Source organism: Helianthus annuus, chromosome 3, assembly GCF_002127325.2.
Source record: "Helianthus annuus cultivar XRQ/B chromosome 3, HanXRQr2.0-SUNRISE, whole genome shotgun sequence".
NCBI lineage: Eukaryota > Viridiplantae > Streptophyta > Magnoliopsida > Asterales > Asteraceae > Helianthus > Helianthus annuus.
Window position 1 is genome coordinate 111,121,860 of NC_035435.2, and position 144,179 is coordinate 111,266,038.

The 144,179-nt window shown below is 38.7% G+C and overlaps 1 protein-coding gene and 2 long non-coding RNA genes across 3 annotated transcripts; all 3 read right to left on the reverse strand.

Moving 5' to 3' along the window:
• Positions 1 to 44,705: 44,705 nt before the first annotated feature.
• LOC110929518 (mitochondrial import receptor subunit TOM6 homolog) lies at positions 44,706 to 47,509 on the reverse strand. The gene is made up of 2 exons (XM_022172677.2): positions 47,269 to 47,509; positions 44,706 to 44,907 (listed from the first exon to the last, which is right to left on the reverse strand). Exon 1 carries the CDS (start codon positions 47,433 to 47,435, stop codon positions 47,271 to 47,273), a length of 165 nt encoding a protein of 54 aa, XP_022028369.1. The 5' UTR covers positions 47,436 to 47,509; the 3' UTR covers positions 44,706 to 44,907; positions 47,269 to 47,270.
• Positions 47,510 to 66,829: 19,320 nt separating this feature from the next.
• Positions 66,830 to 75,777, reverse strand: LOC110929516. The gene is made up of 4 exons (XR_004889365.1): positions 75,625 to 75,777; positions 72,217 to 74,186; positions 69,869 to 70,969; positions 66,830 to 68,430 (listed from the first exon to the last, which is right to left on the reverse strand). It is a non-coding gene; the product is annotated as an uncharacterized LOC110929516 (long non-coding RNA).
• Positions 75,778 to 98,636: 22,859 nt separating this feature from the next.
• On the reverse strand, positions 98,637 to 100,047 carry LOC110927938. Its single transcript, XR_002586018.1, has 2 exons — positions 99,181 to 100,047; positions 98,637 to 99,087 (listed from the first exon to the last, which is right to left on the reverse strand). It is a non-coding gene; the product is annotated as an uncharacterized LOC110927938 (long non-coding RNA).
• Between the last annotated feature and the right edge of the window lie 44,132 nt (positions 100,048 to 144,179).

Consider the following 144,179-nt stretch of genomic DNA (forward strand, 5'->3'; position numbering starts at 1 on the left):
ATCACCAAAAACATACAAAGATCAACCATCAAACCTAACCAATACGATCATCAACGTTAAGGCCGATCATGGACATAAAAAATTTAACATATGCCCTTATCACATTCAACCCGTTCTATCATGAATGTCAAACATAAATTTCACGTATTACTTAGTATTCAGAGAATCCAGATCGTGATTACATATAACAACGATTCAAAACAATCACTCATGCACAAATTAGACACTAACCGAGATGGATGGAAAGATGAGTTGGTTGCTAAAGGGACTCGAGGAAACGCACACAGTTGCCGTCACGCTTGGGATAGGATTTTAGGGTTTCAGATTGCTAAACGTGTGAAACTGAACTCGTTTCATGTTTTAAACGCGTATTAACGATTTTGGGCCCGTAATGGGCTTCGGCGAGTAATAGGGCCGGCGAAACACATCCGTTTCGTCGGGACAAGGATGACGAAACACACTTGTTTCGTGGTGATGATCATGGCGAAACATATCTTGTTTCGTCGAGTTGTTTGATGGTGAAACACATCTTGTTTCGTCGGGCATTTCATGGTTTAATCAGTCTAAGTGTTTTATAATAATTCTCATGTTATATCATCAATCACATACATGCAACAATCACAATACGTTTCATTATAACACAACGTGTACAGTTACAAGTCAAATAAGTCAAACAACTAAACAGTCAACGTGCAATAATTGCGAAAGTGGAATCTCGGAAACTCGAGTTGTCACATCATGTTAGATGAAAGGCAAATGTTTCTCAAATAACCACGAGCCTGTGTGTAAAACCGATAAAAAAATAACTAAGTCGATCTCTGACTCGCACGTTGCGACAGACCTATCAAATGGGGAAATATAGACGCGCTGCGACGGACCTAAGTCGATCTCTGACTCGCACGTTGCGACAGACCTATCAAACGGGGAAAAATAGACGCGCTGCGACGGACATGTCAAACAGGAAAAAAATAGATGAAAAAACGTTGAACCGCACACGCATGTTGCGGCGTGTTAACTCAGAAATTTAGAACGACATGTTAAACGGAGAACTTATGAAAGATGAAAAGTATATAAGAGACTAAAGTTGAAAGTAAAAAAAAGTGTTGAGATTAAATTGTTAAAGATGAAAAGCTTTGGGTTGAAAGTAAAAAAAAAAAATTAAATGAGTTAAATTGTAAAAGATGAAAGCTTTCGAAATTAGAAGTGAAAAATTAAATTAATCAAAGGGGTTAAAATACCAAAGATTGAAACTTTAGACTTAAATTGCCAAAGATTGAAACTTTAGAGTTAAAAAAGAAATCAATTTCAGATTATGAAAACAAAAGAGATAAATAGATTTAGTTAAATTGATGTTTATTATTATTATTATTATTATTATTATTATTATTATTATTATTATTATTATTATTTAATTTAATAAAAGAGATAAATAAAAAATAAGGGTGAGAAATTACTAGAGAATGACACGTATCCAAAAAGAATTTTTGTTTATTAGTATAGAAAGATTACATGGAAGGAGAGTGTACGAGGTCTTAAACTAGTGTAAAGTATTAGGAGAACACAAAAACACGGGTATCGTCCATGTAAATTACATAGTGTGAGCAATGGCGGACCCAGGAATTTTTCCATAGGGGTACGGAACATTTTTTAAAATTTTAGGCCCTAAGGTATATAAGTAAAAAAATTGATTCGTATCGTGTCAGTTCGGGTCGGGTCATGTAAAGCAAAAGATCATCAAACTAAATTTTTATAATCATCAAAAACATGTGAAACCTTGTTACAAACATAATTAAAACGTTGCCCTACGGGTTTTCATTTTTTGAAATATATCCAAAACATCATCTAAACCTACTTTCTTAAGTAACTCTTTCTCTATATAACATAAGGATCCGAAGGAAGAGTATACACATCAACGAATTCGGAAGATGTATCAACTTTCCTCTTGAGAAATCGCGCCATAACGTCCCTGCTCATGGTTCCTATCGGCTATCACAAACAAATTGATCTGTAAGTTTATGGCTCCATAACATATTACATAATGTATCAACTATTCAAGCCCTAGAAATCATAATGTAATCACCCTAATCACCCAAAAAATCATCTAAACAACATATACACCATTAAAAAAAACCCAAACATTCTTCACTAACAAATATAACCCACCAGGTCTACTGTGGTGTATACGGCTGTAAAAAAAGGCAAAATATCATCACTAACAAAATATAACTCACCATAACATAATGAAAAACAAAACGAAGCACATGTATCCTGTCATGGTTAGTATGCGGCTAATATCAACCAAAAAATATCAAAAACTCAACCAAAAATCATCAAAAATAACAAAGAAAATTACCAGTGTTCGATCGGCGGTGGTATGGTGGCTGATTACGGTGGTATGCGGCTGTTGATTGTTCACTGTTATCGCTGATGTTCTGATCGCTGGCGTGCAGGGACGATAGAGAGAGCGGGAGAGAATATGTAAGGGTTTTGGGCTTGTTTATTTTATTTTAGTTTGAAATATTGTTGAGTTGTTGGGTTGGTTTATTGGGCTAAGACTTAGTAGTGGGCTAGTTAAAGGTATTGGGTATTTGGGTTTAGTTATTTAGGTATTAAAAGTTATATAATTTAGGTAGTATTTTTTTAAAAAAAAATAAGATTTTACTAAAAAAAATTAAAATATAAATTGAAAACACTTTTTACCTAAGGGGTGCGGACGAAAATTTGCAAGGGGTGCATACGGGATTTTCGACGGAACTTAGCACTAAATTTTTTTTCCCGGGGGTGCGGCCGCCCACCTTGGGCTAGCCTTAAGTCCGCCCCTGAGTATAGGAATGTGAATTCTTGCCTTCATTCATTAGAAAAGGTTACAATATATACACCATTACAATGCGCTAAATATGGAAACGATATCAAAGATATGCTATACAAAATATATACAATATATGCGCTAATACACCCCCGCAGTCGAATCGGGAGGCTTCCGGACGTTGAGACTGGAGCGAAAATCGTCAAACATGACACGAGGAAGCCCTTTAGTAAATATGTCAGCAATCTGGTAACGCGATGGCACATGCAAAACTCGAACACACCCCCGTTGGACCTGCTCTCTAACAAAATGAATATCCAACTCAATATGTTTCGTCCGCTGATGTTGGACGGGGTTACCAGACTAGTAAATAGCACTAACATTGTCGCAGTATACCAAAGTGGCACGAGACAATGGTCGATGAAGCTCAAGCAGCAGATTTCGGAGCCAACAAATTTCCGCAACAACATTAGCTACACCCTTGTATTCCGCTTCAGCACTGGATCTAGAAACTGTGGCTTGCCTCTTAGAAGACCATGAAAGGAGGCTGTCACCCAAATAAACACAATATCCAGAAGTGGAGCGACGAGTGTCAGGACATCCAGCCCAATCAGCATCGGTATACGCAAGAAGAGATAAATTAGGAGCAAGACTTAGAAGAAGCCCGTACTCCGAGGTGCCCTGTAAATAACAAATGATACGTTTAAGTGCATGCCAGTGATCTTCAGTAGGTGAGTGCATGTGCATGCAAATCTGCTGAACAGCATAGGAGATGTCCGGTCTGGTGAAAGTAAGATACTGAAGAGCACCAGCAAGACTACGATAAGTAGTGGAGTCAGCAAACAGAGAGGAAGAGGCACCACTGAGCTTCGAAGTGGTGTCGACAGGGGTCACGACTGGCTTACAAGAATCCATAGCAGCACGATGTATAATGTCTCGAGTGTAAGCCTGCTGAGAAAGGAACATGGTATTGCCAGACCGTGTAACCGAGATGCCCAAAAAATAAGTTAGAGGACCAAGATCCTTCATAGCAAATTCGCCAGCCAGAACAGACATTAGACGTCTTCGAAGATTGTCTGATGAGGTGGTCAAGATAATATCGTCGACATAAATAAGGAGATATGCAGTGTCTCGACCATGCCGATAAATAAAGAGGGAGTGATCTGATTTACTCTGTGCGAACCCCTGCAACAAGATAAAGTCAGTAAAGCGTTGGTACCAGGCTCGAGGGGCCTGCTTGAGACCGTAAAGGGACTTGCGCAAACGGCAGACATAATCTGGAAAATCTCGACTGCGAAACCCCATGGGATGATGCATATAGACCGTTTCTGCGAGGTTGCCATGAAGAAAGGCATTTGTGACGTCTAGCTGATGAATTGGCCAAGCTTGAGAGAGAGCCAGAGAAAGAACCAACCGAATAGTAGCGGGTTTCACAACCGGGCTGAATGTTTCACCACAATCAATACCAACCTGTTGACTCCGACCGTCACAAATCAGTCGAGCCTTGTACCGTTCCAAACTCCCATCGGACCTGAATTTATGCTTAAGGAGCCACATGCTGCGTATGATATGCATGTCGGGTGTCCGAGGAACTAACTCCCATGTCTCATTCTTAATAAGTGCACTAAACTCGTCAGACATGGCATTAAACCACTCAGGTACAGACAAGGCAACCTGTGGATTTTTGGGTATAGGGACGATGGTAGAGGTGTGAAGGTTGAACGGATGTTTGGGTTTAACTATACCATCCATTGCGCGTGTGCGCATGGTACATGTGGGAATAGTGGACGAGGGAGTGGACGGAGGTAGGTTGGCCAAGTTGGTGGAGTTATGAGGTGGCTGGGCAGTGGTCCTATGAGTGGATGGAGGGATAACATTGGAGCTGGTGAGGGGAGGGGCTGGGTTTAGTTGCGGGTTAGCGGTAGTGGGCTAGGCCGGAGGTTGGGCTATGGGTGAGGTATTGGGCTGGGCCGCGGTGGAGGAGTTGGTTTGGGTCGTGAGCAGGGTAGAGGGGTAGGAAACCCGATCCCATAGGAGCGGATGAAAGCCATCAGACAGGAAGTCGTAAGCTCGTGGAGCGGGTGGCATGGTGGAGGCAAAAGGAAAGATCGTCTCCTCAAAATGTACATGACGGGAGACATAGAAGGTGTTGGTGGAAAGATCGAGGCAACGGTAGCCCCGATGGTTAGGTGAGTAGCCGAGGAAAACACTAGGTTTTGATTGGTTGGCGAGTTTATTGATAGTCGTGGATGGAAGTATTGGGTAACAAAGACAACCGAACACCCGAAGATGATCATAAGTTGGGTCACGGTGGTAGAGCCGAGTGGTAGGGGTGAGAAAGTTATGGTGTTTGTTGGGGATGATGTTAAGTAAGTAGGTGGCCGTTTCAAGAGCGTGGTGCCAAAAATTAGGAGGAAGGAGGAGGAAGGGAGGCTTGGGCGAGGAGATAACGTAGCATATTATTAATAGTTCGTATTTTACGTTCAGCTTTGCCGTTTTGGGAGGAGGTATAGGGACATGAAAACCGGAAATGCATGCCTTGTTGTTTGCAAAAAGATTGGAAGGAAGAATTGGAGTATTCCTTTCTATTGTCACATTGAAATTGTTTTATTTTCTTTTCAAATTGGGTGGTTATTAAGGCGTTAAATTGAGAAAAAATGGAGAGGACATGTGATTTACTTGTAATTGGATATGTCGACAAAAAATTAGTGAAATCATCTAGAAACAAAATATAATATCGATGGCCCCCGTTGCTAGGCACTGGCGAGGTCCATAGGTCACTGTGAATAATATCAAAGGGTAGACAAGTAGTATTGGGGGAATCATAAAAGGGAAACTTAGTGCTCTTGCTAAAAAAATACAAGGTTCACATAAAGTTTTATTATGTTTAGCAATAGTAGATGAAATAGGTAAAGATAACGAATGCAATAAAGAAGCGCCCGGGTGCCCGAGTCGTTGATGCCAACGATCTTGAGAGGTAGCAGCAAAAGCAGTAGAAGTGTTGGAAGGAAGAGGAGCAGTCAGCGGATAGAGGTCGCCCGAGCTATTGCATCGTAGGATGGGTGCCTTGGTCTTGAGGTCCTTCACAGTAAAACCGAAAGGGTCAAATTCAATAGAAAGTAAGTTGTCGGTGGTAAGTTTTCGGACAGAAATAAGGTTTTTAATAAGATGTGGGGCAATCATGACATTGTTTAATTTCAGTGGGGGGTAAGGAGGTGGTAGGCTGAAGTTGCCTTGTCCGATAACAGGAATGGTCATGCCATTACCGACAGTAATAAACTTGTTAGTGCAAGTATTAAAAATAGACGGAGAGATGTTACCTTGGGGGGTGGTCATGTGGCCCATTGCACCTGTATCCATGATGCCTTGCGGGTCAGGTTGATTGAGAGAGAGTGTGTAGAGGGCCTGTTGAATGTCCGTAGGAGTGAATGCAACAACCGTGTGAGCTTGATCTGGATGTGGCCCTAAGATGCCGGCAGTGGGGTTATGTGGCCGCGGGTTGGTCGGGTAGGGGCAAGGCGGTGTGCCATAGGGTGGAGCGGTGTTGTTGATGAGAGAACCCCATTGTTGAGCCGTCCAAGAGTTGGGAAACACTATATAAGGATGTTGGGTCTGACCCCCGTAACCACGACCGCCGCCCCTAGAGCCGGAACGATCACGGCCACGGGGACGGCCCCGGCCGCGGCTGCGAGAGGCAGTGTAGGAGTAGGTAGAAGGCTGGTCAGCTGGTGCGGAAGTGTTGGCCGCGGCTGCGAGAGCGGTGGAGGAGGTGGAGGCGGCTCGTGTGGCCTGAGCTTTATTTTTAGTTTCTTCCATGGTAAGGCGGGAGCGGCATTCACTGAATTCGGGTAAGGGATCCCGGTGTTGTAGGACCGTGGAGATGTTGTCATAGGCGTCGGTCAGGCCACTCAAAAGCTGGGTGACCAGACGTTGGTTATTAACCGGTGCCTCGACATTCTTTAGTTGGTCTGCCAGATGCTTAACCTGTTGACAGTAGGCGGACATGGAGGGGAAAGCATCAAGATGGATGTTGGAGAACTGCTGTTGGAGTTGAACCTGACGAGCACTTTTATTATCACTGAAGTGATCAGCAACCGCAGTCCAAGCTTCACATGCGGTTTGGCCTGGGGTAAGAATTATGCGGAGGAGATCGGTAGAGATGGTGCCATAAATCCACTGTAGGACAATGGAGTCAAGGCGTTTCCAGAGGGCCTCCGACTCGGCCAGGGCAGCGGCTTCAGCAGAGCCGGCGGCGGGAGCAGGGGCGGCAGCGGGTGTCTTGGGTTTGAGGTGGTCAAGAACCTGGTAGGCGCTGCAGTGGACCTCAAAGAGGGCGGTCCAGGTGGTGTAGTCAGAAGTTTCGGCCTCTAGGGTGATGGGAATCATGTTTTTGATGTTGTTGACCGTCATGGCCAGGTGAATCTTAGTTTCCATGTGAAGAAGGAGATGATTTAGAGAGGCAGCAAGGAAGGGGGAGGGTGCGACGGCAACAGGAAGAAGAAGAGGGAGGGTGGGCGACGGTGATTTAGGGTTTGGTTCACTGGACTCGTGATACCATATAGGAATGTGAATTCTTGCCTTCATTCATTAGAAAAGGTTACAATATATACACCATTACAATGCGCTAAATATGGAAACGATATCAAAGATATGCTATACAAAATATATACAATATATGCGCTAATACTGAGTGTGAGTATGTATACATAGTGTTGCGTAATTACATACTAGTACAAATTCACGTAATATTATAGTTTTATTTTAATTAAAAAACTATAGCAATACCCTACTCAAATCAAAGAGGATAAAACGCTCGTTTTATGATGTAATTTTAAAGAAAAGATGTTAACGCATGAAAGAGTTATGAATATAAGGCATATTCAGTTTGTGATAAATACTTTTTTATTTATAGGTTATTTTTGACAAAATCCAGTTTGTGATAAATTTTCTAGCGAAATGATGATATAAAAATAAATTTATTGCAAGAGTGTATTTAAATTTGTATAAAAATCTACTAGGTTATAACCCCGTGTATTACACGGGTTGACTAAATAAATTTATATACTAAATAATAAAACATTATATCTTTATAAACTTCCTTTATTGCACGGGTTGAATAAATATAATTTTATATATTAAATAATAAAAAGTTATATATATAAGAACCATATTGTACGGGTTGAATTAATGTAATTTTATATACCAAATTAAAAAAAATATATTTTTAAAACTACATGTATTACATGGGTTGAATAAATGTAATATTGTTTACCAAATAATAAAATAATACATTTTAAAAAAACCTTATTTATTACACGAGTTAAATAAATGTAATTTTATATACCAAATAATAAACAAAGTTAGTAAATGTAATATTGTATAGTGAAACTAAAAATATTTAATATATTAATACAAAGTTTGGTTTTCGTGACAAATAATTTGTTTTATTTAAAATGTTTTAAATTAACAATTTACAATTTTGGATAATATTTTATTAGAAAAATAGAAGAATGGTATTCGAATTTTAAAGTAAGATAAATTTTAATATTAGCTCATTATTCATTTATTTATTTAATTAATATAAGATAAGTTTGGAAATGAGGAGAGAAAATCATAAAATAAATACCTACAATGAACGACGTGTGTCACACATTAATGTTTTATTATATAGTATAGTATAGATAAAAATTTAGATTGATATAAATAGATTATTTTGTTGTAGCAAAATTTGTTAACGAAGTCTCAATAAATTTAACCAATTATATAAAACTCCGTAAATGTATAAATAGTAAATAATATTAGTTAGAGTAAATTACGATTTTGGCCCATGTGGTTATATCACTTTTACCATTTTAGCCCAAAAATGAATTTTTTAACATCTGAGCCCCCAACGTCTTTTTTTCTAACACTAACCCCGGGGCCAAAAGAGTTAGAAAAAAGACGTTAGGGGCCAAAAAGATTAGAAAAAAAGACGTTGGGGGCTCAGATGTTAAAAAATTTTTTGGGCTAAAAGAGTAAAAGTGATATAACCACAAGGGCCAAAATCGTAATTTACTCTATTAGTTAAATAAATAATATTATAAATGAGAAGGAGATTAGACTAAATAATAATTATCCATAAGAAATTAAACTAAATAATATTTAGTAGGAGGATTATCTATAATTAATTAGAAAAGATTAAACTAAAATAATATTTATCTATAAAAGATGGCCTAATATGATGACAAGTGTCCCCAAGATGGTTTCTTTTATTATATAGTATAGATTGTATAAAAATGTCATTTTAGTCCCTGTGGTTTGAGCCATTTTAACAGTTTAGTCCAAAGGTTTCATTTTTCGTCTGTGGGTCCAAAAATGTTTCATCGTTGCTATTTTATTCCACTGGGTTACCCTCTTCCATTTTTTTCTGTTAACGAGAAGGGCAAGCTGGTCATTTTATATGTAAATCTGTTAACTAAAGGCCAATTCAGCCATATAAAATGACCGAATTGCCCTTCTTGTTAACGAAAATATGGATGAAGTTAATCCAGTGGATTAAAATGGCTACGGGGAAACCTTTGTTAGGATCTGAGTTTCTTTTTTATTGTGTTTTTGTTTAAGAAATAATGAAGATGAACAATAATTGCAGCGGAAATTAAAATGGGAATAAACTTTGCACACAATCAAACAGGAGAAATGCTTTCAACATACATGTTTGAACATTGAACCAAATGATTAAATTTATTCCAATCACTGACTACAACTTTGCATGCATGTAATACAAACTCTCCCTCAGCCTGAGCTCACAATGAATTGTTCGTGCAAGAAGACAAGTAGTGAAAGAGCTAATAGAACAGTACAGGGTACTGTTCTATTTATAGACATGAGCAAACCACTGAAGCATCTTGGTTGACGTCACCATGAAAGTGACATCTAACCTCCTAACCACCTGAAACTACTGATCTAGCTAACTACTTATTACAATACATTACAAAAGGAAAGACTAAACTACTTCTTTCTCCTTCCACTATTGTGACTCCAGCAGTACTTGGTTTCTTCAGCAGTGCTTGACCCATAATAGTAGATTGAGCATCAGGGCTTTAGTCTTCATCAGTCTTTATACTTGATCAACAGTTGTAAGGCAGCAGTTGTTGTAAAGGATCAGTGGATGAAGGTCATCAGTTGTTAGAACCACTTTCAAGGGGAGAGAATGAAATACAAACATCTGCTTATTTTGGATCCACTGCTCTGATCCGGTTTTGGCTTTAATCAACTGTCCCTTTGGTAGGGTTCAATCCCAACAATCTCCCCCTGGAACAGATGATGCCAAAACCCTTCATTATTGTAGATCTTTATTGCCTCATCAACAGTTCCCTTATTTGTCCTCTAAGTTGTAACACAAAGTCCAGGGCATCTGTGTCATCCTCATCCCTGCACAGTGGAAGATCAAGGAGATCTTGCAGATCTTCAACACCCAGGCCCAATGCTTGTTCCTTTGATATTTTCTTCACTTCACCACTGGATTTGATCAGAGTCAATACATGGGTCTGTTTTTCAGTTTTCCACTTTAGTATTTTTGAATCCAGTGGGTTTCTTGGGAGAGGTTTTATTGCAGATGAGTTTGGAGATGGTGGCCTGGTAATAACTGGCTGAGCAGTAGTTGGAGTTTGTGCAGATTCAAGTCTTTCTACTATCATCCGTTTAACCCCATCTTTCACAAGATAATCCTCTGCTTCTTTATCTGCTGTTGTTAATTTATCCGTCTGCTTTTGTTTCCTTCTTTGGTAAAGTATGGCAGCAGGTGGAGCAGTGGATCTCCTGAATTCTTGCTTTTGTGGCTTTTCTGGAACCACTGTTTCAGGATAGTCATGCTTTTGTGGAATATCAGGATTTTTCTTGCTTAGTTCTTCCAACCTTTGGTAAGAAGCAATCACCTATTCTTCTTTCCACCTTGTCACTTGATTCCTAGACCCAAAATCAGTAGTAATGAGCTCTTCTTTCATTCTTTTCAGCCTTAACACCTTGTCTGGTACATTTTTCATGTACTTTGACCAGGCAGGTGGAGTATGTTTGACTTTGTCCTTGTTCATTTTTTCAATCCTTTCTAACTCCTCTTTGAGTTCACCCACTGTCCATTCTTTATATTGAGCTTTGTCACCTTTGTACCTTTTGAAGGCCATAATGTGCTCAATATAATGTTTTCTCAAGGTTTCATCATCTCTTTCTGATAACTTCTGACAGAGATTCTTTGCAAACCTTTCCAAGGCACTGACTTGAGTAAGCAGGAATTGATAATGTCTTTGAATTTCCTTGTCAGATTTTCCTTGTGTGTTTCTTTTAGAAATATCCTCTGCCTATTGAGCCTTTATATTTAAATATTCTTCATTATTATTTGGCCTTGGATATCCTTGGACGGATGGTAGGTTTCTTTTAGCAGGGTCATCTTCAAAATAAAAAGATTTGATCTCTTCTCTGACTGCTATAAGTTCCAGAGGATATTGAATAGCTGTTGAAACAATGGCTGTGTTTGGGTTAACAGCTTGTGCAGAAGAAAGTGGAACAGGGTTTGGAATTATAGTAAGTGACAATGGGTGTGAAGATGTTGTTAGTGGTGGAGAATCATCATCTTTCAAAATCATCCTTCTCCTTTTTGGTTTAGGAGAGGCTGGTGGTGTTTTGGTTGGTTCAGTGGTGGTGATTTGAGTGGTGGTTATTGTAGTGGAAGGTGGCTGACTAACAGCTGTTGAAACAACTGGTGTTTCAACCACTGTTGTCATTACAACTGATGATGTGTCATCAGCTATCTTCTGCTTTTTGGCAAGAGGTGATGGTGGTGATGAAGTTGTTTTTGGTGGTGAGGTGGTTTTTGGTGGTGATGGTATTTTTGGTGGGGCAGTGGTTGAAGTGGGAGCAGTGATTGTAGTTGAAGTGGTGGTTGTTGGGTTAACAACTTCTGAAAGCACTGAAGTACCAACAGTTGTTGATACAGCATGTGTTACAACAGCTGTTGGTTTAGGAGATTGATGTGTGGAGCTTTTAGGAGGTTTGGGAGTATGTTTTGTGGATCTGGATGGTATGTGTTTGGGTTCCCTCACTTTTCTAGTGGATTCTTTCTTATTGGCTCAGGATTTTTATCATCCTTTGGCTCAGAAGTACCCTGCTCATCCCTTTCCATGAAAACTCTCTTCTCCTGTTCAAACCTTGCTTTATCCTTTGATTCCAAATCCCTTTTTACCCTTGCTTGTGCATCAGCAATGGCATTTGTGGTTACATCAATCTTTTTAGTACCATCTGGCAAGGGAATGTCTGCAAGCATGCTTGACTTGTCTGGTTCAATATACAGGCCATCTTCATATCCCTTCTTTTTGAACTGCTTTAATTTCTCCCCCTTTTTGGCATTATCTGTTGGTGGGTTATCCACAAAGATTATAGAGGGAGGAGCAGTGCCAGTGGTGTTTAGTAAATGGGCCTTGATTGCCTTGATATCTGCCTGGGTGTCTTTAAACCTTGCTTCCATGAGATTTCTGATCTTTTGAACTTGTATCTCATGTTGCTAATCAGCTAACTCTCTTTGATGGTGTAGCAGAGGTTGAAACAAACTCCACAGCTCATCTGTAGTAGGAGCAGATGATGGAGCAGCTGTTGGAGCTGGTGTAGCAGTGGGTGGTACTTTTTATACTTTCAATAACTGTTGCAGCATGTCTTTGATCTCTGCAACAGATGTGTCCAGTTTGTCAACTCTATCCGTTAATTCTCGGTACATTAAACCATCACCCAACTTAATGGGATCATCTGATTTCCCACATTCAGTGGTTGTAACAGTGGTTGACTCAGGGAATGTATTCCAAAAGTCATCCACTGATGCCCCTTTTTCTTGGAACTGGGGACTTCTTCCATCAGCTGGGGTGACCACTTTTAGTGAACCAGTAAAAACTAGATACACCATGGTTCCCAAAGAAGAAATTGCCTTCAAGGAAGTCTGATTGATGGAACTACTGTCCAAGTGCAAACCAGTGGGTTTAGCACTTGTAGTAGCTGCTTCACTTGAACTACCACCAAGAGTTACATGTAACTCAAGGGGTGTAACCTCCTCAGGTGTTGTTGGTGGGTTAGCAATAATTGAAACATCAGACCCAGTCACTTGTTGAGGTATATTCTCATTTACAGGTGAGAGAGAAGGACTGGTTTGTGTCTGGTTCAAATCAAGAGCATCCAACCAAAGCTTTGTTTGTGGGGGAATTGTGGCAGTAAGTATGGGTGTAGAAAGCGAATTTGCCCCGGGCAGTGAGCTGTGGATGATGGAAGCAAGTGATTCCAGAACATCATATTGTGGTGTCCCTATTCTTACAACCTGTTCTTTTTTAGAAGAAGCAGGAGGAGTTTGAGGCATGGGTTGAGATCTTTCTACCATCTGCTGTGAGGAAGTAGCAGCAGTGGTTTCTGGTGACTTTTGTGTTGTCACTGGCAGTTGCTCTGGGATCTCATCTTTCAGAGTTGCCTTTGTTTTAGGTTTGGGGGGCTTTTGTGTTTTCTTTTGTCTTGGTTTTCTGGTGGTTTCAGGTGTGGGTTTCACATCAGTTGTTTTGCTGCTGTGATCACCTAGAGCAGTGGGCTCAGCAGCAGGTGCCTGAGGAGCAGTGGTAGCTGCTAAATTCTGCTCAGGAGCCTCTTCTTTTGTTTTAGAAGGTTTTGATAATCTTGTAAAAGTTTCAGCTGTTAAGATGTTTATTTGAAAAGGTTCACCTTGGATGATCACATGAGCATCATCCTTTCCAAATTTCTTTTGAAAATAAAAGCTCAAGAACCTTGGAAACAATAAAAATGATTTTTTATCAGCATTTTTGACCAAATCATCAAAGATCTCCTGGGAGTAGTTAAAATTTTCTTTATGTAAAATAGCATAACCCAGGTATTGGATCTTTAATGGTATTTCATTAAAAGGAGTTGTTTTATTTGAAACACACATCAAGAGGGTATGGAATAAAAATCTTGGTGCAGGAGGAAAACTACCTTTTTGTAAGGTGTCCCTTTTCATTTCTTCAGCATACCCCCTCTCAATAAAATCAGTTTGATACTTGATTTTAGGAAAAGAAGTTTTACCTTGCAGATCATCGAGTTCAAATACCTCTGAAATGGATTTTGGTGTAATTTGAACTGGTTTACCCATTATTGAGGAATTGATGGCTATGACTGTCTCACCTTGAGATTCAAGTGTGGCATTCTTCCAAAATTCTCTCTGGTTTTTTAGGTAAATCGGAGCATCAGCAGTCAACAAAGTTTTGTATTTTGAAGACGAAAGAGCATCAATGACTGAATCGAAGGTTTCGGTGTGAGTGGGTTTTATGAGTAGACCCAAGTAATTGTGAGGAGCTTTGTATTGGATTTCTATGGCTTTTTGAGTGGATTTCTCGGATGGTGAAGACGGTGATTTTGCCATTTTGAGGAAGAAGAATGATGAATGATTTGAGAGAATTGGATGATAACTGCTTTGAGAAAAGAATTTTTGAATTCGATTCGACAGTAAAAACCCTTTTTGGGGGGTTTTGATCAGGGTTTTATAGGGGGAAAAAGTGAATGCTGACGTGGCAGCGGTTACAAAAGATCTGACCGCTATGTACTGTCCATGTGCCAACCCCTGATGAATAATGGAAGACAGGTGTTTTATGGGAGATCAGTGGTTGCAACGGTTATAATGAAAGCAGTGGGTGACTTTAACTATCAGTGGATAGCCTATTAGTGGATAAAACATTGATTTTGAACAACAGTGATTACCAAAAAGACGAGAGAACAGGGGTTGACTTTCAGCAGTGGACAGCTTTTTTAAACAGAACAGATGTTTGAAACAACACAGTGGTTATGGCAGACTTTTAAGGATTTAATGAAAATTTCATTTTTAGCTATTTTTAAGGATGGATTTTTGATTTTCTGAAAACATTTTAATGCTTTTATTCATAGAAAAACAGTATTTTGCCTGTTATTCCATGTTCAGCATGCCAATCCTAGAGATCAAGCTTTCAAAGGTGGATGTGTCTAATGCTTTGGTTAGCACATCTGCCAGCTGATCTTTAGTTGGAACATGGTGCATAGAAATCAAACCTTTTTCATAGCAATCCCTCACAAAGTGATGTCTGATATCAATGTGCTTGGTAGTTGAATGGGATACTGGATTTTTGATGATATTTTCTGCTGCCTGACTGTCCAACATGAGAGGTGTCTTTAGGGCAGTGATACCAAAATCCAGCAACTGATTTTCAAGCCAAAGCAGTTAGGCTGTACAGCTTGCAGCAGCTATATATTCTGCCTCAGTAGTGGATGTGGAAACAGCTCCTTGCTTTTTGCTTTGCCAAGACACTAAGCAACTGCCTAGGAATTGGCACCCTCCTGAAGTGGACTTCCTTGTCTTGTCACATCCAGCAAAGTCACTATCTGAGAAACCTGAAAGCTTGATATTTCCATCAGCTGGATACCAGATAACAAGTGTGGGAGCACCTTTTAGGTATCTGGATATCCTTTTTACAGCAATAAGGTTTGACTTTCTAGGGGCTGATTGGGATCTTGCACAAACACATGTTGCAAACATGATGTCTAGCCTAGATGTAGTTAGGTACAATAAAGACACAATCATGCTTCTATATCAAGTTTGATCAACCAAATCATCCTTTTCATCAGACATGACTATTTTATTTGTTGCAATGGGTGTACTGCATGGTTTACAATCATCCATCTCAAATTTCTTTAAAAGTTCTTTGGCATATTTGCCTTGATGGATGAAAGTGCCATTTAGCAGTTGCCTTACTTGGAGACCAAGAAAGCACTGGAGTTCACCCATTGCACTCATCTCAAACTCAGTTGTCATGAGTTGCCTAAACTCTTCACACATTTTATTACATGTGCTTCCAAAAATGATGTCATCCTCATAAATCTAGACAATCATCAAGTCTTTCCCTCTCCATTTTAAAAACAATGTTTTATCTATTTTACCTCTTGTAAAACCAATGGAAAGTAGAAAGGTGGAAAGAGTTTCATACCAGGCTCTTGGTGCTTGTTTCAGGCCATACAAAGCTTTATTTATCTTGTAGACATGATTTGGATTAAATGGATCCTCAAAGCCTGGAGGTTGACAAACATAAACCTCTTCTTGAATCTTACCATAGAGGAATGCACATTTAAAATCCATTTGATACACCTTGATGTTGTGGTTGACAGCAAAGGCCAGGAATAGTCTGATAGCTTCTAATCTTGCTACAGGGGCAAATTTTTCATCATAGTCAATGCCCTCTTCCTGTCTGAACCCTTGAACCACAAGCCTGGATTTATTCTTGACAACAATACCCCTTTCATCAGTTTTATTTTTGAAGACCCACTTTGAGCCAATAGGACTCACACCCTCTGGCAGTGGTACAAGTTCCCATACTTGTTGTCTTTTAAACTGTTGGAGCTCCTCTTGCATGGCTTCTACCCAGCTGTTTCCTTTTAGTGCCTCTTGGTACTTGACTGGCTGATGGAGAGATAGGAAACCAGCAAAAAGACAGATGTTTTGGGATTGACTTCTTGTGAGCACCCCTTCACTGATGTTGCCAAAGATTTGGTCAGGTGGATGAGACTTTAAGAAGATAAGATCTCCTTTGTATGGAACAATAGCATTTAATGGTGAGGGCTGCAGATGTGAATCATCTGAGCTAACCATTGTTGGTGACTTTGATGATCCAGCAGTGGCTTCAAATGGAGGTGGAATAGGAGGTAATGGTGTGGACACATGTTGACTTTGATCCACTGTTTGAGGACTTTTATCAACAGTGTTTGATGATGTGGAAGCAGGGGTTAATGGGCTACTTTGGTCAACAACTGTTGAGGTAGCAGTGGTTGAGCTTTGACAGCTGTTTTGAACATCTGCTGCTCTGCCATTTGATGCAGACTTTTCTTGTGGAATGATGATTTCATATCCATAGTCTGATGGAGAATTTTCTGATGGACCTGCATTGTTAGTTTTGACAGCAACACTTTCAAATGTGAATTTATCAAGATCAAATAATTCTGCAGGGTTTGCTGGGATTTTCATTGATGAAAGTTCATTGAACTTTACATTCAAAGTCTCTTCCACTGTCTTAGTCCTTGTGTTAAACACTTTGTAGGCCTTAGCAGTGGTTGAGTATCCCAGATGATAACCACAATCAATTTTAGCTGCAAACTTTGAGATAGAATCTTTTAAGTTTAAAATGAAACATGGGCAGCCAAAAACTTTGAAATATGAAATCAATGGCTTTATTTTATACAACAGTTCATAAGCAGTTTTTTGATGTCTAGGGTTGATTAAAACTCTGTTCTGGACATAGCAAGCAGTGTTTACTGCCTCTGCCCAGAAAGTTAATGGCAAACCTGAATCAGCAAGCATGGTTCTGGCAGCCTCAATCAAAGTCCTGTTCTTTCTTTCAACAACCCCATTTTGCTCTGTTGTTCTTGGAATGCTGTACTGCCTTACAATTCCTTTTGACACACAGAAATCATCTAACTCCTTGTTTCTGAACTCTGTGCCATTGTCACTCCTAAAGATTTTCACTGGAAGATCAAACTGCTTTTCAACCTGTGTAACAAAGTCTTGCAGAATGCCTACAGTCTCATCTTTGGAATGTAAAAAGTAAGTCCATGTAAACCTAGAAAAGTAATCAACAATAACCAAACAATATCTTTTCTTTCTAAGACTCATGACTTTAACTGGGCCAAACAAATCCATATGAAGCATTTGCAAACACTTGGTTGTTTTGGACTCTTCAATTGATTTGTATGAGCTTTTATGTTGTTTTTCTTTTAGGCAGGAAACACAATGCTCAGGACAGGTGAACAGTTTTTGAGGTAAGCCTCTTACTAACCCCTGTTTGGATATAGCAGTGATTGTCTTGAGATTTGTGTTCCCCAATCTCCTGTGCCATAATTCTGTCTCTTTGTTAGAGGCAGCTGAGAACAGACATGCATCAGTCCTGGGGCTCTCTTTTGACATATCAACTACATAAACATTGCCAATCCTTTGAGCAACAAGTTGGGTTTTTCCATTTTTTATTATTTCTTCAATCTTTTTAACCATTTCTGGTCCAACAATCCTACAACACTCCTTTGTGAAGAATGAGCCATAGCCCTTATCACTTATTTGTGAGACACTCAGGAGGTTGAATTTTAGATTGTCTATTAGATTAACATTTTCAAATTTGACATTACCAGACTGTACTGTACCAGACCCAGAACCTTCCCTTTACTATTATTACGAAAGGATATATCACCCCTCCATGGATTTTGAAATCTTTGAGTAGGACTCTACATCCTGTCATGTGCCTGGAACCTCCACTATCTACATACCAAAGGCTATCTAAGCATGCAGAAGCTCTCTACACATGAAGTAAAAGGATTAGTTCATTAGGGTCTCCAAAGCCAATAAGGCTTTGGATGGGGTCTCAACAGTGTCTGTGTTTTGTTCAGGTGGATGGACAGTGGTTAGCTCAGGGGTTTGGAAAGTTTTGGTACTGTTTTTCTCTAACCACTGCTGGGGGTCTTGCCCAATGATCTACTGGTACCTAAAAGGATGCCTGTTCACTCTTGGTTTAGAAGGCTTTTTGTAAACCTCATAAACATGTGGGATCCTTTGGTATGGTGGTTGACCTTTACCTCTTCGGTATTGGTTGGCAGGGGGTGCATCAGTTACCTGAACATCTCTTTTAACAGAGGTTTGGTTCAGCTGTTTTCTAACAGGTGTTTGAACTGGCACAAATAGTGGTTGATTCTTGGTGAATTTGACAGATGATGTTGATGAACTCAAGGATGTTTTTGCAGTGTACTCATTCTTTTTTACATCAAAGGATTTGAGATACACACATTCCTGAGTTTTGTGGTTTGATTTGCCACAGATGGTGCAGCTCTCAGCAGGTACAATAACACTTGTTTTGTTGATATCATATGCTTTTAGATGAAAACAGTCTTTTCTTAGATATTTCTTCTTTTCACAGAAATCACAAAACATGTTTTTAACTTTTTCTCTTTTTCTCTTCTTTTCTTCTTTTCAGACCCCTTAGCAACAGAGTTTTGAACCACTGTTGGGATGTCTTTGAGAGGAATGACCTTTGCTTTAGGAGCATTTACACCATCAGTGGTTGTGAAGTCCATTGGTTTGAAGTTTTCAAGGATGTCACACTCATCAGACTATGTGGGTTTAAATTGATATTTCTCAATTTCCTCAGAGGTTAAGGACCCCACAGATCTTTCCAGAGTGATCTTGTTACCAAGTTTGTCAGTTATTTTAACCTCTTGGCCATCCTTGTTTGTGGGAATGATTTCAACAGTGGATTGAACAGAATCATTTAAAGCATTGTTTTCAATTTCATCATGTTTTCTAAAACCAATACCAAATTTTACATTGCTTTTGATCTGTTTTTCAAGCATGACCTCATAACCTTTGCAAGATTCCACCCATTTTTCACAAGTTATTTGGGTGGATTCCAACTCCTTTTTGCAAACTTGATATTTTTCTATCATTTTTTGGAGTTGGTTCTTGGTTATGCTTTGCTCCTCTTTTAAACTGCAGATTTCTTTATCTTTTTCAGCCAATTTGTTTTTAAGTTCTTTTAAAGACTTCTCAAATTTGACTTCATCATTCAACACTTTATCCATAAGGTTTTCATTCACCTCTTTAATGTTATCAAATGCTATGATGCATTTGTCTGAACACAGATTTTCAATAACCTGAGATGATACCTTAGCTGCAGCCATCATGGCACAATCACAAGTATGCTCTTTCTCATCAGTCACCTTCTCTTCCTTCTCACCATATTTCTTCTCTTCTTCTTCTTCTTCAGACCAAGGGTCAGACAGTGGTTCTATCAGGTGTCACGACCCCCGACCACACCCTAGGAGCAGAATCGGGAGCCGCGAACCAGTGCAGTGGTACCTGTGGTTATTTTTGAAAACATTGCAGCGGAAATTTCATCAGGACCGTGAGTTAGGAAAATATCAGAGTTTTAGAAAACACCGGATTTTTTATTTATTAAATAGATGGGATAAAACCCAAGTTTTACAAAGGTAGCTTTAATATGGGATAAACCCGAATACATAAAACAACTTTTCTTAATTTAATTTAATTGCTAAATCAAGCCACTTCTGTAAGCCTTTTGGTGCCGTATCCAACTCTTATTCCGATCTAGTGTAATTACCTGAAACGCGTTTTAGAAAGGTTTTGTCAGCAGGAAATACTGGTGAGTTCATTCAGTTTGTACAAATTGACCCATAGTTATAAATTACAGCATAAGAGCCATTACAATGGCTTTTATCTTATTTTTATCTGGCGCCGTGTCACAGCCGTGTGACGATGGTCATACCATTATTGGGTCCTTTCACCCAAGTAGTGATGATTATCACTGTTAGGATTGATTAGCCTAACTGTGAGAAATTAGTAATGTGCACAATACCCCACTAGCTAGTGATTCAAGATAACCATGACTTAATCCCTGTAACTATAACTTTGAAAATAATTTGAGGTATTGTAAAATACTTTTGATAAAAAGAGAATGACTCACTTTATAAGCATGCAGTATTGATTTAACAAGCTTCTTGATTCTACTCCTTCTGATAATTAAGCATATACTTTATGGTTTTGAACCTTCTGATGATTAAGCATCCATTTTGATTGTAAGAGTATGGTGTAGAGTTTCGGGTAGTTAAACATTGAGTTTAACAGAGTGGAATACGTATTAGTGTAAAACTACATCAAACCTAACGATGGTCACGAGATTCGAACCTTTAACGAAATTCACAAAGTATAGTCTTGTTTAGACAGTACTTTGAAATCCGTTTAACGAACTTACTGTCACACCCCAACCAATGGCGGAAACATCGGGATGAGACGAAGTGTGAAGATTGCTCGAGACATCATAACGCTAATAATTGCGACAAGTATTTAAATAATCCGATTTCATTTTATAAGATAAATTATCAACATTACAAGAAATTCAAATACAACAAGTTTAACAAAATAACATGACAACATAACAAAATTGATACGACATATTAAACCCTAACGTCTATATGTGTATCTAGGCATCAACGCTACTCCTTTTCTTAGCATCATCCTCATCAACCTGTAACATGTTTAAAATAATTCAATGCAAAAGCAAAGGCGAGTATACAAGTTTGATACATACATAGCAAAAGATAAGTTTTAAACAATTCCTCATAGCAAGCATGTGATTCAAGATAAACATTTAAACATGGCATGTGTCTAACATATCAAACCAAGGAAACGCAATATGCTCATGACATTACCGATGATAAAGGGCGGGTCGTTAATCCTATAGCGCTACATATGTCACGGTTTGGCTCGTACGAAGTTAATGATAAATTCAACACATAAGTTTCACCCAAGTTTAAAGTATCAAGCCATCACGTATACAAGCATGTTATAGGAATGTTCATGTGTTTAAGCAAAATGTTCATGTGTAAGTTTTTGATAAGTAAACATGTTATACCCCAAAAGTGGTAAAAGTAAAAAAGGGGAAATACGAGTATACTCACAAGGTTTGCATATGTTTTCCGATTATCCAATTGTTGACGAGTAGAGATTTAGAGTCCGAATGTATAAGGGTTAAAGTTCAAGTATGTTTAGAGTCGAGATTCGGTGTTTAAAACAACATAAAAATAAGATATGAGAATAACATGGAAAATAATCATTTAGTACATATGATGCTTGTTCTTGACACTAGGAAACTCGAAGGAGCTTAGATGTTTTCATGGAACAAGGTTCCATTAGAATCGTGACAAGTTATCATAGTCTAGGATGATGTAATCTAGTACCCCGACATATGAACACTAGTTCATCATCAAGGATTCGATTATTCGAATAATATGTTTAGGGTATATAATATATGTCCAATAGTTCAAGCATGAGGTAGAAGATTAAAATCTTCATTTTGGTATCTCTAAATGTCATAGAAATCATGTAGGAGGTAGGAAGATCAAGTCTTCCATTTAGGCACCTCTATGTGTTCACCACTACACTTGATGTAAAAAAACAACCAAGGAGGGTCATGAACATACAATAAAGAATAAGAAATATACACACTAACTAAGAGAAATCATCAAATCATGTGAGGATTGTATGTTTGGACAACCCAAGTTGTTCCATAATCACTCATGTATCAAAGACAAAGTTTGACATGACTTGTGGGTTAAAAACCCTAAACAAAACACGAAGTTTATGAGGTTTAATCCTCTGATTTTTAAGTGTCTCAACCTTGTTTTTAAGCCTAACCAACCACTAAAGTGTTGTAAGCATTAGGACATAGGTTTGAGATGAGATAGACTCAAGTTTGGTAAGAAATAACAAGGATTTCATGAAAACAAAAACAATCAGTGGACTTTGGAGCCTTTTTGCTGGAGTTCCAGGGACTTATTTACTGTGAAAAACCCATGGAAACGTAGATAAGGTCAATACAAAGTAGTAGGAAAAAGAGTCGAGTGAATCGGATAAGAATTGAGTGAGTTATGCTCATTTTCGTGAAGGGTGTCAATCTGCTCGAACCTTTGCTTTCAGCTACGGTTTGGAGGATGTTTTGAGAGTTTTTAGTGTTGCAAAAGTGGTAGGGAGGCTGGTTATAAGGGGTATTTATAGGGGGAAGGATTAGGGTTTCAATGGGTTGGGCTTTGGAAGTGTTTAGAAGGGGTTACACCTTGAAACTAGCCCACAAAACCCAACTATATGGGGCTGAATTTTGTTGAATTGGGGCTGCCATATTTCTTTATTTTTTTATTTTTTAAAACATTATAATGAGTGATTTTGTTAATTAAGTTGTGTAATAATATGCAACAATGTTTCCCCTAACTTGTAACAAGGTGAAATATGAAATAAAACATGATTTAACTAGGTAAAAAGTGTAATGCACAAGTATGTAACATGTTTGTAAGTGAGAAGTATATGTCACATATTAGATGATTAACCGTTGTGTAAATAAGCATATTATTAGGGGTTTTTAGGTATCAAAAATTTAAGGACAAGCATGGACATGCATCGAGAATAAGTATCGTATAAGTATGAATTACAAATAAGGATTCGATGTACAATGAATTCGAACGTATGAACATGTATGAATATGTAGATGGTGAATTTAAAGAAATACGAATTTTATTTATGATCCAAGTCTCGGATTTTACAACGAAAAGACGACTACAATAATACAAGATTTCCAAAAATAGCATTACAAGGCGGGCTTTCTAATTATGGAAAGTATGAAAAAGCAGGGCGTTACAGTCTCCCCTTCTTTAGGAAATTTCGTCCCGAAATTTATTTAAGAGGTAGATTTAAAGAGTTTTGGTAACAGTTCGAGACTTGATATTTTGAAACGTTTTGAAAAGTACGAGATTTTGGGAAGATAAAGATAAGTTTGTAAAATGATTTGTCGAGCCGAAATGGGTTTAAGGCATAAGCAGGGGTAAACAGGTATAGGTAAAACGATTTGAAATGGCTAAAAATTAGAAAGTTCTAAGGGTAATAAGATAAGTTAGGATTTGAATGCTTAAACGAGCTTGATTGTGAACGAGGTTCGTATGAAAGGAAGGAAATAGGAGCATGGGGCGAACAATTGACACTAAATGAACGCAAGTATACGAATGATATGGGCATTAGATAGATGAAAGTAGCATGTTAAGGATGAAGTCTCGTCATGGATAATCGGACATAATGTGTTTGTGAGTTGCTTAAAGCTTGTATTAGGTCCAAGAGGTCTGTAAAACACTGAATTTCCCATGGCACGTTTTACGAAATTTTGGTAACATGGTGAAAACACTTATATATAGGAAGTACCAGCGGCGTATCCACCATGTTTTGACCATGTTACGTCCGTTTCGTCTTCGGTGTCATGTTACGTTCCGTGTATTACCATACGCAGTAGCACACTCTATGGTTTTCATACGCCTATCACTATAATCCCGTGTGCACCCGTGATTATTTTGATCGTCGCATGATCCGCATAGCTTGTACTAGTTGTGTATGAATCGGGGTATACATAAAAAAGTTTAGAATGTGTACGTACAAGAATATAGTATATAAGCAAGTCCATGTTTAAGTATGTGTGGGACCCACGCAAGCGAATCCCTCAGGTTACGCTCGCGTATAGGTACGAATGTATGAATCATGAGTAAGGATGAAAGTATGAGCATAAGTTTAAGTATGAATACGCATGTATGTATGAGCATAAACATAAAACGTGTAAGTAGTATGTGTACAAGCAGAAGCGTAAAACGTATAAGTAGTATGTGTATAAGTATAAGCATAAAACGTATGACTATAAGTGTAGGTAAGAATAATTAAATTTACGTGTATAGTGTATGTTAGGACATCACGGATTTAAGTGCATGAAAGCGTTAAAAGGTTTAGTATGTAAATACGAACGATATAAATGATGTTATCGCGAGATATCGACTAAAATGTGTATGATGATATGCATGCATAGTTGTTTAAACAAAACGTTGAGTTTATGGAATCAATATTAAATTGAGCTTGGTTTGAAAGGTAGAATATAGTTTGTATATGTAAAGGAACATAAAGTACTCATTGGTTAAGCATAATGTATTTTGTAATGAATGGAAATGCTACTTTTGTTTTAAAAAGTTTACGTAATCCGAAGATGCTCGGTCCCCATGTCTTCTTGCCCGCGTGTTTTGTAAATTGGTGTAGGAGAAAAAGAGTTTTCGATAAAAATAAGTCCGTTTCATCAAACATGAAATTATGAATTTAGGAGGTTCTTGTGAAAAGAAATTAAACAAAAGGGCTTAGTGATTGTTAATGGTTTTAACAAATGATTTCTTGATGTCGAAAAGAGTATTTGGTAAAACGATCATATAACATCTATGAGATCTTATAAGTAATTGAGAAAGGTTAGGTCGATTTCGATTAAGAATGGAAGTCTCTAGTATGATGATATAATGTGAACGTATTTTAGTTGTCCGAGTTGGGCAGCACTTAAACATCCATCGGATTCATGACGAATGACAAAGTATACCCGAGCTATTACTTTGCTATAATAGAGGCTAAAAGAAAGAAAAGAATTGAACGATTTCAACTGAAGCTATCGTCCTTTATTTATAGGCTGAAACTGGGGTGCGTCGCGGCCCGCGTAAGCTTGAAAAGAACTTTACGCGGCCCGCATGGGAGTTTGGATCAGATCGGAGGTTGTTGAGTCATCGTTGGTCTCGACACGTGGACGACACATGTCCCTTAAGCTTATCCGGAGATCTGCCTTGCTGTCGCGGCCCGCGTAGACTACCCTTATGTCTTACGCGGCCCGCGTGGACTCCAAATTTCTTGATTTCTTGATTTTTCACAAGGATTAGGGTTTCAGGGGTCCGGGTTTCCACTTACGGAACATTTTAGGACATTTTCGTGCGAGTCGTTACATCCTCCCCACCTTGTTTTAAATCTCATCCTCGAGATTCGGGCTACGATATTTCTTTTAGAGTTATGTCACGTCTTAGTTAATAAAATAATATTAAGGTAAATGATACAGAATCAAAACATCAGATTTTTGTGAATATGAGTTGTACAATAAATAAGACTTAATGGTTCAACTAAATTATTTGAAAAATCAATGTCAAATGAACGAGATGAAATAATATATTTTCCAAGGTGATTAGGTTTACTGGGTTCAACAATAGAGGAAATTCAACCAATAGAATTCTAAATGAACGTTCAAAATATACAAATCAACAATAGAATTTACTACCAATGGAAACTTGCGTGGGTTGTTGTATGATTGAAACTTGAATCAACAAGCACAAATGGATAGTATCACGAAATGATTTGTCAATTAATGAACTAATAAATGAATAAGATAACATCAAAGTGTTGACATTGTTGAATTGCAAGGATACACCGAAATGAAATACAACCGACCCTGGTGTATCATCGTCTTAATACATAATTGCATTAAGATTATTTGAATGATGTGTCAAACGAAAAGCATAAATAGTTCCGCATGAAACGACTGATAGTAATTAGCACAAGCTACAAGTTTAGACCGACGCCACAAGGTGTCGTAGTGAATGCAACAATTCAATACTAGCGGTGATCGAACAAGTACCACCTATGTTTTGCATGAAATGCCCGATCATGATTAGCCCAAGCTACAAGTTCATACCGACACCACAAGGTGTCGTAGTGATTGAAACAATGTAATAATAGCGATGACTGGACGAGTTCACCGTGTTTTAAATCAAATGAAAGTTCAACGAAGTAAGCCCGAATGTTTGTTTCAAACAAATCTAGTAGGATTTTCGATTGAAATTGAAACAATTGAATAATGTTTTTCGATTGAAGATAATAAAGCAATAAATATCACGAAAGGCTCGATTGATGTTGTAAGAACCATTAAGAGATACACTGAAATATGACAAGAATTTGTGTATCATTATCTTAGCACACGATTGTGTTAAGATTGCTTTTATAGGATAAACCAACAAAGCCGATTCAATATAATAAATAAATAAATAAATCCGTATATGATGTGAGATTAGCGCAAGCTTCAAATTTGGGAAAACGTCACCACAAGGTGATCGTGATCAAAGAAACAATTTAATGAAGTCGAATACCAAACAAGCCTGTTATGGTTCAAAACAAATGAAGTGCTTGTTGGGACTATTTTGAATATGATAGCTGCAATCCATCATATGGGACCTTGAATTGAATACGTACTGCAAGCAAGTTCAAACAGTTGAACTTGGTTTAAACAAAACGAGTCCAAGAAAGTTCTGACATGGTTACAACAAAAACTATGTATACCATTCAAAAGAAAATCGAGTTTTTTAAGAAATTCATCAATTAGATATCAAAGAGTCATCATTTTGCAAAATGCGGTTTACAATGCAAAGATCAAGTATAGCGGGACGATATGTGAGTTTTAGTAAAACAACAAATTGGAATGAAGCCCTCCTATGGTTTTCATAACTCAAACGAACCACATGCGCAACAAATAGTGCATGTGTAATGTGTGGATTTACCAAGAAATGAAATAGATCAATATTCGCTACTATGAAAGAAATCCTCATGGTATTATGACCATTAGGGGAAGTAGAAACGCGAAGGTCAACTCATTATATGCAGAAGTCAGGATTTCAACGAAAGAAATATAAGAACTTTATATGGAATTTCGTGTGATAACCGTTGTTAAGTGACGTTATCATGGAATGTCGAATATTGCATATTTAGGGGGATTGTACCGATATGTGACTTCTTTTGCAGTGCCAATAATTATGACTCTGATTAGACTGTGCACCGATGGTTGTAAAAATCTTGTTCCAACGTACCTCAGCGAGATTCATGTCGTTTGTAGGATCATGTGGCAAAATGCTGCTTTTTGATTAGTAGTTCTTCCACTGACGGGATTAGCATTGGTGTCGTCGTGCCCCATCATATTTTCCAAAGGTCTTGCCTCGAAAGTCGTGTGTGATATACTTCGACGTCTGTGGTCGTATAGTTTAAGTTTTATGTGTTTTCTTGTGCACTACAACAACTTTACATGCTTCTTACTTGCGTTAATAGTTTATGGTAACGCATTGGAAATTTTTATACTTTTGATGGCGTACCAACTTAAAGGGTTCCCGTCGTTTATTTTGTCGCATGAGTTACGAGATAAATGATCAAACGAAATAATGTTTGATATTGGAATTAAAGATATATGCAAGAGATTCTTGATAAAGAAATCTAGATTTATTATTGACACATATGCTTGTGCTTTATTCCAAATTGTCAATCCTTATGGTTTTTTTGGATTTCCTTATAGATATACATATCTATATAATCAAATATTTCACTTGCTGTAATATACATACCTTTCATAAGGTTAATGTATTTAACAGATTCATATTTCCAAAAACAAGTTAGATATCAGGTCATGATACTATTTAGGGAAATTTTGTCACTTGTTTGACATATTATATACCCCTTCTTATTCGGTTCTTGCCGAAGAGCTAACCTTATTATATCCGGACAAGCTGGAGAGTCTGCTACACCATACCCAGTCTTGCCGGAGAAGAAATAAATAGATCTTTCTTAAATCATGATTTGGAAAGTGCATTATGACTTTCAACAAAGACTAAGCAAATTAGTCTTCACATGACGGATCATGTTCTAGAACAAAGTAGTACTAATAAATAATAAATAACAGTGGTCAAGTGTTATTGCTTATTTATTATACTTGCAACGTTCTAGTTATCATTCTCATGGCATACCAAAAACCCATCACACTATATTTACACAAGTATTTAGCTTATCTCAAAGCTTATACTAAGGCATCTTTTCTTAAGTTCAAGTTTAAATGTTATCATGTGTGCTACCAGTTAATAGCAATTTCCTAACTCTTTTATTTAAGCTTAAGTATTATTATCACAACACCTATTGGCTTAAATCAGTGGCTCTGATACCACCTTCTGTCACGACCCCCGACCCTACCCTAGGAGCGGAATCAGGAGCCGCGAACCAGTTCAGTGGTACCGATGGTTATTTTTGAAAACATTGCAGCGGAAATTTCATCAGGACCGTGAGTTAGGAAAATATCAGAGTTTTAGAAAACGCCGGATTTTTTATTTATTAAATAGATGGGATAAAACCCAAGTTTTACAAAGGTAGCTTTAATATGGGATAAACCCGAATACATAAAACAACTTTTCTTAATTTCATTTAATTGCTAAATCAAGCCACTTCTGTAAGCCTTTTGGTGCCATATCCAACTCTTATTCCGATCTACTGTAATTACCTGAAACGCGTTTTAAAAAGGTTTTGTCAGCAGGAAATACTGGTGAGTTCATTCAATTTGTACAAATTGACCCATAGTTATAAATTACAGCATAAGAGCGATTACAATGGCTTTTATCTTATTTTTATCTGGCGCTGTGTCACAGCCGTGTGACGATGGTCATACCACTATTGGGTCCTTTCACCCAAGTAGTGATGATTATCACTGTTAGGATTGATTAGCCTAACTGTGAGAAATTAGTAATGTGCACCATACCCCACTAGCCAGTGATTCAAGATAACCACGACTTAATCCCTGTAACTATAACTTTGAAAATAATTTGAGGTATTGTAAAATACTTTTGATAAAAAGAGAATGACTCACTTTATAAGCATGCAATATTGATTTAACAAGCTTCTTGATTCTACTCCTTCTGATAATTAAGCATATACTTTATGGTTTTGAACCTTCTGATGATTAAGCATCCATTTTGATTGTAAAAGTATGGTGTAGAGTTTCGGGTAGTTAAACATTGAGTTTAACAGAGTGGAATACGTATTAGTGTAAAACTACATCAAACCTAACGATGGTCACGAGATTCGAACCTTAACGAAATTCACAAAGTATAGTGATGCGTGTTAGCGTGTATATAATTTTTTGATGTATATTTTAAGCCCTTTTTACACTTTTAGCCAAGTTTTAAATTTATAAAACACGATATTTACTAACACTAAACACACATATGGGCAAGTGCACCCATCGTGGACGTAGTATAGTGTTGGTAAGATACCGAGGTCGTCCAAGGACACAAGAGCTTTTAGTACCGGTTTATCCTCAACGTCTAATCAAATCAAAATGTTAGAAAAGGTTTTTAAACTAAGAAAATAAAAACTAACTAAATGCTGAAAAATAAAAATAAAATAAAAACAGATAGACAAGATGAATCACTTGGATCCGACTCGTGTATTAGTATAACCTTTGATTATTTTCGCACTTTTGCACTTGTTTAAGAGATTATCTTAGTTATCGTAGTAGGCCCCTCTTTTGAAGGCGACGTTACCCTCAACCCAGTAGTTTGAGTCAGCAAGGATACAATCCTAAAGGGTTGGATTATTGGAAGATAATTAATTAAGTTATTAATGCAAATTGTGGTAGGCCCCGCTTTTGGCGGTGACGTTACCCTCGGCTAAGTAGTCTGAGTCAGCAGGGATACAGTCCTAAATAGCCGGGTTATAGTATTAATAGTAGTTAACTTATGAGGGGGTCAAAGAGTTTGGATCCCCGCCATCCAATACCTATGGGCATTGAAGGAGATCCTACTAAATTAGACCCAGGTCCCTTGCAGGACCTCTAAACGCTGAACAAGGGCAAGACCCTTACCAAACCGTTCCCTTAACCCCCGACCAGGTAGCCAACATACCTCCATATAGACCGTGGAGATATGAATGGTGAAAATCTTTTATTTTATATAGACAGTAAAATAATGCCAAGACACCACGGACAAACGATAAGGAAAGATCACCTTCAACATAAGCAACTAGTTATTAAAGTCATTAATACAAAACCAAATAAAAAGTGCAAAAGATTAAAAATAAAAAGTATTATACTAAACACTTGTCTTCACCAAGTGATGTAAGAGACTTAGGCAAACATGGCCTTGATTGTCAAGAACTCTTACTATCAATCTTGGATCCCGAGACGACTCACACACTCTACGATGGACAATGGATGATGGTGGTGGATGATGGTGTTATAGTGGTGGTGGGTGGTGGATGAAGTGTGAGAGAGGTGGTGTGCCAAGGGATGAGTTGAAATGAAACCAATCACTCCTATTTATAGGCTGAACAGAAGGCTGGGCACGGCCCCGTGTCCGCTGGACACGCCCCCGTGCCCGTCTGACACTCTCTCTCTTCATTAATTGTAATTCGCAATTACAATTAATGCGCCTGCTGTACTTTCACCACGCCCCCGTGCTCACTGGACACGGCCCCGTGGTGGGCAATGGAAGCTTCTATAGGTTTGTCTTTTCTGCTGCTTCTTGGGCACGGCCCCGTGCTGGCTGAGCACGGGGCGTGTTCAGTCTTCTGACTTCTCTTCTTTGCTTGGGAGGATGCCGTTGAGGGGTCGGGCAATCCACTTTTGTTCTTTTCTTGTATTTATGTTAGAATTAGCTGTCTTTTTGCTTCTTTTGTGAATTTGAGCTCATTTCATCCTGAAAATACAAAAGGAAGACAAAAACACTCTTTTTCCAACATTAGTACTTAAAAAGGGTTAGTTTTATGCCTCATTTGATGTAATTTATATGTTGCATTTTACACACATCATATAGTCTTGTTTAGACAGCACTTTGGCATCCGTTAGTTGGTTCCTGAATCGATCGGACAGAACATCGCATTGGTGATTATTGGTTAGAACACCAACGTATAGAGAAAAGAAGAAAAGAAATGAGCAAAGGAAATGAATTCCTAGGCTTCCTATTTATAGGTAAGAAGTATGAAATTTCTAGGAAGTTTCCTATAGCTTTTCTAGGAAGTTACTTATACATCTTTTAGGAAGCTTCCTACCCATATATATCTTCTTATACCTTCCTCGCACCTTCCTTTGATATTATCTATCTCATATATTTATTTTCATGTATATCTAATCAGGTGTTTAATTTACTTACTTAATTAATCTTACTTAGCTTAATTAATCTTGCTTAACTTAATTAATCTCGCTTAGATTAACTAATCTTGCTTAACTTAATTAATATTGCTTAACTGATTAATTAATCTTAATTAATTAATTAATTTTTCCTTAACGGTTTAATTAAGTAATTTACTTAGCCGATTAATTTAAATAACGTAACTAGCTGATTAATTAACTTACTGCTAAGTTTCCTTTCCTGTTAAGTTTACTTAGCTATTAAGTTTGCTTAATCATTAAGTTTACTTAATTGCTAAGTATTCTAGTTTAACAGCTTCCTGATTATGAGTTCTAATTTCTAATGGAACTCGTATTAGTGTATTAACTCAATTCGACTTTAGCGAAAATCACGAGATCAAACCCTCACAACGAATGACAAAGTGCAATACTTAAACATCCATTGGATTCACGACAAATGACAAAGTATAGCCCGGGTTGGGCAGCACTTAAACATCCATCGGATTCACGACGAATGACAAAGTATAGCCAAGTACTGGCAGCACTTAAACATCCATCGGATCTGTTTCAATCGATCGGATAAGGTATCGTACCAATGACTAGAGTTATTACCGTAATATGGGCAGAATTTCGGGATTTAGAATATAATACCCGAGTTATTACTTTGCTATAATAGAGTCTAAAAGAAAGAAAAGAATTGAATGATTTCAACTGAAGCTATCGTCCTCTATTTATAGGCTGAAACTGGGGCGCGTCGCGGCCCGCGTAAGTTTGAAAGGAACTTTACGCGGCCCGCGTGGGAGTTTGGATCAGATCGGAGGTTGTTGAGTCATCGGTGGTCTCGACACGTGTCCCTTAAGCTTATCCGGAGATCTGCCTTGCTGTCGCGGCCCGCGTAGACTACCCTTATGTCTTACGCGGCCTGTGTGGACTCCAAATTTTTTGATTTTTCACAAGGATTAGGGTTTCAGGGGTCCGGTTTTCCACTTACGGAACGTTTTAGGACATTTTCGTGCGAGTCGTTACATCAGGTGTTCTGAATTTTCTCCCATCAGTATTTCACCAGCAACAGCAGTAACCACTGCTTCAGCAACTTCATCCACTGTTTCAGCACTTAGTTGTCCTTTTTCAGCATCCAGCTCTTCTTGTATTGACTCTAATGCCATAAAACAAAATTCATCATTAGAAGCATCATTAGTAGCATAGAGTGCAAAATTTCATCACCTAGCTCATCAGGTAAGCTGCTCCAGGCAACAAAGCCTTGGGTGAAAAAGTTTTGCTGATCTGGTTGAACCACTGCTGGTGGTGCAGCTTGTTGTGGTGCAACTGGTTGTACTTGAACCTGAGGTACAGGAGCTTGGACATACTGAATTTGAGGGACAATGGTTTGAACATAATGCACAGGAACAGGGTTTGCATAATGAGCAGTGTTTACATGGGTAGCAGGGGTATAATGGGAATAGTGCACAGTGCTTTGGTTTTGTGGTCTAAGGTTTGAGCTGGGATGAATAATAATTGGACCAGTGGTTTGACTCCTACATTCCCTAGCAAAATGACCTAGCCTATTGCACTTATAGCACTTGATCTTTGACTTATCCAACCCCACTTTTAAATTCTCATGTAACCCTGGGAATTTTCTCCCTGTCCTTTTATAGAATTTGCTTGTTCTTACACTAAACAAAGCCAATTGATGCAAAATGTCCATTTCTTCAAGATCAGTTGGATCAAAGTGCTGTAAGTCATTGAGTTCAAAGCACAGATTATTAGAGTTCTGGCTTTCTCCATTTGCTGTGAAAGCAAAGTTGGATGAGTGAGGATCAGAGTTGAAATTACCACCAGCAGTTATGTCAATAAAATGATCATAACTCTGATCCTTACTACTGTCAGACTCTTCTTGACCCAGAAGAGCTGTGTTGCCAAATGAATAATCATCTGCAACTTTGCCAGACTCTTGCAACTTCTTTTTCTGGTTTAACTCCCTTTCATAGGTCAGGAGTCTACCATGAAGTTGGGTCAGTGTCAGATCTTTGAACTCAACAGAGTTTCTAGTTACAAAAGCAATTGTATCCCATTTTTCAGGTAGTGATCTAAGAAACCTGCTATTTTGTGTAGATTTAGCAAATTCAACTTTAACAAGTCTTAGCTCACTAATGAAACAACTGAATCGCTCAAACTGTTGCGTTAATGTTTCACCCTTAATGTGACAAAAGGTTTCATATTGCTGATTCAGAATTTCCCTGTTACTTTCAATTACTTCCTCAGTCCCCCCAAATTGTTCCTTAAGTGCATCCCATAATTCTTTGGCACTATTACAGTGTAACAGCCCAACATAAATTTCATTGGGTAGTGCAGATGCAATGATGCTAAATGCTTTGGCATCCAGTTCGAATTTTTAAAAATCAGTTTCAGTATAGTTTTCAAGTTTCTTAGGTTCGAACTTCTTTGAATCCTCAGCACTCGGCACCATTGGAACATGTGGTCCAAAGACAACCGATCTCCAACATCCGGTATTCTGTTGAGCAAGGATGTGACCCATCCTTCTCTCCCAGATGTTGTATTCATTTCGTTTCAACATGGGTGGTTTGAAAAGTGAATCGATGTTATTTTTATCATCTTGTGATTGTGACGTCATCCTGGTTGTTTTACAGGCACTGATTAATCAACTTTGATCGTGATTAAACCTTACTCTGTTTTTCAACAAAATGAACAACTATCAGTATCAACGATTGTGAGCTGAACTATTTACGTCAAAATGATTGTTAGATCAAATTTAGCTGTCCGAGCTCTGATACCAATTGTTAGGATCTGAGTTTATTTTTTATTGTGTTTTTGTTTAAGAAATAATGAAGATGAACAAGTAATTGCAGCGGAAACTAAAATGGAAATAAACTTTGCACACAATCAAACAGGAGAAATGCTTTCAACATACGTGTTTGAACATTGAACCAAATGATTAAATTTAATCACTGATTACAACTTTGCATGCATGTAATACAAACTCCCCCTCAGCCTGAGCTCACAATGAATTGTTCGTGCAGAAAGACAAGTGGTGAAAGAGCTAATAGAACAGTACAGGGTACTGTTCTATTTATAGACACGAGCAAACCACTGAAGCATCTTGGCTGACGTCACCATGAAAGTGACATCTAACCTCCCAACAACATGAAACTACTGATCTAATACAAACACTGCTAAGCTAACTACTGATTACAATACATTACAAAAGGAAAGACTAAACTACTGCTTTCTCCTTCCACTGTTGTGACTCCAGCAGTACTTGGTTTCTTCAGCAGTGCTTGACCCATAACAGTAGATTGAGCATCAGGGCTTTAGTCTTCATTAGTCTTTATACTTGATCAGCAGTTGTAAGGCATCAGTTGTTGTAAAGGATCAGTGGATGAAGGTCATCAGTTGTTAGAACCACTTTCAAGGGGAGAGAATGAAATACAAATATCTGCTTATTTTGGATCCACTGCTCTGATCGAGTTTTAGCTTTAATCAACTGTTCCTTTGGTAGGGTTCAATCCCAACAACTTTTTTGTACCCATAGGCAAAAAATGAAACATTTGGACTAAACTAGTAAAATGGTCCAAACCACGTATACTAAAATGACATTTAACTCCTCAAATTTATATTATGAAATTATATACTAGAAGTTATATATGAAATTATATACTAGAAGAAATAAACTATAATTTAATTTAAAAAACTTTTAAAAAATAAAAAATAATAATGTTACATCAACATCATAATAACCGTGAGTGAGTGAGTGCATAGTAGTACCATTTTCAGATGAGTGTCATAGTACCATCCCACTACTCATTTTGTTACAATAAAGCCTCTTTTATGGATAATAGTACAGTTAGGCACTTTTGGTATGGATAATATACAATTTAGCCCCTTTAATAGATAATAGTACAATTTAAATTTTAGCCTTCCAAAAGCACGAGCTGATTTAGTACGAGTAACATGCCAGTTGACTCATATAAATTACTTCATTTTCTTATATATTAGTATATAGTGGTTTGATACTTTATTATTTAAGATGTGATTTTATAATATTAAATTGTTGTTAACTTTTTATTTTAGTACTTATTAAAACGAGATATAACACCCGCTCGTGTTGCGGTGTGATAAATCGCAAACATCGAATGGATTAATCCAAACGTTATGTGATGCGTTAACCATATGAAAACACACGTTTCGGCGTATCCAATTGAACTCAATGTAACCCAATGGCGGAGCTTAGTGTGAAGTGGGGGTGCACCCGCCCCCCGAATGTTTCGGTTAAAAGTATAAAATTTCCTATTTTTCGTCCGAAAATTTTAAAATTATATAGGATTCTCCCCCAATTATTTTGCCTAAATATTTATACAGTATATAAATTGGGTCCCATGACTTTCCGCCCCCTCGGAACTTTTGGTCAAGCTCCGCCACTGATGTAACCTATATAAGCATTGCAATTGGATCAAAACATAAAGTAAGTCAAATTTATACCGTACAATCATAACGTATTATATGTGACCCGAGTCATACATAGAAAATGTAACGGGTATAATATGGAAAAGCTAACAAGTATAATCAAAAGAGATGAATTAGAGCTTTTGAAAAAATGGAAAAAAAAACCACAATTTGACTCCACTCGGTTCGAAACAAAATTTACAAAGCATCACCTGACTCGTTTCCTAAAAAAGTTTACATCGAAAGATACACCAACTCAAATATATACCGAAACGTACATAAAAGTATGCACGTAAAAAATGTTTTTTAAACGAAAACGTATTATATTTGACCTGACTCGTTTCCAGAAAAAGTTTATCTCGACACATAGAGCAAATCGAATTTATACTGGTACGTACATAAAAATATACACAAGTAAAGGAAGTATAACGGTAAACTCGAAACAAATTATTAGTAACAAACTTAATAGGTTAAATACGTAGGTAAAATTGTGCCAAGTAGCACTAATGCCAAACCACTGCCAGCGAACACCAACATCAGAAGAGCTTGTAAAAACAAATTAAATAAAAAAGTAAAACATAACACCGAACAAAAAACATACGTAAAATCGTTGAACCACACACGCCTGTTGTGCCGTGTTAATGTGAAACAATTAGAGAAAAACGTAAAACGTAGAAAAGAATAACTAAGTCGATCTAGGATCCGCGTGTTGCGACGAACTTGTTAAACGGAGAAAAATAGACGCGTTGTGACTTGCCTATCAAACGGGAAAAAACAGGCAAAAAACGTTGAACCTCACGCATGTTGCTACGTGTTAACTCGCAAAATTTAGAACGACACGTAAAACGAAAACTTACGAAAGATGAAAAGTATGGGGAGACCAAAGTTGAAAATAAAAAAGTATTGGGGTTAAATTGAAAAGTTAAAAAGCTTTTGGTTAAATTTAAAAAAGCCATAAGGGTTAAAATATAAAAGATAAAAACAATTGGATTGAAAGTGAAAAATACAAATTTTTTTTTGAAAAACTCCTGATACACATGTCACAAGCAAAAAGATGTTTCTAATTTATAGTTTAGAAATATACAAAACATCAATATTAACAAAAACAAGTCAACTCGTCGAACATGGGTTCGAGTTGTGGCGAGCCGGATACGAGCTCAGTTTTTGGCTCGATTGGAGATATTGAGTCAAGTTGGACTGATCACTATTGGCTTGGGCCCGAGTAAGTGTTTAACTAGCTTGTTGAACTACCCTATCCTCACCTGATCACCTGGCTTATGTTCTTTTTCCTTTTTTTTTTTTTTTTTGCTACAAATCCTGGGTGATTATGATTTTGTAAGGGCCTTTTATTACGCCTTTTACTAGATCCCATATTTATTGGAACTTTAGAGTTCATCATAATTATCATTTTAAAAACTTTTGTCATGCATGGATGCATATGGATAACAATGGTCAAACTAAAGAATTTACTGGTTGTTGTGTTAAAATGCCAAAAATGGTATTATGGAAAGTGTAGGTGTTAATTTGTTGTTGTATTTACTCTTAAGAGCATCATCAATAGGTGATTTTTCAATGTTTTTACATGTTTATGTGGCATATTTGTATGTTTTTTCTATTGTGAGGTTTGTTTTTTATACCTATTTTTGTATGTCTACAAAAACAAGAAAAATGGATGGTGGATGGATTGGGTGTTAATTTAAAAAAAAAAAAGTGGTAATGATGTGGTAAATGTTTTTAGGTGTTTTCATCAGATGAGTTTTAGTGTTTTTATGAAGTGGCAACTGACATGACACATTTTTATGTGTTTTTAGGCTTTCTTACTTTACTATGGATGGTCTAACGATCATCCTCATCTTCCTACTCTTTTCAGGAATTACATCACCATGATTGATATGACTAGAATTTACACTAGGAAGATAGGATGTGATGTTTGGAGTTCTTAACAATGGGCTTTTATATTGTGGAATTTTTATATCCAATTTCCCTTTCAAATAATGGAAAATGTATACGAACATATTTTAGCCTATATCAAATACAACCTGTTATAGCCCAAACCTTTTTTTTACATGTTACACAACCTATATCAATCGATACATTATAACACCTCTAATGTATTCATCCCAAATTAAATAATCTAAAGACCATTTCTATGAGGTTTCATTTTATTTTTTATTTACTTGTTTTATAATTCGATAAAAAGAGTGAATTATTCACTATTAAAATTATCATTAATGAATGACTAATGACTCTTTACAGTATTTGTAAACCATACACATGTTAATGCATGAATATACATACGTACATAGTGTAAAAATAGTATCACTTTGTGAAAAATTTGTTAAGTTTTTAGGTGTATGTAGGAGTGTAGGAGTGAAGTCCTCTCTTCTCAATGTCCTGACAAGTTGGTCTAGTGGTCAGTCACTTAGTTTCTCTCCTTGAGGTCCCAAGTTCAACTCTCACTAATATCACTTTGAGGGACATTGGTGGTGACAATGAAGCTTTGAACTAGGCCTCTCTGGAGGTCGCAAGTTCGAAACTGAGCCGAACCGGATTTTACCGCAGCGGGCCTTCGGGCAGACGGGTTTTCCCCGGAACTGGTGGCTCGGGTATGCATCCAACGTTGACCGTTATGGAGGAGGGGATGCATTTGCTCGATTGAGGGCATCCCAGAATGCTTATCCGGTGATTTAGTTGACCGTTCAAAAAAAAGATGCTATTATGTAGGTTGTTCTTGAATCCAATTCCATAAACTAAAATAGAACCAAAGATACTATTGCATATAACATACTTACCAATGTATATTTTTATTATTTAAAAAAAAATACACTGGTTATATATACAATTATATAATTCATATAGGGTGTGGTTTGGTTTTTGATTTTAAAGTATTGAACCGAAATGGTGCAACCCAACTAAACTTCGGTTTGAAGTGCCGAACCTGCTTTAACCGCTAATGAACATAGCTCTTGCAAAGACAAAGGGTGGTTTGAGTTTGAGAGTGGCATGAGGAAATAGATTTGACCCATTTGAAGCTCTTCATTGCCAGGCATTTGCGGCACGTGACACCCTACAAACATGGTGTCGCTACTGCATAGGAAGGCGGTAGGGTGGCCGGAGAGCACGTGGCTTGCCATGATTGGTTGTCGGAATTCTTGCAGCCGCCCGTCACCGGAGTTGATCACCTTGACTGTTGATGACCAGTTGTTCATGAGTCTTCTTTGTTTAGTGGTGCAATGACAAGATGCACATAAGCCCATTATTGTTTGAATTCTAGTTGTTTTATTTTTGAAAGTTGACTTATAAGTTATTATTTAAGGTTGAAATACCTAAAGTTTCAATGTTGTTTGGTTCTATTTGAGAATCACACGACAAATATTTAAAGAGACTTAAACTTCTTTCTTTGGAATTGATTGGTTTGATTGATACTGACACAAATGTTACTTCAGAATTGAAATCCTTAATTACATACCTAAATGTTTATTCGATTAGTCCAATGCGTACACGATTCAATGGAACACATGATGATAAATCCTCGAGAAACTCGTGTTTCATTCATTCGATTTTTTCGGTTTAATGGACACCCTTTACAACTATTACTCTAAAATCGTGCCTTTAATACTCTAATATATAGGAATATATTCAAGAGTAAACACTAGTATATTTGCGAACTGAGCGAACTAATCCTGGCATACATGTGTGTAAATCAATGGCCAAGAAAGATTTGATGATGAAATACACGAGTGTATTTTACGATTTGATAATGAAATCCCAGCCATACACGTGTGTAAATCAAGGGCCAGGATTTGTTCACTCAGTTCGCAAATACACTAGTGTGAACTCCTGTATTTTCATTGATTTACATCATCAAATCGTAAAATACACTAATGTATTTTCATCATCAAATACTGGCCACTGATTTACACTTGTGTGTTACACTTGTGTATTGATAATCAAGGGCTAGGATTAGTTCACTAGTGTTCACAATCAGGGGCTAGGATTAACCCTATATATGGGTCGGTTGCTAGCTACTTGCTAGTGCCGGCTAGTTCTTAATCTTATTAATAAGATTTGATTCCGCAGTTAAAAAAAAAAAACTCTAAAAATATATAAAATTCGTACAAAGGGGCAGAACCAAAACCAAAGGATTAACGGGGTCCGCAGATCCCCAAATCAATAGAATTTTTTTTTTTTTTATTTGTTTGATTTTTTTATATATAAAATATGTTGGGATGTTATCCTTTTTTTAGGTTCCAACTTTAGACCCGGGTGAACCTTTGCAATAAAAGTTTAGACGTTCCATTCATCATGTGTCTGTTTTGTTCAAGGCACGTTGAAACCGTGGATCATGTTTTTGGTTCCTGTGGGATTGCCATTTCGGGTCCTGATGTGGAGAGGCTGAAGGATTTCTAAGCTTGGATCGATCAACTTCTCTTAACAAAGACGAAAAAGTTTGTTACTGAAGGCATTATATTTTCTATGCGTTGGGTTATTTGGAAGACTAGAAATGAAGCCATTTTCAAAGCCAACGACTTGAAGGGAAGACGGAGCTCATCTTTGATTCTATGGTGCATTTCTCGTTTATTTGGATAGTTTGTAGGAACAAAAAGGTTCATGTATAGCCATTAACAAACATATAACTAATTATGAAGAAGCCCAAACCAAGTTCAAAGATTTCTTGGAGCTTAGGTTGATGGTTACACCAATGTACGCAAATAGAAGTCTCATACTCGAAAACGGTTTAACTCAAGATTAATGAACCACATAACTATCCTTTTGAGCTAAAGACTACTTGAGTCACGTAAAATCTGATGAGACAAAGACCAAATCGATGTACGATGTTATAGATAAATAGAGAGAGAGAGGGAGAGGAAACACTACATACCATGTGAGGAGTAGGACATATATATGCGTATAGGAAAGTGGTATGAATGATAAAATGATGCCTTAATCTTTGGACACTTGAAGAAATAAATTCTGACAATATATACAAACACGGACGTGCTACATATAAAATCAATTTCAAGTGTAGAATTATAAGAAAAGAATTGTAATATCATTTTGATGGTGTAAGGTACTTGACCCGGCTTAAACGGTTAGACATGACTTATAGCCTTTTATATTAATATTTATTATTATTGCTTACTAACCTAACCGAGAGGCCCAACATGATGTAGTTTACACTACGATGGACTGGGGATTCGTATAGATAACTCCTAACTGGGTCTGGCCCATTGAGATTAGGGGAGACCTATGTCTCCTATACGAAAAAGAACAATAGATTTATCTATAGGGTTATATGACCTACTTATGTGCAAGGTTGGAGAACTCGCTAGTCGCTAGTCGGCCGGTGAGGTGGGACTAGTGACTACTTGTAATTAATCAGAATTAATCTAATCGGATTGGGTTTTTTATATGTAATTTTCAGTTTTATGTATACATATACACATTTTTATAGGTAAATATTTGAAGTAGCTAGGTTTTAACTCTTACTCAACTCATTTTTTAAGTATACAAGACTAATTGTTGGAATTCACATGGTTTGGTTGGAAACTGGCAGGAATATACAGGTTTTTGCTGGAATCGCCGATTTTTGGCCGGCCGACTAGATCTGACTAGTGATTAATGGACTGATTAACGAAAAATTACTCAGTTACTGACCGACTAGCGATTTATCACCGACTAGTCGTGATTTTTACAACACTGATTATGTGTATTATTCTTGTTGTAAAGAAGATATAGTTATATTTTCTTGGTATAAATCAAATATAATTATTTGTAAAATTGTACCAATATGTTGGAAATTAGGTTTAGAAGTTTGAATATCCAATTATTATACCAAATTGTAACACCTAAATGATATTTATCTCGTAGGCAGGAAACGTTTTCAATCACATCAGAGTCAGACATAAGAATTTCAAGTATAATTCTTGCGAGATCTTGGTTCCATTTGTTAATTAGTAAATTCTAAATGTATTAAAAAAATGTGTTCCAAGCTTGTGCAAATTTAACTTGTTAAGTTGACCCATCTCGTCATTGAACAGGTTTGTGCAAATTTAATTTGAGTTTTGAAAAAAGAAATGTGTCCCGAGAACTTGTTTTTGTGCAAATTCACTGAAATGTTTAATGAATTACGGTCAAATTACAATGCTTTCTAAAAATCATATAAATTAGGAATTGGCTTTAAAGTCTAAACCCTTTGTTTATTTATTTAGCTTTGCTAGGGTTTTGTGGTATGTAGTTGCTAGTAAAGTAAAAAAAAAAACAAAGTCAAATGAGCTTCGGGGATAGATTGAACGAGATTTCAAAAAACAAGTCATGATTTTTTATTTTTTTTTTAACAATTAACACAATGCTACTATTATCTTTTAAAAAAAGAGTTAAATACCATTTTAGTCAATGTGGTTTGTGATGACGGGGGTAGCTCAAGACCAAATAAAAATGACTTAAATATATGAACGCTCAAAGGGTTAAATGGTTCAAAGGTTGAAAATCTGGGGAGTTGAGATAAAGCAACGCGGAAACAATAAAAGGTCACATCTCTGGATTGCTTCACCAACTCACCAGCCGCAAAAGTGACACAGATTCACAGAATGCACTCTTTTATCCGCAGGTCAAAAGACTTCAACCCCCCGAAAGGGTAAGTCCCCACTGCAAGCATGTTCACTAGTCAACACATTCCTCTTTGGGCTAAGGCTCTCCTTATATAAGTGACACTTCATTAAGTGTGGAAGACATTCGGATCAGCCCTGATTCTTGGAGAATCTCTGATTAGGGCTGACAATTTTACACGAATACACGACACGAACCTACACGAAGTTAACAGGTATCGTGTATGGCCCTAACAGGTATCGTGTACCAAACAGGTAGACACGAGATTACCTGTTAATTTTTGTGTATAAACAGGTTAAATACCTGTTTACCTGTTAATACCCGTTAGTACACGATAAGAAATTAAATTAAGTAAAACTCATCAGCCATGTGCATGTGGGTTCCTTAATTCCTTTCTAATTTCATTCCTCATTCAATTAAAAAAATAAAACCCTAAACTCCCTCTGTAACTCTCAGATAGCATGTCGTTTTCGTGTTTTTGTTCGTGTTAACAGGTATTAACAGGTAATTTTCGTGTATAACAGTCGAATAGACATGTTAACAGGTATTAACAGGTAATTTTCGTGTATATTGTGTCGTGTTCGTGTTCGTGTTTGAAAAAAAGGACACGATAAGTTATCGTGTCGTGTTCGTGTATGGGGTTTCGTGTATCGTGTCTTATCGTGTCGTGTCTTATCGTGTACGGGTATACACGATATGCCAGCCCTATCTCTGATCATTGCTCTCGAGTACTTGCTTCATGCAAGTCACTTTCTTTCACATTCAACACACACATTCCTTTTGCTCATACGTTCGAATCTGAACACACTTCAGAGGAGGATCTTGAGCAAACAACAAGAATAATCTAGTGAACCTCTCTCCACGTCTTGCAAACGTGGGGGGACCCCACGACCTGCGTTAGGCAAAGTTGAACCTTTCAACCCTTTTGCCTAACCAGCCCAGCTACTATCCTTGGTCTATTATTTGTTGCATCAACAGTTTGGGTTATTTTAGAAGTTTAGTCCAAAGGTTTGAAACGTTGTCATTTTAGTCCAAATAGTTTCAAGCGTTGCCATTTTAGTCTACTGGGTTAACTTCGTCCATTTTTTATGTTAGCTAGAAGGGTAATTCGATCATTTTATATGATCGAATTGCCCTTCTAGTTAGCAGAATTACATATAAAAAGACCGAAATGTCATTTTAGTTAACAAAATAAATGGATGAAGTTAACCCAGTGGACTAAAATGGCAACGTTTAAAACAATTTTGGACTAAAATGACAACGTTTCAAACCTTTGGACTAAACTAGCAAAATGGCCCAAACCACAGAGACTAAAATGACATTTAACTCTTTAAAGAATAAGTTTAATTGCTAGAAACATGATTTAGAAAAACGGTCGAGTCAAGCGCCACGAGGTGTGGCAGAAAGCATGCGTGAGGCGGCACCTCATAGGGTCAAGTTTAAGAGGTGGCTCATGGGGTTATGTGTGTTTAAGAGGGGGCTTTTATATGTTGGCAAAAGATCAAATACAAATAATCTTAACATACTAAACATACAAATTGAAGGAAAACCCAAAAAGACAAGGTGGCATTTTTGTAATTACCACCAACTATCAAAGTTACAACCAAAAATACCTAAAAAAACACAAATTTTTTTTTTAACATTTTTTAATAAAAAATCGCTACATTTCGTTAGCAAAAAAAAAAAATTTTTTTTGACTGCTACTAAAAGTAGCGATTTTTTAATAAAAAATGTTAAAAAAATAAAGTAAAATAATTTGTGTGTTTTTTTTTTTATTTTTTTTTATTTTTTTAGGTTTTTGGGGGTTTAGTTTTTAGCATTTTAGCTTGGGGGGGGGGGGGGGGGGTTAGGTTTTTTAGGTTTTTGGGGGGTGGGGGTTTAGGTTTTTTTTGGAGGTGGGGAGAGTGGTTAGGTTTTTTTAGGTATATTTGTAGAGTAACTTTGATAGTTATTGATAATTACAAAAATGCCACCTTGTCTTTTTGAGTTTTCCTTCAATTTGTATGTTTAGTATGTTAAGATTATTTGTACAAGAACTTTACCCTTTATATGTTTCAGACTTACTGGGATAATTATTTTATCTTTTATAAGATATAAAATTTTTATATTTATTTTTTTATTGCGCATCAGGCTTACGCCTCGAGTCTCATTCCATTCTTTGAAACCATGGCTAGAAAAATGATAACTTGATATTCTTTGTGGTAAAAGCACCAAAATCCATATAAAAATTTCAACATGGCTTTAGAAGTTTAGATGACAAAATCTTGAAAAACTCCATTCCAGTTCTACGAGTCAGGATTATGTGGGTTAAAAAATTGTTCTACAGTTTATGAACAAATATTACTAAGACTTAAAGGGATGATGAACACAACGAGTTTAGTTAATCGTCACACATCAAGTTCGTTCCTCGACAATCAGTTTTGACAGTATCAAACATGCACGACATAAAGTTTCAGCCAAAGATGCACATGCCACTTGAGCGAAGCTTATATAATTTGATGACAGATGTTCAGGGAGCAAATTTATAAAATGTAGTAGCAGAAATGTACTTTCCTAAATTGAAACATAACATAACTTCATAAAAAATTAAAATGACCCATGAGTTTTGTCATCAAACCACACTTGTTCCACACAGCCTTATCACATCAAAATCTGCAACAAAAGATTAATTAAAATCATCAGTCGGCAACACTCTCGGCTCTCCATACATTTCAACCATTTACTATCAGCCAAAAATTTGTTAAATTTAACTTTGCTAAGTTCGTTTTTCAAGGATTGGATATTATTTTACAATGGTGTGATATTTTGCGGTTTCCTAGCTTCGTGAATCTACAACTAGCCAATAGAAACTTATTTATGATGGAAGACACGAACTTTGAATAATCGTAGGAGTCCTTAAACCTACATCATACACACCACCACGTCAAATGCATAGCATTATAATAATATGGTCATGATGGCAATGAAGTCAAAAGCAACATTCCAACTTCAAACTATCCCAATGTTCCTAAGCATTACACTTTTCCTAACAAATTAGGGCATCGACCGGCAACCAACTATTGCTCTAAGCAATTTAATATGTTCAACAAGAGCGAAGCACCCATTATTAACTTTTTTTCCTTTAATAACATAACAACATGTTACCAAAAATGTCCCACCAATACCATGCTAACCTACATGGTTTAAAAAACGGCTGATGTGTGCGCCTCGAGGCGTAACGCCCAAAAACGAGTTTGAGGCGTGCCTCATGAGGTTATTTTTGTATGTGCGCCTCACAGGCCTGAGGTGCTAAGAAAAGCTGCACCTTAGAGGATTGTTATATGTGTTTTTGATGAATCTGATGATGAAATTGGTTAGTATTTTATTTTTATAAGATATATAATTCTTACATTTATTTTTTAATTCCTCCTCGGGCTTACGTCTCGGTTCGCCTCGTGAGGCTAAGGGAACACCTCGAGACACGTTTCCGTACTTTTAAACCTTGCTAACCTATGTAGTCATAAACTTGCGCCAAGGCCATTGGGCGAGGCGAGGCAAGGCGCGGGTAAAACGCATTGCTGCCATCCAAGCGCTCCGGCAGCCTTTAAGTGAGACTGCGACCAGATTTTGATCAAAATCCGGCCCGATTCTGGCCAAGACTTAAAAAGCCCGGCAAACTCCAAGCAAACTGTTATGAAACATCCAAAAACAGCTAAAAAGGTATGTTTATGCTGTGCGCCTCACTTATCTCAGGCCCTTGCTTTTCAAGCAAGCCCGTTGCGCCTTGAGTGTGTCTTGTGCATTCGACAACTGTGCTGCTAACCAATGAGACCACTTAACACAGCTAGCGCCAAACTGACTTTTTAGATCGCTGCTAAATGGAATCAGCTGCACCACCGTTGGATTTAAAGAAGGTGAGGCGCACCGAAGCTATAGGATCTCGTGCTTAGGTGTGAGGCACTAAGCGCATAAGCACAATTGCTTTTTGTATGTGAAGCACAATCTATTTTATATATTTCTCATAGGCTTTACCATCAACTACCCAAAACTAAGCTATAAATAAGCTTTATATATGATTTCACATATATATAATATACAAGTAAAACCTAAAAAGCATGCACAAATCCGTACAAAAAGCACGACTCTAAACAGCGCCTGATGCCGCTTTTTCATGCACCTTTTGTGCCTCAATGGCACCTTTTGACAACATGCACCTCACCCAGTCAAAAGCAAAGAAGGCGCCATAGTTGTTAAAAGCCATCACCTCTTGCGCCTAGGCCCATCTTCCAGGCAAGGCGAGGCAATTGAGCTTTAATTCTCCAAGTGATGGTTCATGCACACATTCCGGCGAGATTCCTAGATTCCGGAGAGTTTCCAGTCAAATTCCAGCCAGATTTCTAATTTTATACAAGGAAAACTACTTTTATACACTAATACACTAATATTTTAGAATTTTTGGTACAGAATAGATGAAACTAAATGCTTTATAATAGCTTTTGTTTATTTTATTTAAAGAATAGTATTATTTTTGTAATACATAATGCATTTTTTATTTTTTATCATGGTGCGCTTTTTTTTCTCAGGCCCTCGCTTTTTTGTGTTTTCCGCCTAGGCCCCAGGCGAGGCCTATGCGCCTTGAGTGCGCCTAGCACCTTTAATAACTATGGAAGGCGCTCGTTTTAAAGCTAAGGCACCACCCCCTTGAAAGTTGAAGGTTCATTAACAACTTATTTATGAAAGTACTCTTAGAAATCCTCTATCCATTTTAATACCAATTCAACAATAAAACTAACCATTAATAAAATTAATGCCATCAAATAAAAATATCACCTCTCATATTCCCACCAAAATATATCCAAAAACAAACATCTTAACTAGTGATTATGTCAATCTAGCAACTAACCAATCATCCCAAAATAATATAATCCACAAGCAATTATACAGAATACTGAACGAGCAACAAATTAAACAGCCTCAAATCACCATAAACTAATATTAAACCAAACAATTAAATTAGAGCTTCTAAATGATTACCTCTAAATATCAAGAACAAGCTCGTCTTTGCTGCCAGAAAAGTAATGGAGTACATATGGAGCGACCCGAATAGCTGCAACCCACCCCCCGAACAAGGCAACGTGCACACGAAGCTGCTTCAGAGCGGCTTCTTTGTCGGGTTTTCGCATGAACATTCCTGGAAACATCTTCGATCCGATCTGTGTTTGGTTTGATTGTTGTGATTTTAGGAGGAATACAAAAACCCTAGCTTCTGAGTGTTCGTTTCGAGTCTTATGCTATTTATGTGCAGATTTCAAAGAGCCCACGTAATTTTTGCTTGATCTAAGCCCAAATTGGCCCAATTGTTTTTTTCATCATGAAATAAATTAATTTTTTTTTTATCTTTTTTAAGAGTAAATTACAAGTTTCGTCCTTTATTTATATATACTAAATTTAAGACGGTGTTATTTCTCTTTAAAATTGATAAGTTTTATGTTTAATAATTGAGTAAACTGCCATTTTGGTCACTGAGGTTTGGCCAGTTTCGTCACTTTAGTCCAAATCTCAAACCTTTTGTATCTGGGTCCCTATGGTTTTAGTTTTATTGTCATTTTGGTTCAAAAGTGAAATCAGGTCAGATTTCTAAAAGAAAAACCTAGTTTTTTGTCCTTTTCCTCAGGAGCATTTTGGTCATTATGAGTTTTATTATATACAGATGATGAAACCACAGCCACCTCCAAGTCTCCAACTCCACCACCGCCACCCCCCTTCTCACCACAGTCGCCACCACCACCTCCTTCGCACCACACCCAAATCCACAACCCTCTATCAACCAAATCCACCCAAAATCAAAACCCTAAATTCAACCCTCTAGCAACTGCAACCACCACTGCCTCCAACCAGAACCGCCACAGAATAACAACGTCACCGTCACCGTCACTCTCTCTCCCTCTCTCTTCCGATCACTCTCTCTCTTCCGATCATCGGAGATGTCAATGTCAGTAGCAGCAGCGTCGATGCTCTTGCTCCGCCGGTGGATGTCCGGTGACTACGAGCGTTGTTTGGAGAGAATCAGAGGTGTTTGTTTGGAGTTTTCCATTAGCGGAGATTCAACGTGTTCGTCGCATGAATTTCAAACCTTTTGCTCCTAGTTTTGGGTTGCAGGGGGCGGTGGTTGAAGGGGGTGGTGGTTGCAGGGGGTTGTTGGTTGTGGTGGTGGTGGATGGGTTGCAGGGGGTGGTGGCTGTAAAGGGATTGTGGTTGAGGTGGTGGATTAGTTGCAGGGAGATGTTGGTTGAAGATGGTTGGAGTAGATGATGGATTAGGGTTTGGGGTTGGGAGAAGATGCTGCTTTTATGTGTTATAATAAATGTATAATAATTCCAAATGACCAGAATGCCCCTGAGGAAAAGAACAAAAAACTAGGTTTTTCTTTTAAAAATCTGACCTGATTTCACTTTTGGACCAAAATGGCAATAAAACTGAAACCACAGGGACCCAGATGCAAAAGGTTTGAGATTTGGACTAAAGTGACAAAACTGACCAAACCTCAGGAACCAAAATGGCAGTTTACTCTTAATAATTTTAAAACCCATTAGAGAGAATAGAGAGAGTGTTTATTTAGATAGAGGATAAAGTGTGTTTCTGTAGAGAGATAAATCATTTTTTAATTATATACAGATTGAAGACAGGAAAGTTAAGAATCTCAAACACAAAAGGTTGGTTTTGGTCAAAGTAAAATGAGATTCCAAAAGAGGACCATAATACATATGGGAGCTTGAATCAGAGATGCAAAGGAAATACCTACACTTATTCCAGTAGACCTCGAGGACGAGTTCTAAAATAAGGTGGGGAGGATATAACAACCCTCCAAAATTAATCTGACACCCTTAATGTATTTATAACACCCCTATATATCTTAAAATACACCCCGAATACAAGATTTAGCCCTAAATACCTTTATATGATTCAAAATAAAATTAAAACAAGATTTTGGGGTCGCTCGCGGGCCGCGAAGACCTTAGTGGTCTTCTATGCGGGGCACGACAGCTCAAAGTCAGGGCACACCCGGTGCTGCCACGTGTCGGGTTGTGTGTCGAACCTATGCTGCTGACTGGTCATAGCTAGGCCCTACTTCCCCTATGTTGCGGGCCGCAAAGGCTAAGCCTTCGGCTTATGCGGGCCGCGAGGAAGTCATGAGCAGACCCTATAAATAGGATCGATCGACTTCAGTTTCCGTCGCTCAAAAATTTTCCTTTCTCTCTCAATATTCTGCATAGCTATTATAATCTCGGGTATTATACCCCCCCCCTAAATAACGAAGTTCTGCCTCGTTGTAAGTATCATAACCCCCGGTTACGTATTAGATACGCTGCCCGATTGATCTAGGGTTCCGTAACGGTTGTCGTGGTTTTGCCCGATGTAGTCGTTGGAATGCCGTCTCGGGGAGGGTATTAGTAATGTAAATATTGGGTTATTATACTAACGTGTGTGCATTTGTGTAATTAATAGATAATCACCAGGAAATCCTTAAGGAAAACCCTAAGACAGCAATGTGAGTAATCTCCTTTTTGCAAATTGTTTTTACAAAACCTCAATTAATAATATATTAAACAGTGATTGAGTATTTGTATTCTACAATTATCGTCGGTATGTTGGGGTTTTGTATACAAAATTTGTTACTACATTGTGAGTAGTAGCATGACCACAAGTCGGGTTGACAGTATCGTGGGTGGTAATTAAAGTAGATGGAAACAAATGTAATTGCGCGACCGCCCTTAATGCTGTAGAATGATAAAATCTGTTTTGATTAAACTGGGATTCACTCACCAGTATTTCCCACTGACAAAATGTTTTTAAACGTGTTTCAGGTAACAAACTGTGAAAGCCAAATAGAAGCCAGTTGGACAGCACTGAAGGCTTGGAAAAGTGGCTATAAAAGTTACCTAAATAAAGAGATGTTTTTATTTAAATAAAATAGGATTTATCCATATAAAAATGTGTGTACTTGAAACTTGGGATTTTCCCATGTGTTTAATATTATAAAAGTGTGGTATTTTACTCTGATAAAATACTTCCTAACTACGGTCCTGATGTAAATTCCGCTGCCAAAATGATAAACACCGATACCACTGAAACTGATCTCATGGCCGCCCGTCCCCGGGTTGTTAGGGGGCGGGGGTTGCGACAACGAAGAAGTTCAAGGATAAGACGCAAGTTTCGCTCGTGCTCTCCTTGTGTCTTGGAATAAATAAGGATATCGTCGATGAAGACGATCACGAAATGGTCCAAGTATGTTTTGCACACTTGGTTCATCAAATCCATGAAGACAGTAGGTGCATTGGTCAAACCAAAGGGCATGACCACGAACTCGTAGTGACCATATCGTGTACGAAAGGCGGTCTTAGGTATATCTTCTTCGAGGACTCGAAGTTGATGATACCCAGAACGAAGATCGATCTTTGAAAAGCAGGTCGCGCCTTGCAATTGATCGAAGAGGTCATTGATGCGAGGAAGAGGTATCGGTTCTTGACAGTAAGCTTGTTGAGCTCACGATAGTCAATACACATACGGAATGACCCATCTTTCTTTTTGATGAACAAAATGGGAGCGCCCCAAGGAGAAGTACTAGGGCGTATAAAGCCTTTATCAAGAAGCTCTTGAAGTTGACTCGAGAGTTCTTGCATCTCAGAGGGTGCTAAACGACAGGGAGATTTTGCGACAGGCGTAGCGCCAGATACTAAATCGATTCGAAAGTCAACGGAACGAGCAGGAGGCGAACCAGGAAGATCGTTGGGAAACACATCAGGAAAGCCACGTACGACGGGAACATCACATATGCTTGGGCCTTTATCCTTCTTTTCCACAATGTGGGCGAGAAAGTCGAAAGTACCCTTGCATAAGCACTAGTTCGCTTGAATGCACGACATGAGCTTGAGACCTTGAGAAGGTTTCTTGCCATAGATATGCAAGGAATCACATTCGGAAGAAGGAGACGGATAAACTTCTCAGAGCAAACAACTTCAGCACGAACTCACCTAAGCCAGTCCATACCTACTATGATGTCGAAACTACCCATTTGTATAGGTATGAGGTCGATTGAGAACATATGATCGTTAAGGATCAAAGAACAATTGGAAAGAACAGAATCGACAACGACGACTTTACCATCAGCGACTTCGACAACGAAAGTTCTTGGCAACTTAGAGCGTTTACACTTAAGCAAAGATTCGAATTCTAATGACACAAAAATCTTATCGGCGCCAGTATCAAATAAACACGAAGCATAAACATGGTTCATAAGGAACGTACCAGTAATGACGCCATTCGCGTTTTGAGCCTGAGCGGTAGTGAGAAGGAAGGCTCTGCCTCGAGCAGGTTGTTGAGCATGTTGCTGCTGTTGCTGTTGCGGTGGCTGTTGCTGTTGAGGTTGGTTTCGTTGGGGACAGACATTAGCCATATGGTTGAGATCACCACACTTGAAGCACGCTAGCACAAGAGTGACTTGGTTCTGTGCTTGATTGGGGACAGGGTTCTGAGCTACCACAGCTTGGTTTTGATTGGCCATAGGCGGTTTGTGGCAGTTTTGAGAAAAGTGTCCATATCGATTACAGTTGGCGCACTTACGGCACAGAACGTTGGGAGGGTGATGGTATTGGCATTGGCCACACTTGGGTTGTGTCCCAGTGTAACCTTTGCATGTAGGGTCAACGTTAGAAACAGCAGGCATGGCTTGTAAGGGTTGAGGGTTTGGCGGAGTGACGACCGCGCAATTTTGGCTTGAAGCCTTCCGCTTCTTGCCTCGGTTTTTCTTGGTGGATGAGGAGGGTTCAAAAGCAGGTTCAACGGTGGCTTGGTGTGTTGTTTTTAGTGGAGCTTTTGCAGCATTTCTACGCATGACATGGTTACTGTTCAGGCGGGCGGCCAAACGAATGGTTTCCTCAATAGTTTCTGGGCAAGCAGCCTCTATGAGGTTCATGAACGAATCGGGTAAACAATGGATGTACTTGTTGATGGTTTTCTCAGGGGTATCAACCTGGCTGGGACAAAGGATACTAAGCTGTTTGAAGCGGAGGGTTAAACCATCATTGTCGTCATCAACTTGCTTTAGGTGCCAAAACTCACTTTCCAATTTCCTCAGTTCATGAGGCGGACATAATTCTTCCTTCATAATCCTTTTTAATTCGGCCCATAGTAATGCGTGGGCGGCGTCCTCACCTCTTGTGCTTCCTTCAGAGGTCCACCAATAAAGAGCTCTTGATCGGAACACCCCTGTAGCATTTTGGGTGCGCAAGTCGTCAAGACACCCACTCTGACGAAAAGTGATCTCCATGGCGTCAAACCAAGTGAGTAGTGCGGTAGCACCATCCTTTCTAGTAAATTCCAATGGTTTGCAAGCCATGAATTGCTTGAAGAGAAAAGGTGTCTTAGGTTTCTCCATCTTGGAGTCCACAGAGCCATGAGGCGAATCAGGGTTGGTTTGAATGCAGCTCATAATGTCGGGTATAACTCGAGCCATTTGATCGACCATTTGTTCAGCAATGAGGCCTACGAGTTCCTTTTTGGAAATGGAGCCTGATCGAGAACCCTTCTTGGACTTGGGATTTTCGGTTGAGCTTGAAGAAGTCATCTAAAAGTTTGAAAGAAAGGAAAGAATGAGACTTGATCATAAATTTTAAAACAAGGTTATCACGTATAAGCATGTAAACGTTCAAGCATCATGTATAATTCACATAAGCATATGTTTGCAACATGTATTCACAAGTATAATCACATAAAAATGCGTAAAAAGGAGTATAAATTTAGTTTGTTCACGAGAATTATTATTGTTTTTTATTGCGCGAGACGTGCGAATTGTGTAACGATTTTGAAATGAACGAAGTACCAAGTATAAAAAACCACATAGAAATTGAGTCACATAAAATAGAGGCTCATAAAACATGAGAATGTTTCGGGTTTAGAAACGTTGACTATTCCAAAGTGAATCGAAAGTCCTTTCAAATTAGTGAAACGTGTTTTGGCCTATAGGTAAGATACTCTCGTCGAGAAGCGATTAACGGTATCTTACCCTTCCAGTTACTACACGTCTCTAATCAATCGAAACAATCAAAACTTTGGCGAGATCGAAAATCAAGGAATGGGACTTAATCGACATGGTGCGGGTTTCACCCCTAACTTGATGATTTCGTACCCTAATGTGGTTGGTACTCGTCGGGTCAAAATATAATTTTGACACTTTGACGAGGGTCCACTAGAGTTTGAGTTGGAAATTTACCATTAAGATGTGGATTTCACTCCTAGCTTAATGGTGAAATTTCGTGCAAAAAGAAAGAATAAGCGGGATGAGAGTCGTTCACCAAATTGTGGGTTTCACGACTATTTTGGTAAACTCGTCTCTTTTGTATAAAGAGTGTCTTCAAGTGTATTGTGTAAAATGTCTTAGGAAAGACATTATGTAAGTATTAAGACCAAAAGAAGATAAGGAAGCAAAGAAGGAAGCATAACATTTTAAGCATGAAACAAGAATGGTCAAAACATGGTTCCTACTATAGACTAGGTCGAACATGGCAATTCTACCTAATTCCCTATAGTTATGGCTCTGATACCAATCTGTCACACCCCAACCAATGGCGGAATCATCAGAGCGGGACAAAAAAGATTGCAAGAGACTTCATAACACTATTTGTGACAATATTTAAACAAACCCATTTCATTTCGTAAATATCAAATTGTCAAACATTACAAGAAATTTCAAATAACAACATATTCAAAACATAACAATAACAAAACTTGATACAACATTTTAAACCTAACATGTCTAAATGTGTATCTAGGCATCAATGCTACTTCATTTCATAGCAATCGTCATCCTTAACCTGTAACATGTTTAAAATAAAGTTCAATGCAAAAAGCAAAGGCGAGTATATAAGTTTGATACATACATAGCATAAAAAGATGATTAAACAATTCCTCATAGCAAGCAATGTGATACAAGATAAACATTAAATTCGGCATGTGTCTAACATATCAAACCAATGATGAAACACAGTAAGCTCATGACACAACCTCAAGTCTACGGGCTGTGCGTTAATCCTATAGCGCTATATATGTCAAGGATAGGCTCAATCGAAGCTAATGATAAGTTTAACTCAAAATGAAATTAACCCAAGTTCAATGTATCAATCAATCAATCACGTATACAAGAATGTTATAGGAATGTTTGTTCATTTATGTTTAAAGTTTATGTGTAAGTTTATAAGAAAACATGTTACACCCCAAAAGTGGTAAACGTAAAGAGGGGGAATTCGAGTATACTCACGGTTTTGCAAGTTGTTCCTAATTGAATCCGCGAGTGAGTTGTTGTGGAGATTAGCTAGTTGGAGCACATTGTCCTTCTACACGAAAAAAACATAGGTGTGTGAGTTTGGGGAAATCGGAAGATTATAGATTCGGAATTTAAATAACATGAAAATAACATATGAAATTAATCATCTAGTACATATGACACTTGTTCTTGACACTAGGAAACTCTAAGGAGTTTAAATGTTTTCATGGAACAAGGTTCCATTAGAATCGTGACAAGTTATCAAAGTCTAAGATGATATAATCTAGTACCTTGACATATGAACACTAATTCATCATCAAAGATTCGATTATTTGGATAATATAATAGTATTATATAAGTTATGTAATATATATTAATATGTCCAATAGTTAAATAGTTCAAGCATGAGGTAGAAGATTAAAATCTTCGTTTAGGTACCTCTAAGTGTCATAGAAATCATGTAGGAGGTAGGAAGAACAAGTCTTCCATTTAGGCACCTCTAAGTGTTCACCACTACACTTGATGTAAAAACATTCAAGGAGGGTCATGAACTTACAAGTAATACAAGAATACTAAACACTAATCTATGAGAAATCATCAAGCAATGTGTGGATTTTATGTAGGACAACCCAAGTTACTCCTAAATCACACATACATCAAGTCTTGAACTTGAACATCACTTGTGGGTTAAACCCTTGAACAAAACAGAAAGTTTGTGAGGATTAATCCTCTGATTTTGAATGTCTCAACCTTGTTTTTAAGCCTACCTAACCATAGAAGTGGTTATAAGCATAAAGACATACGTTTGAGATGAGTTAGACTCAATTTTAAACAAGTTTAGTAAAGTTTGAATCAAAACAAAAACGAACAGTGAACTTTGGAGCCCTTTTGGCGACGTTCCAGGGACTGGTTTTCTGTGAAAACCCATGGAATCGAAGCTAAGGTCAATCCAAGCACATAGAAAAAAGAATGGAGTAAATTGGACAAGAAACGAATGAGTTATGCTCTCTTTTGTGATGAAGTAACAATCTGCTCGAACTTCTGATGTTGCTGCGAATTTAGAGTGATTTGGGAGTGATTAGAGAGAGTTGAGAGTGTTTAGAAAGTGAAAATGGCTTGGTATTTACAGGGAATGATTAGGGTTAAGTTGGTTGACATTTAATATGTGTAGTTGGTTGTTTAATCTATATACTACTTTATTAAGTAAACTGGGTTTTTCTACCCTTATGGTAATTTTACATTATGTACACATCTTCAAGCAAAATGTACAAGAGAACCAAACTATTTTAGAGGGGCTAAACTTGCCAATTGTCTAAAAAATTAAGACAGTTTAGGGGTATTTTAGTGATTTTGGCACCTTTGTAACCTATAATGTTAATGTGACATGTAAAGAGTCTAACTTAATTGATTATTGATTAAATTTATTGTAATTTCCATAAATTAGAATGAATGCACATGGATTTTGCATTATTATTTATAAAAAAAATTAGTCTAAGAAAAATTATGGATTGATAAACTTGTAACGTGTTTATCTAGTATGAAAAAATACTGTGCTGATGTTGGTTTACATTACAAAATTCTTCTGGTGGGAAGCCGGGTATTGGAACACAATGGATATCGCACATGATCTAGGTACGTGTGTATGCATTTTGTTGTCATACTTTTTAGTAATATTTTTAGATCTTCATTTATTTATATTAATACATAATAATCATTTTGGTATATAGATAGTTGCTTCATACACTACGTACAACCAAAGGAGAGACTAAGACCAGCCGGTGGTGAGTAACAATCCCCATTCCCATTCCTAATCTTATATCCATTCCCTTAAGGTGATGATGGGGTTGTTGTTGCAGGTGGGGCCTTGCTCGTCATTTCCATTATGTACCTGAAATCATGTCAGCGTTTTTCTGGACAGTACCCGCTCTTTTTATAACGTAAGTTAATGAAACATGTTTATGATGTTGCACTCTTCCGTTTCATAACCGATGGAACCTTTATAAATGATGAAACCATCCCAGCCATCAATTAGTTAATCATTTTGAAGATACATATCCGAGGCCGGATATTACCCACCAAGGACGAGCGTCCAAACATGTCCGCTCCGTATCCAAATAAAAATATCAGCTTTGTCCCCCACATAACTCCGGAGACGAACCACCATTCAAGTGCATCTGGCCGAATGACGTCATCCCAGATGACCACTATAAATACCTCGCCAAAGTACAACGCCAAGTACGATTTTCTGAACCTCCGTCCTTACTTTCTCTCTCTATTTTCTTTCTCTATACAAATACTTATCCTCACGCCGGAGGGTGGTCGCAGAGAGGCCCTCCCATCTCTGCGGCGAGCCTAACGGTTTTCTGTTTTGCAGGAACCTTTTCCTAGCTTTTTACAAGACCCAAACCTTCGATTACAGGCTCCGGCCTCAACTCGATTTTTTGGTTCTTCAATTGGCGCATTCCGATTTCACAAGCTCACAATCCTTCACTTTAGTGAATTTCTTGAGCAGTAAACTGATCTATGGCGGCCTCGAGTTCCATGAATTCGGGAACCATAGCTGTTAGTACACAAACTACAGCACCAGTACGTGTTAGCTCCATAACTTCAGCTCCTTTGAGTTCAGGGCCAGGAACAACTCTGCCATTCATACTGGTTCCAACATCTCAAGCATCAGAATTCAATGCCGAATTCTTGACAAAAAATGCAAGTCTTCTTCGAAGACTAAAAGCCCAGCAGGCTAGAGATGAAGAAATCCTCGGTTTACGAACCAGGCTCTTTCATGATGAAACTCCGGTAAGGACTACGGGTCCTACAATGTTCACCCCTCCTACTTTCTCCACAGTTGTTACCTCGGAAACTTATAACGGATTTGTGCAGGGTTCTTCCGGACCATCTCCCGCAATGGCAATACGAAATGAGACACAAATGGAAGCAATTAATGATCCGGAGCTCACCAAGCCTTATCATCAGGTCTCCATGACTGCCAAGTCTAAATTCAGCGCCCGCATCACACACGCCAAGCTCCATCCGAAGCTCAAAATGCCAACTACGGTAAAAAAGTATGATGGTACGACTGATCTAGATGATCACATGTTCGATTTTGACGGCGCTGCACGAGTAGAACAATGGCCGATGCCGGCGTGGTGCTTCATGTTCGCGCAAACACTAACTGGGGTTGCCCGAGTATGGTTTGACGCATTGAATGAAGGAGAGATAAATGACTTCGAGGAGTTCCGAAGACTGTTCCTCCAGAATTTTAGCCAACAACGGCACTACTCCAAAGAAATCTCTAAAGTTCACAACATCCGAAGAAAGGATGGAGAATCTTTGGATAGTTTCATAGACCGTTTCAATCGGGAAAGTATGCAGATCAGCGGGGTAGTCGACCAGTTAAGGATCTCCGGATTCTGTCATGGTGTCCGGAACAACCAGCTAGTTGAGAAACTGCACGAGAATCTGCCGAAGACAATGGAAGTACTAATGGAACGAGCCAGAGCTTTTGCTCAGGGGAAAAATGCATGTAATCCAGCACCGGAGTCAGATCATAAGATGTCTTCCTGGAAGAAAAATGGTGGGTCCGTATTCGATAAAGCTCCGTCCGGCAACAGAGGACGATCGCACCCTTACAGTAGAAATGATAGATCTCAGAGAGGACAAAGCTCCGGGTCAAGATTTTACAACCTATCAGACCTTTCCAAAACTCTGAGTGAAATCCTCAGTGCTGAAGGAGCAAGCTTTCCAGCCCCACCAAAACTCCGAAACCCGGGTGACAAGAACTCCAAGAAGTACTGTGATTACCATCATGCTCGAGGTCACAATACGGACGATAGTTGGTCCCTAAAGCAAGAAATAAAAAAAGCAGTGCGGTCTGGTAAATTATCGCATCTGGTGAAAGAAGTTAAAAAAGGAAAGTCTTCGGGAAATTCGGCGGATAATCCGAACAATCAGCCAGCAATCTGCATGATCAGAAAAGTAGGTAACCAGGGTATCAAGCGGTCCAGTCATCATATGGCCGCCTGGATGCACCAACCAATCGCTTTCCCTCCAATTACCTCCGGAGAAGTAAAAGACGGACCTATTATAGTGTCCGCGGTCATAGCAGGTCACAAAGTCCGGAGGGTCTACGTTGACAGCGGAAGTGCCACGGAGATCATGTATCAACAGCGCTTCCAACAGCTAGCTCCGCAAACCAAAGCAAAATTGATACGAGTCTCAATGCCGTTAGTAAGTTTCTCCGGAGAAGTAGTACAGCCCGTCGGGCAAATCACATTACCAACAACGATGGGAGAAGGAAACATGGTACGAACCGTTAATTTGACGTACCTGGTAGTAGAAGCAAGATCCGTTCACAACGTCATACTTGGGAGGCCAGGCATGTGCGCTTTCGGCATCATCAGTTCTACCATCCACGGCTCATTAAAATTCCCCACCGAAGTAGGAATAGCAACTTTGCACTCCGAATCAACAATCTGCATAGCAGAAGTACGGCAAAGTAGCGGTAATGATCAACCTCCGAACCTCCTTACGGAAGACTGGGCTATACATCCGCATTTTCCGGAGCAAAAAATTGCAGTCGGGGCCCAACTCCCCGAACGAATAAAAAAGAAACTATGGAAGCTTTTGTCTAATTCACTTGACGTATTTGCATGGCAAACCTCTGACATGGTCAGAGTTCCCCGATGTTTGGCCGAGCACAAACTGAAAGTGTCGCATTCAGTAAAGCCAGTGGCTCAAAGAAAAAGAAACATGGCCCCAGCCCGTAACAAGGCCATCTCCGAGGACGTACGGAAGCTACTAAGTGCCGGAATTATCAGGGAGGTGCGGTACCAAACATGGGTCTCCAATCCGGTAATGGTAACAAAGAAAGACAAAACATGGAGAATGTGCGTTGATTTCTTTGACCTAAGCAATGCATGTCCGAAAGATTGCTACCCTTTACCGGAGATTGATCTGAAGATCGATTCTCTTTCCAGCTTCCGTTTAAAATGCTTTCTGGACGCATACAAAGGTTATCACCAGATCCAGATGACTTTGGAGGATGAAGACAAGACGGCGTTCATAACAAATGAAGGGCTCTTCTGCTATACCAAAATGCCGTTTGGACTGAAGAATGCCGGAGCAACATACCAGAGGCTGATGGATAAAGCGTTCAAAGACCATATCGGAAGAAATCTAGAAATCTATGTGGATGACTTGGTCATAAAAAGTCAGGCCGAAGATAACATGATCGATGACATACTCGAAACCTTCACCAGGCTTCGGACTCAAACTTAATCCCAAAAAATGTTCTTTCGGTTTAGAAGAAGGGAAGTTCCTAGGGGTATGGATAACGCGGTCCGGCATACAGGCACATCCTGATAAAATCAAAGCAGTAATCTCCATGCAGCCCCCGAAGACGGTTAAAGAAATCCAATCATTAAACGGGAAGTTGGTAGCATTCCATCGTTTCGTATCAAAAGCAGTTGTTCGCTCTATCCCTTTCATGAATGTGTTAAAAAAGCGAACCGAAAAAGGTCAGATAGAGTGGACGCCGGAAGCAGATTCGGCATTCCAGGAACTAAAAGTATGTCTTGGATCGCTACCCACCCTAACCGCCCCAATCACCGGTGAAACTGTCACGGTGTATCTCTCCGCCTCTCATTTTGCTGTAAGTGCGGTACTTGTGGTACACCGGGATCAAGCACAAATCCCGGTCTACTACGTGAGTCGCATACTGAAAGATTATGAAACTCGGTACCCGATGATAGAGAAATTGGCACTCGCGTTGGTACATGCCTCCAGGCGCCTCCGAAGATATTTTCAGGCTTTTAATATAGAGGTACAGACTGACCTTCAGATCCAACAAATTCTCAGAAAGCCAGAGGTTTCCGGACGCTTAACCAAATGGGCTATCGAACTCAGCGCTTTCGATATCGCCTACCGAACTAGGGGACCGGTGAAGGGCCAGGCTATGGCCGATTTCCTCGCAGAGGTACCAGCCGGAGAAAGTACCAAAGAAAGGCCCGTCCTGCCAAAGGTATGGAACTTATATACGGACGGAGCCTCCAGCAAAGAAGGGTCAGGAGCCGGGTTGATTCTGATAGATCCAGAAGGAATAGAATACACTTATGCTCTATGTTTCGAGTTTAGGACCTCAAACAATGAAGCAGAATATGAGGCTCTCCTTGCAGGACTCCAGACCGCAGCTAAAGCCAGTGCGTCCTCCGTGTTAGCACATGTTGATTCACTACTAGTTGCTAATCAGGTTAGCGGAGAATACGAGGCGTGAGAGGAAAACATGATCCGGTATCTAAGCCAAGTTAACAGTTTGATTTCTTCATTCGACTCTTGCAAGATCGTTCATATACCGCGAAGCAAGAATAAAAAAGCGGATGCTTTAAGTAAACTTGCTTCTGTAGCATTTTGTCACTTGTCTAAGGAGGTGCTAGTTGAAACTCTGCAAGCTCCGGCCATTCAACAGACAGAGTCTGTAATGTCGGTCTCCGTGCAAGAAAGATCTTGGATGACTCCGATCTTGGAGTATTTGAAAGATGGCATACTACCAGAGGAAAAAGCTCAAGCCCGGAAGTTAAGGGTAAAGGCGCTGCAGTATCAGGTCCATGATGGACAACTTTACCGAAAGTCCTTCCTGGGTCCGCTCCTAAAATGCTTAACCCCGGAAGAAGCCAGTTATGTCATTAGAGAAATCCACTGGGAATATGCGGCATCCATGCCGGACCAAGAATGGTCGTTGCTAAGGCTATGAATGCCGGATATTTTTGGCCGGGTATGCACCAAAGCGCCGTTAGCGAGTTGCAAGCATGTGAAGATTGTCAACGACACGCGCCTATTAGCCACAGAGCCAAAAACAACCTTGTCCCTGTAACTTCCGCATGGTCGTTCCAAAAATGGGGGATTGACATTGTCGGTCCTTTCCTAGCTTCCACCGGAGGAGTGAGATTCCTATTAGTCGCCATTGACTACTTCACAAAATGGATCGAAGCTAAACCCCTCCGGACCATCACAGGGGAGCAGGTGCTGAGGTTTGTCTGGGAAAGCATAGTGTGCAGATTCGGAATGCCACTTTGTATAGTAAGTGACAACGGAAAGCAGTTTGCGGAAAAACCGTTCAAAACATGGTGCCAAAGAATGCACATTGAGCAAAATTTTGCTTCGGTTGCCCATCCTCAGGCTAATGGGCAAGTAGAAAGAGCCAACCACAGCATTGTGGAAGGAATTAAAAAGCGCCTGGGGAAGGAAGGCGTTTCATGGGCGGATGAGCTCTCGCATGTTCTGTGGGCTCACCGGACAATGCCAAAGACAAGCAACAAGGAAACTCCCTTCAGCTTGACGTACGGTACCGAAGCAGTCATTCCCGCAGAAGTAGGGATACCCATGCCTCGTATGCAACAGAGCCAAGAAGAGAATGAACAAGAACTCTGCCTAAATCTTGATTTAGCCGAGGAAAGGAGAGAACTTGCGGCCATCCGGGAGGCAAAATATAAAAAAGAGTTGGAAAAACACTACAACTCTGAAGTAAAGGAGGTCCGGTTCAAGGTTGGAGACTATGTTATGCGAAGTAACGAAGCAAGTTTGGCTGAGGGAACAGGAAAAATGGCTCCCAAGTGGGAAGGTCCCTACCAGATCAAGACAGCAGGAAAAGACGGTGCATACACTTTGAGTAAAATGGATGGAACCTCCGTTCCTCGCACTTGGAACGGAGCGCACCTTAAGAAGTGTTTTCTTTGAAAAAATTTTATGTATCGAAATAAATTTGTAAAACGGAAGCTACGAGCTCCGTCACTTTTGGTTTCCTTGTAATGCGGATGTTTTTACCCGCACCGAGCAGTAGTATAATTCCAAGAACCGCAGAGGGTTTTACCTGCGGACTGTTTAAAATGTTTTTACTTTGTGCTTGCCGGAGAAATTTAACTCCGGATCAATTAAATAGAATGTCATAAAATTTCTATCAACAAAGTTGCAACTTATAAACAACCGTCGGCCGAAGTCAGGGAACTAACCCTAAAAGGAAAGGACGAACTGGTATCGTTCGAATTTCCCTCACTTAAAAATTATCCTAAAAACAAAACACAAGACGGATCCGCACCTAACTGAGAACGTTCTAAAAAATTCAAAAATGTACGCATCAAAACATGGACGCATGCACAAAAATAGCTACATCAAAATAACCGGATATATACGACCGGAATGATATTAAAACCATTTACAAAAGATAATTGTCAAGTAAAAACATCATTAAAAGTCAGAACGAAGTACCTACCCCAAAGTACCAAACATGTTCACTATTCAAAAGAAAAAATCACAATCCAAACAAACTAAAAGCTGCCAAGGTGCATACCCCAAGAGGTCGGGCATGTCCACCTTACTTCTCCGAAGATTCACTACTTGCAAAAGTTAAAGCCTCTTTTATCTTGAACAACGGTGCGTCAGCTAACTTGGGGAGATCTTCAACCACCGGAAAGGTAAGAGAGTCAAAGCATGCAACAGCCGTATTCAGTTCCTCCGCAGCATTACGGTTCAAGAGCGGGACCTCAGAGTAGGGAGTCTTCAACTTTAAGACATGAAGATAACCGCTATGAAGACCAGAATTAACACCAACCGCACTCATCGCATTGTTCACAGTGGCCATGGCGGCGGTCATCTCCCGACCCTTATGTATGTTCTTGGCCAGAAGTCGTGCACCCTCCGAAAGAAGCCATGTCTTCGTAGCATGAAGATCATCAACCGAAGCTTTTAAAGCAGCATTCTCTTTCTTTATTCCTCCAATCTCGGATTCATGATTACACTTCATTTCTTCGATTTGGGATTTCATGTCGGCTTCCCCTGATTTTAGCACATCCCGCTCTACATAAAGTGTTAGAAATAATAATGCAAAAAAGAAATTATAGTCGAAAAGGACACGTACCAGCCATCATGTTCGCATATGCTAAGCGGGCATTGTTAAAGGATTCCTCCATCTTCGCCAACACCGACTTATGTTCTTCGTCCTTCTTTTTCATGGACTCTGAAAAAATTTTCAATTCCGTATTAACCCGATCCCTCTCCTCGGCAGCAGAGGCAGCAGCGGCTTGGGAAGATTGGTTTGAATAGTTAAAGACTTGATTTTTTCTTGATGAGTCAGAAGCTCAGTAGTCAGCTGAGCAACTTTCTTCTCCGTCTCCGGTGTCTTTTGGATCTTGCGTTTCAAAGATCGAACCTCCTTCTCTAAGTCTTCTCTCACCGACTCCGATTCTACCCATCGCCGATAGAGCTCCGTCACAAAAATGTTCAACTGAGCTTGGTTGGACAAAACAGCAACACCCAGATCTTGGCTCTTCATCTTCCGGCTCCTAGCATGATCGATCGGAGTACTAATATTAAATAAGAAAGTCCTTGCAACTAGCTCATCCATCACGGAGTCTTTATTCCGAATGTCCCAATCCGGAACAAACTTATCTTCGGACGTTGCGGGGTCGATCTCCATATCTTCTGAAAATACATCTGCATACCGAAAGAATGACATCAACTCAGGTCCGAACCAAGAGGGAGGGTGAGAGGACACTTGGTCTTCTTCCTCACCAATAAAACAGTCCGGACCCAAGGATGAACCCAAAGTCGTACCTGAAAAAGTCACCACCTTGTGCTCACCAGAAGTTTTTCCAGCCCCTTTACTAGACACCTCCGGGTTTTCAACATCCATACCTTCCACCTCGTTGACCGGAAGGAAACCACCAGAGAATACTGGGGTAGGTTTGGAGAGTGCTAAGGCAGCTTCCTCCCTTGAAAACTTCCCGCCTGTGAGATGTTCGTCCAACTCAACCATTACATCACTACCCGAATGAGAAGAACCTTGCTTACCTTTCTTTAACCTTGGCATCAGAAGAGCATCAGAAGAACGGATTTGCAAAGAAGGTCGGTGACGAAGGGCTTCATCCAAACTGTGGACCTCCGGGTCGCTGTCCACGTCATCAAGATTTGATTTCTTGCCAGCTTGGGAGCCGGAGGAACCAGCAGCACCTTTTGAAGATAAAGGAAAAGAAGTAGTTTCCGCTGTATCTTGGTCGAGTGCACCTTGTAGAAGGGAGGAAGTAATCTCCGCAACAGTGTGTCCAGGAGCATCCTGTGGAAGGACAGGCCGAATCTCCTGGGCCGAAGGAGCCACTTGTTTCATGAGGGGAACTTCCCCCTCCCCCTGATCTTCCAGATCAAAGTCGAAAACGTCAAAACTTGGAACCTTCAGAGCATCCAAGAGAGACATGATGGTACCTGCATTTTCAAGAAAAAACGAGTCAGTCAAACAAAAAGAAAATGCCAAAGGGGAGGAAAAGGGCCGGAACTTACGATCACGTTTCCTACGGATGACCGGCCAAACCCTATCCCCTTGGCTCCACTGAAAACAAACTCGACCTAACAACAGAAAATGCTCATGAAGGGGACGGATCGGGGACTTGTGCTCTATCAGGGAGCGGGCAAGTTCTTGGTCAAAGACGAAGTCTTCACCAAGATCGAAGGACATCGTCTGGTCTTTAAACTGCCATCTCATGTCCTCCGGAAGACAACGATCATCCAGCCAAAGAAAATTATTTTTCTAATTCTTTAGACTGGACCGTTCGTCGGACGAAGGAGGGGGAATGCCCTTTCGATGGGCGAACGTATACCAGTCCCCCGCAGTAATGAACTCGTAAAAATACCGAAAGACGTTCAAGTCCGGTTTTTGGTCCAGAGCCCTACACGAGATTTCAAAATGATTCACACGGCTTAGGCCGAACGGATTCACTTGACTAATGTGAACCCGAAAGAATTGAAGCACCCTTATCAAAAACCTGGAAAACGGAACCCGATAGTTTGCAAAATTGCAAACACGGGTATAGAGAGGAAACTTCCCCTGGCGAAAGGGATAAATAGTTTCGTATTTCGAGGACAGAACCGGGTTCAAATCTAAAGGAATGCTGTATTCACGGACGAACTTATTCAACTGGCGTTGAGTAAGCACGCTCACACTCTCTGACATATTGTCTTTACCAGGTGCCATAATGGAAAATGAGACGCACCTTACCTTGAAGAAGAAGAGACTAAAAGAGAAGAGGATAACAGGGAAAGAAGGAAAATGAGAAGAAAAAAGTAAAAATGAAAAAGTGAAAGATGAATTTATAGGGGTAATAAGTTGGTTTGGGGGAGTCAAATCAAAACGTCACTTCAACAAAGGGGTTTACAGCTGTCACGGGTGGGTGACTGACGGTCGAATCACAAAAATCGTCCACGCCACGTCATCACCAATTCAAAATCACACCACATCAATTCAGACCACTCCAACAAGCGACACGTCACCCGAATAAGACAAAACTGGAAGCAACATTTTGTTAAAGTCTTCACCAAGACTTAACAAACTAGGGGACTTGAAGATACATATCCGAGGCCGGATATTACCCACTAAGGACGAGCGTCCAAACATGTCCGCTCCATATCCAAATAAAAATATCAGCTATGTCCCCCACATAACTCCGGAGACGAGCCACCATTCAAGTGCGTCTGGCCGAATGACGTCATCCCAGTTGACCACTATAAATACCTCGCCAAAGTACAACGCCAAGTACGATTTTCTGAACCTCCGTCCTTACTTTCTCTCTCTATTTTCTCTCTCTATACAAATACTTATCCTCACGCCGGAGGGTGGTCGCAGAGAGGCCCTCCCATCTCTGCGGCAAGCCTAACGGTTTTCTGTTTTGCAGGAACCTTTTCCTAGCTTTTTACAAGACCCAAACCTTCGATTACAGGCTCCGGCCTCAACTCGATTTTTTGGTTCTTCACATTTCAAATCACTGATATATCATATGGAGTCGTCGGCCAATAAAAATTGGTGAAACATGTAGGATCGTGACTTGACCCGAAAGAGTCGTTCAGAGGCGTTCTCCTATGTTTCAGGTGCGGAATAACAAGAAACGTAGGTAGAAATAGCTTGTTCTTCACTATAATCAACTGTTTTATTGATTTAACTATGTTTACAGCTCAAACGTCACACCGGCAGCACCTCGGTATGGAATTGGACAAAGTTACAAATGATTTCGCTTATAGAGTATTTATAGTGAACAGGTTTCGCTTCAAGTGACATGTTCACATAAGCGAAACTTCTCACTTGACATTCAAGCGGAACCTCTAGCATATGTCTCTACAAGCGAAATCTCTTCCTAAAACACATACATGTAAGACCCTACCACGTAATATTTTTAAATCGACGCAGCGGAAATACGAGCCTTAAAATTTCTTTATTTAATAAACATATTTCTAACATAAAAGTTCAGATGCAATTTATTAAACATTTACTGGAAGGGTTTTACAATATTCACATTGTATTGACGCTTCAAAGCAATACATATTTCGAACTATTTGACCGTTCTTTCCGTACAACCCTTGCTCTTGACTCGATCTACGTCCGCTCAGCTTCGTTAGTAGAAGAAGGAATCCATGTGGTACCTGTGAACATCACATACAACTAAATCATTAGACATTGACAACCTCATACGACACTAGTCTCACGCAATTAACTTCCGTATAGCATTCGACTATTCTCTTGAAATCTCTCGTTCCGAGTTCAGCTTCAACTTCATAAGGATCCGTCATTCTCATTCCTGCATTATATTCTAAACTCAAGTGTGTCGTTAGTAACGTTAATTCTCAATACATCTAAATTATGCATTCGCATGTACATACACACGTACATACTTACAACCGTACACGTTTACATCCCTACATATATCCAAATATACTTACAATCATGTATTCATACCTATGTGTATCGTACATGTCCTTGTATGCCAAAATACATATAACACGTGCAATTAAAGTCATATTCCCTTAACCACCTCCTACTATTGTATTATAAACATACGTAATAATTCACAAGTAAGCATTCTTATGAACAAGTTTTATCATTTTATCCGTATAAACTATTCTAACACATTTCCTTTCACCATTTAATTATTTATAAGATACGCACTTTTACATGAACTTGAGTGCATAGCTATCTATTTTAATAAGGTTAGTGCTTTCTTATGCCTAACAAGGCTTACGGAGTCTTTACGGAGCACCCGGACAGAAATGAGTTCAACCGAGAGCGCTACATGGTGAAAACAGAAAGCAGGAAACGGAGGCACCGTCGCCGACGCCTCACCAGGCCGTCGGCGACGCCCACTAATTTTGTCCGTCGGGAAAGAAGTCCGTAGACAGGAAATTAAGACGTCGTAAGCACAGAACCACCCAAGCACCGTCACCGACGGTCCTTTGGGACGTCGGCGACGCCCCTTCTGCATCCCAGACGCTAATTTCTACTTTTTGGCTATCGGGGTCGATTATACTTGCACCACGAGCGTTCCAAACGTATGGTAACATCCTTTCAAGGTCCCAAATCATACCAATACTTTCCCCATGCCTTAATGGCCGAAACCTCACCTTACCCCGTTTCCTAGTTTTGACCCGTTTGATCTTTATTACACACTTTCCGACTTAGTTAACATTTTTGACCCATCACCACAAAACTAAACTTAGAACTTCATTTGATCTTACGTTCTTACATATCTCACTATTCGCAACATATGACAAAATTAACAAATCTTTCTAAATACTGAAAAGAGGTTCGGAACTTACTTATACTTCATGATGTTATGACAATAATACCTTATTTGACCCATTCGATCTATTTAGCGAGAACCATCGTTTTCATTCAACCAAATCCATATTGAGTTCGTAACATACCCAATTATCTAGAACACTACCTTATTTAAACAAGCTAAGAAGTGAAATCGGAATCACTTACCTTGAGTACTCCAATAAGTGTATTTGTCACCTTGCCTTATCTTGACCCGTTATCCTCCTATGCTTGAGCTCTCCTTGACACGTTCCTATTATCTCATTCCATTACATTCATTCAATAGTTAGTATACATAATCATACGCATCACTAATCACACTTCTATTCACGTGTCAATCGCTTAACGAGTTCAACATGTATCATAATACTACAATGCTAATCAATCTAACAATTTATCATTCCATCATCACAAAAAGTCATACATGAGCTTCTAGCATGCACAATTATGTATTTACATCATGTTCATTATTCTTTCAAAATTCCATACTTAGAATGATAACATTTTCTAAGTTAGGCAACTTGTTTCATACGTTAAACATTTCATACCATTTCTTAACACCTTGGTTTTTACACATCCATTCTACTATTTTCTATCAACAACCCGTTTCGACCCGTTGGTGCAATTATATGCATAAACTAGTTGGTAAGTTTTTTAGACACTTAAAACAATCAAATAACTTACTAATAATTTATTAAAATCAGTAGTTCATGATTCATACAAGTGTGCATAACAATACAACTATTTTTACGTAATATTTATACTAAAAATGTGCAGCAACTTTCTGCGCAGCAGCTGTTCACGACACATTTTAACCCATTTATCTTCTGATTCAGTTCTTCATGTTCAAATATGAAATGATCTACACTCAGAGACCTTTCTAAGCATATAAAGATCGTAAAAATCGGACGTTCCTATGATTTTATATGATTTTTACAAAATCAGCACAGAAGCTGAAATGCTTCCAAACAGCTTGCTGTCAAAACAGTATTGCCGACTTTGGGCACTGTTTTGGCCTGTTTAACATCCGAATTCATCAAACATGTTCAAACACAAAACGTAGTATGTTTAAATAGCTTTTTGTGCATATAAGGCTCGACCTCACAGGTCCTTCCTATGATTTTATATGATTTTTGCAAAATTGTTGCGCAACAAATTTTAATTCTAATCAGCTTTGTTACTCGATACACGTAGCATGCATTTTGTACACAACATCATAACTAAGCACTTTTCATACTTATAATACATGATCACCTTCATTACTATTTAATTAGCATTCCATACAAGTGATAACACATACTAACCTATACTAGGCATTTTATCAAACATTTGGTGTGCGAACTACTTTCCAAGCATAGTGTACAAGTGGTTTAAGCATGTTCTTCCCAAATTCATCTCATGAACCATTACATTCAAACGAAATCATATTGTCATTAATTCTACATCTTGTTTATCATATAACATCTTATGCATTAACACAATACAATTTCACATCTACATATTCATCATAATCATCTTCATACTCATGCACATGGGTTTCATCCTAAATCATCAAGATAACTCAAAATTCTACCATAAATCAACTTAAACACAATAGTATTAACAAGTATTCATTCCAATTTCAATCCAATTCACGGATTCATTCTATCCCCTTTTCATCAACAATCACTAGAACACAAAATTTAACTTACCACATGATTGTGAGTACTAGATCATCAAGAAATCGGGTTCATGCATCAATCTCAACTTGAATCCATCTTCAATTTAGACTTAAAGGGGCTGAATGTGAGGGTTTCTCCTTTTTCCTTTGTGGGTGTCGACATACACCTCCAACACACACACACACACAATACTGAGTTTTCTAGATTATGTAAAACTTAAACTCAATTTTTCCAAGTTTAGCCCCTCTATTTTGTCACATCCTCACAATTGCCACCAAACTCATTCATTACTTGTTTTGACTAAATAATTTAACTAGGCTAAATAGCCTAGTCATTTTATTTCATGTTTTATCATTTGGAACATACGACAAATATAAAAATTCAAGGTTTTAGGGCGTTACTCATATGACGAATGTGAGCATTCGAGTTTTGGGGCGTTACAAGTCTACCCCCCTTAAAGAAGGTTTTGTCCCCGAAACCTTTCTCGTTCCTATTAGACCAATTCTATCCTTACTTTTAAATTAGTTCATTCAAAATGCTTACTGTAACACGAAAACACTTGTAACTCGTTAGAGAGGTAATATTCATGCATAGCCATTCGTATAGGTCTTGTTCTTGCCTTCTTAATAAAGCATCAGACTTTCATACATTAACCAATCATAGTGAATCAAATAATTTCCATCTCACACATGTACCATACAAGTTATTTCATCCTAACGTTAGCCACAGGGGTACCTATCGTGAGTTTACTTCGGTATTCTGTGATTGGCATTCTTTCTGAGTACTTTTGTTGGCACATGGTAATTTTAAACCGCGTAAATACACATATTACCAAAATTCGTTTCGGGGTCGTCATTGCCTTTAGGTATTTATTATTTTATTTCGTTCACCTTGTGCGAACCACAACATTCCATCACTAATGTTCCTACTAATTACTTTCATATCCATAGAAGAGGTTAGCTTATGCGTTTATGCCACACCCATCTCTAGTCGAGTCATAACCTCCTATTAAAGTTACAACCCTTTTTGCACATACCTGGCGGAAGTAGATTCCATTGATTCGTTATCTTTATCTTACGATGATCATTCCTTCCCGTTTGGTGGCATTGCGTGTCCATTCGTCGAGCTTACCTATGAGTACAAAACTTAACATATCAAAACATTTACTACCGAGTTCAAATGGCGATCGCCATCTGGCCCGTATGACCCATTTATCCCTTCGACCATTCTTGCATGCAACGCATTTGCATAAATATATTCATATGTTTATGAAAGTTTAAACATATTTTGAATCATATCACTTAAGGAATATTTACTTGTTTGGTCCGTAATTACTTACACGTTCGGATATTTTCATTCCTATCATTCTTTTGTTCATTTGCTTTACATTTACTTATATGACTTGTTTGACTCAAACATGGTCAAACTATCGACTTCTTCTTATGTAGATTAGTTTTGTCTTTATATCTTAATTCCGTTTCGCGGATTCGAACACATTATTCATACCTTTCGTACCTTCTATGTTTTGAATCCGTCTTACGGGTTCAAATATTGCATTCACATTTTTCATTCTTTGAATCCGTCTGGCAGATTCAAACATTTCATTCATGCCTTTCTTTCCTTGAATCCGTCTCGCGGATTCAAGCAATGCATTCATATCTTTCGTTTTTTGAATCCGTCTCGCGGATTCAAACATTGCATTCATGCCTTTCTTTCCTTGAATCCGTCTCGCGGATTCAAGCATTGCATTCATATCTTTCGTTCTTTGAATCCGTCTCGCGGATTCAAACATTGCATTCATGTCTTTCTTTCCTTGAATCCGTCTCGCGGATTCAAGCATTGGCGCATTGCATTCATATCTTTCATTCTTTCATCGTATCATTTACCATTTTATTTCTTATGATATGTTTTAGCATCAGTCTTTTACATTAAACTTCAGGTGTTGCGTCCCAATACTTCATTCCATATTCTATTTCATGCATCGCGTCTCGTCACGACATTCTGCGTTCTATTTCTAGTGGTGTACCCACCCTTCTTTCTTAAGTCTGAATCACATTCTTAAACTTTTCATTTTTATCTTTCTTTCTTACATTTGGTCCAATCCTTTAAGAATCATTGGACCCTACTTTCACTAGTTTGACCAGGCATAAGTGGGATAATTCTCATGTTTTCTCGAGCTTCCTATGCTTCTTGCGCACTGGCCAGGTGCGCAATCCACATACTAGCCTCGAGTCATCAGGGGAATCATCTTCTTATATCCGGGAAAACCATCTTCAATTCGTGAATCATTTATTTAAATCCTTCTAAGGCTTTATTCGAATCCTTAAAATATACTACCTATCGGTACATACAAATTTTTTTTTTCAAACTTCGTGTACCTGAGATTCAATGCTTGCTTTATTACTTGCCTTCACTTCCTTGCTAGTCCGCGACTGTGTAACATCCTCGTTGTCCATGCATGTTCACCTTAATACATCCATCATTATTAGTATCATTACACATATACTTACTTGTATCAAGTTTTACCTTTCTGTCTTGATCGAGTCTCGGATTGTACGGTCACTATTCACAGAGCACACGGGTTTGAGTTCAAGTACTTACCTCCTCGTACTTGATTTCCCTCAAACCATGGCTCTGATACCAACTTGTAAGACCCTACCACGTAATATTTTTAAATCGACGCAGCGGAAATACGAGCCTTAAAATTTCTTTCTTTAATAAACATATTTCTAACATAAAAGTTCAGATGCAATTTATTAAACATTTACTGGAAGGGTTTTACAATATTCACATTGTATTGACGCTTCAAAGCAATACATATTTCGAACTATTTGACCGTTCTTTCCATACAACCCTTGCTCTTGACTCGATCTACGTCCGCTCAGCTTCGTTAGTAGAAGAAGGAATCCATGTGGTACCTGTGAACATCACATACAACTAAATCATTAGACATTGACAACCTCATACGACACTAGTCTCACGCAATTAACTTCCGTGTAGCATTCGACTATTCTCTTGAAATCTCTCGTTCCAAGTTCAGCTTCAACTTCATAAGGATCCGTCATTCTCATTCCTGCATTATATTCTAAACTCAAGTGTGTCGTTAGTAACGTTAATTCTCAATACATCTAAATTATGCATTCGCACGTACATACACACGTACATACTTACAACCGTACACGTTTACATCCCTACATATATTCAAATATACTTAAAATCATGTATTCATACCTATGTGTATCGTACATGTCCTTGTATGCCAAAATACATATAACACGTGCAATTAAAGTCATATTCCCTTAACCACCTCCTACTATTGTATTATAAACATATGTAATAATTCACAAGTAAGCATTCTTATGAACAAGTTTTATCATTTTATCCGTATAAACTGTTCTAACACATTTCCTTTCACCATTTAATTATTTATAAGATACGCACTTTTACATGAACTTGAGTGCATAGCTATCTATTTTAATAAGGTTAGTGCTTTCTTATGCCTAACAAGGCTTACGGAGTCTTTACGGAGCACCCGGACGGAAATGAGTTCAACCGAGAGCGCTACATGGCGAAAACAGAAAGCAGGAAACGGAGGCACCGTCGCCGACGCCGACGCCTCACCAGGCCGTCGGTGACGCCCACTAATTTTGTCCGTCGGGAAAGAAGTCCGTAGACAGGAAATTAAGACGTCGTAAGCACAGAACCACCCAAGCACCATCACCGACGGTCCTTTGGGACGTCGGCGACGCCCCTTCTGCATCCCAGACGCTAATTTCTACTTTTTGGCTATCGGGATCGATTATACTTGCACCACGAGCGTTCCAAACGTATGGTAACATCCTTTCAAGGTCCCAAATCATACCAATACTTTCCCCATGCCTTAATGGCCGAAACCTCACCTTACCCCGTTTCCTAGTTTTGACCCGTTTGATCTTTATTACACACTTTCCGACTTAGTTAACATTTTTGACCCATCACCACAAAACTAAACTTAGAACTTCATTTGATCTTACGTTCTTACATATCTCACTATTCGCAACATATGACAAAATTAACAAATCTTTCTAAATACTCAAAAGAGGTTCGGAACTTACTTATACTTCATTATGTTATGACAATAATACCTTATTTGACCCATTCGATCTATTTAGCGAGAACCATCGTTTTCATTCAACCAAATCCATATTGAGTTCGTAACATACCCAATTATCTAGAACACTACCTTATTTAAACAAGCTAAGAAGTGAAATCGGAATCACTTACCTTGAGTACTCCAATAAGTGTATTTGTCACCTTGCCTTATCTTGACCCGTTATCCTCCTATGCTTGAGCTCTCCTTGACACGTTCCTATTATCTCATTCCATTACATCCATTCAATAGTTAGTATACATAATCATACGCATCACTAATCACACTTCTATTCACGTGTCAATCGCTTAACGAGTTCAACATGTATCATAATACTACAATGCTAATCAATCTAACAATTTATCATTCCATCATCACAAAAAGTCATACATGAGCTTCTAGCATGCACAATTATGTATTTACATCATGTTCATTATTCTTTCAAAATTCCATACTTAGAATGATAACATTTTCTAAGTTAGGCAACTTGTTTCACACGTTTAACATTTCATACCATTTCTTAACACCTTGGTTTTTACACATCCATTCTACTATTTTCTATCAACAACCCGTTTCGACCCGTTGGTGCAATTATATGCATAAACTAGTTGGTAAGTGTTTTAGACACTTAAAACAATCAAATAACTTACTAATAATTTATTAAAATCAGTAGTTCATGATTCACACAAGTGTGCATAACAATACAACTATTTTTACGTAATATTTATACTAAAAATGTGCAACAACTTTCTGCGCAGCAGCTGTTCACGACACATTTTAACCCATTTATCTTCTGATTCAGTTCTTCATGTTCAAATATGAAATGATCTACACTCAGAGACCTTTCTAAGCATATAAAGATCGTAACAATCGGACGTTCCTATGATTTTATATGATTTTTACAAAATCAGCACAGAAGCTGAAATGCTTCCAAACAGCTTGCTGTCAAAACAGTATTGCCGACTTTGGGCACTGTTTTGGCCTGTTTAACATCCGAATTCATCAAACATGTTCAAACACAAAACGTAATATGTTTAAATAGCTTTTTGAGCATATAAGGCTCGACCTCACAGGTCCTTCCTATGATTTTATATGATTTTTGCAAAATTGTTGCGCAACAAATTTTAATTCTAATCAGCTTTGTTACTCGATACACGTAGCATGCATTTTGTACACAACATCATAACTAAGCACTTTTCATACTTATAATACATGATCACCTTCATTACTATTTAATTAGCATTCCATACAAGTGATAACACATACTAACCTATACTAGGCATTTCATCAAACACTTGGTGTGCGAACTACTTTCCAAGCATAGTGTACAAGTGGTTTAAGCATGTTCTTCCCAAATTCATCTCATGAACCATTACATTCAAACGAAATCATATTGTCATTAATTCTACATCTTGTTTATCATATAACATCTTATGCATTAACACAATACAATTTCACATCTACATATTCATCATAATCATCTTCATACTCATGCACATGGGTTTCATCCTAAATCATCAAGATAACTCAAAATTCTACCATAAATCAACTTAAACACAATAGTATTAACAAGTATTCATTCCAATTTCAATCCAATTCACGGATTCATTCTAACCCCTTTTCATCAACAATCACTAGAACACAAAATTTAACTTACCACATGATTGTGAGTACTAGATCATCAAGAAATCGGGTTCATGCATCAATCTCAACTTGAATCCATCTTCAATTTAGACTTAAAGGGGCTGAATTTGAGGGTTTATCCTTTTTCCTTTGTGGGTGTCGACATACACCTCCAACACACACACACAATACTGAGTTTTCTAGATTATGTAAAACTTAAACTCAATTTTTCCAAGTTTAGCCCCTCTATTTTGTCACATCCTCACAATTGCCACCAAACTCATTCATTACTTGTTTTGACTAAATAATTTAACTAGGCTAAATAGCCTAGTCATTTTATTTCATGTTTTATCATTTGGAACATACGATAAATATAAAAATTCAAGGTTTTAGGGCGTTGCTCATATGACGAATGTGAGCATTCGAGTTTTGGGGCGTTACAATACATTCTCCTATTTTCTCATATATTGAGCCCTAATCTATACAATGCAATGTAAGACTTGATCTAAGACGAAATCAACAGATGCAGTGCACCAACAGACTCCCCCTCAGATGTTGATGGAGTCGTACATCACCATGCTGTGACCTCATATCTTCAGTCTTGATCAGTCTCTGGGCTTTTCTTTCTTTTTCTTCACCAACAGACTCCCCCTCACGATTTGCTGGCATTCCTTTGTTCTTCAGCAACATCTTCAGGATCTTTGTCTGGACTTCACATGTTTTCAGGATCGATCAGTCTGACTCAAACAGAAATCTTCAGGAATCAAAACCTGACACTTTATCTTCTGATCCAAGATCAAACCTGACTATTCCTGCACATTCTTAACCCAGCAATTAGATTTCTAAAATTAACAACTTGAGAGCACCAACACTAACTCTCTCTCAACTCCATGTGCATCAATTACAACTCTCCCTCAAACTATGATGAACCACTTGATGATTTGACAGCTATATTTTGATAATTTGAAGCACTCCCCCTCACAACAAGATCATCATGTCTAGCACTAGGAATTTTGAAAATCAGCTTTCCAATATCAGTTGTCGAAAATATTTTTGACTTTTTCAAAAGTTTATGCTAATACACACTGAAAATCTTTTTGGATTTTGTAATAAAGAAACATGTATTGCAGTAAAGAAATATTTACAATCAATATTTTTGTGAGTTCGTGTAAGAGGATCATATCAGTTTATGAGACATGTTACTAACACCGTTAAGCTTGATCACATTTTCAGTTCTAAACAATTCACCTAGATTGTCAGTATATCGGTCCACTGAAATTTTCACACAAAGTTCAATAGATCTGAGATACGATATTAATGTCTTAGATACTAACTTATTCGTGTGTCTCACTACTTGAATATACTCCTGTATCCAGATCCCAATATTTAGTCTTACAGGTGAGTATACCACAGCTGATATCTGTATAGGGGTTAGATGCGAGGGCCGTGAGAGCTCAGGTCGATACTTCCGTATACACAGAGAGATGACGGCTTCGACTTTTGGTGAGTCCCCTTTAGAGGATCTTTTTATTTCAACAGCAGCGACTATCAATTTTATTGTTTCATCAGCATGCTGAGGGCGATGCTATGTTTCAAGCATTTGCGGAAAGCATTATCCGGGGACTAGGTCAGTACTTCCATACAGCAGAAGTCCCGGGATAATACTCCAGATATCACTGAGCATAAAGACCTAGTATCTCAGAATAAGGGACCTTTCAAACAAGATTTCAGGGGTTACCTATATATCCAAGTTTGTGTTAACCCACAGAACAAGCAAGTTTGAAATTTAGTTTATATCTCGTCACAATTTACTAAGTGTGAAAAAACCTACTGGCACATCCTCAGTGAGATTATTTATCACATTTTATCTTTACATTTCTTTAGCATGTTGTGACAGCCTACTGATGTACTATCATTTCCTCTTTTCACAACAAAACTCATTTTTGAATTTTATCATGTTTTTGACTTTTTCAAATTTTCTAATGTTTTTGGATTTTCTGAAATTTTCTACTCCCCCTAAAATGCAAACACATTAAAGAAATTTGAAAACTACTAGACTCTTGACCCACTTGAAAACATAGAAAACAACACAAACTGTACAAAAACTTGACAACTGACATCGAATCACTTCAAATCGCCATTCACTCGGCATAAACAATCTGAACTCCCCCTTTCACAAACCATTTTCTCATTTAGATCTCAAAACACTTAAGTTTGTTTTAATCAAAATGATTTTTCCGGAAAATAAGTTTGTTTTTACCACTTTTTAAGTTTACCACTTGTGAAGCATGGGGATATGGTTCATCACCTTGTTTATCAACCTCATATGTATAGTAAATCAAGTACAACTTAATGTCCCTGATTTATCATTTTCAGTTCAGAAACCTCTGTATCACTTGTAAACATAATCTCTTCAAAGTATAACCAACAAATACCACTTGTAAGTAAACCAAATAATACCACTTGTAGGTTTTACTGTAGGAATGAAACATCTACAGAAACCTATTTACCACTTGTCAAATTAGTCAGAAAGATGCCGATTCCTGCTTCTCAATTACCAACCTGGAAGCTCCGGCGTAGTCCTTTAACCTGTAAAATTCATACACTATTCAAAATCTTTCAAACAAACTTTTCAACTACTAGAAAGATGCCGATTCCTGATCCACGATATAAACTTGGGATCTCCGGCATAGTCCTAAGACTATCATGGGAAGCAAACTTCCATCCAAGTCTTCTCAGACTTGATGGTTTTCAGTTCTTGCTCAGTGGGGTTGTATGTTGCCTTTTTAGTTGCGTAAAAGTCTTTAACCCCCTTTGCTTTCCCATTTAACATTTTCCCAAAAATCTTTTTAACATTCCCGTTGAATGTTTTCTCGACATCAAAAACTTTTTTCTCATTGTAAAACTGATTTGAAATCTCTGTTTTACCAACTTTCTTTTTAATATCCTCAAATTTCAGTGATGGAAAATCATCATCATTCACCGAAATTTTCTCTTCAACCTGTGGCTCTTCTGGCTTTGTGGAACCAGATTCATCGCCGACATTCACATCAACCTTTTTAGCAACCCACATTTGGTTTTCTTTTCCTTTCTTTTCATACCTATTTTTCTTTGAACATTCACCAACCCCGTAAGTTGAATTCTCAAAAACTTTAAGTTTTTCAGTTGATGATTCAATATCAACAACTTTTTCTTTTAATTTCTGAGAAACTCCCTGTTTTGTTTTTGCATTCTTTGAACAATTCCATGCAATGTGACCAGCTTCATTGCATTTGTAACAGGTTCTAGTCTCTCTTTGATACACCACTTCATCTCCCTTCTTTCTCTTCTCAGCCAGAAACTCTTGGTTTGACTGTCTCCAGAATGGTTTCTTCTGCTCCTCATCTGAGCTTCCACCTGACACAAATTCTGTTTTAGTTTTAGAATTTTTATCATTTTTCTGATTTTCTGGTGGAACTAAACCTAAACCTTTTTTTTTGTAGCTACGATTTTGATTAGGTTTCTTTTGAAAACCAGGACCAGAATTGTAACCCTTTTTCTTGTTTAGACGTTGTTGAACTCTTGAAGTATATTTTTTAGATTTTTCAAAACTTTTCAAAACTTTCAATTCAGGAATATTAATCTCTATTAGTTTGAAAGTTTTGTTAATTAATTCTGTTTTAATACTCCTTATTGGGAACTCTTTGTTGTAATATAATTTGTCAGAACCATTCAAAGTATAAACAACTTCAAATGTTTCATCATTCAAATTTGCCTTTGATAACAGAAACTCTTTATTATAAGACCGTTTAACCGACGAATTTTCCCTGTTGACTGACAATTTTGACTTTCCAGACTCAGACTTTGACTCGGACTCCTCATCAGTATCCAACACCTGATCGACCACCTTTTTGATCAACTCAGACTCATGATCAGTATCAGACGAGGTAAATGTGACATCAATGTTATCCGGTAAAATGTCAGTTGTGTCGGTTTTTAGCTTTATATTGACTGCTTTTTCCAATTACTCCTCGTTTGGTTTTCTAGGAGAGTATGTAACATCCCTATTTTTATATAAGAATTATAAGTTTGGTTAAATTTATAAACCACTAGTAACTAGTTTATTTTTACTATAAATATTCAACCCAAATAGTTTTAAACAATATTTTATATAGTTGGTTGAAATATTATTCTAATCAAATTGGCATGTATATGGGTGACCTTATTAATAAAATAAAAGTCTATATAAACTTATATTATTAGACAAGGTATATTACGGGTAAGTTGAAGATTAGAAATATAAAGTAATTAAACGGGTCTAGGAACCGTATAATAATTAAATTATAAAAATACATTGTATTTTGACCCTACTCTATTTTTAAAGAAACTTAGACCCAAATGTAGACAAAAACATTCTCGTTCTAATAACATATTTATTATTTTCTAAAACGCCCTACTTTAGAAGTTATAAGCGCCAAATAAGTAAAGCAGTTAAATTAATTAAAATATATATAAATAGTAAAAGTATACGTTTATAATAAAATAACATGAAAATGTAAAAAAAAAAACTAAAAAAACTAAACATTTGATAAAGAAAGTGTACGTATACACTTGAAATTTAAAATAAATAGTAAAATAATTAAATTGAATCACTTACGTGTAAGATAAAATCAAAATAATATTTTATTTTAAAACTATACATGATATACGTGTGGTATGGCAAACATTAATAAAAATGATACGTGTCCCATCTTGGACATCTATAAATAGAGAATCACCATTTGTCTATTGAATCTAGCCAGCCTTCCTATCTCTCTCAAAACAAATTCGCCAACTTCTTTTATCTCCCTAGATATTTATTATTTAATAAAAATAATAAAGCCATGTTCTGTTTTAAGTATTGTAACTCCCGATCACCGCTATCCTTTCTGATTGATCTGAGCCTCATAACATATGTCAGGGCTCTGCCCGACTAAGTTGTTGGGATTCTATCTCGGGACATCGGGACAAGGTTGAATTAGGGGTATTATAATTAACACGAGTGCATTATATATTTTTTTAATAGCTCAGAAGTTATACCCAAAATTCTACCAGGAGACTTTCTAGTTGAACCCTAAAGTTACAAAGTGGGTTCATTTTCTTTTCTCACCATTTTATTCTCTTTTTGTAATTTACCCCAAAACTATTATTTATTATATATTATTCTATTTTGTAAACAACTCTCAATCAAAATTCAAATCTATTATTTTATTTACCCAATAGGAAACCCTAATTGAGACACCCAAGTAATCCTGCACCACTCCTAAAATTTTCAGAACAATTAGAATCAGGATCAGGGCCCCTAAAACTCAGGAGTGGTATTCTCTACTCGACGATTATCCATAATAATTTGCTGTCAAAATTTGAAATTATCATTTCATCGAATCAGCTAACCATCAATGCACGTAGCAAGCCTATGACGGAATGTAGGTCTCCGCGTCACGCGACGCCCCTATGGGACCCCTCGCGTCACGCGAGGGGGTCAATTTTTGGCTATAAATAGCTTGGTTCACAAGCTATTCGTCTGTGTCAAAACCAATTCACAAAAGTGAATTCTCACCACTCAAAATTCAAATTTAAGATATTGGGGTACTGCTACGATACCGGGTATTAACTCGATCGCTGCTACGATTCAATATCCGATTGACTGAAACTATCCGACAGGATGTTTAAGTGTTATCCTTTGTCATTAGTCGTGATTCCGACAGGATGTTTGAGTGCCGCCCAAACTCGGGGTAGACTCTGTCATTCTTTGTGAATCCGATGGATGTTTAAGTGATTACACTTTGTCATTCGTTGTGAGGGTTTTAATCTCGTGAGTTTATCGTAAATGCTGTATTAGTTAATTACCTAGTTTTCGTATGCATTATAGTTTAAATTAGGTTATCAGGCTTATCAGTAGACTAAACTCTACCCATACACTTGCAATCAAAGTAGATGCTAATTCTCAGAAGAAATTGAATCAGGAAGCTTGTTAATTCAATACTGCATGCTTATAATGTGAGTCATTCTCTTTTATTCAAAATGTTTTATGAAATCTTAAATATTTTCAGAGTTATAATTACAGTGATTAAGTTTATGTAATCACCAAATTACAGCCGGTATGTGGGGTATTGTGCACATTACTACTGTTGTTATCACTTTAGGTGGGCGAACCTAATTAGTGATATTCGTCACCATTGGGGCAGCCAATGGGGGATATGACCACAGTCACCGAAATGAGTCGAGTGACAAATATTGTGGGTAGTTGGTTTGATATCAGAAACATTGTAATCTCTCTTAATACTGTGAATTATAACAAATCTGTTTTTATAAAACCTGAATGAACTCACTTAGTATTTCCCGCTGACAAAACCTTTTTAAAACGCGTTTCAGGTAATTACAGTAGATTGGAGTAAGAATTGGATCCGGCACTAAAAGACTTCAAGAAGTGGCTTATTTTATTAATTAAATCAAATTAAGAAATATTGTTTTTATTAAAAGCTACCTTTGTAAAAAAATGGAATTTATTCCATCTATTTAAATAAAATCCGGTGTTTCTAAACTCTAATATTTTTTTTCCTAATTCACGGTCCTGATGAAAATTCCGCTGCAATGTTTTTCAAAAATAACCACCGGTACCGCTTGGCTGCTCGCGACTCCCGATTCCGTCCAGGGTTGGTCGGGGGTCGTGACAGAAGGTGGTATCAGAGCCACTACTTTAAGCCTATAAGTGTTGTGATAATAATACTTAAGCTTAAATAAAAGAGTTAGGAGATTGCTATTAACTGGTAGCACATCTGATAGCATTTTAGACTTGAACATAAGAAAAGATGCCTTAGTATAAGCTAAGCCACTTATTTAAACAATTAGATGTTGTAATAATACCTAAAGTTAGGAACTGAATATTGTCTGATAACCTCAGGATGATATTTAGACTTGAACTTAAGAAATTTTGACCCTAATATAAGTTTCAAGATAAATTACTGGATATTGGTATGCCATAAGAACGACGATTAGCAGGCAATAGCACTTAATTGCTATTTATTCTTGTTTATTGATATTACTTAGTCCAGAATAAAGATATGTATGGAAATACAAATTTCCTTGATTCTGAATAAAAGCCCTAATAAAAGAGGCAGTTTTAAAAATCTTGAAAAGATACTATTTATGGGAAATAGAAATTTTTCTCTGGCAAAACTGGGTATAGAGTAGCAGACTCTCTAGCTTGTCTGGATATACTGAAGTTACCTCTCCGGCGCGAACCGGATAAGACGGGGTAAATAATATGTCAAATCAGTGACAAGATTTCCTTAAATAATATCATGACCAGATATCTGACTTGTTTTTGAAAATATGAATCTGTTAAATACATTGACCTTATAGCGGGTATGTATATTACAACATATATGATTATATAGATATGTATACCTATAAGGAATTCCAAAAGCCAAATAGGAACAAAGCACAAGCATATGTGTCTAGATTTCTTTATCAGGAATCTCTTTTCCGATATCAAACATTATTTCGTCTGATCATTTGTCTCAAAGCTCGTGTGACAAAATAAACAATGGAAACCCTTTAAGTTGAAATACCATCCAAAAATATAAGAATTACCAATGCGTTATCATAAACTATTAACGTTAGTAAGAAACATGTAAAAGTTGTGCTAATGCACAAGAAAACACATGAAACTTAAAATTATACGTCCACAGACGTTAAAGTATGTCACACACAACTTTCAAGGCAAGACCTTTGGAAAATATAATTGGGCACGACGATACCAATACTAATTCCGTCAGTAGAAGAACTACTAATTACAAAGAAGCACTTTTGCCACGCAAACAACACGAATCTTGCTGAGGTACGTTAAAACAAGATTTCACAACTATCAGTGCACAGTCTAATCAGAGTCATAATTATTAACACTACAAAAGAAGTCATATACCTTTACAAAATCCCCTATTTCATTTTATTTGACATTCCTCGGTAATGTCATTTAGTAAACAGTTATCACACGAAGTTCCAGATAAAGTTCTTATATTCCTTTAGTTGCAATTCTGACTTTTGCCTATAAAAAGTTGACTTTCGCGTTTCCACTTCCCTAAATGGTCATCATACCATGAGGATTTCTTTCATAGTAGCAAATATTGATCCATTTCTTTTCTTGGTAAATCCACACGTTACACATGCACTGTTTGTTGCGCATGTGGTTCATTTAAGTTATGAAGACCATAGGAGGACTTCATTCTAATTTGTTGTTTTATTAAAACTCACATAACGTTCCGCTATACTTGATTTTTGCATTGTAAACCGTGTTTTTACAAAGCGATGACTCTTTAATATCGAATCAATGAATTTCTTGAAAAACTCGATTTTCTTTGAAGGGTATACATGATTTCTGTTGTGATCATGTCCAAACTTCCTTACTAAAAACTCGTTTTATTCAAACCAAGTTAACTTGCTCGCAATACGTATTCAATTCAAAGTCCCATATGATATTTTTAGGCCATCATAATCCCAATAAGCACTTCGATTCTCTTGAACTATAACGTGCTTCCTTGGCCTTCGACTTCACCAAATTATTTCTTTGATCGGGATCACCTTGTGGTGACGTTTTCACAAATTTAAAGATGGCACTAATCTCATTTAAATTTATGTTTAGTTATTTATTATTGGTAATTAATATTAGTTTTATTATTAGTAATAATATATTAATAGTAATAGTGTTAGTATTGTTTTAAAATACTAGGGTTATTGTCAGGGACAAATATTAGATAGCCTAGCCTTATTTAGGCATGGACTGATCAACCATGCTTAAACAAGACAGCACTAACCAATATCCAACCATGATAATAACTAGTTAACGTATATAAATTAAAGTCATCATATCTATTTAGTAAAATTTAATTATATATAAAAATATTTTACTTTGTACTGTAAGGAGAAGACATATTTTCATAAAACAATACAAGAATTAAATTGACGAATAAAATTATATAAATAATTGTCTATCACATGTTTTGTGGTAACTATGTACCATAACGCTCTGGCAATAAAATGACCATATAAGAATAATATGGTAGTCATCAACTACGTTGGGTTAGAAAAACATTGTAATATATAAGAATAGTCTCTGTTTTTACTTATTTACAACATTTGTAAATACATTCACAACGTTATATGGTTTCAAAATAAAAATAAGTAATCATATAGAATCAACCCATTAAGTGTTATATATTTACAAAATATTTTACAAATATTTTTGTACAATAAATATTTTTACACCTTTATTTACAAACTTTCATTTAACATTATAAATAATAGTGATTTCTTTTACAAAATAATAATACTAAAATATTTTGTAATAACTTCATTACGGTGTTTTGTAATATATAGTAAATATAAGTTATTTTACATAGTATAGTAATACTAAAATAATATTTATTTCAAAGTGGTGACCATTTACATATAGTAAAAATGCGTAACAAATAATATGTATTACATTTGCTTTACAAAAATAGTATAATGGTTGGTCATACCAAAATAACTTATTCTTATTATATTTCAATCTCTAGGACATAGTATGAAAAATATGGTCACTAACAGTATACTATCACATTATTTCACAATTAAAACAACTTGGAACTCTAAACAATGATACATTAACTCTATTGTCCTTTGGTGTATCTTTGCAATTCACTCATCTCAACACATTAATTTTCTCATATCATAAATTCAATATTTGACAAATCATTTTTCATACTTTTATTTCATTTGGAACCTGTCAATTCTAAGTCTTCCTCAGTTGCCAATCAAATTAAGCTTTCTTTTAACAAAGAATTTTTTTGATAAAAAAAAATCCTTCACATTCATTTTAAGTATCTATTGATCATATATCTTTTGGCTTGAACCTAGTCACTTTGGAAATTATATCATTTTCATCTCATTCGGTTGTCATCGATTTCTTGAACTAATTCAGTTGAACCATTGAATCCTACTTATGGTACAACTCGTATTTACAAAATTTGATATTTTAATTCTATGTCATTTACCTTAATATTGTTTTTATTGACTAAAACGTGACATAAGTCTAAAAGAAATATCGTAACCCAAATCTCGAGGACGAGATTTAAAACAAGGTGGGGAGAATGTAACATCCCTATTTTTATATAAGAATTATAGGTTTAGTTAAATTTATTAACCACTAGTAACTAGTTTATTTTTACTATAAATATTCAACCCAAATAGTTTTAAACAATATTTTATATAGTTGGTTGAAATATTATTCTAATCAAATTGGCCTGTATATGGGTGACCTTATTAATAAAATAAAAGTCTATATAAACTTATATTATTAGACAAGGTATATTACGGGTAAGTTGAAGATTAGAAATATGAAGTAATTAGACGGGTCTAGGAACCGTATAATAATTAAATTATAAAAATACATTGTATTTTGACCCTACTCTATTTTTAAAGAAACTTAGACCCAAATGTGGACAAAAACATTCTCGTTCTAATAACATATTTATTATTTTCTAGAACGCCCTACTTTAGAAATTATAAGCGCCAAATAAGTAAAGCAGTTAAATTAATTAAATTAAAATATATATAAATAGTAAAAGTATACGTTTATAATAAAATAATATGAAAATGTATAAAAAAACTAAAAAAACTAAACATTTGATAAAGAAAGTGTACGTATACACTTGAAATTTAAAATAAATAGTAAAATAATTAAATGGATAAATTACATTTTTCGTCCTTTATGTTTGTAGCGAGTTGCAATGAATGACCTTTAACTTCAATAATTACAGTCACAGTCCTTTATTTGTAAAAATCATAACACTCTACGTCCTTTAGAACTAACCAGGTTAAATTTTTCAGTTAATTTTAATCACAAAAGGGTAGTTTTGTAAATATACTTATTTATTTGATAAATATCTTTATAAATAAATGAAAAAACAAGAAAATAATATATACTCTCATCTCTATCTCCTCTCTCAACACTTTCTGGTTCTTAATACTCAAACCTTGTCATCATCAATTGGAGTTCCTCATATACTTCATTTTGAAGTTGAAGAAAAAAAAAATCACGCCTATCTTCGTCCGTCATCAACTCCGGTGAACAATCCCCAACCCAATTTTTGGTTCCGTCAATACTCTGACACAAACGACTCAGATCCGGCTTAAAATCCACCTGCGAGGTTGCGGCCTTGAAGCGATTCAGATCCAGTTTCACCTTGCTGGATTCAGACCGGCCAATGGATTTAGATCCGGTTTCACCCTGAAACGATTGAGATCCGGCTAGCGATTGCTTGATTTCCGCCCCACAAATGAAATAATCTCACGCCGGATTCAGATCCGGCTAGCGATTGCTTGATCCGGTAATTTTCACAGTGATCACGACAAAATGCACTTACCCCCATGTGATGACAGCTGGAGGTTTCAACCCCCTCTATTCTCTGTAATGATCGATATTTATATAGTTCAATGATTGTTTATTAGATCAACTATATATGCACCGACAATATTTGTTCATTTTTAATTTTAATGTGTAATAACAGGTCCCTGTCTTCCTGATGGCCGGAGAGGACGATATCCTCCCAATATGACTGAAAGTATTCAATTATATAGGGCATGTTTGGCTAAGCTTATTAGAGGTAAAAAGGACTTTTAGGAAAAGGACTTTTGGGAAAAGGACTTTTTGAAAAGGAGTTTTAAAAAAAAGTGTTTGGATTAGCTTATTGATGTAAAATGACTAAAATGGGCATTCTTTTAGATATAAGGGGGTAAAGAAGGGTTATATTGGTAATTTCATTTTTGAAAAGTCACTTTTGGATCCAAAAGTCAGGAATTCTTGGCTTTTCAAAACCTTCAATTTCCTTCTTTGCTTTAAGCTATTTCAAAAAGGACTTATCCATTATCCAAACATAAAAATAGCTTATTGACTTATCAATAAGCTAATAAGCTAATAAGTCATTTTGAGAAGCCCATCCAAACATGCCCATAGTTGGTTGGAGAGGGATGAAGAAGAGAGATTTTAGGGTTGGGGAATTAGGGAAGATTGATGTTTATTTATTAATGAATATTTTAAATAAAAATATGAAATGACTAGAATACCCTTAAGTGGATAAACATAACTAGAAATTTTAACTTGGTTAGTGCTAAAGGACGAAAGGTGTAATGCGTTTTCCAAATAAAGGACTGTGACTGTAATTATTGAAGTTAAAGGCTATCCATTGCAACCCGCTATAAACATAAAGGACGAAAAGTGTAATTTATCCTAATTAAATTGAATCACTTACGTGTAAGATAAAATCAAAATAATATTTTATTTTAAAACTATACATGATATACGTGTGGCATGGCAAATATTAATAAAAATGATACGTGTCCCATCTTGGACATCTATAAATAGAGAAATCACCATTTGTCTATTGAATCTAGCCAGCCTTCATATCTCTCTCAAAACAAATTGGCCTAACTTCTTTTATCTCTCTAGATATTTATTAGAGTAAATTACGTTTTTGGCCCCTGTGGTTATATCATTTTTATTATATTAGCTCAAAATAAGAATTTTTAACATATCTGCCCTCATGATCTCTATAACTAACCATTTTGGCCCCTAAGTCTAACCATTTTAGCCCCCATGGTCTCTATAACTAACCATTTTGGCCCCCATGATCTCTAGACTTAGGGGTCAAAATGGTTAGTTATAGAAACCATGGGGGCAGATATGTTAAAAATTCTTATTTTGGGCTAATATAGTAAAAGTGATATAACCACAGGGGCCAAAAACGTAATTTACTCTATTTATTATTTAATAAAAATAATAAAGCCATGTTCCGTTTTAAGTATTGTAACTCCCGATCACCGCTACCCTTTCCGATTGATCTGAGCCTCATAACATATGTCAGGGCTCTGCCCGACTAAGTTGTTGGGATTCTATCTCGGGACATCGGGACAAGGTTGAATTAGGGGTATTATACTTAACACGAGTGCAGTATATATTGTTTTAATAGCTCAGAAGTTATACCCAAAATTCTACCAGGAGACTTTCTAGTTGAACCCTAAAGTTACAAAGTGGGTTCATTTTCTTTTCTCACCATTTTATTCTCTTTTTGTGATTTACCCCAAAACTATTATTTATTATATATTATTCTATTTTGTAAACAACTCTCAATCAAAATTCATATCTATTATTTTATTTACCCAATAGGAAACCCTAATTGAGACACCCAAGTAATCCTGCACCACTCCTAAAATTTTCAGAACAATCAGAATCAGGATCAGGGCCCCTAAAACTCAGGGGGGGTATTCCCTACTCAAAGATTATCCATAATAATTTGCTGTCAAAATTTGAAATTATCATTTCATCGAATCAGCTAACCATCAATGCACGTAGCAAGCCTATGACGGAATGTAGGCCGCCGCCTCACGCGACGCCCCTATGGGACCCCTCGCGTCACGCGAGGGGGTCAATTTTCGGCTATAAATAGCTTGGTTCACAAGCTATTCGTCTGTGTCAAAAACAATTCACAAAAGTGAATTCTCACCACTCAAAATTCAAATTTAAGATATCGGGGTACTGCTACGATACCGGGTATTAACTCGATCGCTGCTACGATTCAATATCCGATTGACTGAAACTATCCGACAGGATGTTTAAGTGTTATCCTTTGTCGTTAGTCGTGATTCCGACAGGATGTTTGAGTGCCGCCCAAACTCGGGGTAGACTCTGTCATTCGTTGTGAATCCGATGGATGTTTAAGTGATTACACTTTGTCATTCGTTGTGAGGGTTTTAATCTCGTGAGTTTATCGTAAATGCTGTATTAGTTAATTACCTAGTTTTCGTATGCATTATAGTTTAAATTAGGTTATCAGGCTTATTAGTAGACTAAACTCTACCCAAACACTTACAATCAAAGTAGATGCTAATTCTCAGAAATTGAATCAGGAAGCTTGTTAATTCAATACTGCATGCTTATAATGTGAGTCATTCTCTTTTATTCAAAATGTTTTATGAAATCTTAAATATTTTCAGAGTTATAATTAAAGTGATTAAGTTTATGTAATCACCAAATTACAGCCGGTATGTGGGGTATTGTGCACATTACTACTGTTGTTATCACTTTAGGTGGGCGAACCTAATTAGTGATATTCGTCACCATTGGGGCAGCCAATGGGGGATATGACCACAGTTACCGAAATGAGTCGAGTGACAAATACTGTGGGTAGTTGGTTTGATATCAGAAACATTGTAATCTCTCTTAATATTGTGAATTATAACAAATCTGTTTTTATAAAACCTGAATGAATTTAACTCAGTATTTCCCGCTGACAAAACCTTTTTAAAACGCGTTTCAGGTAATTACAGTAGATTGGAGTAAGAATTGGATCCGGCACTGAAAGACTTCAAGAAGTGGCTTATTTTATTAATTAAATCAAATTAAGAAATATTGTTTTTATTAAAAGCTATCTTTGTAAAAAATGGAATTTATTCCATCTATTTAAATAAAATTCGGTGTTTCTAAACTCTGATATTTTTTTTCCTAACTCACGGTCCTGATGAAAATTCCGCTCCAATGTTTTTCAAAAATAACCACCGGTACCGCTTGGCTGCTCGCGACTCCCGATTCCGTCCAGGGTGGGTCGGGGGTCGTGACAGAGTATCCTTCCCAAATTGGAGGAGGACACTTGTTATAGCTAACAGTCGGTTTCTTACCACAATCTTTCTTTTCCTTCGGCTTCTCGTCTTGAAAAGCTTCCATACCTGCAACAGTTGGGTAAATACGATCAATGAGATAATCAGAACTAGAATAGCTTTGCAGTAATCGTCTAATCCTCTCATTCTCAATCTTTTCTGTTTCCAACTCTTGCTTCCATTTAGCACCCTCTTCGATGTAGAAGTTGATGGCTTTCTGCTTTGACATCATGACTGCATTCATCATCGTCAGTGCTTGTTCTCTCTCTGAGTTTGTCTTTTGGAGACCAGTTACTGTTTTGTTCAAGACATCATACGATTCTTTCACATAGTTAAGGTTAAACAGTAACTGCTCCTTCTTCTTCTCATACTCAGCAATTATGTCATCTTTTGCTGCACACTCCTTGCAAGCTTCCAAACACTTCTCACAAGGCTTTACAACTTCAACAATCTTCTCAACCTCGATTGTTTTCACAACTTCAATCACCTTTTCTTCTTCTTTCACCTTCTCAGCTTCAGACATCTTTTCTTCACTCACCAGCTCAGTCTTATCATTCTCCTCAGCATCACTTTCAGTCATCATTTCCATGTATTCTTTTGCAGCTCTTTTTGCCTTCAACTTTTCCATGCGATCTGCAAAATAGAAATGAAAACTTTCAGGAGAAAGATGAGATTTTGCAACATTTATATGCTTCTCTTCCTCATCATCACTGAGACTATCAACTGGTGACTGATCAAACTGTACAGACTTTTCAGAAACAACATCTGATACACTAGAATCAGATGGTGTTTGATCAAATACAACTTCTTTTTCTAAATCAACAACATTTTGTTCATCCTCATCTGAACTTTGTGACTTTTCATCAGAATTTTCTGAATTTTCATCAGAAGTAACAGATTTTTCATCTTCACTCGTCACAGTCACACCAATAGACTTCATCCAAGTAGCAAACATGTCTGGCTCTCTGACAATCTTGGCGATGAAAGCTTTGAACTCTCCTTTCTCATCAACAAATATATCCCAGCTGAAGCCTTTAGGTTGTCTCTCATCATCTTGATCAACTATACAGGCTTTGCTATCAGGAGATATGTAGTTGCTCCAGTTGAAGTCCACTAAACATGCTCTCTTAGAATCTTCAATCTTCCTACCATGAGCCGTCTGTGAGTCTTGTGATTGACCAACCTGCTGATAAATGGCTTTTCGGTATTAATCGTCTTTTCCGAACGGATTCTGAGCACCGCTAGCTTCTCTACCCTTGCACTCCCATTTGAAATGGCCTTTCTCCCTGCATCGAAAACAAGTAACTTTAGATTTATCAAAACCTAAAGTAGATACATGAGCATCAAGAAAGTCATTTCTCCCGGTGATTGTTTTGAACTTCTCAGCACGTCTAAGAACACTTGCAAGACACCATTTGATATCCATGAGTTCCATTTCTTCGGCGTCTATCTGATCGTAATCCTCTTTTGTAAGCATAGGATTTCCGATCCGACGAGCAACAAGACCCTCATAGGATAACAATACAGAACCAAGTAGAGCCATGTGATCTTTAGCAGTATCCTCAGAAAAACTTTGACCTTCTGGAAGATTTAGAGCTATGTTGCACTAAATCACATATCCATTTCCTGTCTTTGTACCCTGAGACTGAAAGCTTGTATTTGTCTCTTTAGGATTGACACTCGGAAATGATGAAAATCCGCTGCTGCTGTTGCCCGAACCCTGATCAGCTTTTTCTGATGAATCCCCAGCACTGAACATAGTTTGGATTTTCGGACTTCTCTCAGATTCTGGAACTGGAATACTACCTTTATAATACATCTTCACATCTTGTTGACCACTCGGACTATTCATCCTTGCAATCTTTTGCTGTTCCAAATCCTGACTCTCGATCTTTTCAATGAACTGAGAAATAGTCAATCCATCATAAACACCTGTGTTTTTCAGAATCATCAAGTATGTTCCCCATTCTTTCTGTGGTAACGCATCAGCTAGCTTGTCTACCCACTCTTCATGATCTTTTTCAACACCCAACATCGACAATGATCGCACTAAGTGACAATATCTCTCAATCAGCTTCTTTGTATCCTCTCCCGGTAAGCTGCTGAACAGATCAAACTCTTTCTTAAGCAACACCTTCTTGCTTTTAATCATATTCTCGCTACCTTCAAACTTGACTTTAAGAGCATCCCATATCGATTTTGCAGTTTTGTCGTGTTGTAGCAGAATGAATATATCTTCTTTGATCGCTTGCTACAATAAACTGATCATCATCTTCTCGGCTTTGTACATCACCCGTTCCTGATCTGTGAATCCTGATAACTCTTTGATAACCCGCAATTCTATTCGAGGCAACATGTATTTCTTCAGAATACATTCCCACGACCTAAGATGATTCGCCTGAACCCAGTTCTCGAATCTATCTTTCCACCCGTAATATTCTTCAATACTCATCAATTTCGGGGGATTTTGGGTGGTTCCCGTTTCGTTCTCTAAGTTCATGGCCTGAGCAATCGCAGCTGGAGTAGACGGAGTAGCGAACGCGTTGTAAAACTCTGAATCCATGAAGACTTTGCACGTTTTTCAAAAAACAGTGATAAATAAGCGAAACCCTTAAAGCGGATGTACAGATAAGCGGATCTCAAGATGACCGAATAAGCGAAACTGTTATGTTCACAGAAGCGAAACCAGTGAACTGCACTTGAAGCGAAACTGTTGAAGCGGAAACTCTGATATGTCCCTTGAAGCGGAACCCTAGTGTACTCAGAAGCGAAACCTCACTAATTGTGACACACAAGCGGAACTACCACGTAATTTGAAGCGAAACCTTTGATTTTTGTGACACACAAGAGAAACCTTATGTAGTTTGAAGCGGAACTTCATAAGCGAAAACCCAAATTGTCAGTTGAAGCAAGACCTTTCAAGCGAAACAATCAGATGTTCAAACAAGCGGAACCTAGTTCGAAGAAATTTTGACCCATTTTTATTCCGAATTTTGGCATGAAACTTTCCAGGATTTATCAATGTCCAATAACACACTTTCTGTGCAATTTTGACCTAACTCTGACCGTTACAACTTTCTGAAATGATAAAAGAAGGTGTAGAAGTAAGAAATGATGATGAAACCCAGCTAATCTCTGTAGAAAACCTCCTCCCAAGCTCTGATACCACTTGTAGGATCGTGACTTGACCCGAAAGAGTCGTTCAGAGGCGTTCTCCTATGTTTCAGGTGCGGAATAACAAGAAACGTAGGTAGAAATAGCTTGTTCTTCACTATAATCAACTGTTTTATTGATTTAACTATGTTTACAGCTCAAACGTCACACCGGCAGCACCTCGGTATGGAATTGGACAAAGTTACAAATGATTTCGCTTATAGAGTATTTATAGTGAACAGGTTTCGCTTCAAGTGACATGTTCACATAAGCGAAACCTCTCACTTGACATTCAAGCGGAACCTCTAGCATATGTCTCTACAAGCGAAATCTCTTCTTAAAACACATACATTCTCCTATTTTCTCGTATATTGAGCCCTAATCTATACAATGCAATATAAGACTTGATCTAAGACAAAATCAACAGATGTAGTGCACCAACAAAACACCTCATATCATTGCCGAAACCCATTAGTTCGCCATGTAATCGATAATGAACTAGAGATAGTTCCACCGAAAGATCGTAGTGTGTAACCGGTTTCTTCTATTCCCTTCGTTCTGGAGTTCTAACTTCATACATCCGCGCTCGCAATGTTCGCTGAAGTTCTATCACCACCCCATCAGTTCCAATCCGCCGGTCTGCGACCTTTATTCTATTGTTGTCGCTTTATTCTATTATATGAAAAAAAAACAATTTCAATCTCTTTTAAAAGGGCAACACTTTATTCTTTCAATCAATCGATCTATTCTATGCAATTTAGAAAACCCAATAATACCCATTTCTTTAGGGTGAGAGGGGCACTCCTCTCTTAGGAAGTCCCCTCTCTTACGCACGGCCAATCAGCAAGCGCCACGTTAACTCCCCTCTTAACTCCCCTCACACCCTCAGTTTGATGGCGGCACTCCTCTCTTGCGGGACTTGTTTTTTATTTTTTTTATTAGTTACATAAATACTTTTCATCCAATCCGCACCTTCCATCTCATCATCATTTCTCTCTCTCCTCTCTTTTTTTGTGTGGTGAACCCTCCCCGATCCCCTCCCCGCGGTGATGGCGGCGGTGTTCCCGCTCGGGGACTTGGGTCACCGCCCCACTCCCCGCATGGTGCACTGTATGCCCTTATTATTTACTCTCTCTGTCTCTCTTATTTTCTCTAACCAAAACCGTAGCCTCCCTCATCATATTCTTCATCTAAAATTTTAACAAGTGACACAAGAGCATCAAGAGGGGAGCAAGGATCATCACACTCAGTGGCGGACTCAGGAATTTTTTCCACTGGGGTCCCTTTTTATGTGTTACAATTTTTCACAACCAAACGTTAGAATTTCCGGGTCAGACGTCGTTCGGGTCGGGGCGGGGCGAGAAACATAATAAAAGTACAATATCAAATAAAACTATATGATCGTTACTCACTAAAAACACACAATAAAAATACTATGTTATTCGAAATTAAAAAAAACATGATAAATAATTAAAGTTGTACCCTACGAAAATTAAACGGATACAACTTAGTTAACGTTAGAATGTTTTGAACATTAGATGCACTAAAATTATCATCGAGACTCAAACTACTACACGTAAGTAATTCGATGGTTGCCTCACTAAAACGTTCGGCCAATCTTTTGTATTTGCATGTCTAACTTTATGTTAAAATTTTCAATCTAATAATAATAGGACCGGTAAGGTTAGTTTTTTTTCTTGTATGTTTAAGTCAACATATCCATCTTTCAATTTCTTTTTAATATGGTTGAAAAGACACCAAATCTTTCATAAGTAAATAAACTAGAATTACACCTTGATCTAGTTTAGATAGTGTGGCTACCTTGATTAAAAAAATGCCGAATCATAATGTGACAAAGATGAAACCGAATCAGACCTAATCAAACAAAACCGAGCCATCGAATTAGATTGTTTGTCACAAAAGATGAGATAAAACCCAAAACAATGCTTCAAGCACAAAAATACTCGATTAACATTCAGATTAGATGTAACCAAATGAGTTATGGATGAATGATAGAAGAATCATAAGAAATTGAATGATCAATAAGATAACAAATCAAAGTACAACAAACCATTCAAACAGAATCGATCAATAAGATGATGAAGAAGTTATCGGAATCATTACCGTCGATGATGATCACTGTTGAATATTTGAAGATTGAATAAACCTCGGTGCACAGGATCGATTGAGAGCGTAGGAACCAGAATCACCGATTAGGGTTTCGGAGTAATGATTTGAACAATTTGAGATAATGAGAGAGAGAGAGAGAGAGTATAGAAAACGTATATGTGATGAATGATGAGAGATGAGAGAGAATGAGAAAGAAACGTATGAAAGAAGCCTTCTACAATCCTTGCATATGAGCAATGCCACATGTCCTATCATTAGAGTTTTGCCACATCATTACTTAGGTGGATGCTTAGGTGGCTTGCACCATTGGGTGACATGTGTCCCCCAATGGTTTGCTTTATTAGATATATATATATATATATATATATATATATATATATATAGTGAGAGTTGGCTACAAAGTCCATTTTTCCTACAAAGTGTAAAAAGTCATAAAACACCATATTGTCAACCATAAAACACACTCGAAACCCACAAATAACAAAGTGAAGATTACTAAAACGCCATATTTGTGGGTTTTGTGTTGTGTTTTGGATGATAAGGCTTTAATTAGTGAATGACTAACATTAGTGTGTTTTATGTTGATTATGATGTTGTGTTTTATATTCATAGTTCTACGATGGTGTGTTTGAAGTTTTTATGGAATGTTAGGGTTTAGGTATTGTGATTTAGTGATCTTCACTATGTTATTTTTGGGTTTTAAGTGCGTTTATTGGCTGAAATTGTGGTGTTTTATGACTTTGTACACTTTATAGGAAAAATGGACTTTGTAGCCGAACCCCACCCTATATATATATATATATATATATAGGGGGCTGCTAGAATGAAAACCACCTCGAGTTGTAAGAACCGCGAGAACTACACCCCACGGAGCGCTGTTCGCCATGATTTTTTTTTACAAGTAGATGTGTGTATTATAAACACAGCCGTAAAAAATCATGGCGAACGGCGCTCCGTGGGGTGTAGTTTTTTACACCACAAGTTTGGTGTTTTTTAATTTTTTTTCTTTTTTCTTTTTTTTTCACCAAACTTGTGGTGTAAAAAACTACACCCCACGGAGCGCCGTTCGCCATGATTTTTTACGGCTGTGTTTATAATATACACATCTACTTGTAAAAAAAAAATCATGGCGAACGGCGCTCCGTGGGGTGTAGTTCTCGCGGTTCTTACAACTCGAGATGGTTTTCATTCTAGCGGCTCCCTATATATATATATATATATATATATATATATATATATATATATATATATTTGAGTGTCAGTGGAGCACAACTTGTATTTAGGATTATAAAAAAATGGAAGTTGAAACATATCAAAAAGAGCATTTAATGAGCCCTACATTGATCGAACATGTAGCTCTTTATGTTTTCTTTTATATTATTTTTTTTAACAAGTTAATATGTAAGCTAGCTATTTAATATATTATATGGCATCTTAATTTATCATATGCTAGCAACTAAATCAAATATGACACTAAATACCAATTGGTTGAAAGTATTAATTAAAGAAAAGACAACTAAAATAGCCATGAGGCTTACGAACAGAAGGTTCTAAGCAACCTTAATATTATTTATTTATTTATTTTTTGCAATGTGAGATGCATAACAACATCAACTATACGTTGATGTTTAAGATTTTATTATTATTATTATTATTATTATTATTATTATTATTATTATTATTATTATTATTATTATTAGAATTAACCACGTGTTTGATAGGTAACAAGCATGTATAATTTATGAGTACCAGTATGTCGAGTATCGGTTGCGCGTATGCATTCGAGATTGGTAAGTATAACCCGAGCATTGCAACACGTATAAGCATGTATAAAAAATAGAATTTCATTACGATCGAAGTATCGGATTTATATTGGTTTGAAACGAAATACGAAATATAAAAGGAACAAGCTTCCAAAAATAGAAATACAAGACACGTTTTCTAATTATGTAAAGTACGAAGAAACATGGCGTTACATGTTGGGTTTTAATTTAAAAAATAAATAATTTTTTACGCAATCTATAAATAATTAAATATACCCCATTCTACATATCATATTTCATAGAAATCACTCATAAACTTCACATTCCTACACCACATCTCAAAATGGATACTCAAGTCAACTAGACAACAAATGAATAGATTTCACGAAAAAACAAGAATCTGCAAGAAAAGATATTGAACATAGGTTCGGGGTTTTGAAGAAAAAATGGAAAATAATTGCCCTACTTGCTAGAATTTGGGAGAAAGAAAAGTTAAAGAATGATTTGTATGCTTTCATTATTCTACATGACATGATTTTAAAGGATTCAAGTACGGCAATTTGTCAAGATTACGATCCAGACAACAAGGAGCTACTGGAGTACCCGGAACAAAGAGTAGCTATCCTTATGAAATTAGCCGCCGCGAAACACATGATGCTCTACATGCGGATTTGACTAATCATTTATGGGTTAATCGTTCGAGTGACGAGGAAGACAAGGACGATGAATAATTTGTTTGGTTCATAGTATTGTAGTTTCTACATTTTTAATGTATTTTAGTATTAATCTTTAATTAAATAAAAAATAACCGAAGAATGATTGATAAATGTTTACAGTTAAGTTAACCTACAACACCTAGTTAATGAAAAATTTAGTTAATGGAACTGTGTTGAGTTGGCGCTGATGTGGTGACACTTTTTCTTAGTTAACAAAAAATGTGTTAACCCACAACACATATTCTTATAATTCTGGGTTTATATACCTTCAATTTTAATTAAAGAGTTTTTTTTTTTTTTTTTTTTTGTTAAATCCATTGTTTGATTAAATTGAAGAAGGCTTGATAACTCTTGTTAAATCCATTGTTTGATTAAGTTGAAGAAGGCTTGATTTCCAACATTTTTAAATCAGACTTTTTTAATTAACCATTAACCCAAGACCTAATTGTCACCGTTGGTAAACCTGCCACCACGACTTTAGCTAAGGTGGTGCCACCCAGGCGGCAGCCTCGATACCATAAAAGTAGAATACTACGAAAAATAGGCAGAAAAACAAGGTAGAACAAAATCAAAGAAATTTGTAAAAAACTGCCTTGCTTTGCAAATCCATTTTCTCATTTTCTGATTTAGTAAAAAAAAAACTACTTGCTTATGGCAAAACTTGCCATAGCCAATGTCGAAGGTGTCAAAATCATTGGTGGTAGTCTTCGACTCGTCTCGAAGAAAAATAATCTCAAGGCGGTCATCATACTTGTTGCAACACAACAAAGTATTTTGGCAATGTTCAAGAAATTCAGGAATAAATCTACTAATATTGTCATCATTGCGTGGAACTCTAGTAGTTGCTTGATCTTGATTAAGATTTGTAAGGGCACATAAGGATGTCGGAGTTAATGATTCTACATTTATCCCTATCTGGTCATTTTGAATTATTTCATCGACTTTAATGTTATAATAATTTGGTCTAAAAGGCTTTAGCACAAATTTGGTAATGAACGAGGAGAAAGGTTGGCTGAACTTCATTTCCTATCACAATAGAAGAAATATTATATCAAATCTAGTATTTACATTATTACATTAGAAATAATAATAGAGTAAAATATTTGAGAAATCACTTACTGTTTTCTCGTATTCTTATCAAAGACGAAAAACTGAGCAAGCCTCATCAAAACAAAGAGAGATAGCTAAAGCTATATCCACAAGTTGATTTATAGTAAGGAAATGTGCTATGTTGTTAACTAATGACATAAAGTTCATAAACACATAAACGCATTCTTTGTTAGGAGTATTATTTTCTTACGTTCCAACATTCTGTCAATGATAAGTGACGGTCCCTCCGAGCATTGACACTATAAAAGGAAGTTTTAATTCCAGTTTCTAGTACGATTTCTTTTAGTCTTTCCCACTCTTTATTGACCCTAAAATAGTTCTCCAACAGTCTTTATTGACCCTAAAATAGTTCTCCAGCGATTGCAAAGAGAAGCCCTCGTTGGATACTGTTTCTGAAGCTGGTCAATTCCTTAGTAATATAACATATTATATGATTCCGAAAGTATCATTGCGATATGTTTATTTCTATCTACAATTAGATTAACGTTTGATTTAAATGAGCCAAAGTATAGTTGATATTTTTCTTTCTTGCGAAGAACCGAATCGATACCGTCCACACAACATTGGTGTTGGTACCGTATTCGTTTGTTTTTATGGTTGTTTCTACGTGTCATTATAAAATTTGTTAAAAATAAAGTTGTATTCGCAATCAAGTACTTTTTTAATATCGTAGTGCCGAACCGATAGCGGTTGAAAACCGAACAACATCGGTACCAGTATCGACATTCATTTATGGTTGTTGATTAGATCTAAAACATGTGTGGATGTTCTCTTGGCATATCATTTTTGGTTGCTATACTGAGTGCCAATACCTTAGCATACCAAACGGAAGTGATATAGGTCGAAAGCCCACTCTATAGCACGAGAGAATTCCACTAACATGATTTATACTCATAAGCCTTCTTTTTTTGGCAAGTGAGGTCCCCTCTCTTTATACCGCTTCACATCTCAAATTGATGGTAAAATTTATAAGTGATCCAATGGTTACAAAATAGTATCTAAAAACTCTATGTAACTTTTTAAAGAAAGTTCTACATACATTTAACATTATTTTCTTTGAGAAACCTAGATTTATGTAGAATTTTGTTCAACATTTATAAATGAAATATGCCTTAACTTGAAGTGTCATAACCAAAGATGCAAAAAATTAAAAATCTTGGGTTTCTAAATGGGCCATCTTCGCAGGTTGGCTGGTTGAACTCAACATGAATCCATAAATTTTATATGAACCCGAACATCACACGTATTGTAGGTCCGGGTTTCAGGACCGAATCCGTGATTTTCATGATTATGTTCATAGATGGAAGAAGATAGAGATGATAAACAAACAAACTTTGTATTAATCCGGTAGTAAAACATTACAAGTCGGCCCGATTACATGATAACCGAACTAATACCAAAGAAGTATACATCCAGGGAGAAATCAAGTGGTGATTTCTCCCGGTGAGGTCTCAAACCTCCTCTCACTCTCTTGTGTTGCAAATGACAAGGTGTTGGTATTTATACCCAACACAGGTTGTATGGTCGAAGGATCTAACTGACTGATCGATAGATCATCTGTCGATCATTCAGCTTTCGAAAGATACACATATACCTCGAAGGATGACATATCCTTCGAGGTCCATCTTCATCCTTCGATGGATATCTTTCGAGCTCATCGAAGGATATACACAATCCTTCGATGCCCTATCCTTTGACACCAAACATTATACAACCATAATTTGTCTAGCAAACACACACGGTCAACCGAATAACCTTCTCGTTTGACCACTTCAAACGAGCGGGTCTATACACGTTCGATAGACCGTGTCACTAACTATTACAAATTCAGCGTAAAGTAAAACTAATCTATTCGACAAGCATCAGACACAAAATCTGCATCAACAAATTCCCCCTTGTCCGTTGCTGTCGAATGCTGAAGATGCAACTGCAATCGATCTTCAGTCAAGTATTCATCTTCTGTGCGTTAACAAATCCCCCCTTGACCGATGATCCAGGTAAGTAGTATCTTGATGCTCCTTGTATAATATTTCCCCCTCAAAGTACGCATATCCGTGTTGGGTGTTGTGCAATTTCCTCAAAAGGCTCAATTGACCGATCTTCCGCTGATCTTCCAATACGCCAACCGGCATTTGATAAGGGTTCCATTCTTTAAAAACTGCATCAAGTCTTGATCTTCAAGCATACTACATTGATAGAGATTTCTGGTGAACTGTCTTCTGTAAACCGTCTTTGTGGAATCGACCAAGTAATGCACTTTAATCTTCAGCATCAACACTCAGGAAAGTCAGCTAGATCAAGTGTATCCCTTGCAAGTTCAACCAAACGGCACGCTTAGTTTCACTACATCCAGATCTCATTGTCTCGCCTTTGTGAAGTTGACCACGTAATGCATTACGAATCTTCAGCATCAGTACTCAGGAAGTCAGCTTGACCAAGTACATCGTTTGCAAACTCAATGAATTGAGTTACCCCCAGATCCCTGTAAAATCCCAAAGAAACATCAAACCCAAAACCAAATCCTGCAGGTCTTCAGCCTTGAATTATCAACTTCCATAAAGATTCCCCAGGTCTTCAGTAAACAGCGCTTTGAAACAACTGTCGACTTTAGATACCTGTATGTTTCCGTGCAAAACCCTTCACGCTGGCTGGAGAATTAATTAAAATCCTCAAATATGTGTCTGTGCAAAACATTCCACGCAGAACCGTATGTATCACCAGAAAATCACAAACTCTACCACCTGAGATTGCGTTTAGAAATTTACCGAAGAAATTCAACATATGAAAATTTTTATCCCCCCATTTCTTTGGTAAAATCTCTAAACCTTAACAGATTCTTTCCACTTCAAAGAAACTGTCGTCAAATGTTCACCAATTCCCTCCACTGAGCGGAACTGTCATCAATCTTCATTGACTGTTCTCGGTTCCGAAAAATCACAAAAACGACTTTCTTCTTTGCATATTCTAGTTGAATAAGAACGTCCCCTGGTACCCTGTTGGATCTGATTTGTATCCCCCCCAAAGAATTTGTGAACTCGTTAGGACCGGTATTGACATTCTAGGTTCATTCATTCGTTACCAAATGCGAGAATATGACAATAAACAAAAAGATTTCTTCGTTGCATATTCTAGTTGATAAAGAAATTTCGCCTAGTACCCCGTAGGATCCGACTTGTATCCCCCCAAAGACTTTGTGAACTCGTTAGGACCGGTATAGACGTTCCAGGTTCATACGTTCGTTTTCAAATGCGAGAATATGACAATAAACAAAATGCTTTCGAACATTTCCGAATAACCGGTAACAATCATAAATTTTGACGTGCGGAAGTGAACATACCGTGTTGTTTTTGGCCCATAATAGTCGCGTTACCATTTTTGCCATTTGCATCGGTAACCGTGACTACCCCACATTTTTCAAAAATCAAGTTTTCATCATCTCTTGTTTTCATCATCCCGCATCATCCCGCGCGCTCACAAATTCGTACGAATTTGATGTTAAAAATCAACTCAAATAACTTTCACGAACACCCGACCCCTATCTGCATCAAAAACCTTTGTTCCAATGGATCCCTTTTTTTTTTTTTTTTTTTTTTTTTTTTTTTTTTACATTTGCCCAAAATTTCACACCAAATGGGCCCAATAGAAAAAAACCTAGCAAAATATAACTTTAGGCGCTAGATTTTCACTTTGATACACTTTGTGTGGACGCGACTTGGCTCGGTTCGACTCGGTTTCGACACGGTTAGGTCCGGCTCAAACCCGACGTCACGACATTCCTCCGTCGTGCGCCCCAGAGTTCGACACGCGAAGCACGGAGCGCCGCAAACCCATTCCCGTTTACACCTCACCATGACATCATCATTGTGATGTCATGGTGATGTCACAAGCTTGTCTCATATGTTGAGTTAATGAAAGATTGTAACAGATTTGCGAACTGGGCCGTAAACTCTTCATTTGGGCCGAAGACTTGTTTGTAGGCTTTGACTTTTATTTGGGCTTTATTTAAAATTGATCCTTCGAAATTGTTGGGGATTAAGATGATCCTTTGAAGTACTACTTGATCTTTCGGGGTTGTAAGTGACCCTTCGAAATCAGTTGAATCTGATCCTTCAAAAAGGTAAAGATGACCCTTCGAAACATTTTGGGGGAAAGGTGATCTTTCAAAGTTGTTGGGCTTTTGAATTAGTTGATCTTTCAAAACAAAAGATGACCTTTCGAAAAACAAAATGATCCTTCGAAACATCAAAATGACCTTTCGAATTTTCTTTGAACTTTCGAAAAACATCACTGAATCTTTTTCATCTTTCGCAGTTTGAAGGTATCAAGAACATCAAGAACACAGGACTGTGTAAAATTTGCAGATTTGATGAAACACTTTGTAGATAATTTTTGATGATGAAAACTTGAGTATTTAGGAGAAAAACATAAAACCCAACACTCGTTTTAGCACAGATCTAAATATTCGGGTCCAGATCTGAGTTTTTCTCATTTTCACCATTTTTACATCTTGAACAAAAACGCACAAAAATCACAGATCTAGAGCACATGTGACTTAGTAAACGGTTAGATTTACTAAATCGGGCACCATGGCTCTGATACCACTTGTAGGTCCCTTTCCGGAGGATGACGAACCTAAACCTTGTTATACAAACCCACTAGCGAGTGCGGAATCCAAGCTAGCAAGCAAACCGGGATGAGACAAGTATAAACACAAACACACGAGGATTCACCGATTAACACCACTGTATTAATACGAATGAAGGTTCCGGTTACAAGCACAATGTTTACAAATCTAACTTGCAAACTCTCTAGTGTGTGTGTGTGTGTTTTGATAGAATGCTCTCAAACTCTCTCTATGTGAGCATCTATCTAACAAGCCTCTCAAGTCTCTTACAAAACAACACACTACATGGGTATTTATATACCCAGCACAGCAGGTCTGGTCGAAGGATTAGACAGATTGTCCGAAGGACCATCTGTCGACCACAATGGCCATCGAAGGATCCATATATACTTCGAAGGATAGCATATCCTTCGAAGTCCATCAGTATCCTTCGTGGTTTATCTTTCGAGCCAATCGAAGGATAGACATAATCCTTCGATTGCTCATCCTTCGACTCAGACACTTCACAATCATGTTTCTAACTGTTGGGCCAAGTCAAACCAGGAGGACGGTTGACTTGGTCAACTTACAGGACTGACAAGGACATCGTTTACATATAGACCGAATACAGACAAAGTACAGACACAAGTGCATCAACACGTATGTTTATCCCAAAATAAATACATACATACATACATACATACATACATACATACATACATACATACATACATACATACATACATACATACATACATACATACATACATACATACATACATACATACATACATACATACATACATACATACATACATACATACATACATACATACATACATACATACATACATACATACATACATACATACATACATACATACATACATACATACATACATACATACATACATACATACATACATACATACATACATACATACATACATACATACATACATACATACATACATACATACATACATACATACATACATACATACATACATACATACATACATACATACATACATACATACATACATACATACATACATACATACATACATACATACATACATACATACATACATACATACATACATACATACATACATACATACATACATACATACATACATACATACATACATACATACATACACACATATATATGTATATATGTGAATGTAAATATATGTTTATTTTTATTTTAAAACTTGTAAGTTTTAAAACAAATTATCAAGTTACAACATCCCATATTTCAAGTACACATTTATCTATATTTATATATTTATATTTATCGTCTAATAAAGGATTCAACTAATCTATATCTATAATCTATATAAACCTATATAAAGCATTTCCCTAGGACAAATTTGTAATTTCATCACATTTTAAGACGCCAAAACCATTTCGCGTAGTTGAAGACGGAAAGGCGATTCCATTCCTACCCTCATTTATTCCATATCCCCTCACCGCACCAAAAATTGAATGCGGCAATCCAATCGTTTAGCATCTAAGCCTCAAACCGTTAGAGATGCAATTGAAACTGATGAATGGGAGTTCAAGTCGATTAAATGGTACTTGTATTGCACTCACTTTGGGTTAGATTCGAGAAAAAGTGAAGAATCTCGTTCTAGGGTTCCAGCCACTTGATGGTATCCGGTTATGGTGGCACTCGGCGGTAAAGTTTTTAAGGAACTCAAGGGTCCAGTTTGATGGATTTGTACTCCAGTGGTGATGACAACGTCGGTATTGGAGCTCCGACTATTTTCCGGTGACCGAAAAAGAGTAAGCCTTCAATTTTAGTTTTTTCAGTTGATTAGGTTCTACAAATCATTGTGTTTTTTGTTTTGCTTGTTTTTTAATTTACATTGGATCTGGGTTTGGTAACATTGCCAGTTTTGATTTATGTATTCTTCTATGATTGCCTGATTGTTGAAGGTTGACAACATCATTTTCCCAATTGGGTTTTTTGAACAAGAACAATACCCTTCCTTCTCCACGATTCAGGCAAGGACTAAATCAATTTTTGACATACGTGTTTTATGTCAACCCTTCTACAAGTAATTCTCATATGGTTGCACATGATGTTCTTAGGCCCGGTAACTCAGACACATTTCCGGTGTACAGAGCACTGGCAAAAGGTTATTAAGAGATTGGAGATTTCATGGTGGTTGGTATGGGCGAAGTCGGCAAAGACATTTTCCGGCACCAGGGTTACAAGGTATCCAATTTTGATTATTGATTGAGATGTAATAGCATATTATAAATATTATCCGATTGACTGTTGGTTAATTTTATAGTTTTGATTCCGAGATGCAGAAGCATTTGCGAGGTAATTTTCGTGCCATTACTTGTTCTTGAACTGCAATTTGGTTGACTCGTATACATTAGTTTTCTTACATAGATGGGTTTGACCATATTCTATTATAGGCGTGCCTTGGTTTAATTGGGTTTCTTGTAAAACTCAACAAAATTCAGAAACGAGTATCATTATCAGAGACGTGCGCATAGCTTAAATTAGTTGCTGCAACCCATGGTTTAAAGGAAGCTTGGATATCTTATCAGTTACTTTTATTAGTGTTACAATCATGTTATAATTTTCAAATATATATAGATATTAATATCTATACTCTTAATGTTAATATGGTAAATACTATTATTATTATGATGATTTCATGATGATGATGATCGTCATCGTCTGCTTTAGATTCTTTTATCAGTTGGACGGGCTGGGCTAGGGGTCGGAATGGGTACAGATAATGTGCGGGTCTAAACAAGTCGGGCTAGGACGACCCATCTATACTTTTTAGTCTAAGTTGTAGTATTTTTTTTTAAATATTAGTGTGTTGAAAATGATTAAAAATACTATTGTTATTAAAATAATAAGATGGTTTTCATGTAGTCAGATGATGTGGAGACCAGGTCTCGTAGCTGCAAGATACATCATGCACCCTACCATTTACTTGTATAGACTATAGAGTTGCCTTTACAAAGTGTTTTTTTTGTAGGTTGAGAAGTACACCCAAGGTCTTTGTTAGGTTATTCTTTATTACTTCTCAGACGTTGTGACAACTCGAGTTTTCAAGGTCTTTCTCCGACACGCTATTTATGTTGCATAACTTGTTTACTTTGTGATTGTACATGTTTGATTATATGATCGATACATTGTGTGATTTGGTTTATACATGATTAATGTGATTGGGAATGTTTGGGTTGATTAGGATGTTTGGTTTTATAAGCCTTAGAGTAGTGTGCAATCGAAACCATACTCATGAAACTTAGGTGTTTCACCTTAAAATGTCTCGATGAAACATTGGGAGATTCACCATCTCTCACTCAACGAAACCTAGAGGTTTCGTCATGAGCTTATCGACGAAACCGAGGGGTTTCGCCAGTTGGGTTCGGGCCCAAGCAAGGCCCAGTCTTGAGTCGGCCATGTTAGCCAGTTTCTTTATTTATTCGCATAACCTTATGATGGTGAAACCTTAGTGCTCTATTCTATCTCTCCCCTTGACGGCAACCTACCTATCGTATCCGGAGTTTCAATCCCGCAAAGTCTGACCCTCATGTCTAGCGGCAATCACATCCCGACTAGTTTCCATCACTGTTGATCGGTACGTGATTTCCATTGTAGATCGTTACATGTCCGAATATATGTTGATGAAAGTTCTATGAATGTAGGGTTTTGCATTATAATCTATGATCGTATGTAAACCTGTTATCTCGGATCATGATTCTTGATTGTTATGTGCATAGTTTGAGTGTGGTTGTAAATGATTAGAGCGTATGTTAAAAACATCGACTTGGTCATACATGAAGTAATCGAATACGAAATTCTGTAACTTGATAGTGTAGTGATAAGCTTATTGTACGTTGATGATCTTGATATGTTAATAGTTATGTTTGATGTTGACAGTGTATGACACCTGTTGTATTTGAATTATCATTGGATGCATACATGTTATAATCTAAATCGTTATGACTGCTTGTTAATTAGTGTTCATACTGGGTGATTAATGAATATTGTAACTGCATGATCGATGGTTAAGATGAAACGGGGGTAGACTATTAGGAATCATATATTGATCTATGATTTCAAGAGAAGTATTGATGATTGCTGTTGATGTAATATGGATTTGATTGATATTAATCATAAACTGTTAGGGTTTCTGTGTATAGAGTTGTTCATATCCCGACGTAACTGTTACATGTTGACGAAACTCGCAAGTTGACGAAACCTGAGAGTTTCGTCCAAGGAATGTCACGACGAAACCTGGGGGATTCGTGGATGGGGATCACGGCGAAACAAGGGGTTTCGCCAAGGGTGTAAGCAAGCACAGTAAACTAGGTTGAGTCGGTTGATGGATAACTGTGTTAATAATTCCATGACTAGGACATGTTGGTGTTAATTAATTATGAGTTACAAGGCATGGCTTAGTTGTTGTGCTTAGCATCTAAATTGTTGAGTACTGCTTTGTATCGTACGTGTGAGCTGTGGACTTATGTGAGCTTGGAATAACTGCTAAGTGCTACGTGGAAACTGTCGATAGAATACACTATATGCTCATGACTTATACTCGAACTATGTGTATGTACACTGATTTCTGTTTACGTGAATATCATTAGGCTTTGACTGATTAGTTGGAAACAAGTAACTTAACCAACCGAGCAAACCGAGGTGAGTTCACACTTTCTACAAGGCATGGGATTCCCAAGGGTTGGGAATGGGTTAATAAACTAAAACGAAATCTACATATCCTCCTTGGGTAGGATATATGCGGCCATCCTCCTTGGGTAGGATGCCACTATAAATCCTGCGTATTCTCCTTGGGTAGAACTACGTACGTTCATCCTCCTTGGGTAGGACAACAACCTTAAACTTACTAGACAAAACTCTATCATGAAGTCCCTCACTTTATATCGACTTAATCACCGAGGCCGATGGCGAGCGAGTCATTAGTTAATAGCGCTATTAGGTTTGACAAACCTCACACCGTGTCGTTCGAACGGGCGTGTACTAATGGATCATGGGAAACTGTCAATGATGATAGACGTTGACGTAGGGCACAACTATTGTTCGTCAGTGGTCGATATGGTAACGGTCTAGTGGTTCACATGGGAAGCCCCCACTGATTATGGATATGGTTTGGGAAAAAAGGAACTGGTTAATCATATTTTCAACTATGGGGTAACCCCAATGGCAAGTAAGCCAGCTAAACAAAACTATGATTATGAAACAACTTAAAACGAACACCCAACTGTGAACTAGCTCAACTTTGTTGTTGATTTGTTGTTACATGCCTTGCAGGCCTTTAGGTGCATATCGTTGGAACTTGCTGTCTGGGAGGCTGGAGTGGTCATGGGTCGAGATACATGGAATCGCAACACAAGATTAATGGTTTTTATATATGTGGTTTATAAACACTTAACGAATGATTTATGCTTCCGCTGTAAACGTGAATTATTGTAACGTTTTAACACTTACTGTTAATCAATGAAAGTTTTATTTACATATACATATGAGTTCAATGTGATTGATGGCTAAGATCCTGGTACGTCACACGCCTTGCGGTGTTTACGCGAGTGGTATTTTGGGGGTGTTACAAATTGGTATCAGAGCCATTGGTTATAGTGAACTTGGTTTTAAAAAGGGGAAAATGTTTTTGTAAAACCAGACTATAACCGAACAGTTCTGAAAACGGGAATACGACTATGACACTCAGCTCCAGATTGCAAGGTTCGTCTCTCTTATACTCATTGTACTACATAACTAGTAAACACCTACATATGATATTGCATGTGATTGCACGTTTAGCACAACAGTATGAATTCAGGTACATTTGCACGTGTTATGTGACTGATAGGGTGGTATTTCCCTAAACCTTCATGACTTATGCTTCGTGATACTCTTTGTTTGCTACTCGAGTTGAGGAACCATTTGACATGAGTTGAGAGGAGCTGAGATGAGCATGCAAATCACAATATTATTGTGGGTGCATACATAATAATACTGTGGGGCGCATGTGAGTCCCGGTGAGGCTTAACAAGTGGAAAAGGGGTTCCGTTCCATTATTTGATCGATGTGAAACATAACAAACCTATAGGGGTCATAGCAGTGATTGTCCCCTACTCGAACGTGAACTTTTCACTTCTCTCTGGATCCTTTCGAATATCGATGCTATCGAGTATTACCTGGACACCCATCCGAACGCCTAGCGAACTGTGTAGAATGGTAGGTGCTTGTACGAACCTCCCCGAGTTGGATGTTGCAACGACAATGATTGGTCTATATCTTTCCCACCTTTCTTCGTTTACTGGAACTTAACATATTGACGCCTCAGATTCTGGAGTGCGATCACTTCTGCAACACTCCTGCAACATACTGTGTATTATTCCAACCACTTGCAACATCGATGGACAGGAGGGTGAGCGTAGCACTTTACCGACCTCAGTACTTTGGCGACCCTGATTACCGGCAATGAGTACCAGCGAATTGGCTTCAATCGAACCCTTAACCCTTGTCAGCGACTCATGGGAGCCAACTCTTACGAATCAATCGAGACATAAGTGATGATAATTGACTTTAGTGGGGTATGCGTAACTGCCAGCACCATGGGTAGCGCTTTAGGACGTGGCTCAGAATGTGAAAAGATGGACAATGATGGTGAAGAATCGTAGGGCTTCGTTTCGAGCAACGACATTGGGAGCAGCAGTCACAGCGACAACGAGGTATTCGTAACCCTAACCTACAGTAAGGAAATAAAGTTGCCCATAATGCGGATTGGCCGTGGTTAAGATAAGAGGACAACGATCAAAGGAACAACGACAGTATTTGAAATCCTAGTAATGAAAATAGCAACACCAGAAATGATGCTCTGGGAAGGACATTAAGAATTGGCATGGGCGACGCCAGGACTTTCACGGCATGGTAGCTAGTATGAGTAGCAATCCGCTTCGTCTCTGTTCCGTTTGACCCTGATGCTCTTAAGAGTTTGAACCTGTTGTGGAATCGGCCGATGGCTAGACAATGGAAACCTCATATGATCGCTGGGATGCAAACATGACCTTGTGGGACAAGTGTTCGGCATCGACCTTTCTTCTGTTATTCTTGATAGATGTACCCCGTGAGGAGACAATTCTACGTATCCCTCTCCTTCGTGGAGGATTGTTAACTGTACTAACGCGTCTGGGTGGCGCAATGGTTGGTGGAGTGTCATCATTGAGAGCCAAGAGTGCCTATGGAGGGATTACCCCGCTATGTGGCAACTGCTACAAACATAAGGTTAGGGAAAGAGGATCGAGGATCCACCAGCTGTTCGTGATTACTGATGTGCACAAAATGCAACATACAAATTACATCAATTGTGGCATAAAACTAACCCTTTTTTAGTACTAATGTTGGAAAAAGTGCGTCTTTGTCTTCCTTTTGTATTTTCAGGATTAAATGAGCTCAAAGGAACAAAAGAAGCAAAAAGACAGCTAAATCTAACATAAATACAAGAAAAGGAACAGAAGTGGCATGCCCGGCCTCCCGACAGCATCTTCCCAAGCAAAAAAAAAGAAGACAGAAGACTGAACACGCCTCGTGCTCAGTGAGCACAGGGCCATGCCCAAGTGTCAGCAGAAAAGACAAACTCATAGAAGCTTCTGTTGCCCACCACGGGGCCGTGCCCAGCGGACACGGGGGCGTGGTCAACTTCCTGCAGGCGCATTTATTGTAAATGCGAATTACAATTAATGAAGAGAGAGTCAGATGGACACGGGGCCGTGCCCGAGCTTCTGTTCAGCCTATAAATAGGAGTGTTTGGAGCTCTTGCAACTCATCCCTTGGCACACCACCTCTCTCACACTTCACCCACCACCACCACCACCATAACACCATCATCCACCACCATCATCCATTGTCCATCATACAGTGTGTGAGTCGTCTCGGGATCCAAGATTGATCGTAAGAGTTCTTGACAATCAAAGGCCATGTTTGCCTAAGTCTCTTACATCACTTGGTGAAGACAAGTGTTTAGTGTTATACTTTTTATTTTTAATCTTTTGCACTTTTTAATTGGTTTTATATTAATGACTTTAATTACTAGTTTCTTATGTTGAAGGTGATTCTTCCTTATCGTTTGTCCGTGGTGTCTTGGCATTATTTTACTATCTATATAAAATAAAAGATTTTCACCATTCATATCTCCACGGTCTATATGGAGGTATGTTGGCTACCTGGTCGGGGGTTAAGGGAACAGTTTGGTAAGAGTCTTGCCATTGTTCAGTGTATAGATCCTGCAAAGGACCTGGGTCAAATTTAGTAGGACCTCCTTCAATACCCAAAGGTATTGGATGGCGGGGGTCCAAACTCTTTGATCCCCTCATAAGTTAAACTACTATTAAAACTTTAACTCGGCTACTTAGGACTGTATCCCTGCTGACTCAGACTACTTAGCCGAGGGTAACATCGCCTTCAAAAGAGGGGCCTACCACATTATGCATTAATAACTTAATTAATTATCTTTCAATAATCTGACCCTTTTGGATTGTATCCTTGCTGACTCAAACTACTGGGTTGAGGGTAACGTCACCTTCAAAAGAGGGGCCTACTACAATAACTAAGATAATCTATTAAAAAAGTGCAAAAGTGCGAAAATAATCAAAGGTTACACTACACACGAGTCGGATCCAAGTGATTCATCTTGTCTATCTGTTTTTATTTTTATTTTATTTTTTCAACATTTTAGTTAGTTTTATTTTCTTATTTTAAAAACCTTTTTCTAACATTTTGATTTATTAGACGTTGAGGATAAACCGGTAGTAAAAGCTCTTGTGTCCTTGGACGACCTCGGTATCTTACCAACACTATACTACGTCCACGATGGGTGCACTTGCCCATATGTGTGATTAGTGTTAGTAAATATTGTGTTTTATAAATTTAAAACTTGGCTAAAAAGTGTAAAAAGGGCATAAAATATATACCTAAAATAATAACACACTTCACGCACATCAAGTTTTTGGCACCGTTGCCGGGGACACAAGGATTTTAAGAAAGTTAGGAATCAACGGCCTAATCATTTTTTCTATTTTCTTTTTATTTTTTAGGATTTTCTTAGTTTTTCAGCTTCTGCAGAACTCAGCACGGGCCGTGCCCGCTGAACACGCCCCATGCCCAATCATTGGAACTGGCAATCCTGTTTTAAGTCAGACAGTAAGTTGAACACAGGGCCGTGCCCACTCAACACGCCCCCGTGCCCAAGATTCAGTTACTGAAAACAGAGCCGTAAGATCCCGACGGTTGGTAATTTCTGACACAAAAATGGGTGATAATGATCTTTTTTACTTTTGGCACTCTTATTGGTACGTGGTGTCAATTATGTGGAGGCGGACATAAAGAATTAGAATCCTATTTTCTAAATTATAAGCCCCACTATATAGACCCATCATTTGCCTGTAGCCTTAAGAGGGGCGAAAGTAAAAATAATCCTTATCTCTCCCTCGAAGGCGCCCAACCAGATATTTTAGGAGAAATGCTTCTTGATGAACTATTTCAACTAGAAGATCTGATTCTTAATTGGTTAGAAGAACTTAAGATGGATTTCCTTAATTCATCTCAAGACAATGACCAAGAAGAAGTGTTGGGGTCGCATTCAAACATCCTCGCTGCTCCCGATAATACCTTCAACTCTAGCAAAGACTTGGACGATAGTCGTCCCTGTGCCGATTGTGCCGTGAAGGACTCCCCATTGACTTCGTTCGATGCATACATAGACCTGAGCGATTCGGCATACACCTTCTTTAACGAGAGCCCGGAAAAGGGTTGGACTTGTCCAGCTACATTTAGCATAGGAATCACCCTCACCGACAACCTCTTGCGTTCTCGTCTTAATCTAGAGTAATTAAGGTATCTAAGGCACTTTGGGGTTGTTCCATCCAGTAAGGAACCGCCCGATCCGGATAAGTTCCTTAAAAATAGACAAACTTCATAATCAGCCTTCCAACACGGGGCGGTGCCCAGCCAACACGCCCCCGTGTCCACCAAAAGATTCCTTTCTGACTTTATGTCAGAATACGGACAAACTGTGTCAGGATTCTGTCTGCACACGGGGCCGTGTCCAGCCGACACGGGGCCGTGTCCAGCATGCTGTCGTTTTCTATAAATGCAGCCAAGAATCCTGCACATTTGGACCATCCAGGGACAGAGATTTGAAGGGATCTTCTTTCCTACCATCCTAGTTTCCCTTTCTTGCCGAATCTGACCACACCCTTCCAAGGTGATACCTTTAGGAGTACGTAGTCGCCAACGTCAAATTCAAGGGGCTTGCGTCTTCTATCGGCGTAACTTTTCTGTCTATCCCGGGCTTTCGACAAGTTGTCTCGAATCTGGAGGATTTTGTCAGTCGTTTCTTGTAGTAACTCGGGACCGGTTAGTTGCGAATGACCGATCTCATGCCATACAATCGGAGATCGACATCGTCTTCCATATAAAGCCTCGAATGGTGCCATTTGGATGCTGGCATGATAACTGTTGTTGTACGAGAATTCAACTAATGGTAGGTACTTGTTCCAACTACCACCGAAGTCTATGACACACGCACGGAGCATGTCTTCAAGAGTACGGATCGTTCTTTCAGTCTGTGCGTCGGTTTGAGGATGGAATGCGGTACTTAAGTTAAGTGTCGTACCAAGAGCCGCTTGAAACATTTCCCACAAACGCGAAGTAAACCGAGCGTCATGGTCTGAAATGATGTCACGAGGCGTACCATGATTACAAACGATCTCGTCGGTGTAGATTCGGGCTAGTCATTCTACCTTGTAGTCTTCCCGTATTGGCAAAAAGTGGGCTGATTTGGTCAGACGATCAACTATAACCCAAATGCTGTCGTGACCTGATGGCGTGGGCGGAAGTTTGGTTATGAAATCCATAGCTATACTCTCCCACTTCCATATAGGGATTGGAGGTTGTTCGAGTAAGCCAGAAGGTCGTTGATGTTCGGCCTTAACTCTCGCACAAGTCAGGCAACTTCCAACATAAAGAGCGATATCCCGTTTCATGCCCGGCCACCAGTACTTATAGCGAAGGTCCTGGTACATTTTATCGGCACCGGGATGAATAGAGTCTCGGGACTTGTGGGCTTCGTTCATTATAATCTTTCGCAAATAAGTCCGCTTAGGGATCCAAATTCGGTCCAGATAATAGAAAATCCCATTTGCTTTGCTTACAAGCTGAGCTCCATCGTAATAGATCCTCTCTTTCTTCAAGGTGCGTTCATTAAAACAAGCATGTTGGGCTTCGCGGATGAGGGTTTCGAGATCATGCTGGGCTTGAGTATTGCGAATACTGAGCAAATAACTCCGTCTGCTGAGCGCGTCGGCAACAACATTTGCTTTGCCTGGGTGATAACGAATCTCACAATCGTAATCGTTAAGAAGTTCTACCCATCGGCGTTGACACATGTTAAGTTCTTTCTGGTTGAAGATATGTTGTAAACTCCTGTGATCGGTGAAGATCGTAGACATGGTACAATACTGGTAGTATCGCCAAATCTAATGCAAAAACAACTGCGCCTAGCTCGAGATCATGAGTTGTATAGTTCTTCTCGTGGATTTTGAGCTGGCGAGATGCGTAAGCTATAACCTTGTCCCGTTGCATGAGAACACAGCCAAGACCAAGGTTGGAAGCATCACAATAGACAATGAAATCGTTGTTTCCGTCGGGCAACGTGAGAATAGGAGCATTGCAAAGCATATGCTTGAGGGTTTGGAAGGCAGACTCTTGTTCAGTTCCCCAAACAAAAGACCTGTCTTTATGGGTAAGGGCGGTAAGCGGCACAACGATCTTAGAGAATCCTTCGATAAATCGTCGATAATAGCCCGCTAGTCTGAGAAAAGAACGAACTTCAGACGGGTTCTTAGGCGTAATCCAGCTCTTAGCTACTTCAATCTTCGCAGGATCGACATGAATACCTTGACTATTAACGATGTGACCCAGAAACTGAACCTCCTCTAGCCAGAATTCGCACTTGGAGAACTTGGCATAGAGTTGATTCCCTGGAGTAGCTCGAGAACCAAACGTAGATGTTGCGCGTGTTCGGCTTTCGACTTGGAATAGATCAAGACATCGTCGATGAACACGATGACGAAACGGTCTAGAAATGGCTTACACACGCGATTCATCAGATCCATGAAAACCGCGGGTGCGTTAGTTAAACCAAAAGGCATAACAACGAATTCATAATGGCCATAACGAGTTCGAAAAGCGGTTTTAGGTATGTCTTCCTCTTAAATGCGCAACTGATGATTGCCTGAACGTAGATCGATATTCGAGAAACACTTAGCACCTTGCAGCTGATCAAACAAGTCATCGATTCGAGGCAGAGGGTAACGGTTCTTGATGGTTAACTTATTCAACTCCCAATAGTCGATGCACATCTTGAACGACCCATCCTTCTTTTTAACGAAAAGGACTGGCGCGCCCCAAGGAGAGGTGCTCGGGCGAATAAAGCCTTTTTCGAGTAACTCCTGGAGTTGGTTCGAAAGTTCCCGCATTTCGGATGGAGCGAGTCGATAAGGAGCTTTGGCCACGGGATTAGCTTCAGGAATGAGGTCGATACAAAAGTCGATATCACGACTTGGCGGTAGTCCAGGAAGATCATCAGGGAACACCTGAGGAAATTCACGAACCACTGGGACGTCTTTGACTTCGGCCTTCTTTTTCTTTTCCTTCTCCGCTACTACAATGTTGGCCAAGAAAGTTCTGTATTCCTTGCGGAGATACTTGCTAGCTTGGATGCAAGACATGAGCTTGAGAACTTTCGAAGCTGTTTCACCGTACACACATAATAGATCTCCATTCTCGAGCGAGAATCGAATCACTTTATCAAAGCACACAACTTCAGCATGGTTTTCGCGAAGAAAGTCCATGCCTACTATGACGTCGAAACTTCCGAGCTGCATCGGAATAAGGTCGATTGGGAAGATGTGATTGTTGAGCTCGAGGGTACAATCATGGAGAACAGAGTTAACGGCGACAGTTCTTCCAGTAGCGACTTCGACTTTGAATGACGAGGGGAGATAAGAGCGCTTACGACTAAGGAGCTTCACGAATTCAAACGACACAAAGCAGTTATCGGCTCCAGTATCAAACAAACACGATGCATAAATACCACTCACAAGGAACGTACCATTAACCACGTTGTTGTCAGCCTGGGCTTGACGGGCATTGATGTTGAAGGTTCTGGCGCGGGCTGCTTGCCGCTGCTGCTGTTGGGGCTCTTGCTTCACAACCCTGTTCGGGAACATGTTTGCAAAGTGGCTAGGATCACCACATGCAAAACAGACTCGAGCATTGACCGCGGGCGCTTGAGCTGTGGGTTGGCCTTAAGGGGCTGGGAGTAGAGCTTGATGAGCAGTGGCAAGAGCTGCGGTGTTTCGGGGACCATAGCGACAGTTCGCAGTGAAATGACCGTAGAGGTTGCAGTGAGCGCAGAAACGACAGGCGAGTCCCACCGGATTATGATATGAGCATGTCGGGCAGAGCGGGTGGGGACCTGTGTAAGCACGCTTTGCTGGCGGTGCATTGGTCACTGGAGCTGGTCGGTGATGAGACTGATGCTGAGCCGGTACGGCTTGCAGAGGGGCAACAGTTGTTGTGACAGCGCAATTTTTGTTGCTGGAGCTGCTGTTGTTGTTGTGCTTCTTCTTTCGGCGTGATGATTTGGAGGGTTGAGCAGTGGAGTCGGTGGTTGGTGCAGTAGTAGCTTGATGCAAAGACTTGGACGACTTATTCCAGAAACCAGACTTTACCCGCTTGTCGGTGATCTCGACGGCAAGCAAGTAAGTCTCCTCGATTGATGATGTCTTGGCGGCGTGAACAAAGTCGGCAACACAATCAGGTAGAGCTCGAATGTACTTCTTGATGGCCATGTCTGGCGTCTTGACTTGATCGGGGCAGGTAATACTAAGCTGCTTGAAGCGAGCAGTTAAAGCAGCGTTGTCTCCGTCCTTCTGTTTGATGTTCCAAAACTCGTCCTCCAGCTTTTGGCGTTCATGGGGAGGGCAGAATTCGTCCATCATGATGGCCTTCAGCTCTTCCCAAGTCAGCTCAAAAGCTGCATCATTCCCGCGTTTGTTTCGTTCGGCCGTCCACCAGTCTAGAGCTCGGGACTGGAAAACGCCGGTCGCATTTAGGGTACGGAGATTCTCAGGATAGCCGCTTTGGCGCAGAGTGACTTCAACCGAATCAAACCATTGAAACATGGAGGTAAGGCCATCTTCTCCGGTGAATTCTTTTGGTCCGCATGCCTTAAACTGTTTGAAGCTGAAAACATTCTTGTTGGCATCTTTAGGAGCTTCAGTTCGCGACTCCTCAGACGATTTGCTGACTTTTTCATACACTTCGCTCACAGCTTTTGCAACTTGCTTAGCGATGATAGCAGCAAGACGATGGTCTCTCTTTTCTTGGCGGGTAAGAGGGGTTCGGTGTCCAGATGACGACATGGTCTGCAACAGCCATCGTCGTAGGTCTCAGACACGACAAATCGAATCTCACCTCACACGTCTACTACTTACTGAAGCTCAGGAACACATTAAGCACGAATCACATAAACACATAAGCACCAAAATCACATAGTCACAGAAGCACATAAGCACGTAAGGCACAGAATCACAGAAGCACATAAACACATACGCATTAAATCACAGATGCAGTCAGAATACAGAAACCTATCATTCAAAGCTCGCGTGTCGTTCGAGTAGCATCGTATAGTTGTATAGCATGTCGAGTAGTATAGTATAATCGTGCATCATAGCATAATATTGTCTAAAATTGCAGCGACTTGTTAGCGTTGTGTGTGTGATCGGTGAAAGCAAAAAGGCATTAGATCAAAACCAGTACTACCTCAAAACGCTAACAAACAAACATAAATCACCTAAAACACATAAAATCGGCGAATTATCAGAGTTAGCAGTTGCGAGCTCCGAATCGAAACACATGAAAATCGAGAAACGGATTGTCTGCGGCTACTAGACATTGACTACCCAAAGCGATTCGACTATTCTCAACAGACTTGTCGTCACACTTCGACTTTCGGGATCGTGTTTCCGCCTCGATTCTTGGGCATTCAACACGTATTCCCTGGGTCATACTCATGAGTTCAGGTCGTTGGAGTCCGTCGAGGCTTTGGTGAGATAAATAAAATCCGGGACAAGTTGTCAAGGTTAGGGTTTCACCCCTAGCTTAGCAACTTCTTCCTTGTTTTAGCAAAATTGAGGAGATTATTCATCAAAATATGGATTTCACTCCTGGTTTGGTATAATTATCCTCGTTCGTTATTGAAAAATAATAAAGAAATCGTTGATAAAATCAGCATTGACCAAGCAATTTAGTCGAGAGTTTGCGGTTTTCACACCTAATCCCGACTAGATCGCTTGACTCTAATTGAAAATTCGAGTGCAGTGATAGTGAGAAATAACTGGGTATAGCACATAAGCTTGGTCTGTTAGTTCCTAACTATAGTCTAGGTCTCTAAGACAGCGACCCGGACTAGGTCGTGTCTAGCCTAATTCCCTATAGTTATGGCTCTGATACCAATCTGTCACACCCCAACCGATGGCGGAATCATCGGGGCATGGCACTGAGTGAAACAGATTGTCCAGAAGTTTCCACAACAACTATCATTAGCATTTAGTTTAAATAATACGTCCCATACCGTATCCCAAACAGTAAAAAAAATTATTACAGAATACAACTAGCCAAATACTCTGTTCCGACAACTCAGATTCAAATTAAACCCAAGTAAGTAAATGATGGAGGCATTAGGACTAACTTTTTCTTTCTACACCATTTTTTCAATTTTTTTACCACCTACCCAAAACCCCCCTAGTTAACCACTTTGAGCCTAAACCTTTTCATTTCTTAACCCAAAACAATCACCCTTTTTACCCACCTAAACCTTTTTATTTTTTTTACCCCTTTCTTTTAGTAACAACGTTCGCTTTTCTTATGACTTGGATATATATATATATAGGGGACCGCTAGAATGAAAACCACCTCGAGTTGTAAGAACCGCGAGAACTACACCCCACGGGTGGGTGTTCACCATGATTTTTTTTACAACTAGATGTGTGTATTATAAACACAGCCGTAAAAAAAAATTTTTAAACGCCACGGCCGAGGGGGTAGTTTTTTACACCACAAGTTTAGTGTTTTTAATTTTTTTTTCTTTTTTCTTTTTTTTTACCAAACTTGTGGTGTAAAAAACTACCCCCTCGGCCGCGGCGTTTAAATTTTTTTTTTTTACGGCTGTGTTTATAATACACACATCTAGTTGTAAAAAAAAATTATAGTGAACGCCCACTCGTGGGGTGTAGTTCTCGCGGTTCTTACAACTCGGGGTGGTTTTCATTCTAGCGGCTCCCTATATATATATATATATATATATATATATATATATATATAGGGTTGAGCTATATAGAAAACCCTAAATATTTAAGAAACCCGGGAAACTCAAAGCTCCTGACTTTTTTTTTTGAAAAAAATAACACATGTAATATACATGTTTTTAAGATTTTTGGGCCAAAAAAATCAAAAAAGCGCCGAAGGGTTTTTTTTAAAAAAAAAACAAATTTCAGCTACTTTCAGCATTTTTTGTCTAACACATGTTAGTCAACGAAGTTTTTGGAACTTGTTTATTTTTTTAAAAAAAAAGTACTCGGCGCTTTTTGTTTTTTTTTTTGGCCCAAAACTCTTAAAAACATGTATATTACATGTGTTATTTTTTTCAAAAAAAAGTCGGGAGCTTTGAGTTTCCAGAGTTTCCTAAAATTTTTAGGGTTTTTTGTCTAGCATTACCCTATATATATATATATATATTTATATATTGATGAAACCAAATAAACAAACAAGTTCATCAAAAATAACTTTGTATGAAAAAGAATGGTTCATCAAAATAAAATAACAGTATGAAAAATAAAAAGTCTTTCAAAAAACCGACGTTTTGTTACACTTTTCGCCCTTTTACTAACCACTAACCCGACCACCCACCTTTAGCCCAAGCCTAACCGTTCACCCAAAAAGTCCTCTTGAAAGGTATATAGTTAAAAAGGAGAAGGATTGATTGCTTGGCAAGCTTATGGTAGGAGTAAGTTCCATGCCGCTCTCGAGTGATTCACTAAAAATACACCTTCGGCCGAGTGTTGAGTGATTCCCGTGAGGTATGTGAACTTGTATATAAATGGAATTTTAAAAAGGTATGTTATGCCTTAATAAGTAATTTATTTTATGAAACGTTTTTAATAAATCATGACGAATAGGATTGTAAATAAATAAAAATAAAACCTAAATAAAGAATCTTGGAAATCCCGACACTCTATGACAAGCCCAAAAACCTTCTCTTCTACCCATTCCATTTGGGAGTGAAAAAGCCACATTATAAAGAGTTTTGCTTGAGGATAAGCAAAGATTCAAGTGTGGGGGTATTTGATGTGCACAAAATGAAACATATAAATTACATCAATTGTGGCATAAAACTAACCCTTTTTTAGTACTAATGTTGGAAAAAGTGCGTTTTTGTCTTCCTTTTGTATTTTCAGGATTAAATGAGCTCAAATGAACAAAAGAAGCAAAAAGACAGCTAAATCTAACATAAATACAAGAAAAGGAACAGAAGTGGCATGCCCGACCTCCCGACAGCATCTTCCCAAGCAAAACAAAGAAGACAGAAGACTGAACACGCCCCGTGCTCAGTGAGCACGGGGCCGTGCCCAAGTGTCAGCAGAAAAGACAAACTCATAGAGCTTCTGTTGCCCACCACGGGGCCGTGCCCAGCGGACACGGGGGCGTGGTCAACTTCCTGCAGGCGCATTTATTGTAATTGCGAATTACAACTAATGAAGAGAGAGAGTCAGATGGACACGGGGCCGTGCCCGAGCTTCTGTTCAGCCTATAAATAGGAGTGTTTGGAGCTCTTGCAACTCATCCCTTGGCACACCACCTCTCTCACATTTCACCCACCACCCACCACCACCATAACACCATCATCCACCACCATCATCCATTGTCCATCATAGAGTGTGTGAGTCGTCTTGGGATCCAAGATTGATCGTAAGAGTTCTTGACAATCAAAGGCCATGTTTGTCTAAGTCTCTTACATCACTTGGTGAAGACAAGTGTTTAGTGTAATACTTTTTATTTTTAATCTTTTGCACTTTTTAATTGGTTTTGTATTAATGACTTTAATTACTAGTTTCTTATGTTGAAGGTGATTCTTCCTTATGGTTTGTCCGTGGTGTCTTGGCATTATTTACTGTCTATATAAAATAAAAGATTTTCACCATTCATATCTCCACGGTCTATATGGAGGTATGTTGGCTACCTGGTCGAGGGTTAAGGGAACGGTTTGGTAAGAGTCTTGCCATTGTTCAGTGTATAGATCCTGCAAAGGACCTGGGTCAAATTTAGTAGGACCTCCTTCAATACCCAAAAGTATTGGATGGCGGGGGTCCAAACTCTTTGATCCCCTCATAAGTTAAACTACTATTAAAACTTTAACTCGGCTACTTAGGACTGTATCCATGCTGACTCAGACTACTTAGCCGAGGGTAACACCGCCTTCAAATGAGGGGCCTACCACATTATGCATTAATAACTTAATTAATTATCTTTCAATAATCCGTGTCACACCCCAACCGATGTGTAACACCTCGTGTTTTCGAATGTCAAAGTCAAAGTCAAAGTCTGATACGTGGTCGAATAAAGGTGTTCAGTTGTGTCTAAGTTTGAGTTTTTACTTGACTTTTTATTCCAAATAGCCTACTTTTAATTAGATTTGTGTTTTGCAGGTTTAAAGGAGTTTAAGGGCTTTTCGGGAGCTTTACAGGCCACCGGGAGCAAACGGGATCAACCGGGGATGTGAAATGAACAAAACCGGGTTAATCACGAAGTTTGGATGTATTTTGGGTGATGTTAATGGATTTAAAATGAATATATTGGAAGATGGCATGATAGAGGGCTGAATTACGAGTACGTGGGCGAAAACGGTGAGTAAAACGGAGCTAAAACGAAGAAGTTATGAAGAAAACAAAAAGGGAGGTTTATAGGCACCGTCGCCGAAGCCCAGGGGGCCGTCGGCGACGCCCCATAGAAAGTACCGTCGCCAAAAGTGTCCGTATACAGGAGATTAGGCCGTCGCCAGCTTTTGGAGTTCTGGTCAGCGTCGGGGACGCCGCCAGGGGCGTCGGCGACGCCGCTCCCTGGTGCCCATCGCGAATTCTTGCTTTTTCTTGTTGTTTGACGAGTTTTAAAAGCTTGGTTGACCTATTTTCGGGGGTTACACATTATTTTGAGTTGGGAACTTGTTCTTGGAGCCAAGATACACCACCATTCCATCTCTTATCATAGAAAAACCGAATCACAACCCGAATCATCATCATCTTCTACAATCCCCAATTCACCATCAAAACCCTAGTTCATCCAATCCATCATCCTTCTCACCATCATCATTCCATAAACCCTAATTCTCCATCATTCCTTCATCCTACAAGCTTCAAGATGACTCCATCCACATTCCAAATATCCGGTGATCAAGTTGCATCAACCATGAGCGGCTAATCATCTCGGTTTCACCCCGGTGTAGGTAGTTGTTAATTTTAGGGTTTCAATTTGTTCTTGTTTCATCTTAGTGACAATTTGTATTTGGTTTTTGAAACTTTTGACAATAGTATTACATTTGTTACGAATTCGTGAATTGTCGAACGATGTTAAAAGTTATGACTTTGCGAAACGGTGATATGTAATTGTACGTTGTCGTTGTTAGGATTTACTTGTGTTGATTACAAAGTGTCTTTTTGTCCGTTCTTCGGGACGTTGATAGCTAGTAGCACCTAAGTCACGGTACACTAAATCCGTTAATCGAATGCATTTGAGTTGAAATTAAAACTTGTAGAAATCCTAGATTAACAATTACCGAAACCGGGTGTGATTCCTTTTTATCATTATTGTTCTAGTAATCACTTTTCTTACAATTGTTAATTAATAGTTGTTACTCATTTTCATCAAATCATCTAGTTTAAAATCATATTTTCCAAATAAACAAAAACACAAAAGTATTCTAGTAAGCTTCATAATCGTGACACAATTGTTTAATTCATTCGAATCCACACACAAACCACATACTCTTCGTGGATCGACCCCTTACTACCACTAACACATTGTTAAGGGTAATTTGGGCTTATAAATATTATCTTTGACCGGAGCGCGAGACTCGGATCAAAGTCCAAGTCAACTTTGACTTTCTTTGACTGTAGATAGTCGATTTCGTGTCTTAGTTGTATTATGTGGAGTAAGTGTTGTAATCAGCAAGAATCAAAGTAATCGAACGTGTTTTAATGCGAACCGATCTACGACTGTAAATGATAGGAAGTAACAATGCGATAAAGTTAATCTAATCAGAAATCAAACCGATCTAACAATCAATCGAACTCGAGACTCGAATTATGCGAATTATGGTATTGTTATACGTGTGTGTGTGCCTTATGTGTTAATTGTGCGTCTTTACTTTATGTTGGCTGTGGTATCCAAGCAATCAAATCGAAAATCGAATCGAAACTCGAAAGGCAATCAAACTCAATCGAAACCGGCATCGAAACATGAAATATAGATGCTTGTATGTAGATATAGTCCCAACTACTGCAGGTAATTTGACTAGGAACCATATCGTATTCGTATCATCGTCCATCGAAATCTAAACGTCGAAAATCGTCGAAAAATACTCAAAGTGCGTGGCGGATCGAACTGGAAACATCCTGATCGAACAGGCCAGTCGATCGGCTAGCACCTTGCCAGCCGATCGAGCAGCCCAGTTGATCGGATCTCCCAGCCGATCGGCTGACACTTTCCTCTTTTGGAAGCCTATAAATAGGGCTGTCATTGTCACACTTTCCATTTCTGGAAAGCTCTGACCGAACCAGCTATCTTCTTCACCTTTTCTCAGATTTCTCTCAATCCCGGTAAGTTTCCACTCTAATTCTTGTACGATCTTGATCATTACTTGATTCTACACCTTTCTATCTTTCAAAACTTAGATTCTAACCGTGAAATCACCAAGATCTAAGCGTTCTTGGGTGATGTCATCATGGTGTTCTTAAAGAACATCATGTTTTGGCCTCATTCCACTATGATTAGCTTGGATCTAACCGATTTCCACATAAACAAGTTAAGATCTTTCATAGATCTAAACATTTTTAAGTTGTGAAAGATTGAAAGGAGGAATCTCAACTTTCTTTCAACTCTTTTACACTCAATGCCTTCAAACCGGTAGAAACAGAGCTTGAACCGGCTAACCAATCATTCAAATGGTTTGGAAGGTTCAAGATTCGGGTCTATAAACAAGGTTCACCGATAACGGTTAAACTCTAAACCGACATTCCAAACCGTTCAACCGGCCGGACTTGGGTGATTCCTGTTCGAGCCAATGGAACAGGTGGGAACGAAGGTTATCATAGTTCAACACGTTGTCAAGATACCTTGAAAGAATAACAAATAAACAAACAACCAGGTGTTAGACGAAAGGCCGTCCAGGTCAGAAATGCTGGCCGAACGGGTCATTCGATGGGTAAACATTACTGTTCGGATCATGAGATACTATGCTCCAACAGCTAATCGTTTTCACAACTTGTTCGTAGTAGAGAATGTCAGCTGATCGAACAGACTGTCCGATCGAGTGACATTCAGTTGGGGACTAACATGAAGCTCCTAACCGATCGAGTGGGCTAGCCGATCGAGTGAGCTAGCCGATCGAACGAACCGTTCGATCGAACAACTCGAAAAGGTAGGAACACTTCAGTGTTCTCAAATACTGCAACAAAAACTTCCAAAGCTCAAATCCTCTAACACAAACACACCAGAGGAAGAAACAATCCACTCGAATGGTTCAGTCGATCGAGCCAACCGGCCGATTGAACAGGACTGTCCGATCGGTTATACCAGCCGATCGAACAGGCCGTCCGATCGAACCTGACGTTCGATCGATCAGCCCATTCGATCCATCCATACTTGTTTACTTTTCCGCGTTACTCATCGTTGTGCTATCGAACTATTCAGGCTAATCTTACTCTCAGCGCTCCCTTCAATCCACAATCAATCACTGTGAGTATACTCGAACCCTTTTTGCTTTAACACTTTTGGGTGTTACATACGTTACCTATCAAAATCACAATCAAACATAAGCTATTTGAACGCCAACCAGCTTGCATGTGCTATTTGACTAAATGAATGTTGTTTATTATGTTTACACGTGGAGTGCTATCTACCTGCCTTAGCAACATAGTACTATAGTTTGGACTCAGCACCCGTTCACGCGGGGGTTGTTAAGGACAAATACTTGCATGGATTACGGTGGTAATCATGTATTGCGAATCGTCTCGGACGGTCAACCCGCAGTCGTTGGTACCGATGGTCCCATGTCGATAATTAACATGCATCGTTTTCCTCTGTGTACGTGCTTGGTTATGCGTAAACTATTCGAACTCTATATGCTATTATCAAACTTGTGTGCTCACCTTTACATTTTATGTATTGACATTATTTTAACGTATGTGACAGGTAATTAGGATGCTTACTTGCTAGGAAAGCGAGGCAATAATAAAGCTTTAGAGCCCATCTAGCAGTTGTAGGTCGTAGCCTACCTAGGGGTCTCTAGAGGTGAATAAACTATAGCCGTGGAGCCGTTGGAGTTGTTCGATCAAGCATCTATGGCATTAGTTGTCTGTAGATCTTGTCCGGACGAGTCTTAATGACTCTGGACCGTACTTTTAAACAGTTGGTTTGTAATAAATTAAAGCTGAGTTGTCAGAACAGTACTATTTGTTTAGTTGTATTCTATGATAACTTGTTTATTTATTTGGGGTACGGTATGGGACGTATCACTTAACCGAATTTGTAATAATAGTTGGTTTGGAAACTTCTGGACAATCTATTTCGCTCAGTGCCACGCCCCGATGATTCCGCCATCGGTTGGGGTGTGACAGATTGGTATCAGAGCCATAACTATAGGGAATTAGGCAGACACGACCTAGTCCGGGTCGCTGTCTTAGAGGCCTAGACTATAGTTAGGAACCATCAGACCCAGTTTATATGCCTTATTCTGCAATCTCTCACTATCACTGCACTCAAATTTTCAACTGATGTCAAGCGATTCAGCCAGGAATAGGTGTGAAAACCGCAAACTCCCGGCTAAACGAGGAGAATTATACCAATAAACGACATTTTTGCCAATAAACGAGGAGAATTATACCAAAACAGGGGTGAAACCCCCATTTTGATGAAATTCTTCTCGATTTTACTAAAAACAAGGAAGAAATTGCTAAGCCAAAGGATGAAACCCTCACCTTAGCAGTTTGTTCTGTATTTTGTTCATCTCACCAAGGCTTCGATGGACTCCAACGACCTGAACTCACAAGTATGACCTAGAGGACGCGCGTGGAATGCCCAAGAATCGAGGCAGAGACACGACCTCTAGAGTCGAAAGTGACGACAAGTCTACTATGAATAGTCGAGTTGTCTTGGGTAGTCGATGTCTAGTAGCCGCAGACAATCTATCTCTCGATTTTATATGTTTCGAATTTAACAAAGTCGTTTGGTACTCTTGTTGACTTTTATGTGTTTATGTGTGCTTTCTTGTTTTATACTTATGTTTTGGATATATTCGATTTTTGCTATCGACACACACACGACGCGCAATTGATGTTCTATCTCGATTCGACATCCAGTTATCGCAACTCTAGAACGATCTTATACTATACTATGCTGTACGACTAAGATGCTATTCGATATGATATTCGAATGACACGCGAGCTTTGAAGAATAGGTTTCTGTTTTCTGACTGCCTCTGTGATTAAATGATTACTTGTTTTCGTGCTTATGTGACTTTGTGTTTATGTGCTTCTGTGCTTACGTGCATCTGTGGTTTTGTGTATATGTGTTTACGTGCTTATGTGATACGACGTGATTCTAAGCTTTAGTAGTCTAGACGTGTGAGGTGAGATTCGATTTCGTTGTGTTGAGTCCTGTGACGATGTCTGTTGCAGACCATGTCGTCGTCTGGATCACGTCAACGTCTGACCCGCCAAGAAAAGAGAGACGGACGTCTCGCTGCTATCATCTCCAAAACCGTGGCGAAAGCTGTGAGTGAGGTGTATGAAAATGCTAGCAAGTCGTCAGAAGAATCCCGAACTGAGAACTCCAAGGATTCAAGAAAGGCTGCTTTCAGCTTCAAGTAGTTCAAAGCATGCGGGCCAAAGGAGTTTACTGGCGAAGATGGTCTGACAGCCATGTTTCACTGGTTCGACTCGGTCAAAGTCACTCTGCGCCAGAGCGGATGTCCTAAGCATCTCCGTACTCTCAATGCTACAGGCGTCTTCCAGTCCTGTGCTCTAGACTGGTGGACGGCCGAACGAAACAAGCGCGGAAATGATGCAGCTTACGGGCTATCATGGAAGGAGTTGAAAGCGATCATGATCGAAGAATTATGCCCTCCTCATGAACGCCAAAAGATGGAGGACGAGTTCTGGGAAATCAAGCAGAAGGACGGAGACAACGCTGCTCTCACTGCTCGCTTCAAGCAGCTTAGTATCATCTGTCCTGATCAAGTCAATACCTCAGATCAAGCCATCAAGAAATACATCCGAGCCCTACCCGACTGTGTAGCCGATTTTGTTCACGCAACCAAGCCAGCAACAATCGAGGAAACCTACCTACTCGCCGCTGAGATCAACGATAAGCGAGTCAAGTCAGGTTTCTGGGATAAGAAAACCAAGTCCCTGCATCAAGCTACTACAACACCCACCGACTCATCTGCTCAATCCTCCAAGTCCTCGAGAAGGAAGAAGAAGAACAACAATAGCTCCAGCAACAAGAGCTGTGCTGCCGCGACAAACGCCACTCCTCTGCAAACTGTACCAGCTCAACAGCAGCAGCACCAGCGCTCAGCTCCAGTGATCAATGCACCGCCAGCAAAGCGTGCATACACAGGCCCTCACCCACTCTGCCCAACGTGTTCGTATCATCACCCAGTGGGTCTAGCTTGTCATTTTTGCACTCACTGCAATCTCTACGGTCATTTCACTGCGAACTGCCGTTATGGTCCTCGCCAAGCCCCAGCTCAAGCTACTATCAACCAAGCTCTACTCCCTGCTCCTCAAGGCCAACCAGCAGCTCCAGCACCAGCAGTCAATGCTCGAGTCTGCTTTGCATGTGGTGACCCTAACCACTTTGCCAACCGATGCCCGAACAGGGTAGTTAAGCAAGGGCCTCAGCAGCAGCAAGCAACCCATGCCCGAACTTTCAACCTCAATGCCCGCCAGGCTCAGGCGGATAACAACGTGGTTAATGGTACGTTCCTTGTGAATGGTATTTATGCATCATGTTTGTTTGATACTGGAGCCGATAACTGATTTGTGTCATTTGAATTCGAGAGGCTCCTTAGTCGTAAGCGCTCTTATCTATCCTCGTCATTTGAAGTCGAAGTTGCTACAGGAAGAACTATTGCCGTTAACTCGGTACTCCGTGATTGTACCCTCGAACTCAACAATCACATCTTTCCGATCGACCTTATTCCGACGCAACTTGGAAGTTTTGATGTCATAATAGGCATGGACTTTCTTCGTGAAAACCATGCTGAAGTCATGTGCTTTGAAAAGATGATCCGATTCTCGCTCGCAAATGGTGATCTCCTATGTGTATACGGTGAAACAACGTCGAAAGGTCTCAAGCTTATGTCGTGTATTCAAGCCAGCAAGTACCTCCGCAAGGAATACCGAGCCTTCTTGGCCAACATCGTAGTAGCGGAGAAGGGAAAGAAAAAGAAAGTTGAAGTCAAAGATGTTCCAGTGGTTCGTGAATTTCCTCAGGTGTTCCCTGATGATCTTCCCGGACTACCACCAAGTCGTGATATCGACTTTCGTATCGATCTCATTCCTGGAGCTAACCCCGTTGCCAAAGCCCCTTATCGACTCGCTCCATCCGAAATGCAGGAACTCTCGAACCAACTCCAGGAATTACTCGAAAAAGGCTTTATTCGCCCAAGCACCTCTCCCTGGGGCGCGCCAGTCCTTTTCATCAAAAAGAAGGACGGGTCGTTCCGGATGTGCATCGACTATCGGGAACTGAATAAACTAACCATCAAGAACCGATACCCTTTGCCCCGAATCGACGATTTGTTTGATCAACTACAAGGTGCAGCATGCTTCTCTAAGATCGATCTACGTTCAGGATACCATCAGTTGCGGATTCAAGAGGAAGACATTCCTAAAACTGTTTTTCGAACCCGTTATGGCCATTACAAATTCGTTGTTATGCCCTTTGGTTTAACCAACGCACCCGCGGTTTTCATGGATCTGATGAATCGCGTGTGTAAACCCTACCTTGACCGTTTCGTCATCGTGTTCATCGACGACGTCTTGATCTATTCCAAATCGAAAGCCGAACACGCGCAACATCTACGTTTGGTTCTCGAGTTACTCCAGGGGAACCAACTCTATGCCAAGTTCTCCAAGTGCGAATTCTGGTTGGAGGAGGTTCAGTTTCTGGGTCACATAGTGAATAGTCGGGGTATCCATGTCGATCCTGCGAAGATTGAAGCCGTCAAAAGCTGGATTACGCCTAAGAACTCGTCAGAAGTTCGTTCTTTTCTCGGACTAGCGGGCTATTACCGACGATTCATCGAAGGATTCTCCAAGATCGCTGTGCCGCTTACCGCTCTTACCCATAAGGACAAGCCTTTTGCGTGGGGAAACGCACAAGAGACTGCCTTTCAAACCCTCAAACATATGCTGTGCAACGCACCGATTCTTACTCTGCCCGACGGAAGCGACAACTTCATTGTCTACTGTTATGCTTCTAACCTTGGTCTCGGCTGTGTTCTCATGCAGCGAGACAAGGTTATAGCCTACGCATCTCGTCAGCTCAAGATCCACGAGAAGAACTATACAACCCATGACCTCGAGCTAGGCGCGGTTGTCTTTGCATTGAAGATTTGGTGACACTATCTGTATTGCACTAAGTGTACGATCTAGACTGATCACAGGAGTTTACAACACATCTTTAATCAGAGAGAGCTTAATATGCGTCAACGCCGATGGGTAGAACTTCTCAATGATTACGACTGTGAGATTCGTTATCACCCAGGCAAGGCGAATGTGGTTGCTGACGCTCTCAGCAGAAAGAGTTACGTGCTCAGTACTCGAAATATCCAAGCACAGCATAACCTCGAAACCCTCATCCGGGAAGCTCAACATGCTTGCTTTAACGAGCGTACATTGAAGAAAGAAAGGATCTATCACGATGGAGCTCAGTTAGTAAGCAAACCAGATGGGATATTCTATTATCTGGACCGAATTTGGATCCCTAAGCGGACCGATTTGCGAAAGATTATCATGAACGAAGCCCACAAGTCCCGATATTCTATTCATCCCGGTGCAGACAAGATGTACCAGGACCTTCGTTATAAGTACTGGTGGCCGGGTATGAAAAGGGATATTGCTCTGTACGTTGGAAGCTGTTTAACGTGTGCAAGAGTCAAGGTTGAACATCAAAGACCTTCTGGCTTACTCGAACAACCGCCGATACCCATATGGAAGTGGGAGAGTATAGCTATGGATTTCATAACGAAGCTCCCGCCCACGCCATCAGGTCACGACAGTATTTGGGTCATAGTTGATCGTCTAACGAAATCAGCCCACTTTTTGCCGATACGAGAAGACTACAAGGTGGAACGACTAGCCCAAATTTATACCGACGAGATCATTCGTAATCATGGTACGCCTCGTGATATCATCTCAGATCGTGACGCTCGGTTTACTTCGCGATTGTGGGAAACGTTTCAAGCGGCCCTTGGCACGTCGCTTAATCTGAGTACTGCATTCCACCCTCAAACCGACGGACAGACTGAAAGGACGATCCGTACTCTTGAAGACATGCTCTGAGCGTGTGTTATAGATTTTAGTGGTAGTTGGAACAAACACCTGCCATTGGTGGAATTCTCGTACAATAACAGCTATCATGCCAGCATCCAAATGGCACCTTTTGAGGCTTTGTATGGTAGAAGATGTCGATCGCCTATTGTGTGGCACGAGATCGGTCACTCGCAACTAACCGGTCCCGAGATTCTACAAGAAACGACTGACAAAATCCACCAGATAAGAGACAACCTGGTAAAAGCTCGGAACAGACAGAAAAGTTACGCCGACAAAAGACGCAAGCCCCTTGAATTTGAAGTTGGTGACTACGTACTCCTAAAGGTATCACCTTGGAAGGGTGTAGTCCGATTCGGCAAGAAAGGGAAACTCGCGCCTCGATATGTTGGACCTTTTAGGATTCTGGAAAGGATCGGAAAAGTCGCCTACAGACTCGAATTACCGGCGGAACTCAGTAACGTCCACCCGACTTTCCACGTCTCTAACTGTCACAGCCCCCGATCCCTATTTCCCGGGAACGGGCGGCCGCGAACCAGTTTTGGTGGTATCATGTTATTTACTTATTTGGCAGCGGAAATTTCATCAGGACCGTAGTTAGGAAATATTTTATCAGAGTAAAACCACCATATTTGATATTTAACACATGGGCAAAACCCAAGTTTCTTATTACAATACACTTATAGGGACAAAACCCTATCTTATTGAATTTAAAACATCTTGTTTTAGATAACTTTTATAGCCACTTATTTTCCAAGCCGTCAGTGCTCTCGAGCTGGCTTTTTTCCCAGTTGGCTTTCACATTGTGTTACCTGAAACATGTTTTTAAAATATTTTATCAGCGGGAAATACTGGTGAGTGAATCCCAATTTAATCAAAACAAGTTTTATCAATTACCACAGTATTGAGAGCGATTACAATGTTTATATCTACACAATTACCCATTCAGTACTTGCCACTCGACGTATCTATGGCTATGGTCATATCACACATTGGCTACTCGTCGTCCAATTGTGAAGGTTATCAAGTAATGTATACAAAACCCCATAATACCGGCGATAATTGAAGAATTACACGACTCACATACTGGTAATATGATATAAACAATTTGAGGTTTTATAAAACAGTTGATACAAAAAAGGAGATTACTCACAAAAAGGTTTACATAAAAAGAAGGATTACTCACATTGCTATTTTAGGGTTTTCAGTAGTGATTTCCTGGGAATAATCTATAATTTACACAAATGCACGTGTGTTAGTATAATAACCCATTTTAACATTAGTAATACCCTCCCCGAGACGGCATTCCAACGACTACGTCGGGCAGAACCACGACAGCCGTTACGGAACCCTAGATCAATCGGGCAGCGTATCTAATACGTATCCAGGGGTTATGATACTTACAACGAGGCAGAGCTTCGCTAATTTAGGGGGTATAATGTCCGGGTATTACTTCTACTATTCAGAAATTAAGAGAAAGAAAGAAATTTGAACGATTGGAAGTGAAAGCCCGAGGCTTCCTTTTATAGGGCCTGATCTGGGTTGGCTCGCGGCCCGCGTCAAAGACAAGCAGGGCTTACGCGGCCCGCGTCAAAGCTGGTCAACGGACTAGCTTAGCTGAGTCGTTGAGTAGGTCCGCCACGATATTGACACGTGTCGGCATCTGGTGTATCCGCGTTTCACGAGCTCTCGCGGCCCGCGTTAACTTAAACGAACTTGTACGCGACCCGCGTCAACTAATGATTTAAGCGAAGTCTGGTTTCATCCTCGCGCGGCCCGCGTTAAGTCGAGGTGAGGTCCCATGCGGCCCGCCTCAACTTAATTTTTATTGTTTTTATTTATTTTATATATCATAATCTATTTTGGGGCTCGGTTTTCACATACGGGGTGCATATAAGACATATTAATACATTTAAAGATATATTAGGGTGTCGGTTTTACCGAGGGTTGTTATATCCTCCCCACCTTATTTTAGAGCTCGTCCTCGAGATCTACTAAAATGACTATAGATATTTCTTTTTCATTTCAAATTCAAGCTCTTTTGTGTATTCAGGTCCTCTTTTGGAGTCTCATATTATTTTGACTAGAACTAATTTCTTGTGCTTGAGATTCTTGATTTGAATGACATTGTCAGTTATTTCCTGCACTATCTCAGGTCCAGATAGTTGTTTTTCCCCAATTTCTACCCAATAGACTGGGGTTTGGCACTTTTGTCCATAAAGTGCTTCGAATGGTGCAGCCTTGTTACTTGAGTGATAACTAAGAAAATTCTTATGAAAGGTAAATGATCGTTTTGACTTTTTGGTGAATTTACTTGGATTGCCCTTATAATATACTGGCTTTATTGGTTATTAACCAATCCATTCTTAAAAACAATATCAAATCCTACTAGATTTATTGGGTAAAGAATTGTAATAAACTTATGGTTTAGAATTTCTATTCTTGCTCCCTGCAAGATTTCAGAAATCTTAATGGTTTCTCCATTGGCTGTCTCTACTAGACATACTTGTGGTAGTTTAGTTAATGACTGATTTGCAAAACGAAGTATTAATAAAACTTTAGTTTGCACCTGAGTTAAATAATACTGTAGCAAAATATCATTAACTAAAACATACCAGCTATAACGTCTGGGATCATCTTGACTTCTTCTGTAGTCAGAACAAATGCTCTAGCATTTCTAGTATTCTTGTCGTCTGTGGCTGGAGCTAATTTTGGACAATTTGGCTTGATATGACCTTGTTCTCCGCAGTTATAGCATATCCTGTTGTTTTTCTTCCTGCATTCTTCTTCCCGATGTCCCGATATTTTGCAGAAGTTACAGTATATAGGGCATTTTCCAGAATGCTTTCTCTTGCAATACCTACAGTAGGGTGTAGAGGTAGAACCTATATTTTTCTCATGATTAGAATTTCCAGAGTGAAATTCTTGTATAAGTTTCTGGGTTAGGTTCCTTCTCTGATCCTCCTCTCGGGTACGGACTAATTCATCAGTCAAGGTATGTGCTAGTTCTACAACTTCTTCTATGGTTTGAGGTCTAGCTGCCTTGACTACATGTCTTATCTCTCCAATTAAACCCCAAATATAACGAGAGATTAACACTGGTTCTGGTGAAGCAAGAGTTGGTACTATTCTAGCATATTCGAAGAATAACTTAGTGTACCCTTTGCTATCCACACCAGTCATCCTAAGGTTTAAGAATTTGTTTGCAATCTGTTCCTTTTCATTGGGTGGGCAGAATTTCCTTTCCACCTTGTCCTTAAACTCCTCCCATTCCATATTGTAAGTTCTATCAATTCCCTTAGTTTGGAGGATAGTGTTCCACCATTCTAAGGCTGAGTCCTTAAATAGATTAGAAGCAAACAGTATTTTATCTTCTTCTGCGCATTTGCTTATTCTTAAGACTGCCTCAGTTTTCTCTATCCAGCGTAGGGTTGCAATGGCCTCTTCGTTGCCCGAGAATTCCATTGGTTTGCAGGACCAGAATTCTTTATACGAACAACCATAAGGCATGGTTCTTCTTCTTTTGGGAATAGGCATTTGAAGTACCGGTCCATTGTTTACACTGTTTTCTGGTTCACTTGGTCGCTTACTGCTATGCTTACTTTTATTCTCAGCATCCTTAACAGTTTGAAGTATAAATGGCATAGCATTTATAATTCCCTGTGCTACTATCTGTTGGATAGCACTATTATCCACTTGGTTTCCATTGTTATTGTTGTTTGGGTTCTCATTATTCAGATTATCATCATTCTGAATATTATCATTCTGGATTTCCGGGTTATTATCCAAATTGACTTGATTTTCTTGGTCGGCCATCTAAATTTTAAACATCTATCAAATATTAATATCATAGAATAATATAGTAAATCACATAGTACGAAATTTTAGTCAAAAGCGTCAATCATTGCGATTTTACTCTATTCATTTATTACATACCAGTACTGAAATTAATATTTACAATACTGACTGAAATAAATAATAATAGACATCAGTACACATATTTATTTTATTTTATTATTACTATTATCGTTTCTGTCACCACATTTACAGATATAGATTTATTTAGAATTTCATATTATGCTCATTGTATTTTCATATGATTCGTTCTTCCATTTCTCATTCTCTCGCTGTTTTCTAAAATTTCCTCCCCAAAAGTCCTAAGTTCTTGTATTTATGGTGAAACACACAATATTCTAAGTTCAAATTTTGTAAGTCACAAAATCACAAAAATGAAAATTTAAAAATTTTCTAAAATTTATTTAAAATAACTATTGCTAGATTACAACTGAACTTTCAACTAACAGTTTATTTTATAGTTTAACGTTTCTGGCTTGTAAGTGTTGTAGGTGCTAAAACTGGTTTTGTGATAAGTTAGCATTTACTGCTACAGTAGCTAACATGTAGAGATTTGCCCATTTTTCATCTAATTTATCTTCCCAAGGTGGGTTACTGCCTATTTTCTGGGTTTCCTGAAGCTTTTTCATGTTCTCTTGACTTTCTCTAAGGATCCGGCTTCTTTTACTAGGGGTAAGTGGATTTTCATACTGTGCTTTACGGACAAATATTCCTTCCTCAATATCTGCTGAATATCCTGAGAAATTGGTTTGGGATGAACTTCCCTTTTCTTTGGGTGAACTATCTAATTTATAATAGATGTCCGAAATTCTTCTCTTACTCATACTGTAAACTAACAAATAGTCAAATAACATATCATAATAATCATGCATGTATTTCCATAATTTATTTCCTAACACAAAATATAACTTTAAGTGTCAGCAGAACACTTCTTTGGCTTGAACCAGTGGCTAGGCTCTGATACCACCTTCTGTCACAGCCCCCGATCCCTATTTCCCGGGAACGGGCGGCCGCGAACCAGTTTTGGTGGTATCATGTTATTTACTTATTTGGCAGCGGAAATTTCATCAGGACCGTAGTTAGGAAATATTATATCAGAGTAAAACCACCATATTTGATATTTAACACATGGGCAAAACCCAAGTTTCTTATTACAATACACTTATAGGGACAAAACCCTATCTTATTGAATTTAAAACATCTTGTTTTAGATAACTTTTATAGCCACTTATTTTCCAAGCCGTCAGTGCTCTCGAGCTGGCTTTTTTCCCAGTTGGCTTTCACATTGTGTTACCTGAAACATGTTTTTAAAATATTTTATCAGCGGGAAATACTGGTGAGTGAATCCCAATTTAATCAAAACAAGTTTTATCAATTACCACAGTATTGAGAGCGATTACAATGTTTATATCTACACAATTACCCATTCAGTACTTGCCACTCGACGTATCTATGGCTATGGTCATATCACACATTGGCTACTCGTCGTCCAATTGTGAAGGTTATCAAGTAATGTATACAAAACCCCATAATACCGGCGATAATTGAAGAATTACACGACTCACATACTGGTAATATGATATAAACAATTTGAGGTTTTATAAAACAGTTGATACAAAAAAGGAGATTACTCACAAAAAGGTTTACATAAAAAGAAGGATTACTCACATTGCTATTTTAGGGTTTTCAGTAGTGATTTCCTGGGAATAATCTATAATTTACACAAATGCACGTGTGTTAGTATAATAACCCATTTTAACATTAGTAATACCCTCCCCGAGACGGCATTCCAACGACTACGTCGGGCAGAACCACGACAGCCGTTACGGAACCCTAGATCAATCGGGCAGCGTATCTAATACGTATCCAGGGGTTATGATACTTACAACGAGGCAGAGCTTCGCTAATTTAGGGGGTATAATGTCCGAGTATTACTTCTACTATTCAGAAATTAAGAGAAAGAAAGAAATTTGAACGATTGGAAGTGAAAGCCCGAGGCTTCCTTTTATAGGGCCTGATCTGGGTTGGCTTGCGGCCCGCGTCAAAGACAAGCAGGGCTTACGCGGCCCGCGTCAAAGCTGGTCAACGGACTAGCTTAGCTGAGTCGTTGAGTAGGTCCGCCACGATATTGACACGTGTCGGCATCTGGTGTATCCGCGTTTCACGAGCTCTCGCGGCCCGCGTTAACTTAAACGAACTTGTACGCGACCCGCGTCAACTAATGATTTAAGCGAAGTCTGGTTTCATCCTCGCGCGGCCCGCGTTAAGTCGAGGTGAGGTCCCATGCGGCCCGCCTCAACTTAATTTTTATTGTTTTTATTTATTTTATATATCATAATCTATTTTGGGGCTCGGTTTTCACATACGGGGTGCATATAAGACATATTAATACATTTAAAGATATATTAGGGTGTCGGTTTTACCGAGGGTTGTTATACTAACCTCCGGAAATGCCTTGCTGATCATGATCTAATCGTACCACTCGACGATCTTCAGGTCAACGAAACATTACACTTCGTGGAAAAGCCTGTCAAAATCATGGATCGCCAAACCAAGCAGCTCAGGCGCTCTCGCATCCCGATCGTGAAGGTCCGATGGGAAGGCAAACGAGGCGCGCAGTTCACTTGGGAACTCGAAAGCGACATGAAGGCCAAGTACCCGCAGTTGTTTAAATAAATAGATCTGAAGCATCAAATTGGTAAATCACGGTGCTGTGTAGCCTTCGAGCCTAATTTCGGGACGAAATTCCCTAAACAAGGGGAGGCTGTAACACCCCGTGTTTTCGAATGTCAAAGTCAAAGTCAAAGTCCAAGTCAACTTTGACTTTCTTTGACTGTAGATAGTCGATTTCGTGTCTTAGTTGTATTATGTGGAGTAAGTGTTGTAATCAGCAAGAATCGAAGTAATCAAACGTGTTTTAATGCGAACCGATCTACGACTGTAAATGATAGAAAGTAACAATGCGATAAAGTTAATCTAATCAGAAATCAAACCGATCTAACAATCAATCGAACTCGAGACTCGAATTATGCGAATTATGGTATTGTTATACGTGTGTGTGTGCCTTATGTGTTAATTGTGCGTGTTTACTTTATGTTGGCTGTGGTATCCAAGCAATCAAATCGAAAATCGAATCGAAACTCGAAAGGCAATCAAACTCAATCGAAACCAGCATCGAAACATGAAATATAGATGCTTGTATGTAGATATAGTCCCAACTACTGAAGTTAATTTGACTAGGAACCATATCGTATTCGTATCATCGTCCATCGAAATCGAAACGTCGAAAATCGTCGAAAAATACTCAAAATGCGTGGCGGATCGAACTGGAAACATCCTGATCGAACAGGCCAGTCGATCGACTAGCACCTTGCCAGCCGATCGAGCAGCCCACTTGATCGGATCTCCCAGCCGATCGGCTGACACTTTCCTCTTTTGGAAGCCTATAAATAGGGCTGTCATTGTCACACTTTCCATTTCTGGAAAGCTCTGACCGAACCAGCTACCTTCTTCACCTTTTCTCAGATTTCTCTCAATCCCGGTAAGTTTCCACTCTAATTCTTGTACGATCTTGATCATTACTTGATTCTACACATTTCTATCTTTCAAAACTTAGATTCTAACCGTGAAATCACCAAGATCTAAGCGTTCTTGGGTGATGTCATCATGGTGTTCTTAAAGAACATCATGTTTTGGCCTCATTCCACTATGATTAGCTTGGATCTAACCGATTTCCACATAAACAAGTTAAGATCTTTCATAGATCTAAACATTTTTAAGTTGTGAAAGATTGAAAGGAGGAATCTCAACTTTCTTTCAACTCTTTTACACTCAATGCCTTCAAACCGGTAGAAACGGAGCTTGAACCGGCTAACCAATCATTCAAATGGTTTGAAAGGTTCAAGATTCAGGTCTATAAACAAGGTTCACCGATAACGGTTAAACTCTAAACCGACATTCCAAACCGTTCAACCGGCCGGACTTGGGTGATTCCTGTTCGAGCCAAGGGAACAGGTGGGAACGAAGGTTATCATAGTTCAACACGTTGTCAAGATACCTTGAAAGAATAACAAATAAACAAACAACCAGGTGTTAGACGAAAGGCCGACCAGGTCAGAAATGCTGGCCGAACGGGTCACTCGATGGGTAAACATTACTGTTCGGATCATGAGATACTATGCTCCAACATCTAATCGTTTTCACAACTTGTTCGTAGTAGAGAATGTCAGCCGATCGAACAGACTGTCCGATCGAGTGACATTCAGTTGGGGACTAACATGAAGCTCCTAGCCGATCGAGTGGGCTAGCCGATCGAGTGAGCTAGCCGATCGAACGAACCGTTCGATCGAACAACTCAAAAAGGTAGGAACACTTCAGTGTTCTCATATACTGCAACAAAAACTTCCAAAGCTCAAATCCTCTAACACAAACACACCAGAGGAAGAAACAATCCACTCAAATGGTTCAGCCGATCGAGCCAACCGGCCGATCGAACCTGACGTTCGATCGATCAGCCCATTCGATCCATCCATACTTGTTTACTTTTCCGCGTTACTCATCGTTGTGCTATCAAACTATTCAGGCTAATCTTACTCTCAGCGCTCACTTCAATCCACAATCAATCACTGTGAGTATACTCGAACCCTTTTTGCTTTAACACTTTTGGGTGTTACATACGTTACCTATCAAAATCACAATCAAACATAAGCTATTTGAACGCCAACCTGCTTGCATGTGCTATTTGACTAAATGAATGTTGTTTATTATGTTTACACGTGGAGTGCTATCTACCTGCCTTAGCAACATAGTACTATAGTTTGGACTCAGCACCCGTTCACACGGGGGTTGTTAAGGACAAATACTTGCATGGATTACGGTGGTAATCATGTATTGCGAACCGTCTCGGACGGTCAACCCGCAGTCGTTGGTACCGATGGTCCCATGTCGATAATTAACATGCATCGTTTTCCTCTGTGTACGTGCCTGGTTATGCGTAAACTATTCGAACTCTATATGCTATTATCAAACTTGTGTGCTCACCTTTACATTTTATGTATTGACATTATTTTAACGTATGTGACAGGTAATTAGGATGCTTACTTGCTAGGAAAGCGAGGCAATAATAAAGCTTTAGAACCCATCTAGCAGTTGTAGGTCGTAGCCTACCTAGGGGTCTCTAGAGGTGAATAAACTATAGCCGTGGAGCCGTTGGAGTTGTTCGATCAAGCATCTATGGCATTAGTTGTCTGTAGATCTTGTCCGGACGAGTCTTAATGACTCTGGACCATACTCTTAAACAGTTGGTTTGTAATAAATTAAATCTGAGTTGTCGGAACAGTACTATTTGTTTAGTTGTATTCTATGATAACTTGTTTATTTATTTGGGGTACGGTATGGGATGTATCACTTAACCGAATTTGTAATAACAGTTGTTGTGGAAACTTCTGGACAATCTGTTTCGCTCAGTGCCACGCCCCGATGATTCCGCTATCGGTTGGGGTGTGACACGATGGCGGAATCATCGGGGCATGGCACTGAGCGAAACAGATTGTCCAGAAGTTTCCACAACAACTATCATTACCATTTAGTTTAAATAATACGTCCCATACCGTATCCCAAACAGTAAAACAAATTATTACAGAATACAACTAGCCAAATACTCTGTTCCGACAACTCAGATTCAAATATAAAAGTAAATATTGTTTGTTTGTTTTTTAAAGACCCCTAGATTGACCACTACAGACAACTATTTGTTGGGGGGCTCTAGAGCTTTATTCTAGCCTCGCTTCCCTAGAAAGTAATCACCTTAAACACCTGTCACATACGTTAAAAAAAAGTCAATACATAAAATGTAAAGGTAAGCATACAAGTTTGATAATAGCATATAGAGTTCGAAATAGTTTACGCATAACCAACACGTACACAGAGGAAAACGAAGCATGTTAATTATCGACTTGGATCTATCGATACCAATGACTGCGGGTTGACTGCCCGAGGCAGTTCTCAATACATGATTACCACCGTAATCCATGCAAGTAATTGTCCTTAACAACCCCTGTGGGAACGGGTGCTGAGTCCAAACTATAGTACTATGTCGTTAAGGCAGGTAGACAACATTCCACGTGTAAACATAACAACAAGCATTCGTTTAGTCACGTAATACATGCAGATCAGTTAGCGTTTAAAGTAATTGAGTAGTGTGTTCGTTTGTGATTTAGATAAGTAACGTATGTAACACCCAAAAGTGCTAAAGCAAAAAGGGTTCGAGTATACTCACAGGGATTTATGGATTGAAGGGAGCGCTTGAGAGTAGGGTTAGCCTGAATAGTTCGATAGCATAACGATGAGTAATGCGTAAAATGGAAACAAGTGGTGGTGGATCGAACAGCCTGGTCGATCGAACTGTAGGTTCGATCGAACGGGTTGTTCGTTCGGTTAGACAGTCCGTTCGAACAGCCTGTTTGATTGGCCGGTAGGCTCGATCGGTTGGACTATTCGAGTGGATTATTCCTTCCTTTGAGTAGGATGTGTTTGTGTATGATGGCTTGTCCTTTTGAAGTTTTCGTTGTAGTATTTGAGAGCACTGAAGTGTCCTTAACTTTCAGGTCGATCGATCGAACGGCCTGTTCGATCGGCCGGCTTAACCGATCAGTTAGGAACTTCAGAAATGGGTCCTCAGTGGGATGTCACCTGATCGGTCGGCATGTTCGATCGGGTGGCATTCCAATACGTCGAAGGAGTTGAAAATCGATTAAGGGTTGAAGCATAGTACCTCATGATCCAAGGAGTAATGTTATCAAACAGTCATTCGATCGAGCATCACTTCGTTCAATACTATACTTCATGAAATTGTCAAAGTGTGGGGCCATGTGCTAGCCGATCGGCTGGCCGGGTCGATCGGCTGACATGTCCGATCGGTTGGGCTGTTCGTTCGAACAACCTGTTCGATCGGTCAGCATTCTGACCTGGTCGGCCTGTTCGTCTAACACTTGGCTGTTCTGATTGTTTGACATTATATCGAGGTATTTTGACAACGAGCTGAACCTTGGATGGTCCAAATGTGCAGGATTCTTGGCTGCATTTATAGAAAACGACAGCGTGCTGGACACGGCCCCGTGTCGGCTGAACACGGCCCCGTGTGCAGGCAGGATCCTGACACAGTTTGTCCGTATTCTGACGTAAAGTCAGAAAGGAATCTTTTGGTGGACACGGGGGCGTGTTGGCTGGGCACGGCCCCGTGTCGAAGGGCTGATTATGAAGTTTGTCTATTTTCAAGGAACTTATCCGGATCGGGCGGTTCCTTACTGGATGGAACAACCCCAAAGTGCCTAAGATACCTTAATTAATCTAGATTAAGACGAGAACGCAAGAGGTTGTCGGTGAGGGTGATTCCTATGCTAAATGTAGGTGGACAAGTCCAACCCTTTTCCGGGCTCTTGTTGAAGAAGGTATATGCCGAATCGCTCAGGTCTATGTATGCACCGAACAAAGTCGATGGGGAGTCCTTCACGGCACAATCGGCACAGGGACGGCTATTGTCCAAGTCTTCGCTAGAGTTGAAGGTATTATCGGGAGCAGCGAGGTTGTTTGAATGCGACCCCAACACTTCTTCTTGGTCATTGTCTTGAGATGAATTAAGGAAATCCATCTTAAGTTCCTCTAACCAATTAAGAATCAGATCTTCTAGTTGAAATAGTTCATCAAGAAGCATTTCTCCTAAAATATCTGGTTGGGCGCCTTTGAGGGAGAGATAAGGATTATTTTTAATTTCGCCCCTCTTAAGGCTACAGGCAAACGATGGGTCTATATAGTGGGGCTTACCAACCGTCAGGATCTTAAGAGTGCCGAAAGTAAAAAAATCATTATCACTCATTTTTGTGTCAGAAATTACCAACCGTCGGGATCTTACGATTCTGTTTTCAGTAACTGAATCTTGGGCACGGGGGGGTGTAGAGTGGGCACGGGGGCGTGTAGAGTGGGCACGACCCCGTGTTCAGCTTACTGTCTGACTTAAAACAAGATTGCCAGTTCCAAAGATTGGGCACGTGGGCGTGTTCAGCGGGCACGGCCCATGCTGAGTTCTGCAGAAGCTGAAAAATTAAGAAAATCCTAAAAAAAAATAAAAAGAAAATAGAAAAAAAATGATTAGGCCATTGATTCCTAACTTTCTTAAAATCCTTGTGTCCCCGGAAGCGGCGCCAAAAACTTGATGTGCGTGAAGTGTGTTATATTTTAGGTATATATTTTAAGCCCTTTTTACACTTTTTAGCCAAGTTTTAAAATTATAAAACACGATATTTACTAACACTAAACACACATATGGGCAAGTGCACCCATCGTGGACATAGTATGGTGTTGGTAAGATACCGAGGTTGTCCAAGGACACACGAGCTTTTAGTACCGGTTTATCCTCAACGTCTAATCAAACCAAAATGTTAGAAACAGGTTTTAAACTAAGAAAATAAAACTAACTAAAATGCTGAAAAATAAAATAAAAATAAAACAGATAGACAAGATGAATCACTTGGATCCGACTCGTGTGTAGTGTAACCTTTGATTATTTTCGCACTTTTGCACTTGTTTAAGAGAT

Bases quoted from the DNA above. Each gene is read 5' to 3' on its own strand.
- LOC110929518 (XM_022172677.2), bottom strand. From the start codon at position 47,435: ATGTTTCCAGGAATGTTCATGCGAAAACCCGACAAAGAAGCCGCTCTG.